Source organism: Nothoprocta perdicaria, unplaced genomic scaffold, assembly GCF_003342845.1.
Source record: "Nothoprocta perdicaria isolate Ctin4 unplaced genomic scaffold, notPer1 scaffold_18, whole genome shotgun sequence".
Taxonomy (NCBI): Eukaryota; Metazoa; Chordata; class Aves; order Tinamiformes; family Tinamidae; genus Nothoprocta; species Nothoprocta perdicaria.
In genome coordinates, this window is record NW_020454982.1 from 3,178,448 (window position 1) to 3,322,626 (window position 144,179).

At 40.2% G+C, this 144,179-nt stretch overlaps 5 protein-coding genes across 5 annotated transcripts in view; all 5 read left to right on the forward strand.

Annotated features, from left to right (window-relative positions):
* The first annotated feature begins 53,918 nt into the window (after positions 1 to 53,918).
* Positions 53,919 to 61,594, forward strand: LOC112945050 (hypoxanthine-guanine phosphoribosyltransferase-like). Its single transcript, XM_026036571.1, has 9 exons — positions 53,919 to 54,153; positions 56,228 to 56,334; positions 56,826 to 57,009; positions 57,913 to 57,972; positions 58,486 to 58,503; positions 58,706 to 58,788; positions 59,318 to 59,364; positions 60,191 to 60,267; positions 61,186 to 61,594. The coding sequence occupies exons 1-9, from the start codon at positions 54,136 to 54,138 to the stop codon at positions 61,231 to 61,233; spliced, it is 642 nt and encodes a 213-aa protein (XP_025892356.1). The 5' UTR covers positions 53,919 to 54,135; the 3' UTR covers positions 61,234 to 61,594.
* A 1,192-nt stretch (positions 61,595 to 62,786) lies between these two features.
* NUDT7 (nudix hydrolase 7) lies at positions 62,787 to 65,571 on the forward strand. The gene is made up of 4 exons (XM_026036492.1): positions 62,787 to 62,818; positions 62,908 to 63,061; positions 63,359 to 63,517; positions 64,373 to 65,571. The coding sequence occupies exons 1-4, from the start codon at positions 62,787 to 62,789 to the stop codon at positions 64,754 to 64,756; spliced, it is 729 nt and encodes a 242-aa protein (XP_025892277.1). The 3' UTR covers positions 64,757 to 65,571.
* A 9,857-nt stretch (positions 65,572 to 75,428) lies between these two features.
* VAT1L (vesicle amine transport 1 like) lies at positions 75,429 to 113,857 on the forward strand. The gene is made up of 9 exons (XM_026036567.1): positions 75,429 to 75,673; positions 80,459 to 80,588; positions 82,881 to 83,096; positions 91,222 to 91,364; positions 92,288 to 92,391; positions 93,590 to 93,645; positions 94,340 to 94,534; positions 111,849 to 111,932; positions 113,526 to 113,857. The coding sequence occupies exons 1-9, from the start codon at positions 75,444 to 75,446 to the stop codon at positions 113,622 to 113,624; spliced, it is 1,257 nt and encodes a 418-aa protein (XP_025892352.1). The 5' UTR covers positions 75,429 to 75,443; the 3' UTR covers positions 113,625 to 113,857.
* A 12,009-nt stretch (positions 113,858 to 125,866) lies between these two features.
* On the forward strand, positions 125,867 to 131,612 carry CLEC3A (C-type lectin domain family 3 member A). The gene is made up of 3 exons (XM_026036569.1): positions 125,867 to 125,981; positions 127,905 to 127,985; positions 131,152 to 131,612. Exons 1-3 carry the CDS (start codon positions 125,867 to 125,869, stop codon positions 131,541 to 131,543), a joined length of 588 nt encoding a protein of 195 aa, XP_025892354.1. The 3' UTR covers positions 131,544 to 131,612.
* A 10,217-nt stretch (positions 131,613 to 141,829) lies between these two features.
* WWOX (WW domain containing oxidoreductase) overlaps positions 141,830 to 144,179 on the forward strand; it is a 409,787-nt gene continuing 407,437 nt past the window's right edge. Inside the window, exons 1-2 of the mRNA XM_026036572.1 lie at positions 141,830 to 141,955; positions 142,983 to 143,047. Coding sequence (XP_025892357.1) covers positions 141,849 to 141,955; positions 142,983 to 143,047 — 172 coding nt within the window. The 5' untranslated portion in view covers positions 141,830 to 141,848. The remainder of the gene's footprint in view (positions 141,956 to 142,982; positions 143,048 to 144,179) is intronic.

Genomic DNA, 144,179 nt, shown 5'->3' on the forward strand with positions numbered 1-144,179 from the left:
TTTTTTCTCAGAGGAAGAACACATCTAAAAAGGGAATTAACCTCAAAGCCTGGGTTAGCCTGCCATAACCATTGCTTTAGTCTGGTATGAAACAGTACTTGGAATGGTATGTTAAGGGTGAAAAATGAGTGAAATAAGCTATTCCAGTGTATTGTTGTTCTCTTAGATCCAGAATGCCTTACCAAAATGATAAATATAAAATAATAAACTAAACTGTTTGTACTTTGGAATTAATTTTTACCCAGTTTCAGTTTTTAGTGGAACACAGTCAATTCCTCCACATGTTGACTTGCAAACCCCACGTTGCAATATCTGAGTGCTGGTGTGTGATATATTCTCCTTTAGCCTGTTTAATCAACTCACCTGAAAAGGTTTTGCTTATTTTTTTTACTTTCTGTTGTTTTTCTACACTTTTCTATACTTTTGAGTCTGGACAATTACAAATTAGGATCTCTGTGTCATAGCACTCAGTGTTATCATAAATCAGCCACTGATGGAAAATGTTGACAAGAGTGATTTATAAGTTTTCACCTCTGAGCCCCATTCAGATGTGCTCTGATTGTTTTGCAATTATTCCTTGGAGGAAATATGTAAGAACACTCCTAAGTGGGGGCACTGGTGGGTTCCTGTCCGGGAACAATGAAAATTATAATTGCAGTACAGGAGCTCTTCCTATTTTGCAATGAAACTCTAACGAGGGCTGGTATCCAAATGAGTTCTTGAAACAGACATCTTTTAATGAAACATTTCCTACTAAACTTTGATAGGAAAATACAACACCAGAATGATTAAGCCTTTACAGGACAATCCTCAAAGCAAAAAACAAAACAACCCTCCCAAACCTCAGTATTAAATGAAGATGAGCCATTATATAACACATCAGGGTTACATCAGTGTTTCCACTACATGGCCATTTTCCAACGGATTTAAATCCCACACAGAAAAAGAGTCAAAATTTGGCACAGTGTTCTCAAGTAGGATGTGCATCTGTCCAAATAAATGTCGGTTCTTTAGGATTTAATTAATAATTATTTAACATTCTAATAAGAGATACAGGTGTAATTACCTGTACCTGTAGGTACACCCGTAATTACACCATTGTGACTCTGTGCAGGACCCAGAAGGGCACAAGGAGCCCTCAGGTGGTCTCCAAACCCTCTCCAACATTTTGATTTCTGTTTTCCTAGCCTTAAGGGTTCCCATTTTCATTTTGCTTTCCACAGTTTGAAGGACAAGGAAGCTCCCTTTAAGAAAATAAAGCACTAGGAGTCTATTGCAATTCAAAGCTCCAGGAGCTGGAGTAACAGAAAAATTCCCAATGTCATAAACATTGACAGCTCTGACTGAGTGAAAATTGTCCAGCATTTTAATTTTCTCTGGTAACTGCCATACATACACGCACATATATATATTTATAAATTTATATATATGTGCATGCAGAATCACACACACTTATGTATGTATAAATAAAAATAAAATCTAATTTTCTGCAGAGTGGGAAGGGTGGACAAGCCTAGCACTGCTGGTGAGGAGTTGAGCCTGCTGTTTGAAGAATGGTCATTCAAAAAGCTTTGCTGAAACCATTTATAGGTTTTGGTATGCACTATTGTACTGAACTATAAATTTTCCTTTCCCTTCCTTTTATTTATTCATTTTTCTGAAGCTGCAGCTTGTATCAGGGTAAAGTCACACGGGTCTGTAAAAGTCCTAACTTCTGGCATGGCTGTGTGTGTTAATCAGTGCAGCCAGGGAAGATAAACACACCAATATGCAGCAGGGCCACGAGGATAATTTCTCTTGAATTTGAGAGTCTGCTAGAAATGCAATGAAGACATATGACTCCCACTGCTCCCTGCACATCCATTGGGCAAATCCAGAATTCTAGCACTCTCTCTGCTAATGGATGCTTGCTATTTTTTATTCATATAAATCTTACCTTTGATTTACACTTTCAAAACACAAAAGAATGGAATCTATTGCATGAATTACAGTCCAATTTTTCATTTCACACTTAAAGAAGTTATAAATTGCCGTATGACACAGCTTTAAAAGAGGACTTTCCATAGAACTAAATTTCAACCCCCTTAAAAGTTGTTAGCTGTATTCACTGAGGAAGCCGGCGACGCCAGGAGGGTTCCCCCTCGCAGGACGAGCGCAGGTACCTGGCTGGTGCACGGCCCTTTGCTGTGGTTACCAACACGACATTTTCTGTGGAATCTTGACCGTTTCCCACGGCTCTTCCAAACAAATCCTTACCATCGGCCAGCTCCGTGCCTGTTGCTGGAGATTGCTAGGCTTTCCATTGGCCAGGATCGAGCATGTCACTCACCGTAACTGCCACCCCTGTGGAAGACCAGGGTCATGAGAAACCTACGCAGAGAGGAATAGCTGAATTCACGTTTTACAATAGTGTTCAATAGCTGGCTCTGCCTGTGGCCTTAAAACAGCAGCCAAGTGCAGCTCCAGGAAACCCCTTTAAAAAGCCTCCCCCATTGCAGACAGGTGGCAGCTGCAATGCAAAGGCCCCTTTTTCGGCTGAGAAATAGACCACATGGGAGTATATATTAAAAATTTGTAAATGTCCTTTTTTTCTGCTTTTGTAGCTTTTCAAGGAACAGCTGCTTCAGCTGAGCCGCTGTGTTCAAAACTCTCAACATCCTCCTAATAACAGATGCACTATTGAGCACTATGAGAGAGTCTCTCCAGGGGAAGGGGCCTGCTCTTGAGGTGCCAAAACCCACAGATATTAGTAAAAAGACAGATGATTTGTGAATTTCCACAACTGTTTGACTCTGTCTCTCACTGTGTTAATAAAGAGTCCATTACAGGAGAGCTGCAGTTTCCCACTCACTCGAGTGAATCACTTATTTTTACCCAACAGGGAGGCAGTTGCTGAGACGGGGGTTCTAATCCGATCTCAGGACACCCTCCGTCTGTGCAAGCAGCCACAGACTCCACGCAGCCCAGAGGTTTTCAGTGAAGCCCACAGGTTTCAAGTTGGAAATGCTTGCAAGGAAAGCAAATATGCTCATAAGGACTAACATGGTTTGTTGCCAGCCAGGGCTTCCAGCTTGAATTATGAACTAGGAGGGTCAAAGGGAGGAGTGAGAGTTCAAGAGCTGCATTGCAAGAGCGCACTGAAATCCCTGCCTGCAGAAACCACAGGCTTTGCCGGGTGGTTGCAAGGAAAACCTGGCAGGCCTTAATACCCTTCTAGCTCCTCTCCCTAAGAAACGGCAACAACGCAGAGTGAACAAGAAAAGAGTTTAGCGTGGGAAGCAGAGGGTCGCCCGCTACCACTGCTCACGGGCCAGCACTATGGAGCACAAAGCTGCCAAATGGTTCCCCAGCCACGGCTTCCCAGGAGGACTGGGGTTGTGTTTATGGAATGCTGCTCCCACGTGGAGGGAGCAGCACAGAGGACAGTATAAAGGTATTTTGAAGTCTAACAAATACCTCAAAGAGGAATGTGTGAAGGTATTATAAAAGTTGAGTACTGCTGTCTCATCAATAATGATTATTATAAAGTAGAGGAGCAAGACTTTGCAAAGAGTCTCCAGGATGAAGACACGTAGTCGACACCAAATGCAACAGACTGGGTTAAAACAAGAGGGTGGGTGAAAGATCATTGCAGGAATACTCTGAGAAGAGTGAACTAAGGAATTGGTAACTATTAACTGTGTGTATTTTGAAAAATGAAACCTACACAGGTAGCAAAGCTCCTGCTAAGAAACAGCAATATCAATGTTCTCTTGCAGAGCAATCAATGAAAAGGCACAAGATTTAATTAGAAAGTGATACTGCTCTTCAGCTATGTAGCAAAAAGCAGTGCTTTATATAGATTTAATGTAGCTTGTCAGACTGTTGCAATTGAACATACCCAGTATTTCTTTAGTGAATTGACTCTGTCAATTCCCTACTCTAAGCAGAAAACAGCAGTCAAAATAATAAAAGGTACTATAAAAGAAAATGGTCTGGTATCAGGAAAGGGGTTTGGCAGGGATGCATCATGCCATTCACTAAAGCTGTTCAACCTCTATAGCAAAATCGTAATGTACATTGATCTTGGTCATTAGATTATAGAGCATGAATCTGAGGAAACAGATGGTGCAGTCTTGGGCACAGCACTGCAATGACGATGATGATGATGATGATGATGATATCCTTCCTTACTGCTTACTCAGAGGAACTGGTTAGGGTCCTGGTCACCAAGTGCCTAAGTGTGTGTTGTTTCTGGACTACACAGCCATGTAATCTCTCTTGTTTTTCCTTTTTGGGAACTAGTAAAGTCCAACAACAATAGACACTGCTAGTGCAGTATCTGGGAAGTAATTTCAATACCCCATTTTGTCAGCAAATAAAGGGCTGTGCCAAAATATCTGTAAAAGATCAGTAATGGCCCATGAAAGCTAGGAAACTGTGAAGTGCAAGTGGGATAATCGCAGAGTTGTTCTGGTCTTTCCACAGCTTACTTTATTCCCTGAATTAAGAAAGAAAGAGTGGAAGCTGCATGACAGTGGAAACTATATTCATCAGGATTATGATTCATGAGGAGACAGGAATTAGGTATTAGATTAGATATTAGATAAATAATGTCAGGCAAGAATACGAAGATTGCTAAGAGGAAAGCAATATTCATGTTAAAGCTTTGCTGGAAGGCTAATTGATATACAATATAAAGCAGCAATCCCGAACCATGATCACCACAACTACAACCATAAACAGTCTTCAGGTGACCAGCAGGTCATCTATCTTCCACCCCCACCAGTTATGATGCAGCATCATAGTTACTTCAACAAGTGATGTGCTAGGTATGGATGAGTGCTTGACCAGGTGACACCAAGGGACACAGGTCACTCACTGGGGTGTCAGATAAGAAATTCTGGGAGGTTCAAATACTTATTGCAGCAGTCCTATCCCTTCTCAGCAGTATGTTTGGAATGTAATAGCAGCCCCCATTTATTAGACAACTATTTTAAGCATTTTTGCCACCAGTTCTCTCTGAATGCATCATCCTATTCATTTAATAAGATTAAATTATTTACCCTCTCACTAAAAATTCTGTAATCAATTTATCTAACTTGTCAAAATATATACCTGCTTGCTTGGCCAATATGCTATCAAAACTACACATTTTTGCAATTTCCACACATTTCTACTATAAAATGGACAGTAGTTTATCTGGTGATTTTGATTAAGTTTAATCCAGATAAGTTGAATTTAAATTCTAGCTAAACAGGAAGTTCACTTAAAACCATCTCAGAATGGTAGATGTGCCCAGATATTATTCTTGGCTACCTTGTGGACTTGCAGTGATAATTCTGGAACATAAAGCAGTATTAATCCTTTGAGCATAATGAGTGTGGATTACAAGTCTTTAAAAACTGCACTGATCAAATAAGATCTCTAAAGTTGTTGTATGACTAATAAAAATGTTCTACTTTTTCCTATGGCCAGTCCGATCCCTACGTACTAGTATGGCAGAGAGATGAAGATCTACATTCAGATCTGGCTATTCACATACAGTCAGATACAACAAAGGAGCTGTGTTACAGTAAAGCAGTTACAATGACGCTTCTTATTACATTTTTTAGAAAAAAAAAGAATTTATTGCTGCATAACTTGGAATTATAAAACAAAAGTCTTCTTTTAGGATACTTATGTAGTTGGACTATATTGTTAATATAAGAAAAAGTTATGTTAAGATCAAAATGATAACAAGCTTTACACTTGATATTTTGCATGCAGTGATGAAAAGTTTTGATTTTTAGACAGACACTCTCTTCTCCTCAAGTGATTTTTCTAACTCCATTGGAAGGTCATACCAGCATGGAACAAGTTGGCCTGAGTCAGCACAGATAGTAGCTGTATCATTCTTCACACTTTAAAGCCTAACTCATATATTTTTTCAATTACAGAAAAAGAGTTCACAACTGCTTTTTCAACATATTGCATTTCAGCTTTTTAAAATAATCCTTCAGATATATACCCCTTTGAAAACAAGAGGAGATTCTAGTTCAAAATGACAAACCCATCGTTTCAGTTAATAAAAAACACTTGTTAAAGCAAAGATGAGCCCTGGTGGAAATGTAAGTTTAAAATTATTTGGACTAAACGTATGTGTAATAAAAAACCTCCCAACAGAGAGGATACATCTTTACAACATATTCCTGTCATTTCTTGTTTTCTAGAGTGCAGGAACACTTGTCCCGCTGTCCGTGGCGCAGCCCTGCTCACACACTGCTGCATGCAATCACGCTGCAGGCCAGTGCAGCAGCACTCAGAGCCGGGGGAACAACACACTTCCAGCCTCCAACCTACAATGGTTTCACTGCCATTTGGCTAATTAGAAATATTTGTATTTCTAAGAGGCCTAATTCAACTGTGGTTGCAAAAAGCCACAATTACTAATAAGAATAACTGGGTTAATTTCTGAAGGGATTTCTAACAACTTTTGTTCAAATTCAGTGCTATTGTAATAACACACAGTGATTTACTTTAATGTTTATGCTGGCATGCTATCTGCTAACATGCTTTTCCAGGATTTGACTCATGATAGTCATAAAAATTGTTTATTCAATTCACTTAAGTTTGTTAGGATGTTTGAATTTAGGTGCCGGCTCCTCCACAGCACCTTCAGTATGAATGTTCGCTATTTGCTCTCTGTCTCCTTCTGCTTTTTCCTTTCTTATCTTCATTAAATCAAATTAAGGCAGCAGCACAACATTACACAAGGCCATTGATGGTTCTTGCCCCCAAGAGTAAGACTACTGTCTTCTTGGATGATTAGTGGCTGCGGCTCACTTTTCAGATATAAGAACCTATTTATTTCTGCTCTAAAAGTGGTAGAAAGGAGAAATTGCCCCAACACAGGAGGAGAGTCCTTCCGAGCTGCTAAGACAGAGATAGCAGCAGGGATCCCACTTGAGCAGCTGGGAAATATCCATTTGGGTGTGCGGGTTGGCCTTGTGGGACTGTTTGTGGAAGCTGTCTATGTGCAGCTTATAAACTCCGTGCTGACAATTAGAAGCTGTTGCTGTAAAAATTCTTAAAAACTGGGCAGCCATGGGAGCCTCCACACAGATCTTAGGTGGGCTGCTTTCACTTCTGGAAATGTCTGTCCCTGTGCACTGTCCATTAAGGCAGCCTATGTACATGCTACAGAGTTAACTCATACATGAGGGGATTGTGTCAAGTTAGGTGGGACAAATCAGGACCTACATGTGTCCTCTTTGCTTGCCAAAGTCCCTACTAGAGACTCACTGGACCAGAGACAATAGCAAGTGCCTAACCTGTACTTGTACATATATATTTGTACTTGTATATATATACTTGTATATATTAAGTAGGTGAGGTAAAGAAATGCTGGGATATGATAGAAAATAGCACTTTATGAAGATCTCCAGAGTAGATAATCCAATATAGACTTTTTTTAACTTGAATATTGCACTGGGAAAAAAACTATCTCTTGGAAGTACACAGTATATATATGGCATATGCTGTAGAGAAGAGGTGATGTAATGTATTTCTCATTCATGAAAGGATTATATGAAGTAGAATCATGCTAGAAAGAAGGGCTTTGCTGTGCGGTTTCCAACAGAATACACCCCTCAAAAGAGAATTCATGACATTCAGGCACTAACTGAATTTTGGAGGGCCTGAATAACTCTCAGAAAAATGTATTTTGAGTTTGAGTCTTTTGAATCCTTTTTGTTAAAATCTCTGTTGTTTCATTACATTTCCATACTGATTTGGTTCCACATGGGTTAGATGCATCACTTTGTTCCTAGAAAGGGAATGGATGACGACCCAGGTAAGTCTGTCTCTGCTCTGGTCACTCCAGACCACTGCGATCTGAGCCAGCTGATTTACTCAAATCCACCTGGCTTTGCAGTTACCTTTGCATGGGTCTTTCTTTCACCTACCCTTCAAACCCCAGTTTTCAGCTTTTCACTCTGCCTCTGGCCCCACTCCTCCAGTAAGATCTGTCTTGGATAGTCACTATTTCTTTTGCATTAGAAAGTGCTGAACAAAATGATCCTAAAGGTGCCTGACAAAATGATCCTTTGGGGGTCATGTTCTTATGGACATCTTACTTACAAAATACTAGCTGATTAAAAGCTCTGTGTATCAGAAAAAGACAGCATGGATGTGTAGTTGTATGAAATTTCCTAAGCTACTTACAAATGGTGTAGGAATCTGTACTCACCTGTCAGAGTAACATTAGGCTTAAGATGATGAATGTAGACATAGAAGGAAAATCTATCTGTGCCTATTCGGCTTTATTATCTAAAGTTGATCTTTTTACTGTGTCTTTATAACATACAATTTGTTGATGAACTGCACTTCTTGCTGTAAGAACTGTCCTGGCTTCAGTCCCACAGTCATAAACCACCAACAATTCCCTTAATAAAATGCCTTTTTTTTTTCTCACAGTGCCCCTTAATTCCCAAGTTATACTCTAGATAGGAAGAAAATTAGCCTCATCTTTACTCAGGTCATCGTAAATAAAAATACAGTAATCAATTCTTTTGTGAGTCTCAATCCACTGGTTTCAAAGAAAAGGACTGTTTTACATTTAAATATTTCAGATTTATAGACATACTGAAAACACATTTCAGAGATTTATTGCTTTTTTTTTTTTTTTTTTTTTTTTTGCTGGACTTATAAAGATGGGCTGTATTGCCGACACCACAAAGTTGTAAACACTCTGGATAAAAAATAAAGAGTAACCCCCACCAAGAACGACTTTCAAGCCACAAGACCAATGAAATGGCTTTGGGTGTTGCAATGTTAAAAGCATTCTTGTTTGTAGACTGCTAAACTTGGTTTAACAAGGACTTGAAATGGACTTCTTAAAGTTTATTGTATAATATGCATACAGTTATGTAGCGCTGTGCTCACATTCTTTGTGAAGATTATGTGGCAATGTTTTAAAAATGGTAATGTGGACAAATAATTACATTTTACACCACTGACTCTTATTGCTTTTACTTTTCATTAATATTTTTATCTCCCATTATTCTTTCTTCATTTCCTCCTTCACCCTCTCTTTTCCACCCTAAAGAACATCCTGGTGATTCTTTCCCCTCTTTTATGCCAACTTTGAATCTGTGCCTGAGCAAGAGACGGGGAACGCGCTCTAACTGCGAGCACAATCGGGTGTCTGTGCCACGGCCTGTGGCTATTAGCACAGACAAAGGCTCTGCACCATTTCAGAATGGGTCTGTACTTCATCCTGAAAAACATGAATGGGAATGTCCTTCCCCACAGGTTATGAAGTATGACTTTCCGCTTTATTAATATGGGAAAGATTAGCAAACATGCAAAGGCCTGAGGCAATGCGTGTAAAGATGAAAAGAGATAGAAAAAGAAAGGAAACAAAGAGAGAAAGAAAGCAGAAATCAATCTTTTTAGGGGAAGAAAGTTGATCAGTGAACAAACCTTTATTGTCAGGGGGATAACTCTAGGAGAAATAGGTTCCAAAGCAGCAATGAATGTCCCACTATCACTTATATCAATGGAGACGCCTCACAAAAGCTCAGCTTAAAGAATGTTTGACCAGTTACTTCAGCACAGGTAAATACTAGAATTAGTTTCCTTTAGCCCCAGCTACAAAGCTTTTTTTTCTCATTGATGTAGTACTGAGGCATCTAGAACTACAAATCAAACACTTCTTTTCAAGAGCAGCTCTTAATTCCTCCACTAAATCTTGCCATCTCTTTGACTTCCTTAGGAACCACTGTTGCCCAGAACTTTAATTTTCTCCTTAGTCCACTACAGCCTGAGACATAGTGTGCTGCACGCAGCTGATCCTCTGCTCCTTCCATGCACACATTGTGTCTTTTTAAAGGTTTATCTTGTATACTATTCCTGAATGTAACCTGAAAGAGTTGAGTCCTCATTATGAGCAACTTATGTTTTGTTGCACATGCCAAGAGACATGCCAAGAGAATCATGTCCAAAGACTGTGCTTAGCTTTATAAAGATCCAGCTGCTGGGAGAAGAGCCTTTATTTCTGCTCCTTTAGTTTGACCAGGAGAGAAAAGTAAATGTCATCACCTGGCCCAGCTTCCTTTAAAGAGAAGGCTGATAGTTTGGGTGCCGTGCTTGATAGCGCTGCCTACCATTAGGATTGATACAGTTCAGCCTTTTTCTCCTTGCAATGAACAGCTTCTCCTGCAAAGCACAATGTCGTGTTCTGTGTGCAGGAGGGAGCCTATTCTCATAATTCAACAATCCCATTTGAAGATTTATGCAAGCAAATGGCATCTGCTACGTGTCAAGCAAAAATATGAGCCATCCAGCACTTTAATTTAAAGATGATGCCTTCTGCAGTGTAATACTAAGTAATGTCATGTGTCTGACATACCCATTAGAGCATGTGAGACACACCCTGCAACATGTTTCAAATTAATTCATCCTTATGGAAAAAAAAAACTTCCTTTGCTTGGGAGACTTTTTATTATTATTAAGGAATTTCATGGGCTAGCCTATTCTTCAACCAAGGAGCCTTCTCCTTTGCCTGTTCTTGGCAATCTGACTGTATCTTGTCTTCGCCTGTAGCATGCCAAAATCTCAGATGACTGGAAGAGATGGAGAAAAACCTCATGGTTTCTGCCCCTTTTCTTGTTCCACAGCACCAAATCACTCTGTTGCAGCCTTCCTAATATAGACATGGGTAATGAGGATGATGATCGAGTGCAGGACTATAGAGGATGGGGTTAAAGCATAGCTAGTATTATCACTTACTTCATCCTATCTAGCTAAGTGAGTCTTTAGCAGTCTTTTAAGATGAGGGTTCTTTTCAGTTTTTATAATTACTGGTTTAACAGAGATTCCCTCTTGCTTTTTCTAGGTTACTTGAGAATACAGAAGTGTCTCCAGGAATGTGAGCTGAAGCCATCGATCAGCTTGATTTTCAGGGAAGGCAAAAGAGCATAAGGAAACGCTGGGGAGGAAGTGGTAGCTATCGAGTGTTCAATGCAGTCTACTTCTGAAGAGTTCTTAGCAGGTGACTCTTCAGCTGTTTGCTTACCTCTTCAAAGTGCTGCACAACACAGGTACCTTTGTTCCTGTAATCTGCAGGACAAAACTGTTTGAAAACTTCAAAAAGAACACAGATTTAGGACAACAGTGAAAAAGCTCTCAATGCCAGTGCACTTTGGGCAGAGACACATCAATGCAGAGCTACTTTCACAAAGATTCTTCATCTGCCTTTTTCTACAATGCATGCCTGTAAAATATTGAATTATTCATGCAATTGACTCCAGTATAGGGCACTACCAGGTTGAACATTACTCTCTTACTTTGATCTTTACATATGGTTCTTTGTAATCACGAATGCAAATGCACCAGCAGGAGTACAGACGCAGTAAGATCCTCTGGATTAGTTTGTGACCCCTTGGATTTGACTACAGGACAGCAGCTCTCCCGTGGTCGTTAGGTGCACGGAACACAAGCAGATCACGGGAAGGGTGGCACCACCGGCGCCAGCAGTGCCCGGGAAACACACGGATGAGGCGCCCAGGGACTGGGGTAGCAGGCAGGGTGCTCAGGGGGTTGAGCTTGGACTCCATCATCTTGAAGGTCTTTTCCAACCACAGTGATTCTGTGATTTTGTGATCTATAACAAATTAGACTTAAATTAGAGTCCTGGTCTGAGGAATGACTATATGAACAGGCCCAAGTAGAAAATAAAGTTTCCTTCTCTCAAACTTTGTTTTGAAAACTTCTGCGTGCCTGTGGAGTGCAGTTCCTTCCAGCTTTGAGGAAATAACTTCATAGGAAAATGAGGAACTTGGTTTATATCTCAAAGTTTTATTATACTGGAATGGATTTAAAACACTCTTGTGTTTTGAGAACTAAACCATCACTATTGTTCTGCCATTACTGCCTAATTGCTGATAACAAACGGAGCCAGTCACTGGGGACTGAAGCTTTTACGGGCACACACCAAGCAGTGCTATTCGAATACCCTTCCATATTAGTAGCACAAATAATTACACATTGCTGAGCTATAATAAAATCAATAGTAACAGACCATGAGAAACAGAAATATGATTCTGCAACTGATTAACCAGAGAGAGAATTGCTTTGAGAATTCAGTTTTAACAAAATGGATCCATATCTTGGTATGGTATGTCTCATAAATTTCCGTGTTAAGAGATGGCTTGAAGTTCAGATTACTTCCCTCATTCTTCCCCTTCTGTGTTCAGAGAGGAGTGGGAATGGCAGGACGAACTCTCCGGGGCCCTGAGTCCCGGGAGATAAAGATTCCCTTACTGCAGATCCTACGAGAGTGAAGTGTAAAGCTGCCATCTTATGACTCCCTCCCCAAGGAAAAAGTTAGGAGGGATGATTCAGGATTTGGGCCTCAACAGGCAGCATAGAGATTAAAAGCGTTAAGGAGTGCTGGTGCAAACTGGGGAAGTTTTGCTGAGGCTCTACTTGTAGCAAGAATCTCTCTAGCCCTCAGAGAACACCACAGTTGAGGGATTTCAAAAATGACTTAAAGCCATTAAACCCCTTCATCCTGGGCTGCACAGCCTCTGCCTCACCTCTCACAGCAGCAGCCAAGTAGAACAATCTCCTTCATTTCTTTGTTAAAAAAAAAAAAAAAAAAAAAAAGATAGTCTACCTAAGCATTTTTCCAATGAGTTGGGATATTTTTTATTCTGTGTAATAATATTATAAACCATAGTCTTTTTTTCTATATAATTTTTTAATTATGATTTCTATGGTAAAGTCATGGTTTGGGACTGCCTGTGCCAGCGCTTTCTCAGTGCCCAGGGCGCAGAGCAAACTGTGATTCTGCAGCCGCTGCTGACTGCTCCGCTCCAACACAGTTCTCCTCGACAGCTCAGGTGGCAGCCCACACCAAAATCATTCTGCTTACTCAGTACAGACTGCAGATTTACTTGTGTTGCCTTGCCTTGTTGTGCATAAACTAGCCAACTGTACGGGCAGTCCCAGTGTTTCGCACTGACAAGCCTAATCCTTACACATGCACTTTAACTTGCCCATCAAGTCAATCCCCATGAAACCCTGAGTTATATTTTCCCATCAATATCAGTGACATGATCAAATCTTTTCTGGTACTTATCTTTGCAATCAGGTTGTCATTCCTGAAATGTCTCTCATACTTTCCCACAACAAAGACAATCAACAAAGAAGCTTGAAAAAATCACTATTTGATGAGTACAGATCTGCCTGTATCTTTTAAAGTTAGCTTAGCCACTAAAGCTGTAATTAATTCTTATAGATGATTATGTTTTTTCTTCTGATCCCAGCTTAATGCCAGATCTGTGAAATGGGACCAGCCACATGGAAAATTCTTCAGCTATCAAACTAAAAACACTCTAAATCCATGTTTTAAGAGATGAACTTCAAAAATGTGTAATGACTGCTACATGAACAACAATTTAAGCACATTTCATTTCAACTGAAGTAGCTTTAATTTACATTGGAAGTAACCTAATTACACAGGAGTTTTTAGTAATGCATTGTTCTCTGACCTTTTATCTTTGGGCTGAGAAACATTCGGAATCAGGCTGTTAACTGCTAAATCACACTGCTGAGCGGTAAGTGAGCGAAAGAGTGAAAGAAATACAAGTGAAAACCAAGAGAAAAAAAATAATCTAAGACTCTCTCACATATAAAACTACTCACCAGAGTATTTCAGTTTTGGATATAATATTTCACTACAACTACTTTTGAAAATTCCAATTAAATGTTTAACTATTAGGCAGCTTAGTTCCTACTGACTGAACTCTGGTGCCTTTTCTTTAATTAGGTGAGGGATAAAAAAAAAAAAAAACGCAGCTTTTGTTTTATATTTTGTATTAAAAGAGATAGAAAATACTTAGATTGAAATACAGGTATACCAGGAATCTGAAGTATTTATTAAGAAAACAGTAGCTGAGAGATAGTATCCTATAAACAGTCCTAATGCAGTGATAAGGGTGTTACAATGAAATCCTCAGCATCCATATAATTGCGGCTTATTTCCTGATTTATGTGGTTTTAGGCATCTTTGATGTCATTTCAAGTCCATTGAATAAAAATGCACAGATTCTATTAAGAAATACTGTTTTACATATAAGTTTATATTCCCCCCTGACCCTTCCTCCTAACGAAAAGTAATATTAGAGTTTGTCTTTTGAGGAGAATTACATGCAAGTAGTCTCATAGAGACTGATAAAATCAAACCTCATTAGTATTTCCTGTCTTTGAGCATAAATAATGACTAAGTTTCGGAGACTGACAGACCTTTGCATGAATGGCAACAATAGCAATTGTCATCTGTGAATTGTGCAAGAGCTATTCTGAAAATTGTCCAAGGAGTAGGGAAAAAGTTTATACTTTTGCAGAGTGGACATTAAGACTGAGAGAAGGCTCTGTTAGGCCCTTGTCTCCAATTTTCTGCCCTGATTAATTACAAAGACTGCTAATTGTGTATTGAGGTTAGCTAAAAGCATGTGGTATTTGGTATCTGTCTAGTCATGTCAAAATTAAAAACTTTCTGCACAAGTGTTAGGTCAAGGAAAGTACCAAGCTGTTCTACCCTCATTTGGTTTTGCTTATAGATCTTCTAAAATATAAGTATTTGTATTTATATCATATGGAATGTGAAGCAACTGGTTAAGAATGCAAAACTTAGAAAAAAGAATATAAAAATAGCAGAGGAAGCAGTGATTTCTAAATGTCATTAATCCATGGAGATTCAGTGGCACAGTTTGTAAACAAAGGAAGGATCAGATTGTTAGCAAGTTGTCCATACACTGTACATCTAATTCCTGTTTACTGTTATTATACACCCAAGCACAAGTGAGAAGCTAAATTCTCTCTCTCTCACACATAACCCCTTCTGCTGTCAACCCTCCACGCTAAAGATTCTGCCATTTAGCATTGATCCCTCCAGCTTCTCTCTATTGCTTGACTTATTTCTGTCCCAAATAGCCATAACGATTCCTTTTAGCTCTCCTTTTGCTGTTCCCCATGCAAATTAATCTTGCTTTCAGCAGAATCAAGACATCTTTTCAGCCTTCACGTGCAGTTGTTTGATGAAAACGAAAGGTGCCCTGAAGCTTACTTGGCTCCAGGCGGAACGACAAATTCTGGAAAATTCACATGCAAAAGAATTAAAGTGGTCAGGTGGTGTCTATCTAATGCTGGTATTTGCCTTAAGTGTTACAAGCTCTATGGCTGTATTTGGAAATTATCAATGAGAAAAATAAGAGTAGACTCAAATCCAAATACAGATCCTAGGATCCATCCTAGAAGTCACAGAACCAATGAAATGTGTGCTCAGTGTCTTAGCAGCACTTCATATCACCTTCTAATAGCAGAAACAGGGCTGCAGTCCAGGTGCAGAAAGGTACTAGCAGTTCATGCTGACACCAAAATACTTGCTGTCTGAGAGCTAATCAAGAAAAATCTCAGAAGTGAGATCAGAAAAATACTAGACTCATAAAAGGATGGTGATCTGCGACTGAGAACTTCTTACAAGGATGAGGCTGTGAAAGAGAAAAGTATAATGTGTATTCTGCCCTGAGAAGTAGTTCCTAATGCTGTGGCAAGGAGACTGAGAGCATTGAAATTTTCTCTCCCTTTTCCATTTCAAGTCATTGCTAGCAATTAGGGGGAGCTACATTTCGTGGTCTTTAGTCCTATGGAAGCATTATCTAAAAGTGAAATAAATTGCACTTTACTGCTTTATCTGAAATCTCTTCATCTAAGTTTGTGTCCTAAATATTAGCATAGTCACTTTGTTGCTTTTAGATAAACATCAACGTTACATTAAGCACATTTTTTCACAAAATAGCCCAGTGAAGACAAAAGGCTTGATTGTTTTAAAGTAAGCCAGGTTAATTGAATAAGAGGATTTGGATTATATTTCATGTCTCACCAAGGTGCAGATAATGGAATTCTGTTCCTCCAATTCCAAATGTAAGATTAAGAACAAGGATTACCATTTACCACAGCAGAATGGATCATGCTATCATGGGATACAAAAAAAATGCATACTTAACAAAAAATTTGGAGTTTCTCAACTTCTAAAGGAAACATGTAATGCTGACAAAAGCTTTGCAGATTTCTAGCTCTAAGTAACTTCTCCTGATGACTTCTTTTGGCCACTTATTGTAGGCTTCATGGTAGGAGCATGACTTGACTACGAAGGATTACTGAATCATAAAGGGATTGGATTTCCAAATAACGTCTATTCACTTATTAATTTTTTTAAGCACAACCTTTCCTCCTGGATTCATCATGGAACAAATTAAATAAACAGGTTAGCTTACTGTTCTCATGCTGTTTTTTCAAACATTCACACTGAAGAAAACAGTCTAGTGGGACAGGTCCAAAATATAACGAGTCCCATAAATGCCAGAGCAAGACTCTCAGGTGCACAAGAACTCGGCCTTGTACAGTGGAAGATAAGAAAGCAGAAGTGCAGTAAGTCACTGCTACTGCTCCTTAGGACAGATTGCTCCTCAAGGGGCTCCCAGAACTGCTTAGAAGAAACCATGAGATGCTGTAAATGGCGCTGTTAGGGATGCCAGGGCCACAGCTGCCACTGATGGCCGGTGGTAGAGCCTTCCCTTCTCTAGTTCTTCATGTAGCGGCCTAAGAAGGCGTTGGCAAGGCAAAGCGGTCAGAAGGTTGCTGGAGACGGGAGGTGCTGGAACACAGCCAGGCCTCTGGCCCTGCCTCCTCCAGCGCATCCTGCATGCCTGACAAGCTGCTACGTGAAGAGGGGAAACGTTGCTGCTGGTGGGGAGCCGCCAGTGACACCGCGGAAAGTCTAATCCCTCTCCACAAGCTGTTTTCCACTTGTGCGCTGCACTCCTACACAGGGCACTAAGCAAAATCGTAACAGCAAAGTCTTCATTGGTTTCAGCAGGAAAACTGAGAGTTTATATATGTTATTTCCTTCTTTACCTGGATGATCCTTCAGCAATCCCTAGCACTGAACTGCTGCTTTGCCATATCACAAAAGCTGTGCCCTTGAAGCACAGCACTACTGGAAAACACGTTACACCGTTTAACACATGCAGAAGCAAGCTTACAATATTCAACAGTTGCTCATAGCAATTACGCTGTGATCATAACTTAATGGATGTCTATGCTTAAATGCTATCTTATACCTAAAAATATGACAATAAAGAAATTGCAGCCTTTATTGCTGCTGGCAGTTCTCTATCTGTTCAAATGGTATACAGTTCAACAAGATGTGTAAATAATTATGTTTTGCATGATTACACTCTTCTTTCCAATACAGTATGTGCTTAAAAGTGTGTTTAATTGTTTAAGTGGAAGGGAGAACGTTTCCTAAGTGCTTAGGAGCTTTACTGGTAAGACAAGCATCAGTGACTGACATTCAGGAAGGCCGCAGGACCAGCCAGAGGTGCACAGTGATTAACGGGAGATACAAAAGAGGCTCAACTCATGTTAAAATATTCGCTGTTTGGTCCTGTGGATACTGTTAAAAACATGGCATAGACTATTGCCTGTATGTATGTGCTCAAAAATTGATAGTGGGACTTTTAAAACCAGCTCCCTGCAGACAGATCAACAGACAGACATACAAATACAGGCAGGCCTATTACATTAGCCCGCTCTGACCAAAGTGCTGCTCTAGTCCTCCGAAATTCCATTTGTCAATAGTTCAGTTTTATGACCTCTCTTCCTTCTTGTTATTTAAAAATCTTGAATGGCTAAGAGCTTATGATCATGACAAGAGGGTAACTTTTTTTAATGTTAAAAGAAAACTGAACAAGGAAAAATTCTTCATTAATAAATACATGTGGTGAAAGATACAAACTCTATTGTTTTCACTGAGGTTCACTTAATAAGTTCAACCTCTACCCTAGACATATACCTTACATCTGTTTAATTTAATCTGAAAAGACAGACAGTGTTAATTACTTTCTGATGGTTGTTCTGTTCTGCGGCTTTGGCAAGTGAGAAAAGACAAATTCCCATGGTTTTAAACCAAGGGAAATGGCTTCTAAGGAATAAAAATCACTTAAGCTGGATAGCAATATAATATTAAAAGCTGAAAATCTTAGGGGTTTGTATCTGTAATATGCATATTAAGATGTAAAAATGTACTCAGATGCTAAATTGTGTCTATATTTTTGACTGTATATTTGCACTGTGTGCTGGGAGGATACAGCAAAAAACTTCTCTACAGTTCTGAGAGGAGTATACTTTGATTTTGATTGTCATAATTTTGTCAGCATTTACAATAAATCTACAGAAAGTCATGTTTGACCAAAGACTGAGTTATGAGCTAATACTGCAGAGATTTCTTTTTAGTGTATCTTTAATTAGCAATAATGGAGCATTCATCCCAGACTTGCTTCAAAGAGTCTAGCTCATCAGGGAACAGAAACAAACTATCTGCCATATGTGCCAAGCCAAAGCAATCTGAGCTCTTAGCTGTTCACAAAGACTCATTTGTCAAATGACTGAAAAAGAATTGACCCATAATCATTCTTGTATCTGATATGGACTTCTGGTCTCTTCAAAGAAAGGTAAGATCAATTGTGCCACATCTTACAGAGTAGGAAACTGAGGCACAAAAAGTTCCTCATATCTCTTATCAGGTAAAAAACACAAGTGAGTCATGGCAACTTTTAAGTAAGAATGATAAATATGATGGGTATATCATAGAACAACATCTATTCTTGATGCTAAGATTCTGAAATATTTCTGCATGTTTTACACAAATTAGCAGGGAGTGCGTCTTTTAGATTTATTACTACTATAGCTGCTTTAACTACTTTGAATTTCTTTTTTTTACTTTAAAGAACATAAATGTAGGCCTGCTATATCAGGAAATGCCACATTGTGAGACACAGAAGTTTGTTCTGTCATAAAATTACCATATCTATGCTATGAACACCATGGATAAGAATTGATTTTTCATCTGGTTCAAAAGGAGTGTTTTTATTGTCTTAAAGCTTAGAGAATCATTCCAATGAAACAATGAAAAAAAACAAATAGAACTTCTGTGGGGAACAATGAAGCCTCTTATAACAGTTTCTTTAGTGCTTTATCTGCTAACCTCATGATAATTGGATAAATTCCTTCTGAAATCTTACTGCATGATATGGTAAGTATGGCAAAATTCTCCTGTAAATTTAACCTTTTTCCCTCATTAGCTACTGAATATGACATACTAACTGACTTCGTGCTTTAATGGAACATTTAATTATGCATTTAGTTTTGATTAAGAATCACACTCTTCCTTATTTTTCTTCTTTTTTTTCCACTTTCAGGTAAATGTGTAAATGCCAGAACTAAATACAGCTAAACTCACCTAACTTTTCTCACATATCTGTTCCTAGTGAACTCAGTGGGATGGCTACAGTGAAGGGAAGATGTTTTTTATGGTGTATTACATCATGTAAAGACGTGGAAGAAACTTCACATCTTGAGACAGCAGCAAAAACTGTATAGAACTAGACAAACGGCACGTTGCTTTCATTGCCCAAACACTTTCCATGTGTCAATAAAATTTTATCTGAGTTCTCCAACTGTCTTCATTCTTGTAAAGCTACAAGGATCCACCATTTGTCCCTCAGTTTTAGCTAGTGATTCTGTGTAAATTAGGAGTTATTCTAGTTAAACCAATGGAAGTCAAACTGGGACTGCAGTACAGAAAAAGTTTTAGATCAACAGTATCAAGTATATAGGCAGTAGCAGACTGTTTCTTTACAAATAAATACAATATATAATACACAAAGTTGTGTGATTTCTCTGTGGTAGCCAGATCATCATCAGGGCTCTTCCTGACACAACAGTATTTGTTAATGGTACCTACAAAAGTCACCAGGCATCCCCAGAGAGCACTGCAGCTTCACAGAGCCCTGTAGAAGAAACAGCGCCTGCAGACCACGGCCAATTTCTGAACTCAACAGCTTCAGTTTCTGCAGAAACAAAGGACTGGAACAGACTTCCTAGGTCTTGCAGTCATGTCCTCCACTATTATAAGCAACACATTATATATAATGTTTATCAGCAACTCTTCAGCATACAGTAAGGGAGACAATTGTATGGAAAGCAGTTGATGCTGGCTCTGGGATGAACACCTCAAAGTGAACTTTTGTCACACAGGCACAACACAGTCATGTTAGGACTGTCTTTAACCTACACCCCACGGGATTGCCGCTGCCTCTCGTGTCCCATGCTGGGTGGAAAACCTGGAGTTTGTCCTTAGTGGGAGCTCTCTAAGCTGCTCTCTCCTGGTTTTGTGAGAACAGAACTGAACTGAGGCAATACAAGGATGTGGGAGTCAGAAGCACAGAGAAGATTAAAGCAAAGATCATTGAATGATTTTACCGTCAGCTCAAGGAATGAGAAACTGTCTGGAGTCTGAGCATATGAAATTGTTATAGTAACAGGTTTGTAATTGTCTGCCTTAAGATCACAAGTAATCACCAGCAAAGGACTTTGCAGAAGGCAATCAACCTTTCAACGTCTTATTTTTTGAAAGCTTTAGGTAAATGTGGTGAAGGCCAAAACTTCTGCTTGTCTAGAAATGCGATGTTAGCCCTTCTGATAGAATAATCCCTATACTTTCCTTAAAAAGAACACAATCTGCTTCTTGCACAATTTTCATTCCTACGGCCGCCTTACAGAGTGCTTGTGGACTGCCCATAAAGCTGCCACCAGACAGCCCCCTACCTTGGCATTCCTCAGCTCGTGGGTTCCCCTATGATATGGAAATTGCTTAATATTTATGTTGAAAGTCTTACTACATGTATAATAGGCAGACTGACCGAGCAAAGATGTGTGCATTGAAAGCTTGTGTTAAGGTTTACTCCTAATTTTCTTAAAGAATAATAGTATTGAACAAGCTCACAAGGTCAACACTTGTAGAACTAAAAAGAGCTGTGTTAGTAAGAGCTACTGAGCACTTATCAGTCAGCATCTAGTTTGAGAACATCACTTAATATCATTTTTCTTTTCTTCTTCTTCTTTCTTTTTCTGTATTTACAAAGCATTCAGAGTCTCTTCAGTTTAAATATCCAGGGAGGTATTTTTTTCAGAGTTATATTTAAACTTGAGTTAGTGATATTAAAAAGACATTAAAAAAAAAAAAAAATTGCACACCGAAGAATGATCACAGAACTTTTCCTGTCTGCAAAGTCAACCCAAATAACTCCTAATATTAAAATGAGGAGTGTTTAGTTACTTCTGTGACAAATACAATAAGAAAAATGATTTAATTGTGTGAGTAGAATCTGTGCTTATTTTGGCATATTCTGCAGTTACAGTCAACCAAATAGAACCAACCCATTTTCAGCAACCACTGGCTTTAAACAATCTATGCTGACTCAGAGCTATTCAGAAGCCAAATATAGCTTGTACAGTATACGATATTTATAGATTTTTTTCTCTCCGACAAGATTAGAAATACAAAGTGAATGTTCAAGAATGTAAGCTTCTACATTAAAATATATTAAAAACATGTTTAGTAGAAATATTTTAATGAAATAAACAAGTTGATTTTTCCATACATCTGGGAATTTATGATAAAAAAATCAACTTTGATAAGATCTGTTTCTTAAAAAGGAGATTGAGAATGTGGTTTTCTAGGCTTACTTGAATTTGCAAAAGAAAAAGAAAGTAATGCATTTCATTAAATGCCAAGATAAAAATCAACTCATATTCTCATGTGCTTTAAAACATACAGTCAAAAACTGAACTAGCCCCAAGTTAACTAGAAATTAATCTTTAGTCCAAGAGAAGAATTAACTACACATTAAGTTTGTACAGTGCAGTGCCCACAAATAATCTGTGACTTGTGCAAGCAGAAACAGGATATGTTGAAATTGCTTAGCAGAGGAAGATATGCATTTGAATCCACTTTTCTTTCCCTCACTCTTGCTTAAGAGGCAAAATAGCTCCTTTTAAAGAAGCAGAAATGAAAGTATTCTGAAAAATCTGTATGAAACCAGGTTCTTTAAAAGTAAATTTTCTAGGGAAAAAAAAAAGTTTAGAGATGCTGCTTGGATATTCACTCTCATGAAATTTCACTGACTTTGATTTTATTTTACTTTAATATAGTAATCTAGCATTGCATTTTTCTCCTACGCACTGAGACTATGTGCCATCCAAAATATATCCTTATTTTTGGGAGACTTCCTTTTAAATTAACTTAGTCTTTAAAAATAATGTTTTTAAAAGAATATATGTTTATGATGTACATTTGAAAGCAATTATAAACTAAAACAAAACCAATACAGCAGTTGATGAAAGTAGAAACAGATTTTAAGTAAGTGCCCCATGGCAATTAATGACAACAGGCCTCCAAAACTGGAAGCTGAAAGGAAAGCTTTGTGTGAATCCAGCATGTATTAATATTCCTGCTGAAGACAAGCAGCTGAAGCAGAATACATAGGAAGAGAGAAGGGATGATTGGTCATATCTGGTCTTTAAGATACTCACATCTGGGGGAAAAATAAAAGTGAGCATTCAAAAAATTGTCTATCATTAAAATTAAGTCTTATATATTTGATGTTTATCTTCTAAAGGCTGATTCACACAGGAATTCTATAGGAATATTCACGCAGGAAAATGAGCACACTGGTTTGGTCTCTTTTCTGGAGGTAAAAAGAGAATGGGGGGAAATATTATAACATGCATTATACTTACATGGTCACACTTGCCTCTGCATTACTATCACTGAAGGGTGTTCCAGCCTATTTCCAAAGCCCTGTGAAGTCACGGGCAGGCCCGGGGCTTCAGAAGAGCTTGGGTCACTTATTTTCTGTGGGGTCAGTTACTTGGGTTAGTTCCTACTACCATTTTATCAAGACCGTGGCACAGATTCTTGACCTTCAACCAACATAAATACGCTGTAACTAAGCAATGCCAGAACACCCTAAAGGGGCATCTCTGTGGTATTTCACAGACACACATTTGCTTTGCCCATGCTCAAAGCTTGTTGCCTGAAAGACACAAGTTTGCAAATGACTGTGTAGACCTACCTCCAGAAGCAGCAACTCACATGGAGCACAGAAACCTCCTTAGTTGACTTCATGGCCAAATCTACTGCAGTGACATATTCTTCTTTTAAAATAGAATATAAACATTATAGGGAAAAGATTGTATGTTGTAGCACTTAACCATTAAAAGCCTCTTTGAAGCTTAGGCCCAGAAAGATATTTTGACAGCTACAGAAAAGTTCAATGTTAAAATATTAGTCTTAAAATCTTTACATTAGAATGAACTGTTTTACATCTATTGACATTGAAAGTGACCCTTTCGAAATCAAATACAGTCTAACAAAGATATTGTCTGGGAAAGACGCTCATCTTTCTTATTTGCCTCACGTATGTTTGTGACAGCCGGAGTTTCCTCTAAACAGATAAGTTAGTATGTCCTAAATGTTGTTTGGCTAATTAGTTGGGAATGTCACATGTGTTCCTTATTGCAACACCACAGGGCTGGACTTCAGAAATTGTACTTTGGTGCAGCCAGTTGCTGACAAGATGTTACTGCATTTCCATTTTGCTACTGATGTCAAAGATCAGAGATTTAGGCAAACAAGTGTGTTCAATAATGGAAAATGAAAGCTTTTTATTTGATTTGTAATTTTGCTTAGCCTCTACAAAGTTAGTAACAGTGACCCTCAGCAGAAACTAGTTTACTAGGTAGTAAGTTCAGTAACTTAGAAACATTACATATTTGTGTAGAACATGGCAGTGTTCAGGAAAATTAGGTTTGAAATCCATTTGCTAAGAAGTGGAGAAAAAAATCACTGAGCTTAAATAACAAATACCAACAAGAATCTAAAATATTCTAAAACATGCCTTAAGCAATATTTCCTCCTCAGTGATAACACAATCTTTCTGCACATGCCTCTCTGTTCTCCCATCCACTTTATGATTGAGAAGTCTGACAATCAAAAATATTCAGTCTGAGAGTTGTGTGTTTACAGAATTTTCATTGGAAGGCAGGTGTCCCCTGAGCTTCTGAAAACTAGGAAAGAGCTCCCAGGCCTTGCTCACAGGATTTCCTACATGACATGTAACTGATCATTTGAAGTAAAAGCCATTTCTTTCCCTGCCTTCTTCTGCCTGCTTTCAAGAGAAATATTTATTTATTAGTCAGTGTGGTTGCGAAAATATCTCAGTTTAGGTCGCTCATCATGAGCTAGTCAAATAGCTTCTTGTGATTTAATTCCCTATAGGAATAAGAGCATTTCCTTGTCTCATAGGGCTGTTTTGAACATAAAAAAACACTAAGAACAGAAAAGTGATAGCTGTCCACGGCAATGGAAGCTAAATATACCCTACATTATATAAATGTAATATTCCATGTTTGCTGAATTTAGCCTGCAGATTAACTAGGGCTATGAAAATGTCTTAGAATCATAGAATCATAGCGGTTGGAAAAGACCATCTTGGTCCGTTTTGCAAAGTGCAATGCAAATCTGTTGTGCAACATTCATGTTTGTTATTAATAATAAGAGATACTTTTAGATTCAGGAGTGAAATCTGATTTTCCTGGCAGAGAGTTGTAATTTCAAGGATATTACATGCTTCTCCTGAATTTCCAGAGTTAGTACACTAGTAAAGAGGATATTCCTTTGGGGAGGAGAAAGTCAGAAGCCTTTTGGTTCTCAGTCAGTTTGCACAAGAATGTTAGCAAAATGCCACAAATGCATGAGTTTGCAAAAAGTGGAATATAATTTGGACAGCCAGGTTTCTGCAGGTCTTTTGGTTCCACAATCCAGACAGTTAATTTACACCATCCATTCTGTAGTGTAAAATGGATAAGGATATGTTCTAATGGTCCTAAACTCAGCATTTTGGGGGCATTCCTCACCACCAAGATAGGTCCTGATGACCAGTCCTTGGCTGGTCTAAACAGATTTAGTTCAACTTTGATAAACTGAATTTGGATTTTACTTTGCCTCAAAAACTTCACCAAATGTTCAGCATTCCTACTTTTTGGGTAGCCAACTTCTGCTTATGAATGTCTTGTTATCAGTGTATGTTTGGGGGGCTGAATTTCTTTTCTTGTAATACTGACACTGTAATATGTATTAGATCTCATATACACTTGTGTTTAACTCCATATAAGCCTCGTAAGACTGACTGATCCACTAAAGATCCTTCTCTTTTCTTTCTCCTGTCTTCAAAGACCTTAAATTGACACTTTCTTCCTCAAAGGAAGGATTGAGAAAAACTTTGATATTTTTATATAAAAATATTATCTTTTTAATTGTATACAATCTAATCTCCCCCATAATGTGCATTCTTGATATTCTTAGACTTATAAAGCCAGCCTGAAAAATGCTAAGTTTGTCATTTTTTGGAAAGAGCAAGCTGACAGAATAAATAAGTACTCTACATCACTTCTCCATCTGGTCCTAGCATTCTGTGAGGGGTACAACAAAAAAATAAAAATACCTAGAAATTGGCTTCCACAATCTGTTGTCTGCACAACAAATTAGCCAGTTTTTGAGACTTCTGTTTGAACATGCCCTATACACATGTGAAGAATAACAGACTAAACCAAAGGAAAATTAGAAACATAACTGAAGATGCACCAAACCATCCTTTGCTGCCAGCATGCACAATTGCAAAGCAACAGAGAACTCTTTACGAGTGTGCATCTCTTTACTAAAGAGAAAGTACAGATATTTTTAATTTCACAGTCCTATGAATCATGCTTTCTTTTCCAGCAGCTTCAGACATGTCTTTCTTCACTGCAATTTGATTGATAGACCAGAGAATTTCCTGATTTTTTCATATCAGTAGAATGTTGGCCTGTTCATTAATCTTACATTTCTCATTCCTGCTCCTGACAAATCAAGCATGTTGAGGCATCATTGGGAAGAACTTTAACTGACATACCCTAATTCTCAAAACTGAATATTGGATCAGGGTGGCAAATTGCCCACAATTAGTTCATTAAAGTGAAATAAAAACCTCTCCTAGCACTTACTTCATAAAAGTCAAGGAGATCACAAGCTATTTGGATTTTCCATCATCAAATAGGCGGACTTTGTCTAGAATATTACACAATGTAAGTTATTTTCTCTCAGCTGGCATGATATGAATTTCTGGAGTTCTCTCCCTATTATAGGGACTCCCAACCAAACCAAGCACTCAGGCCAGATCATGTAAAATAGACTGATGCTGCTGATGACTTGTGAGCAAATGAAAGAAAGACCAGATATTGATACCACCAAATAATGCTCTCTCCTCTGTCCCTTGAGAGGTCTAAAGAGGGATTGAGAATGAGCAAAAAATACTTGGGAATAACAGTGGTCTGTATCTGTATCCTGTAATTATTCTTCATTATCAGGGACGACCTCACCTCCCGTGCCTGGTTTACGAACACACAAAGCCTGCAGCATTTGCATGCACTGCTCTGCAATTTAATTGGAGTCTGGTAACTCAGTACATCAATATCCTTAACAATTTTTTTTCTGAGCTCTATTCTACATTGCTAGGTTAAGAGAAAAAAAGATTTTTCAATTCATACAAAGAATTAAAAAATGACTCCCTTCCCTTTCTCTCCTGCAGAATCGTCAACGTTGCTCCAGCAGAACTATGGCATAGACTCTCCAGCTCCCCAGCTCTCACTTTTGCAATTCTACCATAATCTTTGAATATTAGCAGTTCAAGATATTAATTCCTAAGGTGTACTGTGGGGAATACAGCTTTTCACATTTCTTATTATCAGTGTTATTGATCTTGCAGTTAATACTAAAACTGACAATGATCCTTAATCCACTAAAAACAGCGTTTGCCACCTTATTTCCCTATTGAAATGTATATGTAAAATACATAGGTACAAAGTAACAGCATGGGATCCATCATTCAATTATCCTGCTCCTATCAATTCAGGCAGATAATTTGAGGTTTTCAGTTACTGTGGGAATGTTCAATGTAATTAATGAGTTTTGGACAACATGACATCATTGAAGTGGCTCAGATTTGATTGAAGTTAATATGTCACGTAGCACTTACTGCTAAGCAACCAAACTTTTGGTATGCTGAACATCTGAGATGCAAGGTCAAGGCCTAAAGTACATATGCACACAATTACTACTAGTAATTACTACCAGTCTCTAGCTAAAGTGCACTCGCTTGAGTCATAATTTCAGTAGCTATATTAGAAAACTTGAATCTTCAAAACTTTCACACACACAGGTGTACTGTCCATTATTTATGGCTGCACTTGTTCTAAACTTAGGTACCAACTGCTAATTAACTGTACTGATGTTTGCTGCTCATGTACAATGTGTTATGTCCTGCAAGTAATAAAGACAAAGCAAGATGAACTGTTTTAATTTTGATTCCTGTTACATAATAGTTATAGTTGCTCAAGTTAGAGCCATTGATCAAGATGGGATTTCCAGGAGCAAAGTCAGACCCAGAGCTGGGTTTGATGTCAAGCTTCTGGAATGACAGTATGAGAAGAGTGGCTTAGGCCCACGTGGTAAAGAATAACTTAACAGCCTCCATAATGCAACCAGAATTCTGACCGCATGATCATTGTATGGGGATCACACAGTTGTTCTGAGAAGAGATTCAGAACAACCATAGAGAACAAATGAAGAATTAACCAACCAAGCTCTGGAACCACTGCATGTGATAGATTCTTATTAAGACATTTGTTCACTTTCTAATTTTTAGTCTGTCTATTCTCAGACAGACTTCCTTAGACAGAGCTGCGTTATGGAAGATCAGTGAAATGTTACTTTTCACCAAATAATTTTTTCCATTTACAGTGTGTTGCTTTAGGAATTCATCCCTTCTTTTCCAGGAGTAATTTGGAAAGGGTCCCGCTCTGACCAAATCTGACCTTTGACTGATTGCTTCAAAACCTACACACCCCAAATGAGAGTATCTGTCCAGGACAAGACACGTAATAATGATCTCACCTGACAGAATGAGAAAGATACAGCTGAAGTAGAGGCCCAGATTGTGGAAAAGAAGAAAACTGATCACTTTTTTACTTGCAGTGCTTATTTTCTTTGCCAAATAAATTCAAGCAAGAAGGTTAATATAACGGATGGTGGCCTGAGTTCTGAAAATTGGGGAGCAGAGAATGTAATTCATCTGTACTGCAATCAGTTAAGAAGAGACATATCAAGTTATTCTGGTGGAAAGCAGCACTTGTCAGTATCATTTTAGTGCTCATACAAGAAACTAAGAGTACCGCTTTGTGTGATTTACCTTTCAGGCAGTTTCATGCACTTCTTTTTCATCAATAGTACCATAATCTGCTATGTATTTTTAGCATTTACTATTATTAAATTATACTTCAACTATCCTAAAATATCAGCAAAAGTCAACTCAGTTCATATGTAGCTAATTGGCTTAGCTAAAGCTAATGTAAACAGATTTATCTTTTTAATCTTGTCTCCAAATACTGAAGACAAATATTCTGGACAGATATCTGATCTCATTGACTCTAGGCTGTTCACAGTGTTCTTACCTAAAATGGGAACAAATGCTAATGTCCTCACCAAATTGAACATATATACATTTTGCTTATGAAGATGTACATTTTAATAGGAATGTACTCTTATTTTTTTATATTGACATGTAATCAGCCATGAATGATAGCTGAATCACTTTGAGTCAGTAAGGAAACAAAAATGCATGCAATGCAGGATCAGCTCAGAGCACAAACTCATGCTCCACTTAGCTCAAGAGCTCTCACTGAACTGCCAGGACTGAAGAATCTCTCATCATAAGAAATGTTTATCCTGACATTCAAAACCCACCGGACACAGTGTTTGGCAACCTGCCTTGGCTGACCCGGAGGGCACTAGAGGTCCCTTCCAACCTGTTCTGGACTCTGTCTGTGATCTTAAACATATCACCTGAGCAGGGTCTGCCTTTAATTGCTGAATCACAGATAAAATTCTTATGCCCAACAAGGAATGCCAAAACAATTCTATGGATATCTACTTCATTGGAATTTATTAAAAAAAAACAGACCATGATTTTTTAGGATAACACAATTTGAAGTTGAAAAGAAGAAACTGAAGGCATTTGTATTTGCTTCTGAAATCAGCATATTTACATTTAATTTTTGAATATCTTTTAAAACAAGTTTTTAAAAATCTCAGCTTGGTATATTTTGTACTTAAGCTATATGAAAATCTAGCATTCCAGGCCCTATCCAAACCCCATTAACGTTAGTTGAGGGCTGATAGCAATTTAAGTAGGACTTGGATGAAGTCCTGTGTTCCAAGAATCAATATTAGGCATTTGATTGTGCTTATTTCCCTTTTTCTCACTTTATAGATGATTTTCAGATGTAAATGTTTGTTCTTAAACTATTTTAGGCAACATTATAACTCAGATAAAATTTGGAATGCTTCTAAACTTAGCAAAAGCTGAAAGCAATACTGTAGAGCAGAATTTGACTAGTTGGTTTCTTAGACTTCTAGGACTTCTCACAAGATCTACTGGAGTATCTCTCTGAATAGATGTGTTAGGAACAAATTCTAGGCACTAAGAATAAACACATTACTGTATTAGTCTATACTATATAGTCACTATAGTGACTATATTGGTCTAGCTACTTTTGGACATACTTGATATCCTGTAGCAATAAAGGTCTATATAAACAAAATATCTCTCTCTTACTGCTTCTAATGCTTAAAATGTATGATACTGAAATGATATGCAGTGAGTAACTACAAATCACACTGAACAGATCACACTAGCTTTTTGTTGACATGACTTTTTCAATATATTAAACTCGGCTCCAACTTTCAGGCCTCTCTCTTCCTGCAGCCCCTCCTTTCGAACTATTCCCACCATTCTCAGTGGAATTTCCTGAAATAGGATTGGACCCAAACAAGCATCAGGTCACGCTCCAAGCAGTGGGCAAAAAAAATCACGCACTGGCTTGAAAGAGGAATCATCCTCTTTCTCAGGGCACTTTAATTCTTAGCTGAAAGAAAGAGTTGCAAGCTCTGAGAAGTCATTACAAGCATAGCATAGTAGGTACTTGAGTCAAGAAAGAATAATTAATTCTGAATGTTTTTTGTAACACTCCCACATTTCAGCATTTGCTCTTTTAATGGATTGCGAATGGCGTTCAGTCAGCCAGCCTTCTGTGAATAGGATGAATCTGAGTTATTGTTCATCCTCCTTTCGGCAGCAGCTTTAAACTGGCTACAAAAAATGTATAGCTGGACTTTGTAGGTCACATTGCAACTGCACTTTACTTACACTGAGCAGAGCATAGTGAGCATGAAGCTCGGCCGCTGCATACTCTGCAGTCCTCAGAATGGAAAAGTAGACTAATGACTTACATAGAGTCAAGTTTGGGATTCAGGACTCCCGGGAAGTCTTCCAAGCTCACTCTGCATAGGCCAGATGGTTCCATGAAGAAGCTGTCTTGCCTCCATACAGCTAAACAATCAATTTTGCTACAGTTCTTGCAAATGCTGTCTGGTACCCTGGGAGATTTATACAAAGTGCTGTACTGCTAACAAGTCTTGTCATAGCAGCTGGCAGGCAGTTTTTTTCTACTTTTTATAATGTTATAATTTTGATTTTGCTTTCTTAGTCCATTCCACATTGAATAAAATATTGAAAATCATGATAGGCCTGCAGTTATAGGACTCATTTTTGCAAATCCCAATTTACTAATCATCTGATTTCTTTCAGACATTTCCGTTGGACACACTGGAAAAAACAGAAGTGTGTCATTTTAGCAATTGTGATCAAATGGATGAGGTCAGGAAACATTCAAGGGCTTGCCTCAAAGTGTGCTCTGCACCCACACAGATGACTGAGGCTATAAACCAGCTTTAATCACTGCACTATGAGCTACATACATTACTGCACCCTGTGCACGGAAGTAATTAGACATTATGTTTAGAGTGAACTGAACTTATAGGGTAATAGAGATATTTGTTGCCCCTTTCTTCATGATGATTGCAAGGTTACTGTTTAGTTCTACGTGACTTGTTTCGCAAGAAAGTCGATTTAGAAAACTGACATTAATCTGTACTTCAATAGCTGATAAGTACTATCTCCCTGATAGCTTTTAGAAGGCAAAAATTCTTCATTTCTAGATAAAACATTCAAAGATTAGATTTGAACGGCCAAACTCTACTCTTGTCAGAGGCTTTATTAAATGTGAAGTCCAAAGCCCATCCCATTCAATCATCCTTTCAGTTTTTCCCTGTAATGTGCGTGTGTGTGTAAACGCACATTCAAGGATGTTTTAGTTTCTATATTCACCCTAGTGTTAGATTGGGAAGTTGACTCCTCACTGTCCACCTTTCTCATTTCCCTTTTCATCTACTTGGATCATTGTTTTGTTTGCTAAAATACTCAGTGTCAGCTATAGGCAAAACTGTTTAAGCAGAAATGTGAGCACTTTGAACTTCTCTCACAGTCAGCTGCTTAACTACTGATAGGAATATGGGTTGAAGTTAATTATATGAAGTTAAATACATCAGCAGCTGAGTTTGCTTGGGATAATGGGGACATCTGCTGGCCAGCACGACAAACGTTCTCTGGGTTCCCCAGGAAATGTAGTCCCCACGCTGCCCTTGTTAGCAACCTTTTCTTGAAAACAAGGGTACCATAGCAAGCAGATATCAAGATCCCTTCCATACCAAAAATACCTTCACGCTCAAGGAAAAAAAGAAGCATCTGAAAATGAGGAATGGCCATATCTTCCATTGCTTCCCAGAGAACCCGGAACTTGCCTCGCAATCACAGCAGTAGCGCTGCACATCCCGAGAACTATTTCACACCCTGAAGTCACAGAGTCACACAATGGTAGAGTTTGGAAGGGGCCTCTCGAGACCATCTTGTCCAGGTCCAGCAATAAAAAGGAATAAATGAAAGCTGAGGAGCAGACCTGAGGGACGAAGAGCCTCACGCAGCCGCCCAGCCCTGGCGCCCAGAAAACAGGCCCTGTTCTCACATCTGCTGCTGCAAACAGAAGGTGCTTGGACAGAATCATAAACAAAACTTCTCTTTGGTTTACTGTAATTTGGGGACTCAAAGCGATGCCTCTCCATCTGCCCTAGTTGGAAAGCTAGGAGCTCAGGAGACTCCTAAAAGCTCAGGAGATTCCTAAAATTGAAGTCACCAGAAATCCAGCCACAAATTGGATATACCACTGTGAACATATATAGGTTTGGAATCACTGGCGAAACTGAGCAGCAGCTGAGCCCAGCTGTGGCTCTGCCTTGCTCTCCATGTTGAGCAGAATGAGAGGGAATAAAATGTCTGTCACTTGCGAATGAAAGTGTATATCCACTTCCTCTCTCTTCTCACCTAAGTTAAAAATAACACTCTGGCCCTGATCATTTTTGGGATGCTAGGCAAATAATTAATTAAATTTATAATAAAACCCCTCAAAATGTACTTGAGCAAGAGTATATTCAAAAAGCAACTTAATACAGGTGGCAATGTTGGTGTTGGCACAAGGTACATGACGAGGCTGTGCAGGGAGAAATTTGAAATTTATCAAACTGAGGCCTCAGCTTCAAAACACAGGAAGGCACCTAGGCAGGAGCAAGGCAGCCCAGGGCAGCAGCAACAACCAGGCTTCCATCACAGCCTGTGAAAGGGATAAAATACGAGGTTCAGAAATAGCCCGTTTCCATTCCATACCACATATGAGAAGCTCAACAGCTTATTCTTAAAAAGCAGCCATGAAAACTCTTCATTTTCTTAAAGGGGTTGCTGCTGGGAGCCAGCAGTGGCGAATCTGATACAGAATTTACTCAAGTTACCAGCAGAAAAAACAGCCAAGAGAGAAATAAGTGGCATAATCCACGTACACCGCTGGCCTTCTGGATGCAACGGCACATAACATTTTGACTTGCTGTGTTATATCATAATTCTCCTCTTGACTTCAGCTGTCACCACGTCAGACTGCTCTGATTCCCTTTCAGCATTCCTGACAAAAGGCCTCAAGAGATTAATTCTTCTCCGTCATCAGTTCTCTACTTTAAAGCCTTCCATGCCTTGAGGGAAGGAGAGCAAACACTGGAGGGTCAGTAGGGGGTTAAACATTCTTTGACCATATGAATCAAATGCACCAGCCTGCTAGTTGCCATGGGCTAGTACTAGGGAAAATTGATTAGCAAATGAAAGAGACAAAACAGCTAATTCTGTACAGTCATCTGTGAAAGTTCAACACTTTTAGCTACATGCTTTTTCATAAAACACTTCTATGAGTCCTTCCGCTCCTAACTGCTTTGATATGCTTCCCATCAGTGCTTTGATTTTTGGCTGATTTCCATTTAAATGAAAAATCTATCCATACATAGTAGGTGTCTATTAGTATTGCCCATGCTCTGACCTGTTGGATAATTTCCTTTTGATTTTCCCAGTGTAAATGTCTTAGGAGTTTACTCCTAATATTAATACTTGCGGTACTGCAGTACATGGTATCAGGAGAAGTGGGATCCAAGAGTTTTTACTGTTAAAATGTTAAGATTTATCAAAACACAAAAAGATAATCCAGCAACTTAAGTCCTATCTTGAATTTCTCTGAGGTCTGACTTGGTGTGTGAAGCTTTTCACACAGCTTGACTGGGGAATGTAAATAAGCTGCAGCAGCTCAGAACAAAAAAACTCATGGGAATATCCTCTCCCGGGACTGCACTAAGAGCATTTCACTTTCCAGATGACTGAAAATGGTAACAGTCTGTATTTGGGTTGAACTCTTGTCTAAACTGAATGGATTTTTGCAAGATTTAAGTCATCTCTAACAGGTATCATTCGGGAGCCCAGCTCTGCGCAGCTTTCCGCTTGATTCCCATTGAGCTTAGGTAGAGATAAGATCTTTCCTGTGATCTGAAAAGAGTATTTGACTTTTCATACTTTGTCTGAACACATATATACTCCGAGAGATTTGTGCTGGACAACTAACTTCCACTCAAAAATCTGCTGGAAAATTTGAAATATTGTAGATAAATTCAGTTCAAAGTAAAACAAAATAGTGAAAGTGAGAAAAAAATGGGCAACAAACTGAAAATTCAATGAAGACAGCCTGCATACACTGCACTTCTTTTACACTGCATCTACCAGAACAGTTCTTCACAACAAACAAAATTACTCTTCTCAGGCTTTTTAATATATTCTGCTGAAAATGTTGCAAAATATTTCTTTTTCTCTTTGATCTTTTATATGGCCACCTGACATCATCTAAGTGATCTCAAGAGCGAAAGTCACTCTTGTGAGAGCCAGCATCACTGTGCTTCCCAGTTCACTTCAGGCCAGATGTTGAAGGAACTTTAAGTACTTGAAATTGCTGTTATTAGATTCTCAGAGGTGCCCTGAGTCCTAAATTCCACGGAATACTAGATACCATGTGTGGCTTTACAAATCCTAGTAGCTCTGTAACAGCAAGGTTCACCGCTTTTAAAACATACACACGCTCTTGTGGAAATGCAGCATGTATGCAAAACCATTGCAGCCAAGTGGAAAAGCAAGCTCTATGGGTAACCATGGCACATTGACTGCTAGTTGTTTGATTTGGTTTGTTTTGTATCATTTACAGATTGTAACTAGAACTGTGGCACCTGTCCTCAAGGTGGCAAGGTCTAATGTGCTGTTCTTATCTTGAATTCCTTGGTTACTTGAATAGTTTCTTGCAAATAATGTGATGGAATATCATTTATTAACAGTGCTTTTATGACAGCAGCAGAATAATGTTTTACCTCAATTAGAAATTTACCAAAATGGGCCCAAACAACTTTTTTTTTTTCCTGTCTCTTGAAAACAATTAAAATTCTAGGCTATTTTGGCTAGGCTAAATCTTGAACTGAAATGAAGCCTGTTTTTCTTGAGCTGTTCTGCCTTAGGATATCCATGTAAGTCAGAAGCCCTCTGTATTTCCAGGTATTCCAAACCGTTCAGGCTGTCTATCTGATTATGTCTGCATTTATATGGATCCCTGTACAGGAGAAAAATATGATGGTTCATTCCTTGGTTTGCAATTAATGACGACCTAACTGTTGTCAAATATCTCTCGTCTCTCGCTGTGCAGAAAGGTTTGCAAGTGGATATTTTAGTGTATTTTTAGATTCTGTTTGAATAGCTGACAAAGACAAAATAATTGACAACAGATGCATGGATTGAGAGATGCTGAACTGGAAGAATCAACATAAGTCTGGAAAACCTCTTAAGGAGAGTCAGAGGAGGATGGGCAAAATAGATAAAAGAGTTTGATTTCTGGAAGTGAGTTTCACATGAGCATTTGACTTTCATGTGACTGGACTTAGGCTACTTTTATGTGCATCTAACACCATGTGGAGTGCTGAAACTAGGATGCTCAGTGCTGGTTGGATAATCCTGACTGGTTACAAGCTAAAACTCAAGGCCTTGAAGCAACAATTTAGGAAAACCAGAGAATTTACACGTGGACACAAAATATTTTGGGGGGAATTTAAGAGTAGGGCAAGCTGTATGATGTAGACACAATCTGTATCAAGTGACTTCTCTCGTTATAAACTGTACATGTAGAAAACATTCAAGATAGAAAGACTTCATTTTTATGAGATGTTAAGATAGGATGACTGTGGTTATTTCTAGTCTAGGGAAATTCCTTTTATGCTGTAAACATTCATTGAGGAATATTCATATAGTGATCTTGTGTTTTAATATATTTTCTGGCAGATCATAAATGAAATACATACTGCCTAAACAAGTATAGGTTTCTAACAGCAGAAGAGCCTATACAGATTGCCTACAGCTGTCCTAACCACATGAAACATTGAACAACCTCCAGTAAACTTATTTTGCTGTTAGTTCATTCATTAAATATCAGATGTTAGGCAATAGATAAATAATGAGAAATTTGACTGCATAACATTGCCTGTTGGTACAATTTTCACCCTTGACAGCAGTACAAGCCTTCTTATTGTATCTACAAGAGAGACTATCTAAAAGTTGTTCTCTTCTCTCTGCTGCTGAATGTTAGGAACATTGCTAAAGCAAATACCTGTATGTGGATTGATTTTCCAGCCTTCATTTAAGTCAAATGATAAGATCTATCAATGCCCACCAAAAATTTTAAAAATCTGAATACATGCTAGAATCACATGCCTTATGTAGAAGAGGTTTAGGACAACCAAGCTTTACATTTTGCCCACGGCAGAAAAAATATTAAGGTGATTATACTCCAAATGTTATCAGAATAAGGTATCTGGAAATTAAAATTTGTTCTTAGTCTGTCAGTACTTATAAGTGTGTAAAATTACATTCCAGAATGCTGATGAATAGTGAATATAAAAAGGCTTGACTCCTGTGATAGCATCTTCTAACCTCCAAAACTATTTTTTCAACTTCTGAAATACTATTTTCATACTACTACAGTTAAAGAACTTGTTAAGTCTTGGTAACTTGATTGGTTGTGAACATCTATACACACTCTACGTCTCATTTTCAAATATGTCATGCAGACAGTTTTCAATGGTGGCTGGGCTCCTGGGGAGGCAAGTGAAAACCAACTGTGTTTCTCCAAACACATGTAAGCAGATTGCATGCCTAATTCAAACTGAGTTTACACATACTCAAGAAAAGTCACCGTCTGTGCTGAAAGCATCTGTAGTTCTCCGTATTTGAACACAGGTTTTTAAATCAATTGAAAATGTAACCCCATTTAGCTATACAAAGGCTACAGTAAAGGCAAAAAAGGGGATCAATGACAAATTAGCAGCATGTTTTAGCATTAAGTTGTTTTAATCCTGTACTCACACTAAATTCATGACTGATGCACTTAAAAGGGTAGACAAGTGTGAGAAACAAGAGGGATGTGGCTTAAATTTCCTTTCAAATATACTACTATCTCTATTATTTGGCAAAATAAAAAATCATGCACCTTATCCTAAACTCTTTGCTCAGGTAAGCAGTCTGCATTACACACAGAGTCCTGCTGACTTTGCAGCTCTACTAATGAAGGATTCCTCCCATGGAAAGGGCTTGTAAGTGCAAGTTGCTCCTTAAAAATAACAATGGATCTATTTTGCAGTAGCTTTTCCTTTTCTAAAAATCCCAGATATGTCCGCAGGAAGACAAAACTTTAAGCTAGTATGTGTCAGGGGGATTTTCCCCAATGATCACATAAAATAATGTACAAACTCATCATTCTGCTTGTCATTCTCTATTAGTAAAATATGTTATTTCTTTATTCACTTAACTGGTTTAATATTGCCAAACAGGCCTACAGCTATTGCATCTTTGTTTATATTGGTGAGATTTCTAAGCTCAAAGTGGGTTTTAATTTACATTCTGTCTCAATCTCCTCGCCCACCTATGGTGCACTGATGGAGGCCTTTTGTGCTGTATTTCCATTTTCAGACATGCTTTATGCTTGGAAGTGAAAAGCCTAAAAATGATTTTATTTTCCAAGTTTGGGACAAAACTCTGACACATGGAATAGTAACAAACTGCACGAATACTCTCATTGTCATCAATTTGCTTGTAAAATAAAAGAAATTTTCTCTGTTGTGCTCTCCTTCATATGACTGTTTGTCCTTTTTTTCCTCATCATCTTACAGAAAAGCAATGTCCACAATGCAGCACTTTTTGTAATTTGTCTTTTCCAAAACTTATGTGCTTACTGCCAAACGAAAGACAAGCACTTGGAGAACATCTTTCAGATGCTAAAAAAAGCAGGGCAGGGAGAAAAACCAGGAATAAAATGTGGTAGAAGCAGCAAAATACCACCAGTTCTGTTTTAATCTTATTCATTCAAAAATATTTCCCCCTCAAAATTACCATCAACTGTAATGGAGACAAAAATCAATGTAGACAGGAAATGGCAAAGTCCTGACCCGTTGCCCATTGAGAAAAACAGGAATTTCGCCTGACAAGACTGAAGAAATGAAGCAAGGAGAAACAGCAGATCAAAATGTGTAATCCCTAGACCTCAGATCTGAAATTCTGAGGACTCATTCCAGCCAATAGAAACTCCTAATTTAGAATATTTATCCAAAAGCACGGTTTCCTTCTATGTTGGTCTTCCTAAAGACAAGGCAGAAGGTCCAGGGCTTTCCACATGCCCCACCATGTGCTTCCCTCCAGCCCTGCCAAGCAGATGGCCTAAGGCCCTGGGGCTCTGCAGTTCCCCCTGCGCTTGAGCCCTCCCTCACCCCACACACAGACTGCTGGAGTATCTACAGGAAGACAGAGCCAGGATGGCAGGCACAGACGGGATGACTGCAGAAGGCAATTAAGGAAGAAGAATGGAAATGAGTGGCAGACGAATGTTATTAAGCTTTTTTTAAATCTTATAAAAATATCCTATTAATTCTGAATGAGGTCAAACAGTTTGAGATGGAATACACGTGATTGAGTTTCCTTTGTTTTCTGAGTGCAATAATTGCTAAAAGAGCTGAAATATTTTTTCATAAAATGATTAAGAGTTTTAAGAGGTGACATTCGAAAGAAGGATATAAATTATAAAGCAAACATCTAAACGTTTTCATAATGCTGAAATCGTTACTGTAAAAAATGTATTTGATATAATAGGAAGCATATGTTTCGTTAGGCTGAATCCACAGAAAGGTTCTCTATGGAACCACTGTACAATCATTCACATTGAATAAAGGCCATTCACCTCACAAAACATGTCTATCCACGTTTTAGGGTCTTTTTCACACAACAAATTCTGCTGCTCTAAGAAAAAGGAACTCCACGTCAGAAATAGTTTTCAGCTAAAAATGGCAAAATGCTATTGTTTGAGTGAGATACAACTGTAAATCAATGCAGCTTTAGAGCTAGACATTTTGCATAGACAAAGCTCACTTAAGCCTCTGAAATCCTTTCCAGTATTTGAAGTCCAGAAATGCCCAAAGGCTCCAATTGGAAAGCTTTCCAACTCACTGGACTTTGAGTAAGTATCTGTTGAAGTCAAATAACATGAGATTGAACCCAGAGTAATAAATCGAAGAGAAGTGGAGTTTCTTTTGCTTTTTTTTTCCCAAGAGCTCTTACACCCATCTCTCCTAATAGTTTGCATGACTTAGAGCCACACATTGCTTGCCCCAGCCATGAAAATCTCTTATTGACATCACTGAATCAAGACAAGACCTAGGCTTTAAAAATAATTTAATGACTATGATGATGAAATGGATTTTAATGAGTTCATGTATAGATTCTGCAAGCTACAACAAAGCATTTCAAGAGCTGAAGTGACTTTAGCAGGGATACTGCAATGGATGCACAGACACTGGTGCTGCGTCTCCAGTGAAGCACTGCTGATCCACCACAAGCTGCACAGAAATTACCCAGTTTGGGGTCCCTAAAAAGACTGATGCTGGCTTTCAAAATGGCTGGGGACCAGATTCAATGCTGATAAAAATGTTATTTCTGACACGACTAAATCACATGAAACCATCAGTTTTACGAAGCAATAGAATCACATTTATCATTAATTGACTACAAGTAAGTTCTCAAACACAAAAATGCATTAAGTAGAATGGAAAATACACTGCTTTAAGAGAATATCATGCCTTGAGAGAACTAATGTATTCCATAATAACAAAAGAGTTGGAAGCAGCCTGAAAAGCAGAAGACAGCCCATTTAATCTTCTCCTCAGTACTCACACAATGATCACAGAACAAGATGACATGGCTCAATGCCAGGCAGCTCAGACACAAAACTATTTGAACCACCAGAGCTCTGCAGTGCTTATAAAGCTAAAAATGCATGGATCAATTCCACTTTTACTGAAGTCAACGGAAAGATTTTGCAGACATCAGTGGTGTTGGGCAGTGTATGGGTTATTTATAGATACACGTTAAAAAAAATAGGGATACGGGATGAACACTGAAGTCCTGAGTTTCTAGTAAGATAAATATGTACTGAATATGCCTAAGTGTGGCTTTTTACTCCTTAATACCTCCTCTTCATCCTTGCCCAGTGTCTAGTCCATCTACAGCTCAAGTCCCCACTGATCTACCCACCCACTGAGGCACTTCCCTTCCTACACTTGCATCACCTGCGGCCAGTGACATTTTCTTACCCTAATTCCCAAAAGTTTCCACAGCTCTTTCTTCTTCCTGCTCCCCTGATGTGGTGAAACAAGTTCAGGAATGCAGGCGATGTTCTCCTCAGCTGTCCTTCCACGCGTGCAATTCTCAGCAAGATACCGGGCTCATGTATTTTTATGTGATATTATCTCATGGAGCATCAGAGAAAGAAGTAATGTAAGAAAGCCTGTGGGTGCCCTGGTATGCAGCAACATCTTCCAGGAGACAAAATGCTTATTAATGTCTGAGGCCATGGCCCACATCTTCTGACAAGATGAGAGCTGTTCTGCAAATCATCTAGTATCTGTGTTTTGGCACCTTTCCTAACAGTCCAAATGTGTCTAGTTCCACTCTTCTCCAACTATTTTGCTTTCTCCTGAGCTGAATAAGAAATATCCTACTGGTTTTCTCTTTTTAACAGCATTCAGCAATACATTTAATATATTAATCCTCTTATGGACAATAATTTAACCTATTTTTTCTCCTTCCTATACTTAATGATGCACACATGACTGAGAAAGAAGCCAAGACTGGTGTTTCCCACTGAATAACTTTGAACAGGATTTACTCTTTAAGGCAACCTTCATAAGATGGTTCCTTTAAAGTTTCCAAGGATATCAAAGCTCTGGTTATAGCTGCATGAGTAAGGACTTCATAATGTACCTGATCCACCTTTATTAAACATAATGCTTCAATACATCCAAGTAATTACTTCTGCAGCTGCTGTGTATATTAAATAATAACTGGTTTATCAACTTTCAGTAAACAAGAATTTGCTCTGCCACCTGGATTACAAGTCTCAAAGCTTTCCTCTCATTATCATTACCACTAATCTAGGACAGGCCATAGAAGCTAGAAGAATTAGAAGAATTAGAGCTACTTCTTCTGGAAGAAGAAGCTCTACCAGCTAACCCAAGATTCCCTGTTAATGGCTTTGCAAAGAGAGTCAGACACATCTTTTTGCTTCTCTGAGAAACCTCTGATTATGGCAGTAAACAAGCAAAAAAAAAGGGCTTGTGAAGACTTTAAGATAAGTATATACATTGTCTTCTACAGAAGATGGAATTTCACCCTTAAGACCATCATATTGGCAGTAGGTATTAAATAATGAGTGGAGGCCATATCAGAAGACTTATCTTGCAGATTTCTGAGCAGTTGGAACTGCACTAGCATGCAGACCCACAGAACTCTTCAGGGATTGTGTGACAGGCTCCACAACTCCTTTTCCTACTCCAAAATTATGATGGGTTCTACGTTTGTTCAAGAGAAGCTCCTGGAAATCCCAGTAGCTGACATGCATGTGCTACAGGAACCAGTAACTGGCATTCCTTCACATACATATCTTGCTTATAAGGCTTTCACCATTGACTGTTTATGGGGACATCTGCAAAAGCATGAGAGCCTCCACTGCATCTCCCACAGCGAGCAGCACCCAGAGCACCCACAGCCAAAAGTACAACCTGCCTCAGTTTGGATATAACTTAGATAAAACCTAACTTAGATAAAATTCAAGTTATTAGCATAATTGAGAAGCAAACTACAGTGATTCTAGTCTTCTGAAAATCAATGCAGAGAGGACCTGAAATGGACATCTGCCAATGGGGCACAACAGTCCCCACTGTAAGCAAAAACAGAGCAACTCTACAATTACAGGAGTAAAATGTGATAGGCATGCACAATTTAGTATTATTCTGGCATCTCTGACCTACCATTTTACTACTCAGTATTTTATAAGCTGCCTCTGAGCCAAACCAAAAACCACACTGATTATTTTACATTAGAGAGTCTGATTCATTAAAAAGCAGTAATTTGGGTAATCTGGCATTTTGTTAGGGATATTTTTATACTGAAAATGAACACTCCTATGGTGGGAAACAGCTTGTGAGTTAGTGAGTTAGGTGAGGGTGTTAAGTGCTACTGAAATAGGGTCAGAGTTGAGGGAAGCTGCCACATCACACACCCGGGCAAGGGCGTCCTTTGTATTTGTAATACGAGACACCCCACAGCCAGACACTAAGAGCATTTTTTTCCATGAACAACTGTCTGCTGAGAAAATAAGAGGAAAAAATGATCTGATAGATGGAATTAAAAGGAATTAAAACTGAAGGGAACAAGGTAGAATGTGTGTCTTATGTGCTGAGTTTCTAGAAGGCAGAAAGTAGAACTTCCAGGCTAAGAGGAAAGTGCTACGACAGCTTGTTATCCATCACGACCCAGGTCACAAACTGCTTCCAGACAAGCTGGGCTGCACATATGAATGCAGCTTCAGCCCACAGGTAACAGGTATGAAACAGTTGTACTGATGATGTTGCAACAGGAATTTACTATTGCTATCTACCACTCACTACAGAGAACTGCTGAGCAAAGTACATAAAATTAATTTATAACAAAAAAAACAGACTTGAGATGACAGCTGTTTTACTCCAGCCTTCACAGGTCATGAGATCAAAACAGCTCCTTTAATATTGGAACCTTTCTTTCTCAGGAAATGATTCTCCATAAAACACTTATCCTTGAACAAATCTTACTCAGCAGCATTATTCTAGAAAACAAACACCAGCAACCACAAAATTAAAATAAAAATTGCAGGGGAAAATGATACCATGCCCCAATTACATAGTACAAGGTTGTGCACTGTTTTTATACAGTATTCGGTATTTAATGATATAAATTATGGTTGGGAAATATGTCTGCAGAACCCAACAAAATGAAACAATAGTTTAGGTTTGGATTGAGCATTTGACATGGTAAAGTTAATCTTCATCTCTGTGAGGTCTATTCTAATGCAGTATTTTTTATTAAAACTTAATTTATACAAATTCACTTTGTATTATTTACATTTAATTCTTTGCCTTTAATTCTTGTCACTTGCCAAAGACAGATGGCATTTGCTGAATACTAAAACTAATAATAATGACTATAATACTAAAACAGACTATATCTTACAGGTCTTCTGCTCAGTTTAAATATTCCTTCAGATCTGCAGTGAGTGTAACTGTTTTCATGCAAATTGCCCCTCTTCTCTTCCCCACCCAATATTCTCTGAAGTAACGCTACTTAAAGTTCCTTGCAGCATATTCCTTACTTGAGAAATTTGCAGGACATTTTTTTTTTTGCCCATATTTTCAAAATAACACAATATTGCAGCAACTCATGAAATACATGAGGGCAAAGCATGTCTGATCCAGAAAGTGCCACGACAGGCGGTTCACGAAGGGCAATGAATGTAAAGAATAACACGGGCACCTTCCTTTGGAGGTGGGAGCACCTGCAAACCTGAAGGAGCTTTGCTCCACATCCTGTATTATGCCAATTTCATCCAGCTTTGCAAAATGATAAAGTCAAGCCATAAGATGCTTAAGATTTCTCTACAATAGGTATCTTTAAGCAACAAACAACCATTTAGAAACTAAAGAAAAAAAAAAGTGAAACTTCAAATAAACTTGCTTTTGGGTCCAAATTTCCATTAATTTCTGTTAATTGGCAATTGAAGAAAAAGTCAATGCATTCACTAAGACACTGGAATAGGATGCACAGATGGTCTTATCTGATCAGTAGAAAGGATTACAGTTCACTTCCGAACTGATATTTCAAAATTCCTCCTTTTGGAAGTAAAAAGATTGAAAAGTTAGGAAGGTTATAAGAAATCAGATATTATTTTAGGCACATTTAGTTCAGGGCAGCACTTCCAAAAACCAAAATATCTTGCTGCCTCTGAGAAAGGCTTTAAGCAAATTTTAACTAAATGAAAGGTAACCTCCTCCCCTGTAAATTGAGGGGCAAAAGATGATTTACTGCAAAGGAAATGTTTGTGAAAATATTACTTTTTTCTCTTTTTTTAGCAGTTAAACCTTTCTCTTTGATTTCTATAATGTAGCTCATAGTACAGTAGATGGAAAATAATTCATATTATTTAAGTTATAAACCACCAGTTCGGGTGGATTTAATTACCAGTTCGAGGAGATGGCGCACCAAGCGAACTTACATGCCAGGTATTTGTGACTTCTTCATCTTGTGGAACCTTATCATTTGATTTATGGGCTGTTTGAGTTTATAACTTCTCAGACAATGCTCAAGTTTGCATAGGATTTGCCTTTGTACTTTCCTTGCTATTTATAAGATCAGAGTTATGAGCAGGATTCGGGCAGGATACCTGCACTCTAGCACGGCTGGGCAGGAGGTTCTAACAAGATGCACACTTTTCATTAGTAACTTGCAAGTGTTTTACTGCTTTCCAGCAAACATCACCAAGAACAGATAGTGAAAAAACAGATATTAAGTGAAGACTTTGCCCAACAAAGCCACAGCTGTGGAACAAAGTAAAACTCAAAGCAAAAAACCATACTGAACACCACTGAACACCAAGCAGACTAAAAAATGCTACCCTGAGTCCTGCGGCTTCTGGGTAAAACCAAGCTGTTAAAAAGCCTTACAAAGCACAAACCAGTTCCTCAAATATTCCAATAACTAGCAGGAGGAGAGTCTTTAAAAGAATCACTGTATGAATTATTTCAGTCAAAGTCTAGAAAGTCTGTGGGCTGAGCGTGAACCAGCACAGAGGGACTGAACTCACTGCATTTTGCAGACCTGCCCCAGCTGAGCTCTGGCCCATTTGTTTGCTCAGACATCCTGATGTTTTCCATCCCCATCTTTTTTTCTCTCCCTCCTCTTTCAAGCCAAAGCAGACCGGTCTCGCCTCTCCTGACTGAGTCCTGTGACTCGGTCACAGGACCAAGTCAGGATCAGTCCTGATTTCAGCCCTGTGACTTCCTGCTGAACCTGCTTGGCGCCAACTCGCTGCTCCAGGGCTGCCTGCACTGGCATCTGCCTCCTCTTCCATGGTATTTTTACATTAATCCCACTTCATGTTTTCTCTCTAAGTGGTAGAATAAGGATTCAGCATAAGCTTGTATCCTCTGGCCTAGTTTTAACCACTTTATGAGGGGTACAACCCAATTTTGTTGCTGTCTGCTAGTGCTAACACTGAGTATCCACAATGCCGTAGTCAGCTTGGAAGCTCCCTCTGGGAGTTGACATCTAAAAAGAAGGTGGAAATCTCAGCTCCACCGAAATCAAGTATTCTTGCCATTGATTTCAGCAGAACAAGATTTTTATGCATATTAGAACAGTTTTTATTATCTTAACACAGACATATTGGCTTTATGAAGTAAAATCATTCAGTTAAAATGAAGTTGAATGCCTGTTGTTAAACTGCAGATGTTTTTATGTCATTGTTCTTCTTTCAAAAAAAAAAAGATTCAAACATTTTACAAGGACAGTACAATGATCACTGGGAATACACGCCAGCTAAAAGTCAAGATTGCAGTCAATTTTATTAGAAGAATGATCAAATGGTATTGCTTTACATGAATTACAGCAATGAGTCTGCTTGTGGGAGACACTTCAAACTAGACATCTTATACTGGGACTTGTCATAGAGCCAGCAAAAGCATTATCATCTCTCCAAACACCCTTCATTTCCAACTTTATTTTTAGGATCAGTTGTTTTCCCCATGCTAATTAACTAACAGTTATACCACTGAAAAGATAAATGCTGCTGCTGCTGCTTCTTCTTCAAGCATTCAAAACCAGGAAAACTCCGAGATCCTGTTGGGACCAAGGACTAAGAGAAACGCTTGACTGAGAAGCAAGCTCACAATCTTCCCTAGCCTAACAAATACTTTCTTCTCATATTTGCTGCTTTACATGTTGCTGGATTAATGTTTCATCCTAGCTCTAACATCCACATGCATGGCCAGACATGTAACAAATGTCCTATTTTCATCTCAGAAAAAAAAAATGAACAGCGATGTTGCCAAAACTGGATAACAAGTAGAGCTGACTTTATTTCTGCATGTTTCAAGGCATAAAGCCTATTGATACACAATAGATCTTCTCATAATTCTTTTTTTCCTGGAGTATTTTAGTACATGGTATACCCTCTGCAGATATATCATATGCAGAAACAGTCTTATTCAGCGAATATGACATAAAAGTTGCTGCTAAGTTAGCTTAACTTATTTGCAAATTTGAACACCTGGCAAACAATTTTTCTTTAATTTTTTTAGAAAAAAAAACATGCAGCACAGTTACATTATTTATAGATTGCTTATTTTTTCTTCAGACACCTCCAGGTTTTTAAAATATATATGCATCACACAATCTAATTAAACTCATTTAGAGCTGAAAGAAGACCTGTCTTCAATTTGGCCATGGTTTCATAAATCTGCAAGGACAATTTCTTCAGTCCCCAGTTATAAATGTATGTGATACCCAGATGGCCTCGCTCTGCGTTACAGACCCCAAGTCTGATGGCTGCGGAGCCTGCAAAGGCGGCACACCAAACTCCATGCAGCACAAAGGGATCCAGAGGCTACCTCCTGGCTTCCTTCCACTGCCCTTGACCACTGCACATCTAAAATTTCATAGGAGACTTCAAGCAAGTCAGTACAGGATCCAAAAAAGATAGTTTTCAAGTGTATTAATAGGCTATTCCTCATGCTAGAAAAAAATATCTGGAAAAAAGATGTAGGGAGCTCAAGAGGCAAGCACATGGGATAACAATCTCCAGAAAGTAACTGAGAGGAAATAATGGGATTTATGGCTTCGTTTTCTTGGATGAATTTGAAATCTCATCTGGCCCCATGTGTTAATTTGGCTCAGCATCATAAGGATGTTTATATACCATGGAAAGTGTATGCAGAAAAGCTGTGACAAACTGCAAGAGTGTTGCTCGGGACACAAACATTGTCTCACTACTTCAAATCCACTTCTGGAGGATTATTAGGGAAACAACCCGTTTCCCTCAGTGTCTTACTCAAGAGCTAAAATTCTTAAGATGAAAGACTGAAAAACACATTAAAAACTGAGAATGAAAAAGCCTATAAAATGAGAGGAAAAAAATGTTCACAACAATCATGAGGCATCAAACCCCAGCCTTGCATCCCCAGATACTGAACCGCTCACACAAATGCAATGAGTAGCTACCCAGTGTCTCCAACTGTGCACAAAATCACAGCAGAATATTGAGCAACTGGCAAACACTGAAGTCTCTAATTGCCAAACAAAAAGGATTTGAAAGACAGAAACAAATGGAGTTGTATGGCTGCATTGGCAATACAGGGAGGCTTCTAAGGAGCTGAGGGTGGTGTGCGAAATCAAAGGTAGAGAAATAGCACCCAATGTGAAAAAATCTCAGAAAAGGCACTAGGAAGGAAGACGCCACATACCATCAACTGGCTTCTGAAAGGCCCTTCATAATCTTGACAGAAGGAGCGTACAAAATACAAGGGTCAGCCATGAACTATCTGCAAAGCGAAGGAGATCGTTTCAACACCATGTTTTTATGTTGCCAGCATCATGTGAGGGCAACTGGAAAACAAGAGGATGGCATGTGAAAGTTAGAGCAGTCTAGCAAAAAGCGGCTATTTTCACCGCTCTAAGCAGATGATAAATTAGCATGTTAAAGTAGCAGTGGAGGAGGAAACTATGGAATTTCTTGAACTGACAATGTGAAACTCGAAGATTTGTATTTCTCAGTCTCTACCTATGACATGCAGACAACCCTCCCTTTGGCCTCTCTGCAATGCAGCTGTCAGAGGTTCTCTTAGAAGTAAAACAAGATTAAAGGCTGCAAAGTTCCACTTTAATTTTTTTTTTTTTTTTTTTTTTTTTTTGCAGGGAGGGAAAGAGAGACTTTGAGTTTACCCTCTGCCCAAATCTTTCTAACTTCATTAGTTCTATGACTGAAGCCACATTGAAGCCTTAATACACGCCTAAAGTTAAGAATGGCTTTAGCTACTGCCTCAAATATGGATAGTCCTAACTATGTGCTTTCCTAAATTGAATCCCTACTGATTAAAATGAGGTTTTGATGAGCCAATCACAGTGAAATGTTTTAAAACTGAAGTTATTTTAGAAGATAATTAAAAGAGTAATTGCTAAAATGAAAACTTAGCAGACCTGGAAATGATCAAAACCATCACAGCTGTCTTCCATGAGTTTAGCTTTCTGCTAGAAAGGCCAAGATGCTAGAGACTTTCCAGCTTTACCATCCAGTGGAGCATTTTTAGATTTGTGGCTAGACTGAGTGATCTTCAGCCAGCATCCAAGCCCACAGTCTTACATTCTGGTTTCTCTTGATACCTCTGCATCATTTCGTTCTTTTATTTACACTAATTTCATTCTTCCTGTCTTTCATAGACAGGAGCAGTTCTTTAAACATCTTTAAAAATCCTGGTCTGGATTTCAGTAAGGTGGTTCCCGCAAAATTCTAGATTTGCTCCTCTATGAAAATGCAGTTTTACATAAAGTAGTATTTTCACATGCGACTTTGCACAACAGGAAATTTTTACTTGCTATGTTTTATACATATTACAGAAGCAGGACTTGACTTCACATTGGGTAAGAATGATGACTAGAAAAGCAGAGTTGAAGACAATGTTTTGTTCCATTGATGCTGACTGATTTGTTTGCCCTTTCAACAACCTTTCACTGGTGTTTAAAAGGGTGCAAAAAAACAATTTCAGAAATATCAGTGCTGACAACTTGCCCTTTCTCAGAATTATTGCTTTTATAGAAACTGCATAAAGAGGCTTCATGAGAAATATAAATTATTTCATTAAGACTGAAGGATTTACTTGAAAGTAATCCAAAACTAAACATAAGTGGCCTCTGGCATAACATATGTCCAAATTTTGTAGCTGTGAGGCACAACGAGGAAGCCTTGCTTATTTTTTGAGCTGGCAAAATAAACATATTAAACATATACAAGACAAAAACAGCCAGGCAGGATCTAGGTCATGTACGACCAAAGAAAAACCAAATACTTGCATTAGAGTATATGTACAGAGGAGAAATGTGATGATTCTGAACTACTGGGTCCTTTGAGGCTTTCGCTTGCAGAGGACTCTCATTACAGTGACTGAAGACAGTAATTCCACAAGCTGCATTTCATGCCATTCACTGCAGTGCAAGTCAGAGATTAAATAAAGGTTGTAGTATAGTAAATTACTTAGTGTGATTAGCAATAAGGCATAATCCATGATTCCAATTAAATAAGGCTCATGATCTTTAGTAGGGATGCAAGGGAATCATAATGAAAATGCATCTTGTTCATTTTTCTGCCACAGCAGAAAGTTTCAGAGTGTGAGAAAAATATGTAAACAATGAAACAACAACAATACAACAGAAGATGCTGAAAGGAAGGAGCTAATGAAGTTAGAAGTGAAATAAGGACAAGTATTCAAGAAGGAAGGCACTGACCAGGACAAAAGGCACCATGTGGAACAAGTAGATGAGAACCCTGCCTTTTGGCCAGGAAGATGATCTGGCGAATGAGAAGAAACTAGGGCTAGTCTGCTGAGAAGAACAGGCAGGCAGGGCAGCTGATCAGAGGGAAACTGAGAGCCTGTTCACAAGCCATGAGTTGTGATATGCAAGAACCTAGTGGAAATGGGCTGAGTGAGTGAGGCGACAAGGGCAAGGAAAGCTCAGCCTATTCTTACAGTAAGAGGGAGCTTGTAAAGAGAGCGAAGATCTAAAATCTTAGTGCTCGAAATGGAAAGCAAACAACAGCCTTTCAGCAGGATGAACAAGGCAAGAGCTTTATGAGGACTGACTGAGCCCCACGGTAACCACAGTCGCAGCAGTGCGAACGGCTTCCAAAGAGAGACCCTCTGGGCCCATGCAACAGGCAGGACCCAAGGCATTCAAAGGAGACGTGAGGGAAAATCAGAACACACCAGAAGGGCAGAGGCAGCTTCTGTCTTCCGCACAGCCTCAGGACACCATGTCCTCGCAGCAGGACCAGCTCTCCATTTCCCTTCTAGATTCGGTGCATTTCAACAGAAACAGCATTTCAACAGAAACAGGGGCAACACTGAAATAGGTGGTTTTATAAAATTGAGAATTAGGGATCAGCTCTTTCTATTTACCTGAACATGGTAATTGCATGGTGTTTTAAAACATTATTTTTAAACTTCACTTTACCAAAATCCATGGTGTTATGGGATGACAGCACATCACATTTTTTAGTAGTTGAATATACCATTGAAGAGCAAAACACAGTTACCATCTAAGAGGATGATTAAAAAAAAACTACAGAAAGAAACCCAGAATACTTCATAATACTGCCTCTCTGTGGTAAATATTTTTTTAATCATGTTTCAAGGTCTCACGAAAATAGATTATAGAGATAAATAATTTTAAACCAGATACATGCAGTTCTGCTAACTTACTCCTCTGCAATTCACACCAAATTCTTTCAATGCAGTAAGAACTAATTCAGAAAAATAAATATCCCACGAGAAATATGGATTTAATTGCTAATGCTGTTACATTGCTAAAATAAAGCAGCTGTGATCACATACCCAGATAAAGCCATTGTTCAACTACTTTTGTTAAACATCTTTGCAGTGATGAGTCCAGCTCCCTAAGAGCTTCCCGGACCACCCATTGCTCCCTAGGTGAAGCAGGGCAGCCAGCTGGGCCTTTCTGAGGGCTGAGGGAGAGGATGAACAGAAGGAAGAGGTAGAAACTTGACCAGATGCAGTGGCTAAGAAGGCAGATAGGGAACAACTTATGTTTGCTCACTGACATATTAAACCAGAACAACCACATTTTAACTTTCAAATAAATAGAACGGCATTTTTTTTTTCCTAAGTAATTTATTTGGCTATTAGCTAATGACAGCAACATGTTTCTTAAAGGGCATTATCCCAGAAATAGCGATGTCCTCCTCAGCACAAGGGAGAGAACCTCAGAAACCAGAGGCCAGCTGATTACAGGGCATAAAAGGGGGAGGTGGAACAGGCACAGGGGAAGGTCAGAGGTACAACAGGAGTAATCAGGAAAATAAATTGGCCAGGGTCACACAGCAAATAAACCATGTGTCATGTGAGCTGTGAATAAAACCCAGAAGTCCTGATTCCTCGTCTCCACGCTCTGTTACTCTAAGCTCCTCTCTCAAAACCACTTTCTAACACAGACAGTCCAGTAAACAGTAAACTGAAACATTTCTTATCTTACAAAATAAAGTGGTAAAAAGTATATAAAGGTTTCCTCTCCAAAGCCACTCTCAGCACTAAGTTTCTCTGTAAAAACTTTGTTCAAAAATACTGCACACTTCTTGCAGGTCAGGAATCATATTATATGTGACTTTGTATAAGTAGCCTCTTGTCTATACAGGAGTCGGTGTCAGGGTATTTCCCAGAATCATTCAACTTTAAATGATTCTCCTTGTCCTGCAGGGTCTCCTTCAAGTTCTGCTGTCACTAGGTGCTTGCTGGATGTTGTGGGTGGCTAGAGGAGCTGGAAACGCAGCAGACCTCGTTGGGAACAACACTTAAAAATATCCGATACTGGTAAAGACTTCGATCACTTTCTGTTCCAAGAAAATAAAATATGTATCTTCAGCTCAAATAGAAAATAGCTAAGAAAGGTACTAAAGTTCAAACTCATAAAATTTTTCCGTTTGCTGTACAATTTACAGGAGTACACTACAAAAAAGTATGATAAAGCCTTACCATTGTGAAATAGTTTCTAATTTTTAATTGAAATATGCACTATTTACCATGGGATGTGCAATTTTTCCCCAAAAAGTTTCTCTGTAAGTAAAAAGTTTCGCTTTTTAGCAAAGCGAGTAAGAAGCTGGTCTAACCATGACTTAATGTCAAACCAAACTCATACAGAATGGCTCCAGATTACTGATTTTAAGCCATTTTTGCAGCACATAAATCAAGTTTCCTAATAGCATATCAATCATGAGTACTCAGGTTTAAATTAAGACTTTATCAATCACTTGGCACATGGAGTCCATGGGGGTCAGACCTTCAGTGGTGCAAATGAGAGCAGCTCTCCTGCAATCCCCTATTACACAAGTGACCCAATTTTTTAAGGTTCCTGTTTTGAACTTCCTGGCTGCACTTGCATTTCAGTGAGATCTGTGCGCTTAAGTGAACAGGGAACTTCTTGGTCTAGAAAGTTTGTTCCACAGAAAGGATGTTTTGCTTACAAGTGTTGTCTTCTATGGTAGAGGCTTCCCTCTAGCGGACAATTTCTCTGTTTTATTTGTAAAGTTTTAGCCAGTCACCTGGCTACTTTCTCTCTATTCTTGCTAATAAGTAGAATAAACTGCTTCTTTGCCATTCTCCTGTGAAATCCCAGTATCTTTCAATACCAGATCTGAGCTTCACAGCTTCATGCACGAGTGAATGCTTCTTGTACCAGTTTAAAGTTTAGGGTTAAATGTAGAAAAATACATAAAGTATATAGAGTATATATAGAAATGTGAAACCTACAAACATCTTTTTTTTTTTTTTTCCTGTAAATAAATAACTTTAAAAAATGATTTAGATCCTAGAACAAGTCATAAAACCCTGCAGCTGTGGTAAGTGATGAATGAGTGACACGGAGAGCAGCACACAGTCCGTAACTCAGATCCCTTCCAGTAGGGAACACAAGCTGCACTCTGCTTCCAGCAGAGTCAGCCCTGGCACCGCGTGCTTCTGAACACCCTGTTCTCTCAGACCTTCACCCTGTTTCATTCGTACCTGCCATTAAACAACATCCTGCTTTCACTGACACAGAAAGGGCTCAAGCAAGGGCAGCCAAACTACGCAGCGTGCACTCAGCCTAGCCAGACTCTCTGAAGCAACTTTATTTAGTGGCAGCTGAACTACACTGTGCTGAAAAGCCCAGGAGAGGGCCAAGTGAGCAAAAGGGAGCACACACAAACAAGTCTGGGCATCACCATTTTTTGCTCTTTTCTCCACAAAGGCTTGAAAAGCAAATGTCTACCTGCAGGAGCTCCTTAAGGACGCTGATTTTCACCTGCATTTTACCACTGAAGAACCAGGCAGGGAGCAACACATTGCTCAAGCAACAGCCATCTCTGTTGGCTTGTTTGTTCCTGTTCACGCTTCTTTTCCAGACGTGCTTCTGTCAAGGAATTCCCTGGATATTTGATCCCATATTGCTACCTGCTCAAAAGCATGCCTTACACTAGGATTTATTTGGCAAGGCTTCTTTCCACAAGAGAGCGAACTCGCATACGTAAGTATGGGAATAGGAGAGAAAATGCTGAGGAGGAAGTCCTTGCTAAGGGCATAAGAGAGGGCCCAAACATTCTGAAGACAGCAATAGCTCTCAAACAGCACTACTATTTAACATATCAATGAAGGCTGTGGATATGCTCATTAATCCACTTTGAAATGTATTTCCAGGATTATTATGTATTGACAACAATGGCCTGAAGGGGGAGAGATTACAAAGAAACTGAGGAAAAAAATTCTTTTCTTAATGTGTAAATTAAAAAAAAAAAAACCTATACTGGCAAAAACATTCCGTAGCATGTTGTATGCAACCCGTCTTTCACTCATTTTGTTAGTAGGATTAATTTTTAGAAATCTAAGGCTTCAATGTTAATCCTGGATAATACTGCAGTTTGGAACACTAAAATAATCAGATTACAGTGACTGTCAGTGTCATTTGACTCTAAATGATATATATTACTGGAACTGTCAATTTCAGTTTATATGAGAAGATGACCTGGAGGAATGTCAGCTGGTATTTACCATGTCTCAAACAATTGCAGACTTCTGCTGCCTGTAAAGAACACGACTTCTGTTCATTCAAACACTGATTTCTGCAAGTGAGCATAAGAATTTTGAAAAGCTGTGGGCTTTACTGCAGCAACACATGTGCAAAATTTGTGTAAGAAACTGATATACAAAACTAACTTCTATTTGTATACCACTGAATTGCCATGTGTACAAGCAAATATCTAATTTCTATTTTTGATAAAGAAACTACTGCCTTGACTAGTCCTTCCTCCTAATTTGATTCATGTTTCTGCACCTCCTGCACTTCTATAATCGTTATTCTGATTGGCTGCAGCAAGGGTAATGCTTACTTTATTTCTAGTTAATCTGATTAAATAATAACCTGGGATTGTGATGTCAATGTATTAGCATACGGAAGTAACACTTCCTGCAGGAAGAAAGGCAAATTTGAACTATTAGAAGCAGGTCACGATCTGACTGCAAGATGGAAATAGAGCAGGAGAGACTGCAGGAATAACAGCCCCTCATTGCCAGATAACACGGTTCGAAGTAAGAATATGGCTTGTGGACTGAAGGTAAGAAAATACAATTACACTGTGTTTGGTTGGCTATGTTGTTGAAGGGAGCTTTGTGGGGAGGGAAGATGCCTTCAGAGAAAAGAGCAGAACTAAATAACTGAATAATGAAAAGCCTTGTTTCTTATCATTTACTCAGGAGAAAAACTGGCTTTCAAAGGAAAGAAGTCTTGGAAGACTTATTTCACAGATGATCAGACTTCCACATTTTTTCATTCTATTTCAAAGAAAAAATACTTATTCATGTGTCTCTTTATTCTACATAACTGCTGTGGTTTTAAAGGCAGGGAAATCTCCAACAAGACAGTTAAACTAAAAAGCCAACTTCAGTAAATGAATGAGAGATGAGCACAAATTTAAATAAAACAAAAAAAAATCTCAAGTAGTAAGCTCATGTTTTAAAAACTTAATGACTCTGTGACTCTGTTTGGTAGTGAATTATTTTATTATAATAGGATGCTACTGTATTATTTAGTGTGCACAGTGATGCAAACACTTCTACGAGCCCATAAGGTATAGCAGGATGTTGCTATGGTGACGTGGTGCTCAAATCACTGCAATTCTTAGGGTTCTGTTTATCAGCCTCTCCCTAAATCTTTCAATTCTTTATACATAGCAACAAACAAGATACTAAGGTAGCAATGAAAATTTTGTTTATGCCAAATATTCTGAATGAGCATAGTTAAGCAAACAAAAAGGTGCTGAACTGTATTGTTAGAGCAGCCGTAATCAATAGTAGTTAGGTAGAATGCAACAGAGATGGAAGCTCACAAGAAAAAGGCCTCTGCCTGCACCAGTTGTCGTGAACAGGAAGAAGCGAAGCCCCCTCTGTATCCCGTGTGCACTTCGGCTCTGCTGCGGGAAAAAAAGAAAGTGACAGTAGGAAATAGGCAGCACTTGCTTAACTGCTCTTTACCATGGAAACTGATCATGCTGAAAGGCTTTTCCTGCATGAAGAATGATTCTTAAATTTTTGAGTGAAATTAACACTGTCTTTTAACTTTTAACTATGTATCTAAAGTCTCACAGTCACTGTTTCTTGTCACTTGAATCCTGTAACCTGTATGTTTTCTGTTACCACTAGCAATCTCACATAGGCCATTTCAAGTTAGTCTAGTAGGGCACATACTTATTTTGTATAAAACAGGGCATTTATTTTGTATAAAACCGGGCAAATACTTATTTTGAAAGTTTTTCAAGTAATATCCTACTCTAGTTCCTCAAGGTCCATTTTTCCCTTCTTCCTAAGCAGTCACCTCTTCTATGCCACAAAAAAAGCAAAATTAAAATTACTTTATCTAAAGAGTTTGCAGGCGTTAATTATTTTTTTGCTCACAACACTTCGTGCTATAACTGCCTACCTCAGAGCTCCATGCTATCCATTACCAAGCCACAAAACACTTGGTGCTGTGGCTTGCTTTAGAAGTCAAAAGAGGCTTCTCAGTTGGTAGGAGAGCATTGCGCTGGCTAAGTGTGACGGGAATAGGATCTCAGCCAGAATGCAGAACACAAACCATTAAAACATTGTCTCCTGCTGCAGTGATCTATTTTGGTGCTAAGCAGACTATAGGATATTAGAAACATACACCACTCCGAGCGTGCTTGAAGTTAACTTTATTCACGTTGCTTCTCACAGTGTTCCTCCACCAAAGAAACCTGCCATGCACACCACACTGAACAGATTCCTCCTAACTCATAAGTTCTCTTATATTTTGAATTGCGCTGAACTGAGTTTGGTAGAACTGTTTTGGAGCTAACATATTTTGCACTAGAGAAGGTGTAGCCCAGCTTTGAAGTTTCTCTTCTTGCAGTTAGTCCCATATTTCTTTAAAAATACCACTGCAATATCAGATGTGAAGAGATCTTAATAAAGAATTTCAGCTGTTTCCTAATCAATTTCTAATACCTATCTGTCAACACTCTCATTTGCAATTTCTTCCTCTGGATTACACTTTCCTAGTCTGTTTTTGTTCTACCATTTCACAATGGAACAAAGAGTGAAGCCTCCATTACCTTCTGGAAACGTGGGAGAATCCCAAGACACATCTTTTAAACACTTCCCTTTCACTTTCAGATTAAAGATGAAGAAAGCGGCTACAATAAAAACCTATTTTGCATCCCTAAGCATTACGAAGAAGATGTGGAAAGAGTCTTCATTCCTCATGGACTCATCCTGGACAGGTAAGGGGGCGCTAAACAACGAGCAGTGCCAGTCATACCAATGGCCCCAGCTGCCCTCCAGTAGCCCACACTGACTGACACGCTGACCAAGCCTCACAGAAGCAACCATCCTTATGGAAGCCTAGAGAAACAGGCAAACTCAGCAACTACAAAACTTAAGCTTAGTCTTGGAGACAAGGACTAAGGCAGGACTTTCCCTGCAGCTCTGGTGAGGTTTCCAAGACATCTCAAACAGTTTAAAGCCTTCCTTTCCTGCATTATTTAGATATATCACTTAACCTAGGCATCTGCCACGTGGGTAAGCACCATCCTGTGATACTAGCGGCCAACAGGTAGCCTGCTTTGCTGTGCTTCATGTCTCTGGCTAAAATATTCAACAGCAAAATTAGATTTTTAACTTGGGCATTGTTATACGGACAAACAAATATGGCATGCAAAATATTTTACAAGATTTGTGATTTGGGTTTTTTTGTTTGTTTGTTTTATTCCAGGACAGAACGATTGGCAAGAGATATCATGCACGACATGGGGAGTCACCATGTCGTTGCTCTCTGTGTCCTTAAGGGAGGCTATAAATTCTTTGCTGATTTACTGGACCATATAAAAGTACTAAATCAAAATGGTGATAAATCTGTGCCTATTACTGTGGATTTTGTTAGAATAAAAAGCTACTGTGTAAGTAATTTTCTTTTCTTGGAAACTGACCCTCCCCAAAGACTAGCATTCTGAATCCTGTTATTTTACATGAAAAACACATGAAATCAAGTTTAGCATACATCCTGTTCAAAGCAGCTGAATTATCATGTACTGAAAGGCAACCAATTTGCTGCCCTGCCCAAAGGACTAGATGAGTATTTCTATTGACCAGCATGAATATACAGCTGAACACTTAAAGCAACAAAGTAAGGGCAGGTTCAGGTCCCCAAAGTCCCGCTCTCCAGCCCAAAGCTTCCACAGGGTCTACTCTAGAGGTCCTCACCACGGCCCTCCTGGGCAGGAGGGTATATGGAGAAGAGCTCCAAATTAGAGATTTGCTTAAGCTCTCCATCTGCATTGCATTAATTCTTTTTCTTACAGATAACAATGGTGAGATTTGTTTATTTAATCCATGTGTTGGAAAAAAAAGTATTTTTTACCCAAGCCAACTCTAGCTGGCCCAAGCCAACCACTGCAGAGCAAATCTGTGATTTACTGATAACTTATTTTCTGTTTTACCTTCTACACTCTTTGAGTGCTCAAGCTCTGTGCATTGTTCCAAACGTATCTCATGCTAAATCTAACAGTTTGCAGTGTCCTATAAAAGTATCACGGAATTCTCAAACAATCAATGCTAAAAAAAAAAAAAAAAAGCTGAAAGTAACCATATTGATTCTAGAAATATGAATGCACTTTTGCTCAGAAGCTCAAACTTCAATCTCTTGCTATCTGCTATTAAAAGCTCTTCTACTGAAAGACCTCTGTATAAAGGTGCAAGTGTCCTCTGCTGTGTGCACAGCACCAGCACAACATTCCTGATAAACACAAGGTAACACTTCGGAGCAGATCTGACCATATGACTTCTCTCCCATTTCCTTCTAGAGAGACTCACCCACAAAAAAAATCAGTATAATTGGAGAACTGTCCACGTTAAATGGGAAGGTATGAATTAGCATGTTTATCTTTTAAGGGAAAATAGTGTTTCTTACACATAATCCAGGAAGTTCATCTGTATTAAGATTTTGATTTTATATATTCACAGACACTTAAATGCCTTGAAATGGAGAATTATTCCCACTGATCTCAGTGAAAACATAAAGGAATCAGTATTGAATGCTTATAAAATCTTAGCGATATGTTTTTTATCCCCTAAGTATCAAAAATGAACCAAGTTAAACTGACTTATGCACCATTTTTTAATTATTGCTATATTCTACTACATAGAACCTCATATAGGCGATTTTCTCACAATATTTTATGCTTCTATAAATACTTTCAGAAAGACTCTTCAGAAAGCACTTAGATAATGTAAGTAGTTAAGTGACGAACTCCTTTTAAAAAGAATTGCAACTTATTTGTAATTAAATTCTCTACAGCACTCTTTTTTTCCTAGCTGTCTAATTCAGTGAACATTGTCATTAATTTTTTTTCCTCTTCCTGATTAATCTTTTCCAGAATGTGTTAGTAGTAGAGGTGAGTAAAGATTTCAATTCTTTTCCACTTAGCAAGTTAATGCTTTAATATTACATAAAACAACAATTGATCATACGTCAGTTAAAGTATGTATGTCATGCTATTGCAATACTAAAGCCTCTGATTGCTTTATACACTGTAGGTTATCTTGACAGTCTTTTATTCTTTCAGATTTCTAAAATATTTTTTTAATTTCCTTGAGGACATTATTGAGACTGGCAGAACAATGAAGGCGCTACTTGCAAAACTAAGGGACTACAAGCCAAAGACTGTAAAAGTAGTAAGGTATGATGACATGTCCCCTGATGAATGTATCATAGTGAAATGATACCAAAATCATTCAAGGGAATAGTAAGAGTATACTTATATTATATACTTATATGTATTACTTATATACTTATATGTGTACGTACATATATATATGTTAAATATCTGGGAAGGAGAACGTAAAAGCAGGAAACAATGCTCCTCTCTCCCTATTCTCCCAAAATCTTTACATGCCACTTGAACTTCTCTGCCTACCTGAGCTCCATTAGCTTAGTGATATTCTACTATATGGAAAACTAATGATTTGGGATACAAAACTGAAGAGAATTAAGTCAAAGACAATAGAGTCACGTGGAGCCCAGGTCAGACCCTTAACTTTTTCCCCCAAACATAAAGGTCAAGTTCTTTCTGGTATGTTAAAACAATGAGAAAGTATTGTATTGAGACACATGATTCTAGAAGCTTAAGGGGAGAGGTGGGAGAAATGAAATCTACGACTTGAAGCAAGTTTATTTTAAAAACCATGATTCTCACCTCTGTCTTACAGCCTGCTCGTTAAAAGGACACATCAAAGCTCAGGTTACAGACCTGACTGTAAGTACTGCATTTCTTTAGTTGACCAAAATAAGATCTCAGAATTTCATTTCATGCAATAAACCTGGACAGTAAGATATGCGTGTCAGGAAGGCCAAAAGAAATGGGGAGAAATATGGAGAAAATAAATAAAAGCCTGTAAATTGACCACCAGGTAGCACATACTGAAACCACACAACCACCTTCTACTTTGTTTGCGTGTAGGTAAAGTTGTTTGTATCCAGACAGCTGAACTAGAATCACACTTACCTTCTGATTGCTTGGCTTTGACCATGGTTTAAATATAACCTGTTTACAAAGCGTATATCCCACTTTGATTAAGATTTACTCCAAAGAGGGAAGTAGGCCTGCAGTTCAACTAACTGAATCCACTTTGGATTCAGAACTAACCCACTCTCAAAATCAAGTGCAATTGTGATATTTACATGGAGTTGTGGCCTAGCTTTTCGATGTCAGCTTTTGGAGGGCCAGCAGGTCACACTTCCCATGTGGGTGCACTGCTCCATGAGCAAAACCTCCCTCTTTGCTGCCCTCTTGCAAAGCTACCTCATAAGTAAACTTAATTAATGTACTTCTATGAAACAAAAGAATTCTATTAAAAAAAAACACACAAGGATTTTATTTACATTGCTAACTGCTGGGGATGGTGTGGATTTTAATCTGTGCCATCAGTTTACATCTCTGACTTGTAGGAGTGCTAGGTGTGCTAAATCTTTGAAAGTGGAGGAAGTATCTGCTAAGCACTGCTCTTGCGTAGCTGAGGACAACCCATGCACCTAAAAGATATTTATACCACTTAAGTAAAAAAAAATGGTTTTTGTTGCAGATGTGGGTTTTGAAATTCCAGATAAATTTGTGGTTGGATATGCTCTTGACTATAATGAATACTTCAGGGATCTAAATGTAAGTACATACCTGTGTGTGCCCTGTTTCCATATGTACATACATGACTATTGCAATTAAGCAGCAAGAATACTGGCTTACAGCAGGCAGCTTCCAGATAACAGAACTTTAAACCAGACTAACATTTTTTCTAAAGGAGTTAAAATGTTATTGATGTGCTAGTAATTTAATGTAGCAACTTGCACTTGCCCTACCTTGATGAATCCACTCCAAAGGCAGCGTCGCTCCGCTCGGCTGCGCAGCGCTCCAGGCCCTGCAGGCTGCCTGGCAGGTATCAGCCTGCAAAGAAACCGACTCATAACTCGGCTCTTTGTACTGTAACATTTGTCCATTTCAGTGCTATCCTATGTTGCTCTTCCCTGGCAGAATTTTTAAAACACCTCTACACTGGACTGTGTGTGAAGGTTTTTCTCTACTCTGTAGAACATGCCCATCAGGTCCTGTTTCCCTTTGTTCCCTTATGGCCACTTTAGGCTGAAGTGAATCCTAGACTTGCTCAGAAAGATTCTAAGTAATGGAGAGAGCTCGTTTTGTTTTGGCTTGGTTTTTCACTCCAATTCTAAAAAGCATTCTCTTAAATTTGGCTAAGTGAAAAAACTCTCACTTGAAGATATTTTTAACACGACAAACCCATTTGTAAAAGCCATAAACTTGACCTGAGCTGTTGTAAAGCAATATAAAGAAGGACATGATAAATGAACAAACCTGACCTCTTCTTGACTATACAACTTCTCTATCCATTTTAGATGAGGTTGGAGGAAATATTAGCAGTTCAACTTCACTAGAAGTAGTAAAACTGACAAAGCAGTGGTGTTTTGGTGTGTGTTCCTTCCAGTTCCAATAGGAATATTGCTGAAAATATTTCATTCCCTTTGAAGCTAAAGATTGGCTAAAATTATGGGTTTTGTTTGTTTTTAGCACATCTGCATTCTGAAAGAGAAAGCCAAAGAGAAATATAAAATCTGATCGCATCATTTTTCTGGAGCAGAAGTCCAGTGTCATGTAGAGCTGTGTGGACAAACGATGAGGAGTTATTTCCTACTAAACATATTCATTTCACTGCAGAACTGCAAGGTTCTTTTAAAGACAGTTCTTTGTATATTTTTTCCTATAATAATGAAAATATTGTTTTATAGAATAGTATAAAAAATGCTAATGATTGTTCTTCAAGCTACCAGAACAGAACGTTGAGTATAAAATGTGTATTATATTGTATATAAATCCCACTGGAAACCCCAGGGACAGAGCCACAAGACTTACACATATACAGCTAGCTTTGTCTTTTAGCTACTATATAAAATAACACAATTTATGTATTGTATATATAAACTGCAATCCTATTTATATGTACAGATGTGCGTGTAAATATATAGATAGGCAAATATGTACTTTATATAGTAAGTAGGGTGCACAAGTATTTTAAGCACTCAAGGTTAATTGCATCAACCCCACTGAGTGCTTATCATGAGCAGAGCTGATCCTGATAGTCTAGTTTACTTAACAAAATGGAAAAGAAAAGGAAACATCAGGGCAAATAAAGACAGATTAGTATTTGTACTCCATGTAACTTCATTTTTGGGGGGCTAAAGGTTCATACTGATCATACCTTTGCGAAAGACGTTACTGGAAGCACTGGTGCTCCTGCTCCTTCATCATGAGCTGTTGGGACTGCCTCATAACCCGCACATCGGCCTGGGGCCACCAGGGCAGGAATACCCTGCAGCTGCCTGCGTGATGCTCATCCCAACTGGGAGCCCGTTCATCCCAACTGGGAGCCCGTTCATCCCAACTGGGAGCCAGCACCACTTGTCCAGAAGCCACAGCAAGCCCAAGAGAGATCGGCTGCAAGCCCCCTAGGGTTGCAAACCAGGATTTTTGCAGAACTTAAACATGGAGCTGTTTTTCAGCCTTCTGTCACCTTTGAGCAGGAAAGGCAACTTAGACAAGGAGCCTGTTTAATAGATAAACTCCTCATCTTTGCTCACTAGGACCAGCAAGGATCCCACTGGCCTGATGCCAGTCAGGAGGGTGCAGGAGGCGTCCAGCCGGCGCTCAGAGTGACAGGCTGCTAATGAAGCAATTAAACCTGATTATCGAGGCGGGGCTGCCCCACGGCGTTATCCTTGCGGCCCAGCGTGCCCGGGGCCCGCCGGGGCTGCCGGGATGGGCTAGGGTTACCGGGGCGGACAGGAGCTCCCGCGGGGCCGGCAGCTAGCATCACGCCGGCACTAAGGGGCTAGAACGGGCTGCGGGGCAATCCCCTGGCGCCTCTTACCTAAAAGGAGGCGGGCGCCTACCCCTGTCCGACGGTACCGGGGTGAAGCCCGAGGCGACGCGCGCTGCAGCGCGAGGCGCTACACGGACCACGCTACATGGACCACGCCCCAACGGCCGCCTCCGAGGAGCCCCAACGGCCGCCTGGCGGCGGCTCCGCCACGCGCGGGAGGGGGGCGGTGCTCGGCCGGCTCGCGCGCTGATTGGTGGGCCCGGCCGCCGCTCAGGAGGGCAGAGAGTCCGACATGGCGGCGGAGCGGGGCGGCCGGGCGGGCAGGTAGCGCCGCCGTCGTTCTGAGCGCGGTGGGTCTCGCTGCGCCCGCCCGCGCCGCCGCTCACGGCGCTTTCCCCTTCTCTCTTCCCTAGGGAGAGCCTGAAGGCGGCGGCCCGCGCCCGGCTGCGCGCGCACGACGTGGCCGGGCGGTTCTCGGCGCTGCCGCTGCCCAGGGCGGCCGTGCTGCTGCCGCTGCTGGAGCGCGGCGGGCGGCTCTGCCTGCTGCTCACCGTGCGCTCGCTGCAGGTACCCGCCGCGGCCCGCGCACCGCTTGTTTGCCTTAAAAAAAATACAAAACCGGAGCCCTTGCACCGTCTGCGAGCACCGCCAGGGGGATCTGAGCGCCCTCCCGCGTGCCTCTTGGCGAGCGGCTCCTTCCTGATCCCAGAGCTCCCTGGTTGGGCTTTCCCGGCTGCTTTCCCTGGGAAGGTCCACGAAAGGTGAAAGGCGCGGCGGTTCTGCGGTGCCAGCCAGTGTCCGTGTGGATCCGGGGAGGGACCGTGGGCATGATCCACTAAACAGTGATGCTCCTTTGACTTCCAGCTGAGAAGATTCCCGGGAGAAGTGTGTTTTCCGGGAGGTAAAAGTGAGGCAGCAGATAAGGATGAGATTGAGACTGCGCTTAGAGAAGCCAAGGAAGAAATAGGGCTCCCGCCAGAGGAGGTTGAAGTCGTCTGTAGGCTCGTCCCTGGGATTGATAAAGTAAGCAATACACCAAACCAGTCAGCAAAGCACTAGAAAACGAGCTTAAAATCATACTGTTCTCATCTGTAATTATATTTGCTGTGTATAAGGTTGATCTTTCTCCAGCCCATTGCTGTGAGTAACCCCTGCGTGTTAATGTGCACAGACTGTTACCAGGGCAGGGAGTGAAGAGCTTGGCCCTGGTGAGGTGTGAGTGCCCGGCCCGAAGGAGGCAGAGCCAGCAGGAGACCTCACTGCTCTTATCAACTGTCCCCATTGCTGCTGTCAGCTGTCCCCATGTGATTGGGGACAAGACAAAGCCGGTCCCTGCAAACCAGTGGCTGCAGGGGAGGTTCTGGTTAAGGGCAAGGAAAACAACTCCTCACCGGGAGGTTAGATAAACCCAAGACAGTTCCAAAGCAGCATGCTTATTACAGCTGTGTATATAGAAATACACACTTATATGTAAAGTGTGCGTGCCCATGTATGTACGGGAGGGGTGTATACATATATATATGTACACACATAAGTGATTTGAAAGACTTAAAAACAGAGCTCTTCAAATTCAGACCTGTGAGAGCTTTTTTTTTCCTCTAGCAGATGGATAAACCTTTTTAGCAGCTCTGTGATCATGCAGCATGAGCAGAATATTAGTAAAAGCAAGGCTTAATTAATACAAAAAGAGAATTTTAGAAAGTTATAAAGTATTTAAAAGTAAATGTAAATATAATGCCATTTTAGAGATTAAAAATGCATTATAAATATGAATATTTCATAGGTTGCTCATACTCATCTGAAGTACTTTTAAAATAAAGAACTTCATTTACTTTGTACAAAATTAGTGGGTTTGTTTGTTTGTTTACTTTCTTTTAGATGAATAATTTGGTAACACCAGTTGTAGGATTTATAGAGGACACGTTCCAGGCCACTCCTAATCCAGATGAAGTGAGTGATGTGTTTGTGGTGCCACTGGAATACTTCATTGAGCCCTTAAATTACACGTCCTTGCCTTATAAAATGTCATCTGGTCACCAAGGTCGGATGCATTGCTTCACGTACGATGACAATGAGCATAAAGCACCATTCAAGATATGGGGACTTACTGCACACTTCGCTGTATTTCTTGCTCTTGTAATTTTTGGAAGGAGACCTACCTTTGAAGTTGATTATGATCTTGACAACTTGCTGCCATCTGCTGTGCAGAACTTCATGAATTTATATGCATCAGTACAGGAAGCGAAGAAAAGTCATCTATGAGATACTGAACTGCCAGTTAATGAAACTTAATGAAATTGGTGAAAAGGAGTTGGCTTTATTCTCTCTATTCCTGTTACTTGATTTAACTTCACATTTATGTTTTTCTGAGTTGGAAACTTTAATTAGATTTTTAAAAGTTCTGAGAAGTTAATCAGGCTCTAATTGGGTTCATGTAATTATTGGGCCTATATTAGGATTGCCAAAAGCACAGTGGTTTTGATGAACTTGCAATTAATATAATGACTTGGAAGATATAGGTTCAATTTGTACATTTATCTTGGATGATCTAATATTGTTTCTTTAATATACCTTCCTTTTGCAAAGTGAGATATTTTTCATAACCTTTTCAGTTTGAATGGGAATATAAACATTTTGGAGGATCTGTCTGCACTTACTCTGACATATCACATGTGGCATAATACAGTCGTGATTAAGCACTGTTACAAGGTACACAATAAAGATATAGGTGATGGGTGCTTTCACAGTTCTTGCTGTTGTTGTTATTTGTTGTTTTTAATTTTGGTGGGAGGCTTGGAGGGAAGAGGGAATGATGGATTCTAATCCTATTGTTGAACTCACCCTTTCCCATAGAGAATTTTGCAAGCGTGCAGTGAGTGAATGGTACCTTGTCTTCAGAGAGAAGACTTCTGCCTCTCCTTCCTCTTGCTGGCATCACTCATTCAGCTTCTAGGAGGAGTCATTTTAAGAAGAGACAAGCAGAGTTCACAGTTCCTAGACTGAGGAGCTCAGTGAACCTTTGCCAGTCCTCTGGCAACGTCAGATACCTGGTGCTCTTTGTGAACCTTTTCCACTCACTGCTGGGTTGGCAGTTTATTCACAGTGGTCCTCGTACTGGGGCCAATGATTTGGTTTTTAGGAAACACAATTGAGTTAGACTGGATTGCAGAGTAGCTTCAAAGAGAACAAGAGAACATCCTTAAACAGGTAGGTGAAAGTGGTTGGTGATTTCAGTGGTCTCACACGGGCCGTGGTTGATAACGGTGAGAGTGGTTTCTCCAGAATAAACGTTGCCTTTGTTCTGACTCAGTAGCTGTATTAACTGCTTTGAAACTGTCTAAACATTTAAAAGATAATCCTAACTTAAACTCTTTGTTGTATTATTCATATCCGCCATGGTTTATCCTAATGCTAATGTATACAGGGAAGATAACTAATTAAAATAAGAACATTGTTAATTAAAACAGAGCAAACCAATTAGATCTTCAATTAGTAAACAAAATGGATACTAGATGACATAATTACTAATTTCTCTTCTTTTTCTGGTCCAAGCAGGCTTTTTTCTTCCCTATATATTTACCAAATCAAGCACAAGTCTGTACAGGTGTTTTATACATATAATTCCCCCTCTGAATTTTCCCCCAACAAAACAAAGACTATTGTTCAGCTGAAATATGTTACCAAATAAAAACTGTTAAATATATTAAAATGTGTTATATAATCTTTTATTAAGTAATTGGATAATTCATGCAACATGACACTGATGAATACAAAGACTTGATCGGAGTTAACAAAAAATAAACTGTATGAAGTTTAATGCAAGTTGTTAGTCATTCTTTTAGTCAATAGGCAGTGATTTGATATCTAACATTTCTACATCTTTGCTCAAATAGGCTTTTGGCATTTTAAGTTTTTGCAAATATTTAACACTTGATATTTGAGATACAAGTATTTAACAATTACAAATGTATCAAATTAATGAAGTTGCTCCCAAAGGGAGTTTTATACACACACACACACACACACACACACACACACACACACACCAGTTTACAGCATTTCTGTATTGGACAAAACATTCAGTATCACATTTCACAAAGTTTAATTAAACTAAGCGCATTGAAATCCTTGTTACTTTTTCACAGAGGTCGTGCAGGGTTAAAAATCGTAGATAAAAATTGGAATGTTCAAGAAAGGACATTATTTATAGTCAGCCTGTGCATACATCATATATAAATATACATATAAGCAATAGAAAATGTGGAGAAGTTTCTTTTTCTAACTCTTTTAAATGCTTACAAGTCAAGATAAGGTAGCTACAAAGATTTTTTTCAGTAGGTTGCCATAGCAATGCAGTTTTCATAGCAGTACGTGTTAAACCATCGCCAGTTAATTTGTTGTTTTTTTTTTTAATTATACTAGAAGGGGACATTAGATACTCTCTCCTTCCCTCTAACCTTATCCTCTCCCAGAATATAATCTAAGAAATTAGGTAGAGGGAAAAAGGAATCATACTTATTTCTGTTTTCTTACAGAAGCTACAGATCTCTAGCCATTACATTCATTTAGAGATGGCAGAGATTCAACATGAATTTATTTTATGCCATTAGAATTGGCATCCAAGGAGTAAAAGGAGTGCTTTATGTTGTTAATTAAATTTACAATACTATAATGCTGCCTGCTGCTTAGTGTTTTAGATCTGGAGTAGGTTTTGGTTGTTTGTTTGTTTGTTTGTTTTTAACTGCACTAGGAAAGAAAACATCCAAGTAATAATGAAACATTAATGAAGAGTAATCATCCTGCTTGTCAGAATCTGCTGCAGGGGAATGGCTGCTCCCTGGCTGGCAACAGGCTCATTATTATGGACACACTTCTCATTCCGAGTTCTGCAAACCTTTAGACTGCGCTGACCATTAGAAGAGAGACTGAGCGAGAAAAATAACATATTTCATGTATTATTGCCATAGTAAGTGTCTTCTGTGGCATATCTACCCCTATGTGGAGATGCAAGGACATTTTTAGATTTATAAAGATAGTGAAAAACAGAAGAATCTTGTACTTCAGCTCTAGAATAAAGCAGGCTGAGCTGTTTTAGCACATCTGCTGCAGAATTATCACTTTTCTGTATTTTTTCCTTTGAATTGTGACTTTCAGTGAAGTCCTAGAACAGCTGAGGAATAAGAAAACTGCACATGAATAAAAGGGTGACATATTCCTGGAGATGTCTTCCACTGTATTTTGCAGACATTTATATGAACTCATTTTTGTTTCCAAAGAGTTAAGAAAAAGTAGTTATTCTACCATTATACACACTGTATCATTTTAATGGGAAGCATTTATTACACAAAACGCACTTAATATATTTGGATTTATGTAGTGAAGCGGACTTTGGGTTTTAGTTTAGCTATAGGCCCAAATTTAATTTAGCTCTTCAGCCCAAAGATGGGACTGCTATCTAACATTGTGATATCTTCTGAGAAATAAGACCCTAGTAAGAAAGCTCTTCACTTTTGACATCCTTCAAGCCACATCTGAAGATTTACATCTGAAGGGGTTATTCAAGATTTTCCAAACTGAACAGTTTCAGGTCAGATTTGTTTGGTTTATTCCATTCTATGCAGAACAGTTTAAACTGAGGTAAGCTTTTTGCAGTGTTTAATCTGATGGAACAGTAGAAATATATTCTATGTGTTGCATAAACTAAAGTCTCCTAGCAGAGATGCTTGCCATGTTCACTTGAGCTGCATCTCTTCAGTGTTTGCAAACTCAATATCACACCTGACATGGAAGTGTCAGGCATGAGAAGGCCATGAAAGGTGTGTTCCCTCTCCTGCTTCCTTTCATGCAGGACTGGGAGCTCTCTCCTCTTCTGCCTCACCCACAAGAACAGGCATTTCATCTTGTAACCCCTAAATTATGAAACAATATAGAATTGTCCTGAACCTGGAAGAGAAGGCAATGAAGAATCTCAAGAGATTGATGGTGCCTAAATGAGCTTCTGAATATATAAAGTAGGTGACTCACTGTTAAATACACTCTAACCTGCAGAAAAGATGGAATGGTTTAAATTCGAGTTAAAGAATAAAGTGCTATCATTTTTCACATTAAATGAATATAGATTCATTTAAAGCAGGCTAGGATTCATTGTGATATTGCTTTCCCCTGAACACATGGAAAACTCGAATATCCCTGTCCTGGCAAATATCCACAGCTTGAGTGGCATTCCTTGGCACGGCTGGCAGGGGAGTGAGTCCCCTTTGCTGCACCCCACTGCTTCCGAGCTAACGCAAAGGAGCATCCCCACACCCACATTGGGTTTGCATGCATCTAGCTCCCAGTTCAAGAGGAACGTGTGGTTTCAATGGTTATGGGGATGCTCCTTTGTTTTGGCCCAGAAGCAAAGGGCTACAAGTGATGTTCAGTTCAGAAAATCCTTGCCTTTGGGAGCCTGCTGTGCTGAAGCTCTCCCCTCACATCTGCAGTCACAGGATTAGATGGTGGTGAAGGCAGCAGAGGAGCCGCAGTCCTTGCTGCTGGGTGCCCATCAGGACTCTGCTTCCTCCCTCCATCAGCTGCGAGAGGTGGGAAAACTCTTAACACCTTTGTCCTCAGCTTGGCAAATAAGAATAAAGCAGGAATATTCTATGGAGAAGGTCTGGGGCACCACATGGGAAAATAAAAGTTGCTAGGTGAAGAAAAATTTGGAAACTGTCCACAAAGTTCTTGGAGTAAGGACTTATATTTTAATGTGATTGATACCAGGGACATTTTAAGTCGAAGCAGCAACCTGTTGCATTTCACAGGATGGCCACATAAATAGCTGGGCCAAATCAACTGAGGACAAGACACTTTGCAGCACAGTGTGGGCATGAGAAGCAAGCAGGTGAGGGGAGGCAAGCAGGAATATCCTGAATTCATGAACTGCAGCTTGATTTATGAAGGCTAAGTTAGTTTCTGACAGCTAATCTTCCATTACTCTTTATGAACTAATATGTGCCCTTTTCCTGCCCAGCTGTAAGGTAAAATATGTTCAACTAAGTGAAAAAGATATTTACCTCACAAGAAGTGTGGCCTGTGGATGTGCAAAACCCCTTACAGCAGCTCAGATGATAGGAAGTAGCTCAGCAAGGCACCGGGTATCACAGGCATCAATGAATAAGCAGAGGACTGGAAGTTAGAGCTTGGGGTGGTTGAAGCTCTGCCACTGCCTAGATGCATGTGCACGTTGCACGGGTTGTTACGCAGAGCTCAGAAAGAGCCTGGGTCACAACATGCTGCAAGATCTACTGCTCGAGGACTTCCTTCTTGGGGGGGACTGTTCAAAGGAGAGCGTGAAGATGAAGGGAAGTTGCTGTGAGGATATATCATCAAGCATTAATTCCATTTTAGCTATGTCAAGAAGAAAACGTGTTAAGGATGTGGTGTTATTAGGCTGTTCTAGCCCTCTCAGACTGGCTTACCCCTCATAAAAGAATCTCCCTTTCTCCTGGCAGAGAAATCCAGCGCCTGGCCAAGACACTCAAGCAGAAAAATAGGACCCTGGCAGGAAGCTCTTCCTGGTGGGGGCAAGTCTTTCTGTCACGCAGCAATACTGTATGATGGGTCAAACACATTATAGTTTCTCATGTCAAGAGATCTTTAATCGGGAAGCTATGGCATAGATAGGTCAAGCTCCTCTTAATTATGGAAATAATCTCTTTCCTTTTCATCTCTGTTGTTTGGCTCTGATGTTGCTCATTGGCTGTTTGCCTGTGATTGCCGTGACTCTTCATCAGAATCTTTCCTAAAATCTTAGAAGTCCCTCTCCAAACTTGACAGGCTTCTCTCGTTTTTGTTTGTTTGTTTGTTTTTTAATATCTGAAGAGGTTTTTGGGCACAAAATTTACTGTTGCCTGGACATTCAGGGAGACTGCTGACAAGTGTGTTCTGCTCCGTTGTTTCAGTTGTTTCTATGCAACTTTTGAAGCTTTCTGCATAGGTCCATAGGCCATGACTCACATTTCTTTGATGCACTGTGAAGCTGTATGTATATGTATGTATGTATGTATGTATGTATATCTATATATGTATGTACATATACATATGTATGCATAGGTATACACATATACTTCATATATATGCATGTATACATATATACGTGTATACATATATATATATTGTGTGTGTATATATTGTATATATATATATACACACTTAATATAGAAAACAATGGCCCAAGAAGGTAAAACAACCTGGTGACTTGTAGAAGGTAATATTAGCTGTAATATTAGCAGTAATCAGTTTGGAAATAAAATATTCACAGACAGATGCTCCTGATGATATTATGCACTGTTATAGTTACCTAACTGCACATCCTTCTCAAACTTATTTTCCTCGTTGATTGATTCTTCTGTGCAGTTAAGCTGTGTTGTAAAGTTCAGGCACATTATTTTTTTACAAGCTTCTTCTAACAAGTTACTGTGGTTCCATAATTACTGAGACCAAATTGACTCAAAATGCCAAGCGGGATTATTCTTTCTCAATGCCTAGAGTCACACTGAATGAATAAGTACATAAAGTATCTCCAGACAGCTAAGGCCACAGTAATTTCAGTTGGAGATTTAAGTTATGTCCATGATTTTCATTTTTCCTTTAGACCAATTATCTTAAAGAACAAGGTATGAAAAATGTTACAAATCCTTCTGGAATTAAGGAGAGTATTATAATATCCTAACGAGGTCTAAGTGTCTTTAGCACTTATAAAAGTGAACTGTAAATGTGCGTTGCCACTCTTTATTTCTATGGGGTAACATGATTCACCTCAGCTTTTTAACAGGGAAACGAGTAATAATTAGTTGAAATGATGGAGTTAGGCCAGTCTGCTCACACTTTCAGTGATGCTCTTCCAAAATGACATTTTAAGTCATGACATTACTAACTTATCCTTCTCTGGTAAATTTGCTCGTTGTGATTTACTGTCTCTCTGGTTGTTTCCCAGTGTGACAACCTTTTTCTTTTCATTTCTCAGACCTGAATCCTAAAAGGAAACCATGCAGTTGCAACTCAACTAGCAAAAATGATGTAATAGTATTTTCTTCAGTGTACAAAACACTTGATGTTTTCAGAAAGCAACAGAAGCATTAAAATGTACAGATGTCGGAAAGACATTGACCAGTATTTTCTTTCTATACAGCGTATTCACTTCACCCAATAAAATGGACCGTATTGATCTAAAAATGAATATATAATACCAGTTTCATTAAAATGGGTTTTTTTGGTCTGTCCATGTCTGTTACAACTATCAACATCATAACTCAAAGATTTCAGAATCATTGAAAAGTTGTCTTAAATACCATCTCTTCAACAAGAATAATGTGATCTGTTCATTTAGCTTATATTGGACCCATTACTCAATTATCTGAGCACAATTTATGTATAAGACCAATGATAAAATAATGAAAAAATGCAATGTGAGCAGTGATCAGAATAAGTCATTTTGGCCTTGCCAAATCCTATGTGAATAGTTTCATTTCTTTTCCTCTTTAATTTAAAACACAACAAATTTTCATTACTCCTGATGATTCTGGGGAGCTTCAAACTGCTTCTTTATGCTGAAGGAAAATGTACAGTTCCTTGCAGTGACTATAAACAGAATGGCTTCACTGCTCCTATGATTCATACGTAGCTCTACCAATAAGAAAAAGCCCCCAGCAAAAAGAGAATGAAACAATTACCTCAATGTGAATTAATCTTGGGAAACAGAGGCCTCCTTTGGTTTAGAAAACAAAACAAAACACAACAACAAAACACAGTAGAACAAAATAAATCTAACATGTTTCTTTGCTTGGAAAAATTCTTCTCTATTAATACATTCTACGGAAGGGATATGGGAGGGAAAAGTCAATAAAATCATCTTCTCATTGATAATGGATTAATTATGGATGATAAGTTGTAACAACACCCAAACTAAGCATTTTGAACAGGCACTCAAAACGTAATACATCACAGGCACCTTCTGTTAGCAATAAGGACATTATACGGCACACAAAGCTATAGGGAGAAGACTTAGAACAAGACAGTAAAGCCAAGGAAGTCCCGAGGATTTGTTTTCTATCCCTGCACTACAGGGCATTTCTTAACATCAGACTGCAAAGCAAATAATATTTTGGAACACAACAGTTTATGCATTAAAGTGGACAGAATATATCTCAACTTGATTTTAGCATTATTGGGAACCTTCATCACTTAGCTTAAATATTTTTAAAATCCTGTGCTTTGAGAGAAAATGTGTTTTGATTTATGCCTCTGGAAAAAAAAAAAAAAATGAGGTAAAAAATACAGCATTATCCATTCAAAGCAGGGATTTGGTTTTGCCATTCTTACTTCTTTTGGGCAAAGTAGTTAGCCATCATTCAAGGCCCTAGATCCTGCTCCTGTAAAGGTAAACTCAGCAGACTAAATCTTGGTTGTACATCTTAGTGTAAGCTTCTGTACCTTATCATCTAATATTCTTAAAGAAGTGATTATAAATCAAATCAAAATAATGCAGTCAGGATTATGCCAAAATATCTTTTACCTCAGGTACCGCTGTTGATGGTAACACTGGTTCAGGCTGTCAGAAGCAGAATATTCTGTGAAATGAATGAAATGGCCATCCTTCAGTCATTTTGACTTGCAGACAATATATAACCATATATTCATGTATGATAAATTACCTTTGGTTCAGGATCAAGAACAGAGATAGATTTAAATGATTATTAATATCAGTCAGTCGGGAAACTCCCAAGTCATCAATATAAACTACAGCAGCAGGCAAATAACTGCAAATAAAGGCAGTTTTAAGATCCAGATTTGCTTCCTTTAGATGTTTCAGACCACTGGAGTGATGCAAGTGAGCTGCCCCACAGACTCTTCATTATTCTAGATGTCATTTAGTTGACATATTCTATCTGCTTTTCTTTCCTCAGTCATTCTGCGCTTTACCATTCATTCGAGTCAGAACAGTAATAAGATGCCAACAGAGTAAATCACTCAGAATCAAACGCCTGTTATTCTTTATCCAGCTGCTGCTTGCCTGGCCGTGCATTCAAATGGCCACATCTACAGTGGCAGAATTTCATATTCCCTTCCACAGCACTGAATTAGCTAACGCAGGAAGGAATATTCACAGTTGTACTAAGGGTAGCAAAAACACCTCCTGACCTTTAAAATGGTGACATGCCTTCCAAGCTGCTATCAGATGCAGTGTTGCCACAATTTTAATACATCACACAGAAGATTCTCGATAGTCTTAATGAGCTGTTTTCGAATCTTTGTCTGAATCGCATCTTTAGGACAACATTTGATAGATTTAAGGCATCACACTTCACTTTTGATGAAATCTGCTTGAAATTGTTGAGGTAATGAAGCTACCAAGGCTTCCCTGTGGCTAGTACTTGTTCTTATTTGCTTCTACTGTGTATTTGTTTACTGCTACCCTAAGCCAACAGGCTTAGATATCAACTTTTCTTTAAGCAACATTTTGTCTGTGAAATTTTTAAAGATTAGGCAGAAAACTCTAAGGTGCTACATACTGAAAATAAGCATGAAGAACCTGAAAAAAAAAAATCTGTCCAGCTCTCCAGTATCTCTTGTTTTTATTAATGTGAAGGAAATATTTTAGCCCATTGCTGGTGACAGTTATGATGAGGCCATCTCCAGTCCTTGCTGCATCTAAATGCAACAGGTTAAATACAAAATCCAATGTGGATCACGCACATGGTGAAATTAAGAAATATGAATGAATTCTGAACTGTGTGATCCTACTCCCTATCGCAAGACCAAAAAACTCCCGGATTTCACATAGAAGTTGCAGTAGTGCAGGGGAGGGCAGAAGGGCCGTGCCCGCCGCCGCATGGAGCGCGGCTGCACGCACGGCAGCGCTGCAAACACACGCACGGCTTTGGATGTGCAAGCAGCCCGCTTGCCCGGGCCTGGGGACCAGCTACACAATGATGCAGCTGTCTAACACAACCTAAAGGACAGCACGTAGCCAGCTACAAACCCACATGCAGCCACGTTCATCTGCTCCTCGTGCGGGAGGTTCCCAGTCTTGTTGACATAGGACTGAGTGATTTGAAACCGGAGCCTCGTGAGGGCCTGGAAAGGAGCAGGTCCCCCGTGCGAGTGAGTTCCTGCAAAGCTGGAGGCGGCAGCGGTTCCTGCTGCGGTTCCTGCAGCGGTTCTTGCAGCGGTTCCTGCAGCGGTTCCTGCAGTGGTTCCTGTAGTCCATCACTTCCTGCAGGAAGACGCTCCGCACCAGCTCCACCACCTGCAGCCTGGCAGAGTGAGCCCAGCACCAACTGGACAACCTCATAAAGGCTTAAATACTCGTTACAGCAGAGCACCAAGCTTGGGAGGCTTGGTGGCTCATGCGTGTGTCAGTCATGAGGCTGGTGTCCATCTGTGGGTCCCTCTGATGGGAATCACATGAACTGAGGAGGAACACAGAGCTGGGACAGGGAACTGGTCAAGAGCAGCTTTCAGGGCCCAGGGCTTTGGTGGCGGGGGCTCAGTCCAAGGGCATTAACACAGAATGGATTGGCCTGGCAGCCGCCGGGTCCTTACGGATGTGCCAAGCCACGCTCCATCCCTTGGGCTGCCCTGTGCCGCATCCGTGCGCACAGCCGGCCTGGCCTTCGTGTTTTCCCGCACGCTGCGGCCTTGCTCACCCGCTGCCTCTCCGGGACAGCCTCTCCGGAACTCCGCGCGCAGCGCTTTGGGGTGAAACGTGAGCATTTGGGGCCCTCCCGCTCTTGCAGGGTGCGGGAGCCCCCGCGCGGGGCGGGCGGCCGCGGGGCGGCGGGGGGCGGCGGATGTGGCTGCGCCGCTAGTCGGAGCAGTGCGGCGCCGCGCGGCCGCGGCCATTGCGGGCAGCAGCGGCGGAGCGGAGCGGCGCGGAGCGGAGCGGGCGGGAGCCGCGGCCGCCGCCATGGCCAAGGAGGGCGCGCAGCGCGCCGAGGAGACGGAGCAGATGATCGAGAAGGAGGGAGGCCGCGAGGCCGCCGAGGGCAGCGCGGGCGGCAGCCTGCGCGCCGCCGACGCCAAGGAGATGAGAGCCGTGGTGCTGTCCGCCTTCGGGGGGCTCAACAAGCTGCGCGTCTCCAAGAGGGTCATGCCGGAGCCCCGCGAGGGCGAGCTCAAAGTCCGCGTGAAAGCCTGGTCCAGTATCGCTCCTGCGCGCCGGGCGGGCTGCGGCGCGGCGCGGCGCGGTGCGGACAGGCGAGGCGCGCGCCGGCCGCCGCCTTCCCGCGCAGCCGCTGCTCCGGTGCCGTGCGGTGCGGTGCGATCCGCTCCGCTCCGGTGCTGTGCGATGCGGTGCGATCCGCTCCGGTGCCGTGCGGTGCGGTGCGATCCGCTCCGGGGCGGCGCGATCCGCTCCAATGCGATGCGGTGCAAACCGCTCCGGTGCGGTGCAGTGCGACCCTCTCCGCTCCGTCGCGGTGCGACCCGGAGCGCGGTTGTGGCGGCTCCCGTCGCCCCTGGCTCCGCTCCCGCGGCTCGAGGATCCTGCACCGGCACTAGCGCCCTTCGAGCGGGCGGGAGCGGCGGCCGCGCCGCGCTCCGGGCAGCAGACACGGAGCGGGGAAGGAAGAACCAGCACTGGTTTTCCTTGGGACTAGCTGGGGGAGATGGGGGGGAAGAGCCCACCGATTGTGCTGCTATTTTCTCTTTTTCTGCAAAAAAAAAAAAAAAAAAAAAAAAAAAAAAAATCGATGCAAGCTCCAATGCATTGCTGAGCACCTGCTCCTTTCCCTCCTGATATTAACTGTTATTTTTCTCCTGGGAATCACTTGTCTCTGTCACTGTCATTTTCCCTCAGAGCTGCTGTGGCAGCAGCATAGTTGGAGTTGAGGGTAACTCTGCCAGGCACAGGAACTAAAAGCAGTGATAGGAGCCTGGCAGTCTGGGGTACTGAGCTGAGCCCTCTTGAAGGACTAAGTTCTTTTTTCAGACTATTGAGGCCAGCTTTTTCTTTCTAGGTAGACAGTTCTCACTGCACATGTTCCTTTAGGAAAATAGGATTATTTTATTAAGCAATGGGAGACAATATTATGCTCCTTTTACACAACTGGATACATGACAAAGACCAAACTAATCACAAAGAGTTGTCTTCTGTTAGGTAAAATCTTGATGCTTCCAGCAAGTAAATGCCAAGGTGTAAGCTAAGTTGTTTATTTAGAAATGATTGACACAGAAAGTGATGCCTCCATAGGGCAGAACATTTGTTTTTAGCAATGTAGCCCATGGATGTACTCAGATCTTGGAGAGTTTGGGTAGGTTTGCACAGCTGAGAGTCTCCCCCATCTTGGGCAGTGGCTTTTCCTCCTTGTGCTTATGGGGATCATAAGATCCATGGCCAAGTGTTTATCCCACTGCTGAGATATCAGCCATGGAAGCAGTGACACCTGTCTGTCTGAGCAAGGAAGGAAGATGCAGGGCTGGGATCTTTACCTTCTTTTTTTTGTTTGTTTTTCTCTAACAGTCACAATGAGAAATGTAAGAAATTCCAGGCTAGCTATTACTGACAGCTACTAAGCTGCTAATATTTCTTATATTCAAGTAGCTCATCTTGCTATCAGACAGGGCAATAATTCTGCTTGAGAGGCAGTGCTGTTGTCATTTGAGGGGTATTTTTGAGCTATTGAGTTAACAGAAGTTAACACTGACAATTTCACGTGTTCAGAGCTCATGGGGACAAGTTCCTTTACATGTCTGAGGTATTTACAGCATTCAGAGCCTCTGTGAATTCCTGTTTCTCCAAAGCAAGTGTGTGTATCACAAATGACTTATCTGCTAAAAAAACCCTGGCTGTAAAACAGAAATATTCAGCCCGTCATAACAGTGACGGTTGCTCCCCAGGGCTGTGCTACAATTTGTGAGCCGCAGGCTGTGTGTGCCTGCTGGTTTGGGTATCAGCAGACCCTCCTCACTGCCTCGTCGTTACTATGAGACCAAGCGCAGTACGTGGGGTTTTGTAGCTGCCTCTCAGGCTGCAGGATCTGTGGGCTGCACAGTCTGCTTGTTGCTCTGAACTGGAAGTGGCCACAGGGATGACGTGTGATCAGGCCGACGAAGTTCACTTTGAAAAAAAGGTGAAACCAAATCGCTGATCTCCATGTTTTAAGCTGGAAAATATAGAAGATTGATCAGGTGGCAGTGGACTTGATGTCTAGTTTGAGAGACTGGGTGAGAAAAAGGTCTTTCTGCTCTGTGGTCCCACACTGATGCACGCAGGGCAGAGCATCTCGAAGGTGAGGAAGAGGAGCTGGTGCTAAGGAGTATTTCTAGTTATCCCAGTTTCGCAGCTGACTGTCATTAAAGGGGCAACTTGGGGAGAAAAGGGAGAAAACACATTTTTATTTTAATAATAAATAGTGTGTAATTGCATGATATGTCACATGCGTTGGGAGTAAAAAGCAGAAGTTCATGTGTGGTCTTTAATCACTGAGATATGCAAAACAATTTAATTACATGCATGCATTTTATAGTTTGATACCGTTAATGGAAGAGATGGAGGATATTAGCACCGAGACAGATGAATAATTCTTTTGAAGGTCTGGAATACCAATGATCCAATTGAAAATGTCTCGGTTGTGATGAGTCATGTGTTGGTCTCATTCAGTGACTAAGAAATGGAGCAGCCATCGATGTCCGAGCTGAGTCACAGCTCCTGCATATTTCCTGAAATCATTTCTGTTTGATGATGGCAAAGAACTTCAATCTGCTCTATTTGTTTGTATTGTTATCTGCAGCCTGCAAAATACTGGTATGATACTGTTTGTGAGATCAGGCAACAAGCTAGAACAAACCAAAATGGATATACCATCTAGGATGGGTGAATAAGGAATGGTCTCCTGTAATTACTTCTTTATTTTTCTTTGCTCTGTAATTATTTCTTTCTGGTGCTGCTGAACATTGGTTTCATTCCCTATGACGCAAAAGTGGCCCCTCTGACTCCTTGGCATTTGTGAGATAACAGCATTTAAAAAAAAAAATAGCAAATCAAAGACATCTTATATGCACAGCAGAAGCAGGACACTGTATCAAACTGATTCTTAGAGTTTTGGAATGTTGAGTGTCTAGGAGCTGGTCACTAAACTCCTTTTTTTCTTTGGTGCCTCTAGGCTATTAAAAAAAAAAGGAAAAAGAAAAAAAAGAATCCAACTCTGCTTTCAGGTCCTTTGTTATTGATAAACTTTGTTCAAATCTGGCCTTTAGAATACATTTTATTTCTCTGCTTATTTGAAAGAGCAGAGAAATGAAACTTCTTGCAGGCTCAGATATCTGCATCTTTCTGATAAACTGTAAGTAGCCAAAATGGTACAACAGGGGGAATGTGAAAGTGTGTAAATCTATAGGAAGTAAAGAAGTGAAAAGAAAGGAAACTAACTGGAAAGTGACTAGAAATAACTACAAATCCAATACCTAATGTCTCAGCTAGCAGGTAAAATGATTTAAAAACAAATGGTACTTAAGTAGCATGAACCTGTGGAGCAAGATTTCTCTTATTATCCCATCTATCTTGGAATTACATTTTGCAAGTTCGTGGTAACGGGGGTGAACTGTTCTCCTGGCACTGCTGCCTCTGACTGAGGAACAGCAGAAAGCAGCCCAGCTGCTCTGCTCAGGGAGAACGTGGAAGTCGGCTGCCTTTGTGAACCGCTCCATGGGGAAAGGTTTATTCCGAAGGTCATCACTGAAGTTACCCTGCACAAACAGTGGTTGACACTATGTATATAACGTTACCAAGTGATGGCTGCCTTGTAGCCAAATTGTAGCCACGTTGGTACTTTGTTATTCTGAGTTTCTTTTTGCTCTATCAACATTACAGTGGCAACATAGAAGCCCTAGCTCCTGGATAGAAAGTAGCCTTTCAAAACGCGATTTCAAAGCTCCCCGAGTCTTTGTGCCAGACTTTTCATGTGGTAAATGTAATGAGCTTTGTGTACAAGCATGTGATGATTTTTATGGGGCGCCTGGGGGAGGGTCTTTATTTTTCCTTTCCTTCTCCAGAGTTTGTTAAATTAGCTCTTCAGAGTCACCTTTTTAATAAGCTGTAATCCTGCTTTTACACAGCAAGAAGTTGTGAGTTCGAGCCTCTTTTAAAACCTACACCATAATTACAAATATTTGCAAGTTAGATGGGATTTCCTTTTATTTCCCAGTGACCTACATCTCCCCATGAATGATGCCCTGTCTTCATGCCTACGTTTTGAATCTATCCCCTCTTTTTGTTTGTTGGGTCTGCTCAATCTGCGCCTTGATTAGTGTCCGACTAAAACTCCCCCTCATTAATATTTGTGCACATGAGCAATCCCATGTGTCCAGGCAGCTGCCGGTGCCACCGGCACGAGCAGGACGGTCTGAGCGCGAATCTCCACGGCTGGGGGAGCCAACAGGCAGCAGTCTCGGCCAGCAGTAGCTACGGGGCTCTGTTCAGGACAATGAACGAGAGCTGCCGCATATTTTAGCTGGTTACAAGTATGATGCGTATGGCATTTGTGCTAGAAATCGGCATGTTGGGGAGGTGCCAAGGCATGGCGTGGGCGTGTGGTGGGGCTTTTTGTGTCTCTAGAAAAGGAGAGCCTTTTATTTTAATCAAGTTGGTAGCATATTAAAGGCAAAGCGAAGATGTGACAAGATTTTTGCACAGCTGAGACTAAGAGGGAAATCATTAGATATTTTATCTGAGTGATAACTGTGAAAGGACTCCAAAGAGCTAAAAAAGCTTTTATAAAAACTACTAAAAATTGTCCAAGAGGAAGAATGTAAAAACAGCCTGTTTGATACTTAATAAATTCTTTTCAAAATAGGGGTTAATGCCCGAGATGAGTTTCATGCTGTCCTGAAGCTTTCTGACCTTCTGATCATTCTGGTCAAGTTTTCCTTCTTTACTTTGATCTATGGTTATAGCTCTGATTTTATTTTTCCTCTATTTTACAGTGGTTTGAACTTCCTTGATCTGATGGTGCGCCAGGGGAATATTGACAACCCTCCTAAGACACCACTTGTTCCTGGCTTTGAATGCTCCGGGATTATAGAAACCATTGGAGATAATGTGAAAGGATTTGAGGTAATATCTTTGTTTTCTAGACATGAGGAAATAATCACTTGTTCACTAAATATTTTGCCCCCAGTCCCTTCAACCAGTGACAGCTGCTTCCAGCACCATGTTGAGGTCCAAAAGGGCATTTATTCCTTACTGATTCCCATATATAAGAATGAGATCTCAAATGAGTTTCTAAAGGCACTGCTATTACTTCCAAATCCTGCAAAGTCAGTGCTGTGTGCATGTCCTGATGACTAGGCAGGAACTGCAAACCATAATTGATGTTCTTTAAGAAATTAAAAGAAACTGAGTTAGGCTGTTAAATTTCTTTGTTTGGTATCGTTTCATGTTCGATATCATTGTTCTGTTCCTCAAAACACACATGCTGCTCAGCTTAGCTCCATTTTTTCATCTTGAGTTAGGAAGACCCAATCGACATCAAATATTGTCTCCTACATTTGTGCATAATGGAACCTGATTCTGGATGTATGACTTTTCCTGAGTAATCAGGAAAAGAATGTGTTTCACTTACTAGTGAATAGTGATAAATAAAAAATAGCTAAAAGATGCAATAAAGCTCTTGTAACTGGTTGACATTTTGTACCCTTCAGTACCTCTATTACTTCCAGTGTTCTGTCCCACCTCCTATTCCATTATGATGTTAAACATCTCTGTTCCATGAAATCTTGTACTTTATTTCCTATCTATATTGTAAGGCAATTACCCAAAATATCTTTATTTAAAGGTAACGTTTTTGCTCTTCTAGGAGAGCTTCAGAGTTTTCCTGTTGAGTAAAGGTAATGGCCCATTTAGTTCTCAGTAGGGCCTCAATAATAAGCTCTCAATACAACATTTATCCCCTTCCCCCTTCTGCTCTATGTCCTCCTCACAACAAATCATAATTCCACATTTTTGAGGTAAATGTGGAATGGTAACTGCATGGTAGCTTTACTATTCAAAAAATTTCTAGTGTTTCAATTTTTCAGCTCTCTATAGTTACATTCCATACAGAAGAGTATCCTGTGACAGTAGTATAGAAAGTCTCTACCCTAGATTAGCATTCTTAGTTTCAAGTTAATACTATTTTTAAAGGGAGTCATCAGGTTGTAGCATATTGGGTTTGAATGACATTGCACCTGGCTGAATATGCTGGGAGATCCATAAAATCTTCCATCACATAGTAGTGTTTGTGGAGATTCAGCACTCGAAAGTAACTGCTACACAATGTGAAACCATCGGCAGGGAAATGTTTTCTGAGGAAGAGAACACTGTTTATTTCTGGAATCCAGAAATGCTCCTACGCAGAACAGGGGGATGCCATATGGCTGTCTTGTGGATGGGCGTTTGTCAGCAGCAGCGCAGGCCGGGATGCCGGAGATCGCACCCTGCGTCTTCTGGCTCCCTCCTCTTTGTAAACTCCATGTCGGTCATGGGGATTCCAGGCACTTGGAAAACGTGTCTGTTCTGAGACTCCTTCTTGAACCTGAGATACCGTCAGCCCTTTAGTGTCTTCATCTGCTGCGACTGTGTTATGCTATGGAGAGTCACTGCTCTGAGTGGCAGCCCATCTTGACAGAGATATGTAGGATGTAACTCAACTGAAGGACAGCCTTTGTTTTGCAACAGCAATTTTTTAAAAAAACAAAACAAACAAAAAAACAACTATTCATTTTCCCATTAAAACCACTGACTGATTTTCTGTTGGCTTCAGGTGAAATGAGTCTAATATCTCTAGCTGTGGTGCTGTGGTAATGGTTCTCAGGAACCTAAGACTTATCTGTCACAAAGACTAAGCTCTGTGTAACATTTTCAGTAAAATGTAATTTTTATTAATACTAAGAAAGAATCACTAGGAGACACTTCTCCTGTCTGCTTTCTTTCTAGTAATCATTTTTGTTTTCAAGGGTGCAGGGACATACTAACATCCTCACATTAATTTTAGAAGAAGCTACATTTTAGACCATTCTGTCACAGAAAGGGACTGCAGAGTGGTTGCTAGTGATGCATTGTTAACTTGAATCAGTTTTTCAAAAGGAGGAGGAATTTCTGTGAAACTGGAATGACAGTTTTGTTTCAACATCTTCCTTCTAAAAGATGTAAGCTCTTCAGAACTGTCACCAGCACCTTAGCATTTAGCAAACTCACAGTATCCCCAAGCCAAAGTGATGACAAGTACTTGAGAGGCCAAAATGTTCCTGTGTTGTAAACATTTGCCCGAAGCTGCACAGTAAATGCTCTTTACTCTTTTATTGTGGAGTGTAGCTGAAATAGCCCAGGAATAACCCATGCTATCATCATTTTCTTCCTTGCCTCTAGATTGGAGACAGAGTCATGGCTTTTGTAAACTACAATGCATGGGCTGAAGTTGTATGCACCCCAGCAGAGTTTGTCTACAAGATCCCAGATGACATGAGCTTTTCTGAAGCTGCTGCTTTTCCTATGAACTTTGTAACTGCCTACATGATGCTCTTTGAAGTTGCCAACCTAAGGGAAGGCATGTCTGTCCTGGTTCACTCTGCGGGCGGCGGGGTGGTAAGTTGGACCTCCTCCTTTGCTTTATTTTTCTCTTCGTTCTTGTCATGTACATTCCAGAAACAGCCTGTATCTTGATTCATCATATAAGCCAAATCCTTCAGGTTGATCTGATATCAAACTGCCCTGTGTAGGACATGGCCCTAAGCATTGTAGTCTAAATGTATGCCCTTGGTGGTTCTTCAATATCAAATAGGGCTGAAATGAGAAAAATAAATAAACTGGCTCGCTGTGTAAGCTATTTGTAGCGAAGCATAATCCTACTTGCAGTAAACTGGCTTCCTGTAACACTCCCACAAATGCAATGTGTGCGTGATGTACAAGGTAGTCATTTTTTTTCCTTTGATTGTGGAGGTATTAAAAGCAATGTAAGATGTTACCATGCAAACCTGAGGAAAATATGCAAAGGCAGAATTTGAGGCAGCAGCGGCTGCTGTGTGTCACAGCCTGGCTCATCAGGAGGGATGTGCAAAGCAACAACTGGATGGCTTTGGTAGAACAACGAGCAGAGCAAGCAGGAAATGAGGAGGTGACCAGTTGCTTGAATCAACTTTCAGACAGTAACATTCTCATGGAAAAGATTTAAGCTTCTGCAAAACATTAAGATAATGACAGAGGAGTTTACTTATTAAACTATGCAGGTTTTTCTTCCACAAGGTTTGTGACCCAAGAACAGTAGCAGATGTTAGTGTTTCAAATACCTCTGTTTTTCTGTCCATGTGCCTTATTTATGCTAATTTGACATTCTCTTGACTACTGAAGTCTGACAGGCAGCCCCAAGCACCTTATCCCTATTTCTACGCCTTTAGACCTTCTTTCAGGGCGTCAGGCTGTAATCAAAGGAATAAATTCATCAGTTCCCCACACAAAATATTTTCAGCTAACGATAATCCTACTTGCAGAAAATGTTCCTCTTGGAATACTTCTGTAAATGAATGGAATTTGTAATCTTATTATGCTTCAACACAGTACAACCTAGAGCATTATGGCTGACTTTATTGTTCTTAAATATTAAATCTTTTCATGGGGAATTTAGGAGAGTTAAAACAGCCAGGGTTACATGTTCAGGGAGTCTAAGGCCCAGCTTTACTTGGAAGCCATTTGCTAATTGATACAATGCAAACCCAGGGCCGAGCATACAGAATCAGACAAATCCCTCCTAAAATCCCAATTCATATGCAATATATCTGGTGAAAATGGACTCCTTGTCTGTTGTGTGGCATGGATCCTTTCCTCATTTCTTGTTCTCTCTCTTCCTTTCCTACTTTTGCTCACCCCTGTTAGTTCTTCCTTCTCTTCCCTTACACATCATTAATCCGGTGTCTCCTCTCACACAATCTCCTTCACTAGTGACCAGCATCTCTGCTGGCCTGTTCCCATCAAGAGCTGTTCTTTCTGTGAGCAGCCTGCTGCTGCTCCTCTGCTGTGACTGTTTGGGCACGTCCTTTGACAGAAACTGAGGGAAGGACAGGTCCTGGTTGACTGCCAGAACAAGGAGAGATCAGATCTTCTACCTGATGAGTATTTAAATAAACCAGTTTCTAGTGTTAAGACTGGAGTCTGGTGAAGAAGAGCTGAGCTAGGCAGTTCCTGATACAGGGCCGGTGTGAGCCCAGAGGGATGACACGTCCGAAGGACAAGGGGTGCCCAGGCAGGAGGCCAATTGCTGTGTCACAGCAGAGAAGCCTGAATCCCTTGCACTATAACTCTAAGACATTGACTTAGACACAGTGATCTGAGACCCTACCACATCTGCTTGTTCCACCTCCGGGGTGCTCTGCACTATGGTTCCTGGCTGTTGGAACAGCAGCGCAGTGTAGTCAGGCCCACAACGTGCAAAATCTCTAGATGGAAATCAGAAACAAGTTATATTCTGCACTGTATTTCTCCAGAAGCCTGTTGTCTCTTTCATTCCTTTAGCAGCTTAAAAAGCTCCAGGGAGCTCTTGGATGAGGGAAAGCTACAGGTCTGTCAGCCTGGCCAGGTGACCTGTGGGGTAGCTGAGGGAAAGGCTATGGACAGGGTCTGCTTAGACTTCAGTAAGAGGAACTGGCCTCAAGTTGTGCCAAGGGAGATTCAGGTTAGATATTAGGAAAAATTCTGCACGGAAAGAGTGGAGTAACCATCCCTGGCAGTGTTGAAGAAATGTGTAGACGAGGTGCTTAGGGACATGATTTAGCAGGCATGGTGCTGATGGGTTTACAGTTGGTCTTGATGATGTTGAAGGTCTTTTTCAACCATAATAATTCTATGCTCAGTATCTTGCAGAACATTTGGTTGTCACTGCTGGAACTGTTATTGATCAAGACCACCAAGGACATGGCTTGTCATGCACTGTCAGGCCTCTGACACGCACTTACACTTCTGTGTGAGCGGAGTATTTTGTGGATGGCAGTTCTTGTAATAGCAAGGGATATAATTATATAAACAGAGTATAAACAACTAAAGCTAGGGAAAAGTTTAAATGTTTTTCTAAACTGACTGCTAAAATAGGAGAAAGTCATTTAACACTGAACTTGAAAACTTCCTATCGTTTGTTCAAAGAAAGGATTGCTGAGAAATATGAGAAGTTTGCAAGAGCATATGTCTTACTGCAGGCTATATCCCCAAACTGGAAATTGGTTTCTCCTACCTTTTAAAACATTGTAGTTAATATTTGAAATGACTATAAGTCATGGTTAGTACAGAGTAACTCCCTCCGTAAATATTTTTCATGTGTTTTTTAAAGAGAAGCTACCTGGCAGCTAATTGAAGAGAATGACTGCACAGTATCACGAGCCCCACCGGGACTGATCTGTTATGGGAATCAGTTTGTTCCTCAACACGAAGGCCACCTCAGTGCATCGAGCACGTGTCACAGCACAGGCTGCTATGGGGTTGCACTGATAGTTCGGAGAACAGCTTTATAAGCTGTACCTAGAACTAGTTTAGCATAAATATAGGGCTGCTACATTTAAAAACAAAGCAATTTTTTTGTGCTCTTTACATCTGTTTTTAGTAAGTCTTATGATATTTACCCAGGAAATAGATTCTTTAAGAGATCTGGCTTGAGGGAAAAAAGATGTTATGCCTCTCTGTTCATTTGCTTGCTGTTTAGATGTCCCCCCATTCTGAATATTTCTAGACAAACCTTTGCTCACCTTAACAAAACTGGGTAAAAGGTACAATTTCATCACTTAAGCACCACACAAGGCAGAAATATTATCTGACTCTCTAGCATTTTAGTCTTACAGAAGCAAAAATTAAGCTGCCTTTCATGCAGAAGCATTGCTTGCTGTCCTGAAGCTGTGATCTGACCTTCCCTTTCAGGTTCAGCATCAGGGGAAGCACATGCAGAGTAGGTAGATTACAGATGCCATCTCACATGTCTGAATCTGAAGGATAAATCGAACTTGGCAGCAGATTTTGGTCATACTGGCAGGATTGGTTACTGTTTGGCAGGAATCCTCATTTTTACTGTTTCTCCCTTACATAAATTGCAAATATTTAAGGCTAAGTGCTATCACCAAAGTGGTGATATTTCATGTGACAGAGAACTGGCACTCCTTTGTAAACCTATTTTTTTTTCTTGCTATCACAGGCAACATATAGAAAACCCTTTTGTTAGAATTATCATTTTTCCTTAAAAACAGTTTTGTGTTTATCCCTTCCAATTTTCTCTCTGCTCTGTCTTGGTTAGTTAGAAACCTTTCTAAATTTCCTAACTTTATTTGTGGCCACTTAATTTATCTTTGTTCTTCTGCTGGTGTTGCCCATTAATTTAAAGTAGCTGTTGCCTCTTCAGGGCAAATGCCTGCTCATCTCCTTGGCAATATGTGTATATGAATAAAGGAAACAAGCTCAGAATCACATCTCTCCTTTTCAGCCTTTATTTTTCAGGCTGCATCTGCTTTGTTCGTTCATACCACTGTCTTGTAAGGTAAGCTCACCATTTCCTTGGTCATCGTAAGATATTGGCCCAGACAGACATGTTGCCTCGGCTTGGAGCAGAGCAGCAGTAGCAGTATGAAAGCTGAAGTCTCTTAAAATAGGTCTATGGGCGTTCCTGATCCCTTTGAACACCCAAAAGGCAGTTTCCCTGACCAAAGCAGGCTGTCCTCCCTGCAGGCCTTTCCTGTTGCCTCTCTCAGCGCTGCACTCTCTAGAGGATGGGTTCTTTCTCTGGGTCCCCTGACGAGTCACATCACAGGTGGGAGCACGTAACCCTTCCTTGGCTGTTCCACACTTTCAGATACCTGCTCTGGGCCAGCATCTCAGCTGGGGTCTGGTGTCCTTGCTCCCCTTGCGGGTTGGGTAGAGATTCTGCCCTCAGTTTTGGATTCATCTCAGCAGTATGACTTTGTAAAAGAGAAGAAGAAAAAGCCTTGGCCTTCAGCCACTGTTGCTGAAAATAAGAAAATCTGAGGGTGAAAAGAGACAATTATCTTATGTTGTCTCTCTTCTTCCCCTTGTATTCTCCCCAAGCTCCTTGCAGTGCAATGAGCAATACAAACACTGCCTTGCAGTTGTTCAGGGGTCTCATTTCAGTGTGTCCATTTTGCAGTGTCCACCCCAGCACTTGCTTTCCAATTTCCTTTCCTCTAATAAGAAAAATGACACCTTGAGGAGACAGAAGTCAGCCACAGAGTACTCTAATACGCGAGAAAAGTCTTCCTCCATCCTGAGAAGTTATTACATGTCTTCTCTCACCACATTTAATGTGCACTTTGTACCTCCTTCAGACAGGAATACATGTTCAAGCAATTTGGAAATGTAGTGGATTCTCTTCGCATTCAATTCTAGAAAAGGTTCTTGTGTGAGCTTAAATCTGAATGATCCGTTAACATTCTTTATTTACATGTCAAGTGATGTTTTCTTAGTATTAATAATTAACTTAGTAAACATTCTTCTATTTGTACTTTCTATATTAAATTTTAAATGACAATAGCATTCAAAATTTTTGATTTTTAGAATTGTTTAAAAGAACAGATGAGTCTCATCTTTACTTTTAAATTTGCTTCTCTGTGATCATCTCAGTACTGGAAGCTCTTGACTCTTTAGGTTTAATGTTGAGCTTCAAAACAATGGAACATGTAGAAATTTTAATCACTTCACTGCAACTAAAATAATATAAGCATATCCATTCGTGACATATTCTGAAGTCCCCTTCTTTGTCTATTTGCTGCAAAGCTCTTGTTTTAGGACAGGAATGACTGCCAAAGGACAGGACAGTGGTGTCACCCCATGATCAAACGGTGCTTTGTGGCAAGGCTGTGCAGTGGTCAAGAGGAAGCATGAATATTGAGAATCCACCTCCTGCTCTGTGGCACCGGGAGGAGGATGTTCTCACTTCCAGCTGCAAAATCCTTTCTGCAAATTGTATTTCTACAGATTTTTCTACAGATTGTGGATCTGAACACCGAGGCCTCACATACTTGCACTTAAAACGCATAGCGCTCTAAACAAAGCTATTAATCCAAGGGCAGCTAAATGGGGATTAGAAAAGAGACTTGAGTGACCTGTCAAGCTACAATGCTCTTTTGCAGCTTAATCAAATTCCACAGAAGTTAACAAAATATTTGAGTTAATGGGTTGAGTTCAGTTCTCTCATTTCAGTGGTAAAATAACGAAGAGTCCAGTATCAACTTTTATTCGTCGACCTCTGATGTATAAATATTAAGAATACTTTCCACAAAAACAAGTACAAATCATTGTCAAATTAAGATCTTCAAAAAGCTTTGGGACAATGTTTCAAGGAATTGCCTCAAAATACTTCAATGTTCTTGTTCATCCAATTACAAAAATACTGGTCATATGAAACAGTTTTAAGCTTTAAGAATCCACAGAAAGCTCAGAAGTATTCTGATCTGGGGTTTTAGATAAGCCTATCTTTACAGAGGAGGTATTAACCAATTTGAGTCAGGAGCTTATGCACATCTTGATCTTTTGTGCATTTTTCCTGAGCATTTTGACAGTTAAATGTTAATCCTCCTTCACATAATTAAAAAAAAAAAAAAAAGGTGTTTTCTACTCTAATATTTGACCTTTTAAGCATTTATTGTTTTTGATTCAGGACATACTTATACCTCCCCTTTGAAGATGGATAGAAAATGCAGAAAAGCCATTAAAGGATAGATCAGCAGGGCAGCATTGCACTCCACTAGTATACAGTATGAAATATTTTCTAAATCATCAAGGGCTGTAGTTGTCATTTTTCGTGTCTTCCTGAAAAAAGCAGCTTGACTGTAAAAATAACTAGTATTAAGAAAGACAAGAGAAAAATTAGTTTGAGTTTTGTAATTTTGCATTGCAGTACTTTTGGAGCCTAAAACCTGGGGTGCAGATAGAGAAGGTGAGTAATGGAGAAATGAAGTATGGGGACAGTGAAACCTCTTCCACTGCTGGTTACTGACTCACCTCGTAGAAAACCAGCCTCCAACATTTATACAAATAATAGCGCTGTCCTCTCTCCAGAGGCTCAACTTAGGGGATTGTCATTAGCAATTAAACTCAGCATTATGTGGGAAGATGCCAAGACCCTCAGGGTAAGCAGAGTTATCTAATTATCCTACTGTAAATAAAACCCAAGCACTGATTACTGGTATTTACATACAAATAATTCAGCATTTCTGGTTGCAATGAAAAGAAATGTGTTTCTCCATGGATGATTTTACTAGTCATGCATACAGTTTTCAAATGATAATCTTTGGGCTGTAAATATAAATACAAAGTTGTTAAATTCAGTGATATTTTTAGAATCACAGTGCCAGTTCTTGCTTCTGGGCATATTCATGTAACCATGCTGGTTCCAGCAGAATCACACGACTGCAGAGAGAGGCGGAATCTGCCTATCAAAAATCTGCTTTCCCTTAGTTAGTGAACTTAAAAAGCAGAACAACTTTACAACTCTAGTTTGATCTGTTGATGCTTCCCTTTCTCGGCCTCCTGAAATTGTAGATTATGGGTATTGGAAAGCAGAAATCCTGCCAACTCTTGCCCAAACAGTGGCACGGCACCTGATTGCCCCCAGCAGTATTGTGTCTGGGTCCTGGATCTTCCAGCCCATGGGAGGTGCTTGCAGAGACCACAACCTTTTCCTTGCAAAAGGCCCACATGTCCCTGATGACCTGGTGAGCCTCAGGGAGCCCATGTGCCACTTCCCCATGTGGCATCAGGGAGAGATCTCTTTGAAAGGCTGGCATTGTTGATGGCCTCTTGCTTTGGCGGGGAAAAGAAAGAGGCATTTCAACCTGGCCTGGATTCTTGTGAAAACCATGGGCTGAAAATATGCATCTCATAAAAGCAGAATCTTTTACTTCTGGGGCTACAGCCAGAGAATTTTCTGGTTTGTAGAATGCAAAATTTTGGAAGATATAGCTATGAGAGTTTTCTAGTTTCTTTCCAATTGCTTTGTTTATCAGTTTCTAGAGGGAAGTATGGCTTTTTATAAATAAAGTCATAATAGTATTGGTAAATAGACCAAGACAAGGTTTCAGCTTAGGGCACTGTGGAACATACTGGGCAAAGGCAAATCAAATACTAAAAAATATTTTCAAGAATGTTGTTAGATATTGAAAATGACATAAGAAGCATTTGAAGCCGCACTATGTCCTTAACTTTTTACTTCTGCATCGAAGGGATGATGTTAATTGCCAAAACAATGACAATGAATTGTCACTTCAGGTAGAAAACTTGCATCAACATTTTCTAGGTTGATAATAACCACTTTCTGTGCTCTTTTGCCATATGAAAGATACTGTTTGTTTAGTGTTGTTCCAAAATGCACATAGAATGCGAAGTAGAAAAACAGAAATATTCCTCATGTACTCCTTCAGTAATCATTTTAGGCATTCCTGGTATATTAACAAAATTTCTCTTAAATTTCAGTACCTTTGTTAAAAGAAAATTCATACATTTTTCTGATATATTCAACTCAGTTTATCCTTCCACTTATTTTTTTCCAGGTTATCCTTTCACTTTAAGTGTATTTTTTTCCTGTTACTAAATTGCTAGTATGAAATTCTTTGAGGAGTTGCTTGCACATGATCAGCCTTTCATTGTTTTGCTGTGTTATGAATGAATTGCCAGCTGCAAAGTTCTTCAGCCAATGCCACGTCAGTGAATTAATATAATAATATGTTTGCAGGGTCAAGCTGTTGCTCAGCTCTGCTCAACTATTCCCAATGTTATAGTTTTTGGAACAGCTTCGTCTTTCAAACATGAAGCTATCAAAGATTCAGTAACTCATCTCTTTGACAGAAATGCAGACTATGTTCAAGAAGTAAAAAGGTAATCCTTTATTTTCCTTAGTAAGAGTTACATGATGCCTAGCAAAAGACTAAGAAAAACCCTCTGGAGGTTTTCTATGGGAAGAGACAATTGAATGTCTGGATCGACACCTTTTGAAAGAGGTGGTGAGATGGATGACAGAGCTGCCTGACCCAGTTCTGCTTTACTGGATATTAGCAGTATCTTATATTGTTTAAAAGGATTGGCTGCCACCAAGAAAGGTTGCCCATCTGCCTGTCCATGGCACACAGGTTTGGGCAGAACCCCTTTAAGGGGAAGCCCTTCCTTTGTGGAGAGGTGCTGAGCAAGAAGGGGAGGTTGAGGAAAGGTAGTGGTGGGAACTTGCCTTGGTGCAGGTGCTGCAACACTCCAAGCAAGAGCTTTCAACAGGGAGCCAAGCCAAAAGGCAAACAGCAGAGAGATACAAATGGAAATGCTCACAGGGAGTGAGGGACCCAGTCAACTGTGGAAGCCACTGGAGGCTGCTGAACTGCAAGTCCTTACGCGTTTATCACAGGCCTGAGTATAAACAGGAGAATAAACTCTACACAAGGCAACAGTACCCAAGAGCCAGCTTGTTCAATCTGATGACTTCTCTTTGTGCTTAAATTAACTTTTTGCTGGGGCACAGTTGATGCGAAGCTTGAAGCAAATGATAGGTGTGCTAATGATACTTTAAAAAGTCTTCTGTCATAAGTGAACTGGACTAAGAAGAGGTATTTCCTTATGAACTCAGTAAAAGAACAGCAAGAGATGTTTTATCATAATACATATATAACAATTTACTGCAAGTTCTCACAAAGGGAGAAGTGTTTTCAGTTGAAAGGCTTGGGTTGCTGAAATGTAACTATCAGCCTGTATCACGCTGTTTTAATGATGCCTCAGATCCTACTGAAAAGCGACATTTCTTGCTTACATTTTAGAATCTCACCAGATGGAGTAGATATTGTTTTGGATTGTTTGTGTGGAGAAAACACTGGGAAAGGCCTCAGCCTCCTCAAACCGCTTGGGACTTACATTTTATATGGTGAGTTGAAAAAAATGCAGGTATATTTTTCAAATCTATAGCTTTGCTAAGCACAAAAGGTCTTGTAAATTCATCAGTGCTACCCCCTCCAGAACTTGAGGCTTTTCCTTGTGGCTGATTTTCTCAGTTTGGCCCTTTCCAGTTGAGAAGTTTAGTAAGGCTGAGCACAGACTGAATTACTGAGATCAGTTAGCATCATTTGCTAGAATGATGCACACATACACATACACACACACATATACACATATACATAATATGTTTGGTTCTCTAATTTCTGGACCACAGGAATCAAAATAGTTCATTCTGGAGACTGCAATAAAGCAGAATTCTGTTCTTGTGGGAAGGAAATTTGGAGACTGCTCTAAATAAGTCTCTAGTGTTCATTTGACAAGACTACCTAAACTGACAGCTACCCACACAGAGCAGACGTCTCCCTCCTGCAGCGCTGCCTGCCCTGCTGTTTGCTGATGCTGAAACCACAGCTGGACAAGTTCTACAGAGAGGCAGCTGAAGGCATTGATCAGCTTTTGAAATGAAGCCTGTATCATGGCAGTGGAAGGTGGAATATCTTCACAGACAAGCATGCCCACTTCCTTGCACTTTTATCTAGCTATCGAAGGAGCAATAACGTTGTTGTTGAATAAGTCATCATTCATGTCCGCTTGGACTGTAGAAGCCAACTGTCTGCCTGCCTGTAGGGAAGGCCAAGCCAAGCGAATGGTCGCTACTGCTGGTGGCAGATTGAAGTGCATTGTGTGTGTATGTTCACCCACGTGGGAGTCAGAGCCCTGGTGAGATACAGCCACTGGCTGATGAGAGAGGAAGGGCGTCAGTGTAGTGATAGCTCCTAAACGAGGGAGTGTCGCAGGCAGATGGCATCTCACTGCAGAGAAGCAGACAGCTGTAGAAGAGACTTGGTGTCAAAGTGCCATGTGGCACTTGAACTGTTCTTGTTTTCTGGGAAGATTTAAGAAATTATGTTTCTGTGATCTCAGAACATCTATTAAGTTGAGGGCACTGTCACCTTGGGCTCTTTGTGGTTTATTTCCACAGTAAAAGGACATCTATTGATCTATTTTAAACCTGTGGAGAAAACTTTTTTTCTAAAGTATGAATCACAGAAACCATTTTACATATAGTAAATGGTCTGCTTGTCAGCATGTAATAAGTTGTCTGTAAATGTACTTGTCTTTTACAGGTTCATCTAACATGGTTACTGGGGAAACAAAAAGCTTCTTCAGTTTTGCGAAATCAGTAAGTGTCACACTGTTGTTATTCTACTCCTCACTCCTCTAACTTCATTTTTTTAAAAAATATGTTCCCTTTCATCATTCTCTTTCATCTCCATTAAGTTGTTATGTTTCATGTTGCTAAAATGAAGAATTTTGTGAATGCAATGTGATCTGACATGTTTTCTTTTGATATAACAGCTAGACAGGATCTGGATCTGTATATAGCACATATTTAAATTGTTAGCTAAGACATATATCACCTGTATAGCTATGCTATAAATCAGAGTGCATTGTTTACTCATTGATGGTAGAATGACATATCCAGGGATGAGGATAACTATGCCCTGTAGGTTCCTTGTTTCTAATTCTCTGTCCTAAAAGCAGAGCTGTTCATTGTTTTCTTAATAGCCTGAGGTCATGCAACAAAATCGGTAGTTTGTTTCCACAGCATTCAGCAACTGCATGCTTTCTTTTTTTAAACATTTTTATCAAACAAAATGTTTGTAAACAAGAGAGCCAGCTCTACGAATTTATCATGGAAATCAGGCCATCCTTCCTGCTTCCCAGACTGTGTCAGAAGAGACAGATGAGTCCTGGGACTCGCGTCTTTCTCTTTGATTAGTTATCGTGTTTGCACAGACTGTTCTCTTGTGCTCTTTGCTGTACGTGTCCTGAGGAGTGTTGTTCTAACCCTGCTGTCCTTTCTTCCTATTCAGTGGTGGCAGGTTGAGAAGGTAAATCCTATCAAGCTGTATGAGGAGAACAAGGTCATTGCTGGATTTTCTCTCTTGAATCTACTTTTCAAACAGAATCGAAGTGGCTTGATCAAGAGTGTAATGGACAAACTCATAAATCTATACAATAATAAGAAGATCAAGCCTGTGGTTGATTCCTTATGGGCCTTGGAAGAGGTAGGAAGAAAATTTCTTTCTGCATTTCAAAATTTATAAAAATGCATACATTTCTAGATGTAAAGATATATGTGATGTGTTAAATTTATGCATGTGCTTGTTTTTCAATTTGTATAAAAACTGCCTCTAAAACACTTGCCATTCAGAAAGTGTATGATTCAGAACTATTCATAGGTGTTCTAGTAACAATACTTGGAGTTTCAAATACTCTGTCCTACTTTGTTGAAAACACTAGTAAGTGCAGTTTCTGACTCTCAAAACTGTGTAAGTGCATGGAACGTGGCTGGACTCCACGCGTGGTTCCTGGAGCAGGTGCATTCAGGTGTTCCCTGCGGTTGTGCCTGCCCTTGCCAGATGATGTGACCAGATGTGTGCTGTCTGCCAGTGCCAGGGGAGCGGCATTCAGCTCTACCACTAATTTTGACCAAATGGAACTGAAATATCAACCTGCTTAAGGGAAATCAGATGTTGGAGAAAGAGCAATTGGCTCAGGCTGAGGTCAGGCACGACTAAATTGTTCTTCCTTGTCTGGAAGAAGTGCTCTAAAGAGCAGTATAAAATGGAAGCAAGATCTGGTTTTTGACTTATTTTATTTATCAAAAGACCTCCCAAAGTATTTAAAGAAGACTGACACAATGCTCCAGATAAGCGTTTTGTAGTTTGTGCATGTACACATGTGCTTTTCCTCTACTGATGAGCAAGAAAAGGGTAAGTTAAACAAGTAAAAGTAGCCTAACATGTCTTGATCAAGAAGAAGAAGAGCAAGAGAGAAAAAAAAAATGTGCATTACAGGCTATTTTAATAGCCAACATGATAGGAATTTGTTGGGAGATTTTTGTTTGGTAACATTTAATACAACATTTGGCAGTAGCATGCAGCATTTCTACTGTTACATTATGAAATGTGTAAATACATCTGTTAGACTGAAGTCTAGAAAATTACAGCTCATTTATCAAGCCTGCTCACTTTTTGTGATTTATCTGGCAAATTACAAAGGAAATTACTAGCTACTATCTTCAGGAATGTTGCAGTGCTGGAGGTGTTCGTAATCGATTGCAAAGTATTATTCTTCATTCTAGGCATTATCTTTTATTGGTGGGGTATATTTGTAGGTTTATAAATACCTCCAGATTCTCAGAATGAAGTTAATATGATACACAGAAAGATGTGTTCTGGTTGAGGACTAAATACAACCACATGAGGAAATGTGTGTATATATTTTTAATTCTATTTTGGGAGGTTTCTTGGTTTAAATCCATAGCTCCAGTCTCTCTCTGTCCTCCGAGGTTGACATTTGATTACTTTTCACTTCCTATTGAATAATCTGATTTTCTTGAAACATCCACTTTTATTTGACTCCTGTCCGTCTTGTCATTAATATGACCAATTGCTGTCTGAGGAATTTCCCGACCCGGGTGAGCTTTGAGAATAAGCATGTTTAACTAGACAGTGGCAAAAACGTGGGCTCCCAGCAGAGCATTTGAAAATGAATGATCTGAAGAGGGATGTCTAGATGACTGCTAAACAATATCAACATAGCAGCGTTCAAGAAGCGCTACATCAACTTAACTTCACACTATTTCTCTCGAACAGAAAGGGTTCCGAAAGCTGGGATAAGCCAATGAGCCTATTCTAATCAGGATGTGTTCTGATTTCTCTGTTATAGGGCCTCATTCAAAGGCTGTGGAAGTCAACAGAAGGGTTCCTAGTTTTCCTGGGGTATATTTGGGGTTTTAGGGGGACTTTACCTCTTCTACGCAGCTTGCTTAAATTAGTTCAAGAAATGGCTGAAGAGACAATTGGGCAGATTTTGTTCCAGATGGAAACTTAAAAGTGACTTAATGTTGTTCAGTGCAGCAGGTTATTGCTAATCCAAGGGGCTCAGGATCTAGATCTAGTGACTGCCGCTGTTTCATAGTCCTATCAATGTGTTATGTATCTTGCTGATTCAAAAGGGTTAATTTTTTTATGTCAAACTTACATCCATAAATCCTAGTTAAAAGCCTGCTCTCAAGTGGGCTATTAGATCCTTTCATATTATTGAAATGCAAGAAGGGTTTGGCTAAGAGAGATGGTAACAAAATCTGCAGATATTTTAAAATACTGGGGAATTATTCATCATGAGATGAGAGAAGTTATACATTAAATCAGCTGCCGTTGAGATGTCTCGCTGTTATGCAGCTTTTTGTTTATGCAGTGAAGTGTTTAAAAGACCAGATAATTTATAGATGGCACATGCTTAAATTATTGTAATGTAGTAAAGAGCTGACTGTCTGGTAGGACGCATTTTGTTACAGTTTAGCAGCGTTTAAAACAGAATTAATATTCAGTTGAGCTTTGTGGTTGTTTCTCTGTCAGTAATTATCTAATCCTTGCTTTGCAGTTAGTCATCTCCATTCTGATAGCAAGTGAAACAAATCTGTCACAAACTTGTGCACATCAAACAGCCAGCTAGGAATGTGGCAGCTTAAAACATGGGCTATATTGTTACATTCTCTGTAACCCCCTTCCCCTCACATTAGACTACCTTGTTTAAAAAAAATGCACAAAAAACAAAAAAACTCTTTAAACATGTCAGCTAGTTATCCCATCTGGGCTATTCAGAGCCATATGGGTGACCAGCAAGGCTAGGGGAAGATGCATTGAGTCCAGGTCTGCCTTGGTGTTATTTCCATTGATATGTCACACCAAAGGCTGAGCCCCAGTAGGAATGGTGAAAATGCTGAAGCCCATGGAGCAGAGGTATGATTTTGCTCTTGCTTTGTTAGGAGGTAATCTGGTAACCCCGGAATGTCAGGCCGGTCCTTACAGTGGGCGCTGCGGGCAACCCTGTCCCCTGCTGTGTGGTGACAATGCAGTGGTGCCTTTAACACCTGCAACCAGCGACACAAGAGCATAGGAACAGAGCCAGGAACACACCCTGCCCTTAGCTGGGACTGAAATCAGTGGAACGAAGGCACGAACCCCATCTGCGGATCAAGCCCTGCAGTTCCAAAATGCCCCTCAGAGTGCTCCAGTTACCGTGGCTCGTGTCAGGGCATTGTGTGTTTTTGAGTGGTAAGAGCCTAGCACCATTACCTAGCTTGGAAGAATCACTAAAACATCTGTTCTCTGCCCCACCTCCTGCCCCTTTTTGCGGTTTATTTTGTTGCAGATCTAGCTGTAAATGCAATTTTTATATAATTGAGTTTTCCTTGTCTCTAAGCCAGTTATTTCTCTATAGTCAATTGCTAAGGAAAAAAACAAGCTGTGTTTAAGAAGTAAACCTGAAAGGAGTGTGATGCAATGATCACATACTAGGATCATTACAGAATACCTGCTGATATAATGACTTTCTTTAAAAGAATCAGTTTCTCCTGTGCTCCTGTTTTCATGCACTTCCATTTTCTACATTACTTTTCAATGCTGGCATACAAAGGTAAACAGTAGAAGCACTGTATGTTCAAAATGAAAGCTGCAATCTTGTGATGAGAAGGAGGGCACAAGAACATTTTCCATACACATCATGTGCTGCATTTTGGGGCGGGCAGAGCCATCACAAGGTGTGTGTTGTAGCACTGCTCTGGTTGAACACATCGTGTGACATAAATGACCTTTTCATCTCTTCATCACTGTTACTTCTCTGTGTACAACCAGCTCCAGCATAACAAGTTTTACACAGGCTTCATGCAGATATCAAAGCTTACAAAATTCCAAGAAGCTCTGTCTGCTGATGGAGAAGGTTTCAAAATAGCAATGTGGGAAAAGTGGACTGAGAAATAAAACTGGATTATTTCTAGGTAGCTTCCTCTTGTGTTTGATCTAGTTATACGCAGGTAAAGGAAAAGTATGACCCCTCATCTCCCGCTCGGGTTTCCAGCAGCTAAGCCCCTGCACTGGCACTCAGCTCCTTGGAAGCCTCTGTGATCCCGTGTGCACCGGCAGCTCTGATCTCACAGCCCCACACATACCACCTAATTTCTGCATAGCAGCAGGGGAGCAAGGTCTTAATGCATTGAAATGAAGTAGCAAACATGGAAACATATTTTGGTATCATGTGTGATGGATGTTGAGACTGTGTTCAAATTTGTGACCTGTTACAAAAGTTAGAAGCTGGCTGGAGAAAGACAAACTCTGAATTTACATAAACAGCCTGCAGCTATGGTTCATTCCTATTTTACTTAGTAAGCACTTTACTAAGAATTAATTAGTTATGGTGATATGCAGGCAGAAAATACTTTTCTAGAAGGCAGGAAACACTAGAAGTTGACAAGACAGTGGTGTGTCATGATACGTGTTTTAGAGTCATGACAGGTTGTCACTTCTCTTTGTCCTTGTGTGCCACAGAGAGAAGGGCTTTCTGTAACCGCAGGCTAAAGGAAAACAACAGATAGATTCAGGTCCTGATGTGAGGGAGAAAAAAACATAGGGAGGAAAATAATAGAGAAAGCACTGATGGATTCCAATGAAGAAAATGTGCACTATTAGATATAAACTATTTTGTTTTCACTTGCTGAGAAACCCTTTGGTGTCAGTTCAAAATTTCAAAGACTTATTTTTACCAGGCTGTAAAGATATTCACAAAACTGAGTCAGAATAACTGAAGTCCAACTGGGGATGCTGAGAGTGTTGAGAAATGCCATCTTTCATTGCCTGATACAATATAGGATATAAATAATTCAATTTTCTGCCTTTGAAACCTTTCCATAATAACTTCGGGACTTTTCTTTTGGCCTCTAATTTGAAAAAGATCAGGCTCGTTGTTTTTCACTAGTTTAAGCCTAGGAGTCTAATACTTCACTAACCAAAAAATGCCTAGAATTCTATTCAGGGAATTTCTGGGAACAAAAAAAGGAAAGAGAGAAAAGAAACTCTCTCCATATTTAAATGTGCTAGATCTGTGCTATTTGTGTTATCTGAAAGATGCTACTGCAGCACCATTGGTCCCTATGGCAATTGTCCAAGACTGAAAATGAGCAGAAAGGTTAATAGAGCAGAAGGGAATGAGATGATTCCTGAAAGTGCAAAATCACTGTGGTGGAAAAACTTCAGTAGAGAGCAGGACTGCAGTCTTTTTTTTTTTCTGTATATTCTAGCTCACATTTCTCTTTTTTGGATTCTGTATGTTCAGCCTATACAGGGATATATCATGTAAGCATCCTTCTAACACAGATAATGTTCATTTTTTTTCAGCAGAGATACAGATCTCTAGTAAAGAAAATGCATTAGGCCTTTTTCCTTTTAGGAATAACTTTATAATATGAACACAGCTGTTCTATAATGTGGCTATCAGGGCACTTGTGTATCCATGCAACAGTAGCCAAAGCAAAAGTAAATTATTAGTTTCCTCAGCAAAGCCAACTTTGTCTCTCATCAGCTAATCATATTGATGCCTGGTTTCGGCAGACAGGTGGAAGATGATGGAAGTCTCAGGAGCAGCAGTGCAAATTTCATCTCCTGATTTGGGGATTTTCATACTAATAAAGTTATTAGATCATCCTCATTACAAGAAAAGACACAATCAAGTTTTGTACTTGCTTTATATAACTTTGCTGAAACCACAAAAAAATTAGTTAATACTATCTACATCAACTAGAAAATTTTGATCAATAATCTTCTACCACATAATGTACTGTGGATAATGATTGTAATGAGGAAGGAGAGCTGAATGCTACATTTCAGGAGTTGGGGCATTCCACTGTTTGAGTCCTACCTGATATACTTTAAGATTCAAAGTGACTGGATCATCATAAGCTGGGCCTAGCCTTCCTAAAGCCTGAAACACCAGTGACACAACCAGAATAAGAAAACCATGGTATTTCTGGAAATGAGATGAACCTTTCCAAATGCAGTAGGAGTGTTAATGAGGAGCATATACATAGAGCAAAACTCTGTCAACGACCCATAATGTCCCTAGTCATGCCTGACATAAAATGCCCTATAGGTCGGCACAGTGCTCCACCTAGGCTAGGGCATATTCTCCAGCACTGGCAGAAGGATATGCAGGTTAGGAAAAATAAGCAAACCTGGCATCTTGTGCAGTCCTCCTTCTCGGCGCTCTGCATCTGATGCCACAGGTTCTCTTCTGGAGCTCCCTGTGACTGCTTCCTCTCCATCTGTTCCCAGTAGGTTCAGTGAATGACTGCAGGGACAGTTGCTGTAAGGAAAACAATATTTTCTAAATCTTCTGAAAAAGGGAAGCTAGGTTGCTTACAGCATAACTAACAATTAGATTTCAAAATACCCTTATGTAATAATTCCATTGTAAAACAGAAATTCATTACATTCTGAAAGCCAGTGAGTGGAAATTAACGTGTTCCAGGTCTTGCTTTAAGACCAATTTAGGATTCACCAAAATACATAGGAAACTTTTCCAAGGACTGTGAGAGTTGGTCACGGGTGTGTATTCAGTAGCAGCAGCATGCACTATGTAGAAGTCTGTTCTGATGCCATCTGATTATTAGGCTGACCTGATTTGGCTTTTGGCTCTTTCTTTTCCCTACAATTAATGAAAGTTTCCCCATCTTGCAATTTCAAAACTTAAAAGTTTTATCATTTTCCAGCATTAAAGAATGCTCTGATTATCAATTTCTCCTTGTCTAAGAATAGTGTGGAACTTCATCTTTCCAGCATTTTTGATTGTATGTGATGCAAAGTGAAAAATAATCATTAATCAAGATGAACATTCTCACCTAATGAAAATGGCCCATATATTCCTTCCAATCCTATCCAACTTTAATAGGATAATTGACATTTTTATGTGGTACTGCATTTTAGTAATGATGACATTGCTCATTACAGATAATGATATAAATACTAAGATATTGATGTCAATACTAAGATTTCTGTATTATAGCCGGCTATGAGTAAATGAACGCAAAAATTTTTCATAGGGCAAACCAGTATATTATGGGCAAACCATCACTGAATTACAGAAAATTATATCAAAAGGAAGTTATGTAACTTAAGACTTTCAAATGAACAACTGATTTTCAGCAGTTCTGATTTTACTGAATATACGCTCATATTCAAAAGAGTTCAGATTTCAGAAGTGGTACTAAAGTGCATGCATTTGAAACTGTAAACCATATGTATAAATTAATAAAGGCATCACAGGCAGTTTGAAGTCTGTTCATATGCTTTTTATTTAACACAGTAAAAGTCAGGTACAACTACATTCTCTACCATCACGAAAAAACACCCATATTCACAAGAAGCTGAGTTTTATTTTATTGTATATAGTAGTTATGTCAGTTGGTACAGTACTTATGTACAGTCATGATCTTTAACATCAGTTTAGAATGAAACATTTTCTAGCTTTGCCAGAAAAATAAATAAATAAATAAAACAAATACAGCTGGAAAATATACTGCATAGCTGTCAAATAGTGAGCAAAATAATTTCAAATATCTTTTGTCTCGCCCACATCAATGGCTTCAGTCTTACTGTAAACCAATAGAGCTCATATTGAGGATAAACATGAGTCATATCCTTTAACATTATAACTGTATTATAATTCTTCTGTGGGGTTTTGTGCTTTTGTGTGTGTTTTTTGTTTGTTTCTTAAGGAAAATTTTAATGAAGGCAACAATGTTAACACCCAATGGTAGGCTCTGGCTTAGAGAGCTTCTTGAGTAATGGGAAAATATAACATAATAATTAGGCTCTCAGTCCTCATAGAGCTCCTTTTTGAAACCAAAATGTTTCTGCAAAGGAGAAATATTTTCTTATTTGAATCGTAAGAAACCTTTGAGATTTACTTTGATGAGACTTAAGCATGTACTTAATTGTTACACTGGGTAGACTTTGTAGATCAGAATCTGTGGCTGTGAAAGATGACAGAGATTTTTTCAGATACAATAGTAATGTGCTCTTGTAATTTGGGATTTGGATGTGAGCCCTCCCAGATGCTGGAAACATTAGTGTCAAGACTTTTTATGATTACATCTCTACTGCCTAGAAGACTGCACGTATTATATTTTGTAATCAGTAAGTTTAGTTCCCGTGGTTTGGAATAATTGACACAGCAATACTAGAATAGAGCATAATTTCATCTCAGTAGTAATATAATAAGACTTAAACTTCCTTCAGACAAGCAGACAGGGGGTGTACAGACATTTTTAAATTTTTATCTTTTTTTTTTTTAAGATCCCACATTGTGAAATAAATTGAAACAAGAAGAAGGGTCGGGTCTGAGAAGTAAGTAGGAAGTGTTTGGGAGTAAAAATACCAAACTCCCTTGAATTGTTTAGATAAGATGACAGAATTTAGCAGCAGTTGTAGTGATCACAAGTTTTCTGCCTAACTTCCAAAAAAACTGCTTTTTTGGGTAGGAGAGGAAACACATGTTTTCTTTGTGGCAGGAATTTGCATTTTGACATCCTTTTCCTTTCTCACAAGATCCTAGAAGTAGAAGAGGGTGAGATATGGAGAGTCAACAGCCCCTGTTGCTACAGGAGAAGGAGGAGAGGCCAGAACATAGAAGGCTGAGGGAAAAAAGGAAACTGCTGTGAGGCGAGCTGCAATTCTTTAAGCCCTTGGGTTAGGGTCATGGTGAGAAATACTGAAAGAATCCCTGGTGCTGGTAAGCTGTGCAGAACTGTGTAGTAAAGCCACTGTAGAAATTAGTCTTTTGTGAAGATAAAATTCTTGAACAACAGTTTTGGTAGAGGGGATAGCTAAACAGTGAAGGACAACTGAAGAGATGAGATGAGTAGCACATTTTGCCAAAGGGTCATACAAGCCATTAGGTTGGAGTACTGATTGAATAATAAGATGGAGAAATGACATATCTTTTGTAAAGCTTTCTGCAGCTCTGCAGCTACAGAAGTACATTCTTTCTAGTGAGAAGCATACCAAGAACTATCTCATTTTTATAAAATAAATTGTTTTGCTGCCAGTAAACAGAAATTTTAATAAACAGGCACTGATAAAAGCTTGGGAAAGAGCAAGAAAGCAGCTGCATGCGAGTTCTTGTTTTGTCTAACCCAAAACGCACTTGGAAGGGCTTGTAGTCTGAACATGCAGTTGTAAAATTACAAATAGCTTCCTTGTCAGTCACAGTTGCAAAACTGTAATAGCTGAAATTTTCTTTTGCCTACACACATGAGCACAATTGATGTATATAGGTTTGAGTCCTGGAGTGAGGCTCAGTGGCTAATACGAACAAAACAATTTAAATGTCCATCTGTGTTCTTACCTCAAACTTCAGTGGATCTGGGAGAGCTCAGTTGCACTATATTCCCTCATTTATTGCCCTTGGAGCCTAAGAACTTCACATAAAGTCAGAACAGGGTTTTATCTATGCTAAAATGCAGTTTCTAACATGGCAAGAATTTTTATTTAGAGAAAACATAAGAAACAGGACAGAAAGCAGGCATTTTACTCCTTAGGTGTTTTAGAGCTAGTTTCCTATGTTTTTTCGGAGCTGAAGACTGGAAATAACACCCTGCCCACTGAGGTATTAGTCTTACTTAAAAAGCCACTTGACTACTCATACCTAACTAATGCTGCAGCCCTCAGCATTATTCCTGAACATTGTGTGCCATCTTTAAGAAAGATGCACTGCAAGGCATGCAGTTCAAATGATTTCTTGAAAGCCATTTAGCATTAATTAATTTAGCATGTAGCATTAAACCCATTAATAAAATCCTTAAGCCTGGAATGAGAAATGCTCTCCCTGTGAAGGTTTACCACTGCCATGAATGGCAAAGTATTTCATTTACAATCTATATGCACACCAAAAGCTGGTAGAATTAGCACTGGTTCTTGATAAAGGCACATTGAAGATTCACCTCACAGACTGTAAGTTGTTTTTTCTGAAGTGAGAGTGTTTGTGCCCATTTGCCCAGGGGCAGAGTTAACACAGGCACTGACTCAGAACACCTTGCAGCTCGCCAGCTCTCAGGGGCAATTCAGAATATGGTGTCAGACAAAAGATTCTTCTGTCTTTAAATAGTGCCCTGCAAGTATGTAGACAGGCTGTCTGAAGAGCTGGGGTTCTGGAAGTGTTTCAGGCTCTTGCACAGCTGTGAAACAGTATCACTCCAGAAAGGCCCGTTCTGATCTTTCACTTGTGTGTGAAGAGGGTTCTCTGGCAGATTCCCGCAGAGGAGTAACAGGCCAGCACTGCTGCTGCAGGGCCGTGCAGGGCAAACAACAACATTCACCTTTTACCATCCAGGCATTATAATCAGAAAGACTGTAATACGCAAAACAATATCCTTATAATGGAGAATGCATGTTTTGGTGCTGCAGGCAGGGGAGAATTTAATGACTGTAACTATTAGAGCATGCTTATGTGAAAGAGCACAAATAAGACATTTTTGTGGGTGAGCACAGTGTTTTTCCAAATATTTCTGTTTGATGAGGCAAGATTTTTAAAACTGATGTCATGGAGCTTGAGAGTCATTAGTAAAATAAAGTGCCTTTTTTAAAAAATTATAGTGATGTATGTTATAAACTTCCATTTCTTATAATACACTGTGTTGGGACACAGGAATCCACTAAACTCAACTTCATATATGCATTCAGTTGAGGCAGGAGATGTGCTGCATTTTAACCAAATACAAAAAGTCTGTCTCTTTTGTCTGCAAAAACCCCTTTGCGGCCAAAAACGCCTCCCTTATGTAAGAGATGCTGTTGTAGACCAAAATAAACTTTTATCAGAGAGGAATGTGAACCACAGCACAGGGACCACTTTGTTTTTGAATACCCCAAAATTCTGAGCATCTAGGGCATCTCTGTGAGAATGATTACAGAATACATCACTGCTCAGATGGACGAAATGTACTATATGGTGACCAGTTTTGAGCTTCCCCATTAGTGGTTTTAATGTGTTTAAAATCTAGTGTAAATCAGGACTGTGCTGTCTTAATTTCTACCAGCCATTCCAAAAACAGTTACTGGGAGGCTTCAGGAATGCAGTGGCAACCAGACATGTGATGTAGGATCCCCCTATGGTGACTGGGTTCAAGGAGCTTTTAAACTTTAATATGATAGTTCTGTACTCCTTCCCCACAGCTCTGTGCTGATTTTCAGATTGACTAATCCCAGTGTAGAGCTTGTGTTGTGCTATCGTCTAGACAGACTGCGGTGGAAGATATGAGTTAAGGAATCTTTGAAAGTAATAAGGTAATTATTTACTGTATTAATTCATAAACGTAAAAAAAAGTTCTTTTTTCCCTTTTCTCCAAGCTTATGTTAGTAACAGCTGATAATGAGAACGGTTGTGCTGTGTCAGTTTGAAGCTTATTCTTGCTTATTCTTGCTCTGTGCAGGATTTTCCAAAGTAACGCATATAGCCGCACTGAGACGTTCTTTCTATAGCACTTCATTTGCAACCAAAATGCCAGGCTCAAGCTATCAAGCGCTGAATGCCCTCTGGGCTGTCCTAACTGGCGGGATTTCTCTATGTTGGCAGATCAAATTTCAAGGTCTTTAAAAAAAAAAAGTAGGAAAGTTTCCACCAAATTGATGGCCCAGGCCTACCATCTGGTAGTTCTAAATAGTTAAATTTGCCATTGGTTCTGTCTTTTTTATACTTTATTCCAATTGACTTGATAAGTAAAAGCTGCAAGATTTGTCTCAGTCATTGTATAATTACAAGGCTTTAAGTCTCTTTTCTTCGTATTTTACTCATGCAAACACAAATGTTCACTGACGTCAGCAGGAGCTTAAAGGAATAAGGAAAAACAGCACAGTTCTGCAGATGTAGCTCTCTATCTAAAAGATATATAACTTAATAGATATCTTCAGTAGCCAAGGGAGGACTCCAAGAGTCAGAATGTGCTGGTAGCATCAGTTTTTATTCCTTTGACATTTTTCTCATCTCGGGTCTGGTTTTAGTCTTGCTTCCATGGCAACATGCAGTGAGGCTAAAAGGTATTCCAGAGAAAAGGTCTCTCCTCACTGACAGGCAGCAGAAGGGAGTCAAGGCCAGAGCTGCTCTTTACAGCTGTGAATAACAGTGGAGGAACAGAAGGGATTTAAAAATTACTTTCTATGTGTGGGTATACCTGCAAAATTGTTGGTGCACAAAGTTCAGCATAACAGAGCATAAAACAGGCAAGTCAGATAAAACCATTTTGGGTTTCAGACAGATACTAGCAGGATGGTGTTAGCTTCATGGTAAGGAACTGGATGTCGTTGCCCAAGGTATCTTTCTGCTCCTGTGTCTAAAATTCTGTAAAATTCTGAGCTAAAAATCATTGCTAAGTACACTAACTTCTTAACACTTTAGCAGTAAATTTTGTTTGTATTCGTGTTTTCCCATATTTCTTTTTTGGTAGGTGTTTATGTAAATAGCAGTCCCTCTAGGACTGTGTCACAGCCCAGCTGTGTGCAAGGAGCCCAAGGGCACATGTAGCCTGAAGGGAAGACTTCTGCTCTTTACATCCTGTGCCCTTACACAGGCAACATCTGCGGGTAACTTCAGAGCTGCTAGACAAGAGGAAAAGCTATTGTTCTCAGTTTTCTGAATTTTCTCCTTTTCACATATACTCAAAACTAAACAGACATAATCCAAAAGACAGAAACTACATGTAATTTTTCCTTGTATGAAGTGCCACTTTCAATATTAAAAGTCATACATGCCATTGATGAGAAAGCAAAATGTTCTCCTGGTCTGAGAAGAGTATCCGCAATTATAATGCAACTCACAACTCATCTTAAACAGAACATAGCCTCGTTATAGACCACAGCAGCGAGTCTAATAATGAAAACCATGTTGCCTTATGGCACTAATGAAAGCTGGGGTATTAAAGCTTTGCTTACAAGGTATCTCAGCTAGAAGAGACTGTGCAGCAGGCATCTTTTTCTTCATTACTGCATACAAATGATGCCTAAATAAACGTTATTGATATTATTAGTGTTTGTAATTCAAATGGAGATAGCTCAGGGCTCGCTGAAACAGTAGTTGTTATTAAGAGCAGCAAGAGAGAACTAACCTTAGAATGAAAAATGGACGAGATTTTATTCAGACTATTTTTTCATAAATTAGCACAGGATCTGTATCATTATCCATGGCGCTCGGGTTGCCGGAGTAACCCTGCCCAGGCAGCGGGTCCGCAGGAGCACAGGGCCTGTCACCATGGAGACACCGGCCGAGGGCCTGCGGACACGGCCGGAGCAGCCGGGCAGGACGCGGGGCCCTGCCTCGTTCCATGAGGGGAAGCAGCTCACGGACACCTCTGTGTGGCTCTTCTTTGAGGGGAAGGCGCCTGCAGACACCTCTGTGCAGCCCTTCCTCAGGGCTAAGGCTCTTCCAGACGCCTCTCTGTCAGTCAGACCCCGCACCACGGGCTGCAGGAGCCAGACCTGAGCTCCGCGCTGCATTAGCTGCACAGTGGGGATCAGGGAGAGGGCACTAGGAGAAAATGCTCTTGTTTTCCCAGGGAGAATTCAGGATCTCTGCACGGAAAGTGCATTTTCCATTGAGATTGCAGGAGTGGTCAGCAAGCACTGTCCTCTGATAAAACAGTATTTAAAGGGTAATGCTCAGTTACAGAATGCAGGTCCAAGTGCAACCTACTAAACACAGTGTCTCTCTTTCAGCTGCTATCCCCTCCATATCAGTTTTTAATTTTAAACTGTATGATGACTCTTATAATTTTTAACTTTTTGCAATTCTTTGCTGTATAAAAATAAGTTAGAGGAGACACATTATTACAACCTGGTTTTAAAGAAAGTCTAATATGATGGTAGATAAACACATTAAATAGCATTCTGAAAATTTCCAATTTTTGGCTAATAGCCTTAGTTTGATTTGGACAAGATTTGAAGCTGGGTAAAATAATTCTGTTGTTCTTTATGGTATTAAGAAGTACAGTAAGAGACAACCTGGTGATCTTGGAGTGGACTCAATATAGCTGGCAAACTTCATACTTCCAAAGTCATGAAACCTATTTTAGAGCATTCTCTTACTGTTAACACAGAGGCATTTCTGCCCTTCTCCTCCTACCAAGATCTCCTGACAGTAATTGCTGCTCTTCTCAGTCTAGTACACAATACAGATGGACAAAAGTGGCTGTAATCCAAGAGTGGGTTTGAGATCCCAACCATAACATCCCCTCAGGAAAACACACTTGAATAAGCTCTCTCATAGCAGGCCCTCTTTGCTGCCTTTGTGATTTCTTTTTTTCCCGTGTTTGTATTAAGACTTCTTTGAAGAATTGTTTGGCTACTGGTAGCACAATACTTCTTTAAGTGTTCAGGTGTGTATTAATAGATTAAAATTTGCTAAAGCCAGTTATTGCTAGAAAAAAAATCCTATAATGCCTGCACAATGCAATGCTTGTTCTGTGCATTTTATATTCATTGTCTCTCTGCTTGGGTCCAGCATAGTGGTATAAGTAGCAGAAAGAGAGGTTGTGGAAGGCTAGGAAAACATGCAGCTCTTAGGGAGTTAGGATGGAAAAGAAGAATTTTGAATGTTTCTCATAGGGTATGGTCAGCTTGACTTGTACAGGTGGCTTTTGTCTTTTGAGGCCATAGTTTTTGTGTTACGGATGAATACATTATCACATAGGTATTAATTTCCAGATTTATTGACTTTGCTAAAGAGTATCTGGATGTGGGGATGTGATATAAAATGATGTTCCCTAAAGCAGCTGCAAATGGTTCCAATCTGGGTTAGAAAGTTGCCTGTGTTTTTTATTGTTTTTTATTAGATTGAACAGATACAGGAAGATAATTATGCTCAGGAGTGTATTTAAAAAAAAAACAGAATGTCAAACTAAAATATGTGTTGATGCAAAAGCGTGCTTGAGGGAAAAGGCAAACTTGGGATTGATTTTATTGCTCCTTCATTATTAATTGGTGTCCTCTGTTGCTGCCCAGGAGGGCCTATGCTGGATTCATCAGGTGTTGTTCAGCTGTGCAGCATTCCTGGGTTTATCTTAATTTCCAGCAGTGGGTTTGACGTCTATATGCATCACTTACTATCATTTAAACCTGTGTCTCAATCTTTTCTCCAGTGCAGGGTGATCCATCATTCTCACTGGTAACATATCAGCCCTAAGCACAAACTTAACATGTTAAGCTCTGTAACACACTCAGAGAAAGGCAGACCATACTCAGCACTTAAGTATTCAAATAAAGAAGTAAATGTTTTGTATGATCTGCACTGAATAACTTCAGTCAACCTTGCACAGTGAAGAAGACTTTTCTCTGCTGTGTAAGAAGGAATGTTTTACATATTCAAGCCCCTTGAGAAGTAAGTAGTTGCAGTCTTGGTTGAATGGACATGGACTGTTAGCAGGCATAAACTGAAAAAATCCACATTTATGCAATATCTCACAGTCTCTTAATTCAGACACAGAATAATGAATGGCATTGCATTAGTGCAGAATTTGACCAACCGGGTAAGCAAGTTGCAAATTATATTAAAACATACACATGTTGTATGAGCCCTTCAAACTTCTCTTCATACAGTATTAGCTCCATCTGGATCCCATAGCCACTTTATTGTTATAAATGTTATTGTTCTTTTTGGCCTCTGCCTGCTGTTTGCATTTGCAGGCTGCTTGCGAGCGTCCTGGAAGCAACACCTGAAACTTTCTCCAGAGTCTTAAACTTGATAGTGTACAGGTGAAAAATGCAGGAAAAGCACATTTTCTGAAAATTGCCTTGCTAAATGTATGGTACAGATTAAAATAAACATTGTATGCCTTACTTTCCAGATGATGCTTCTAGTAATACATTTCAATGGACAGGCACATCTGTCTGATGATTCCACCAATTCTGTCCCAGGCCATATTATAGACATCTAAATGCTTAATTTGGCTAATAGCTAAAAAATAATATAGTTATTGCTTCTTCAGAGTCTTTGTTGAATATTCTTAAACTAATATTGATTGTATTGCAAGACAAATTATTAGTATTATTGTAAGCATTTTTAGTATAATTAAGTATAATTTGTGCTGTAAACAAATGTCATAGAAGTTACTGTGATCTTGTAGACTGCATTAACAGGTCTTCCAGTCTCCAGTGAGATTCATAAGACTGTTTTCCAAGGTTAATTTACAATGATGTCTTAAGTTGGGAAGTAATTTAGAATTGCGGTGTTTTTTTCTTTTGTTCTAACAGATTTTAAGTCTGGTATTTACTAATTTAAGGAATCACTTGGCAGAATTAAGGCTGTAACACTGCATTCACTGCTGCCAGCTTTCAAAATAAGGCTGACAGATGGTAAAGACATTTTGCACCGAATATCCATTAAATTCAACTGGAAGCTGAGAGCCTTATTCTTTTAGTGTCTTTAGAAATCCAATACAAACACTTTCCTGTGTATTAAGCATTCAGTAATCACCTTAGGTGTCTGGACCTCAATTCAGGCTTAAAAATGTACCACGGGAGCCACATGTTCCCAAATCAGCATTTTGTCTCAAACCTCCATGACATTATTCTTAAAATATTCAATAAAACTATGTCACAGATGGTAGATCTTATTAACATAAACTCTCCAGTTCACTTTCTTGTCTCAACATACACTGTTACGCTGGCAAAAAAATAGTGTGATGAGGACATGAAACAGTCTTTCTGTGTACATTCTCAGTTCCTGAAGCTTCTCACTATTGAAGTGAGGAAACTCCACATCTTTCAATTTTCAGTGCTTACACAGCGGTCTGCAGATTGCCCATTGAACAGTCAGTGAAACACATGCAGCCTTTCTGTTCCTCGGCACTAACTCCCTTAAGTTCTGAAACCTCATACGTCAAAATAAGCTCCTCTGCAATGCACTGCCGAGATGCCTTTTTTTTGTTCCTTTCCCACATGTGCTAATTGCAGCCAGCTGTTAAATGTCTAGTTTTAGTGGTATCTGTAGGACACTATTTATAAAAAATAATCCAAAAACCCACTCATTTATGCAAGTACGAATCAAAGTACTGCATCAATCATTCTCAGGATACGGCTTCTCCCTATAGGAAAACACTTCATACTTTCAGTAAAAGGAGAGTTTTTTCACAAATACTCTGCAAAGAGGAAAAGAAATTAATATAATGCACATCTCACTTATATTAATTCCCTGAGCCTATAGTTCACTCTGCACCTTTGCTATCCATTACTTATGTATTATACTAGCATTATGTATGTACTACGTTCTTCAAAAATCATCATAAAGGCTCAGATCCCATTTTGGCAAATATTGTATAAAAATCGGGCTTTGCATAATCATTAGAAAATCCTCAACATTATTAATTTCCTTCCAAGAAGCAGCTGGAGTGACATTGCACACAGCATGCCATGAACATGTCGCTGTCACAGGGAGAAAGGAGCATCAGGCCTCTTTATCAGTGTGTGCCTGCACTTTAACAGTAGATTATCTTTCCTACAGGTGAAGGAGGCCATGCAGAGAATCCATGACCGAGGAAATATAGGAAAACTAATTCTGGATGTGGAGAAAGCACCCACGCCCCTGGTGAGTGCATAACATGGGATGTTGTCCCACAAGTTAACGCATGCTAATGACCCTTAGAGAAATGTCACTTAAAACATTTTTGCATGCTGTTCTCTCTTAAATCTATAGCACTTGAATAGGACCAATAATCATAATTTATACTTCTAGCCTAAGGCAAATTGTAGATTCTGTCCTAGCAGTTAATTTTCTGTGCAGAATGGCCACCTGCCTCTCCAAAAAATGTGTATCTGTGAGTCAGTTATTTCAGAACTGTTTTGAAAGGAAAAGAATTTGAAATCATGGCTACGCTTTTACTTTAAAATAGGCCTCAGGTCTCTTAGGAAATTCCTGCAAGGAGAAGGAAAAGCTTTGGGATCCCACACATGGAAGCTGGGCAGTATTTTATAGCTGAATTGCATCTCAAAACTGTAAAGTGGAATCCTTAACACAGAGTTAATACATTTACTTCATCCATTCTATTGATAGTGTACATTCACAATCACCATTAGTGAGAAGGTGAGAACAATTCCGCTATACTTTAATGAAAAAGAGTTCACTGAAAAATATGGGTAACTTCAGACCACTGATTTTTTCGTTAAAATCAGGTTATGTTTGAACTCTTTATGTTTATTTCCAGCAGAGGCTAGCAGTAATCAGACAATGAAAGCACATTTTCTCTGCATTTCTCTCCAAAATAATCCCTTGTTATATTGTTTTTGAGATAGCTGAAGGCTAATAAAAGAATCCTTTTGGGTCCTTAGAGAGGCAGTGCTGTGACAGAGGAAAATTCAGCCTTTTAAAACTATTCAGTTAAGCACTGTCACTTGTCTAGATAACCAGGCCCTTGTTGTGCCTCCAGAGACAAATCAAACTGACAAAGTGAAGTACAGGTGTTGTATAGTGGGTCTGGCTTCTTTACATAGTTTGTAATAAAGATTCCCACGTGAAAAGCCTGATGTGGTCCTAAAATGCTCTCACGAACGACTGATTTCTGCAGTTGTACCAGCTGCACAGGCACCCTCACTAACATATGGCAATGCAGTTTCTCCCCATTCCTACACTATCCAAGAGCAGCACTCTGGTTTTGCTCATCTAGCCACAGGTATCTTTGACCAACATTTATATAACCACTGCACTGTAAAGGTTTCCAATTCATTATTATTTTATATAAAACAGTTGCTGTCAGAGTTTGCATGACACCATGCCTCAAGTGGGGCCATATTCTATCCATTAGCATCCATTAAAGAATCATTTTATCTGTTTTCTAGACAAGAAGATCCAGAAGGATTCCATAAACCAGAGGGCTTGTACATACTGTGAACTCCCTGCACAGTTGTGTTTCCTATCTGAGAGACTGCTCCAATTGTGCAACTGCCCTTTCTATTATGTAATTCAGCTGTAATCCTTGAGAGAACAGCTTATGATTTTAGCTGAAAGTGGCATAAAGCCTTTTTTTTTTTTTTTTTTTTGTAGGGACAGAATGTGCATTTTCATGTTACAGCCATGTCTGCTTTCATTTTTAAAGTCACTTTATCAGAAAAAAACAAATTGAGATAAAAATAAGGAAAAACAACGTGACAAGCACTTTAATTTCCTTCATTTTTCTTCCTACAGATGGCCAACGACAGTACAGAGACAAGTGAGGCCGGGGAGGAAGAAGAAGACCATGAAGGGGACAACGAGAATAAAGAGCGCATGCCGTTCATCCAGTAAGAGCCAGAGGAGCAAGGAAAAGAGGAAGGATTGATCACATAGAAGGGAACAAGACTGCGAAATCTATTCTGTGCATCAGTGAACAAATGCTGTAGTACAGTGTGTGTTGTATTTGTCTGCAGTCAGCTGAGCTATGAGCTGTTGATCATTGTTGTTTTCAACTCAAGTGCCATTCTCATCCAGTGCAGTATTATGACATTCCTCTGTGATACCCAGTTTCCTTGTAGGAGTCCCATGGATTTTTCTGTTCCAGTTTAAAAGCCTTATTAACTTCCTGTGTAATTTTAGATGAGCATCTTTCTCATGCAAATTCCATTTGGGGTAGGGCTTTTTTTTTTTTTTTTTTTTTTTTTTTTTTTTTTTTTTTTTTTGCAATTTGACAATGATGATAATAATAAAAAGAATTCCCCATTCAGTGCCTGGCAGATTCTAATAACTGCAGGGAGGATTTTAAGTTTGGATTTTCAGTGTTAACATAGTTTTCCTTTTATGAACCACAGATAAAAGTTGCAAAGAAGATGAATTTATTTTCCTCATCTTTTAAACAACATTATCTTCATCTTCAAAAATACCTCATTTGTAGCTATAGAGTCTGAAATTGTGGAAGAAATTGTTAACTGAGGGACTTTGATTAGTACTGTATAATCACACTAGTCATCAGCACTTATAATTAAACACATTCAAAGTGCTAACTGTCTTGCTTCCCTGTTGATCTTCTGAGCAATCACCTCCTATGCTACAGGGAAAGAAAAGTCAGTGAATCACTTTTTTAGACCCAGAACTTTAATTGCCTTTAACCATTAGCATTGTTATTGACAATTCAACGATATCTTCTGCTAAGGACACATTAAAGTCAGCTGTGTCTGTAATCCAAAACAACTGTAAATTCAATGATTTTTAAATCTGATCAGCAAGAATCACTCTTCAGTATGTGGAAAGAATTTATTTTGTCGGTGGAGTGTAGAGCTCTGAAATCACTAACGGGTTGATAACTATCAAGCTAGAGCTGAACGACTACAGTGGTAAACCCTGTTAAAGATTACTTTTAGGCCTTAATCCCATCATAAGTTATGCATGGGAATAGTTTTATCTAGGTGAGCAGTTCTTTAAAAATCTCTGCTCCCTTATGTACAGTTTTACATACGTGATTATTTGCAGGATCAGGCATTCAAAGACCAGCTAGACTATCTACCTCCCACTAATGGAAACTGTATCTTAACATGACATGACATGAAAAAGAAATGTCCTTACTTTTCACCTACTCAAGAGCAGCTACTCAGGTCCTCAATGGTCTTGTTAAAAGAATTAGTTTAAAATGAGTGCAACAATCTAGAAGCACTAAAGGAACATCAGAGACCTTGTATAATGCCATATATCTTTGAATTAATATATTTTGTGCAAAAGAAAGTATTTCCCCAGGCATGCCCAGTTGTTCACTCACTATGAGTATTAGGTAGCAATAGAAGTTGCAAAACAATATATTAAAGCAGGGAGGGAGGGAAGGTTTCTCAGGCTTTTCTCAATGTGGAAAGGTGGATCCAGATGACTTTTATGTGTGGTTTTAGAGGATTCTCTCTTGTGTGTTTTTTCTTTTCCCCTATTTATTTAATCTTTGGTGCCTGAATATCAATGTCCATCTTTTTACACTGTGCTCATGAGGTTGCTGTTCTAATACTAGTTACCTGTGTAGAGTGTTCATTCTGAATGAATTTCCCTTGGGTTAAACAACTCAAAAATAATGAAAACTAGTAACTGCTGAGAAAAATGCTAAAAAAAATAAACCTTTTGTTGAAATATTTTTTAAAACAGAAGTTCAGTTTTCTCTAGATATTGATGCAGAACTTCATTATAGTTGATTTTCTTTTCATGCTGGACTTACTTCTAGGCCCAGCCGGGGACTCTGTCCACAGAAGACCACATATTCAGTGAGCTTTCCATGTATTGCGATTGCCAATTAGGCCTTTAAAAGAAAGGCCACTAAGTTTTCACCCCTCATAAGCTGAGAACAGTAGGAAATGTGCCCGATTTTGTTTTGCAGTTAGTGTAATGATGTTGTCCTGCAACAAACCTTAATATAACTAGGAATTTTGATTTGACGCCAAAGTGAGCAATATTGCTGGTAACCTTCGAGCTGGCAGTAAAGTGGCATTCTCAAGGCCTTAAGTTAGTAGAGCAAGCAGAATAATAAATCAGTTCTTCTGTTAAAAACCATAGTATGGGTGGCCCTAAATTTTCTTTCAGGACAAATACAGATGAGTAATCTTGGTCATTGACGCAGATACTATAGGGACAACAGTCCAGTGAAATCATTTTGGCTAGTTCTTTCTGGTTTTGTTAGCAAGGCAAAAATACTCTTCATGCTATTTCATAACAATTTTGGGGCCATTTTCTAATCAGCAGACCATCAATGCAGAGACTTGAGGTAATCGCAACGAGTATAGAGGAGTACTTCTGGATCTACCTTATTACAACAGCGCAGGTGAGACGTGCAATCACTGAGCTGTACTTAGCAGTATTACTATGGCATGCCTGAAGGTTACTCCTGAAACGAATGGAAAGTTTTCAAGTATCTGTAATTGAAGCCGGATTTATGTTAGCAGCGTTTGGCCCACAAGCCCTAAATATTTCAGAACACCATGAACGGTAGTATCAGCCCCTGTGGAGGTGGTAGAAGGCAGGCTGTACAAAACGATGGTGGTGGGATTATTACTACTGAACAGGTCTTAATGCAGTCGAATGAAGGTTTGCTTTTACCATTTACTAACCCTGTTGTTTAACCGACTCTTAGACAATTGGTTAGTTTCTTCAAGTGCAACAAATTATTTCTCAATTTGCCTTAAAGGAACTGTGAAAGTATTTCTTTAACTTAACTGATTAAGTGAACTGAAACACTGTTTAATTGTATTTGTTGCTTTAGAGCTTTTGTTATATTGTGCCTACAAAGCAAATTATGTTTACATAAAAATATAAATAAAATATTGAGCATAGCATTATCCTTGGCTCACATGTTTCGTTTTAGGATGATATTCACACTAGAAAATGGACTTGGAATTGGTTAAGGCAGTAACTTGAAGGCTTCATTTTCTATTTTTGCCATGGAGGGATATACAAAGAACTTTTATTATGGAGTACATTGGGGTTATTGAAATGGCTGAATAGGCTGTTTTACAGAACATTAACAATGTAGATATAAATGTTAAATGCTAATTCTGTTTTACGAGATACCATTTTAATGATCTAAGAACATTCAAAACAACATGTAAGCACGTCCAGTGAAGTGTTTAAAGAAGTTTATTTTGATATGCATAAACACCAGTTTCCGGAATTTTAGCACTGGGAAATGGCCTGACACGTAAGTTATTATCATAAAGCGCTTCTGTGTTTTGAAGAGCTGTATCTTCACATTCTGGTCACAAGTTTACATTCCCAGGTAGGGAAAGAGGGCTGAAAAACACTTGGTCTCAAATTTCTAGAGATAAGAATGTTTTGGAAAACAGAGTGGCTTTTTTTTTTTTGCACTGAAGTTCTCAGCTGCAAAGATACAGTTAAGAATGCAACACGCAGAGCTAAGCTGCTATTACTTGTTGTTTGAAGCTAGTAATGGGGGATAATAAGTCTCTCCATCTCTGTGGCTCATAAATGACAGCACAGTCACTGCTTTTAAAAAAAAAATGAAGCTTGAAAATGCCGAATGAGGCCCTAGGGAGGCGTCAGCTGGGGCAGCCCGTGCGGAGCAGCGCAGCGGGAGGGAGGCTCCGGGCTGCCGGGTCCAAGGCCTCCCGCTCTGGCTCTTTTCTCTTTGCAGGGCTGCAAACCTGACGCAGCTCGGTGTGAGCAGTCAGCTCGGCTCCCCTCCCGCACGGCAGCTCTGCACCACTACCCTATGGCACAGCTGCCGGGGAGGAGAATGGGCAGCTCCAAGGTTACTACCCACTCCAGAGGGCCAGGCTGGTAAAAAGCTCAAAAAAGAGCCATGCAGGGAACACCCCAAAATGCTGCTCCTTACAGTGAAAAGGTGACTGGCACTCATGCTACTGCTGCTGCTGTAACTACCCTTCAGCTGGGGCTGCACTAGCAGCAGCCCCATCTCCACACACCCTCCTGCCCAGGGCTCATGCCCTTTCTCTGCGGGGTTTCTGGTGTCCCTATAGTGCTGTGTCACCCTCCTCTGCTGTCTCCCAGGGAAAAACTGAATTTCCTGTTCCCTGAAGGATGCCAGGTCATGTGCACCTCATCCCTCGTGCAGGGAGGCACACACACTCCCAGGGCACGGAGCAAGGCTACACTGACCTTTCACATGTAAGGCCCTTTCTTTTCTCTTGTTCCCAGGAGTTTTGAATAAGATGAGAAGAAAAGTGCCCAGAATAAAAGCACTTCCAGCCTTCACAGTGATTTGTATTTCTCTTAAAACCTTAAATACCTGCTGTCATAGGAGATCACCTTTCATTTAGGAAGGAAAAAACCCTTCACAGCTGTCGGTAGAATCTTTGCATTTGACTGGAAGGAAAGCTAACATAACCTAAAAAACCAAGGGAAGGATCTTCAGGCTTGTGAGCTCTGCACCCCCATGGCACCGCAGTGCTCGGTGCCGGCCCCACAGAGCCAGGCACCCAGCCGGGCAGGAGGAGCTGTCTGGGCTCTGTGGCTGCCTGGGCTAGCGCTACTGCAGGGCTGCGATGTTCTCATGGAGCAGCTTTCTCTTCCTGCTTAGTGCCCATGCTACTGCGAGCTGGGAAAAGCAGCTGCGCTGGGAATAAACAGCAGCAGAGGAAACTGTTCTGCATTTGGGGACTGTGTGGGGAGGAAAGAGGTGGCTGCATCTCTGCTCAGAGAGCAGCAGCCACTACGCGCTCGCGCTGCCCGTGTCCTCAGTGCCCGCAGGCTGCCCTGTCCCCAGTGCAGCACCCGGCCTGCCTGCCAACCTGCTGGGAAGAGCCGCTGCAAACGGCTGCCTCCGGCCAGACACCGGCCGTGGCCCTGCCAAGCACCATTTTCCCGATAAGCTGCAGGCTGCAGTACCAACCGTTTTCTGCTCCTCCGCTGGGTGATCTTTAAAGATGTGTTTCTCCCCTGGAGAGAGGTAGGTGTCAGAGCCCTGCGCAGCAGGAAGCGGCGCAGCTTTTGAGCTGGGCTTTGAGCTTTTGAGCAGTGGGAGTGCAGATCGGCCACATGCACCGCTCCGTGCTGGGGCTTCAGCACTCTCCCTGAAGCAGCTCTCGGCTGCCCGGGGCAAGTGCTGCAGACTGCACAGCATTTGCAAAGGCCTGAGTGCAGCTGACCTAGTGTCTTCTGGTGACAGGGGCACTGGGTGGCCCAGGGGAGAGGTTTTCCAGAAGCCACTAGGAAACGACTTGCCTTTTGTTGCTAGCACACCAACCTACAAGACTGCTTATGACAAATGAAGTGTTTTTCTTTTATATGTCAATTTGCTTTGGCAGATTTTTTTCCTGATTTTTTTTCTTAGCAGCATCTGCATTTTGTATTTCATTTTCCAAATGTAAAAAAACAAAGCAACCTCCCTCAACAGCAGAACCAGCTCTTCTGTGACTCACCAAGCATCTTACTGGTTTTATGAGAGCATCTCATCACGAGTGTCTTTGAGTCCTAAGGCCATTTCTATTGCAGACAGGGTAAATGAAATTAGGTGACTCACCAATGCCATATTATTGCCATTTGGTTTCAGGGCTTAAGGTCCCCTGAGATGTAATTCTCCACTCACCAAAGGAATTTTGATAAGAGCAGCAGCTGAGCAGGTAATTCTGCACAGAGAATGCGGCTGGTGCTTGGCATGTGCAGCTGCGCCCGCTCTCACGTTCTAGGGGCATCCAGAGCTGCTCTACCAGCAGCCCCGTGCAAAGGCCAGCCGAGCTCCTGCAGCCAGCTCCACTGCACAAAAAGCTGGGACACATAAAGAAAGCCCCTGTCTGACAAGTCCAGCATTGAGAGGATTCATTTGCCAGCCTCTCTTTGAGCAGCAGTTTTATTTCCTGGCGGCACTAGGCCCCTTGCAAACAGACTGTCTTGACAGAGGCCATTCACTGCCTAAAAGCTGGGGAGCATCCACAGCAGACAGCCGCGCAGCTGCCAGGTCCTCAGACCAATGCAGACCCAGGCGCAGCACGTGGGGCTGTGCAGAGCTGTCCAGAGCAGCCCCGACCTGGTGCTGCCCGAGACTGGGGGCTCCTTCGTGCCTCCTTTGTGCTCGCTCACACAGGCCTGTGGGGACCTGGCTCCCCTTTTCCACCCCCAGGGAAACAGGCTCCAACGGTCATGCCGGTAACCACCAGAGGAGGAGAAAGGCCTTGGCCTCACTCAGCCAGAACTCCGTTGGCTCTAGGGAGGGTTTAGCTCAGATGAACTTCCCCTTCCCCATTTCTGTGGGCTGGAGCCCTCTAATAATGTGTAACTCTGTTGAGTAAGGTAGAGCCTAGGACTTGAGAAAGCCATTAAATAGCAACTCCCTCAAATATAGGATTGCCCAGTGCTGGTGGGAGGGGATGCAGCTCCTCCACCCTACAGCAGTGAAGCATCTAAAAATGCAGTCTGGCTGAGCCTGGTCCTCTGCTCAGATGCACAGGTCGGAAGCCCTAAAACATGATGGATTTGCCCTGAGAATTACGCAGAGAGAGGGGAATTTGGTCTTTTTTTTTTTCTCCTCAGTTTGATGGATAAGTAAAACAGAATCAGAGCTTCACAGTCATTCCTAGGGCACTTAAGACATCTGCTGGAAATTATGACAAACTGCAGTGAAAAAGCACACGACAGAATGATAAATGTAATAATGAAACATTCAGTGTGGTTTAGGCTTGCACAGGGTCTAAATTACTTGACCAGAATATATTCCATCTGAATGCATTATTTGAAAATATCTGAATAAACAGCCTGTTTGTTGCTACTCTTCTAGTAGCCACTGAGGAATCAAATCCCAGTTTTCAAACTCCGCAAATCTAAGAGCTGTCCTTGAACCTCTTCTTCCCTGATGTGTAAGGCCAAGAGACAGGCAAGCATGCACACACAGCATCACAAGCTAGGGGAGAAGGTGTGACACTTAAGTACAGTTACAGAAAGGGCAAGTGTTGGGCACTGAAGCAGGATGACATGAGCATCAGCCGCTCCGGACAAAAGGGGTCACACAAATCTCCCTCCCTCCCTTACAGCCCTGCTTAGGAATCGTGCTCTGCCTGCAGGTTGTCTCCAAGTCCCTTTCCAGAATACAGTCCTTTTGCCAGCGCACGAGGCCCTGCCACCTTGCACAGCCGCAGCAGCCACGACCCACAGCAGGGACAAGGCCCTGGTTCAGGAGTGTGACATGGGGACCAGGTTAGTAGAGTTCACAGAGACCCAAGCAGGGCCCAGAAATGTTTAAGCCCCATGGCTTTCACCCAATTCTACTACAAGATTCTCATCCTTCACAAAGTAGTGGCTTATGTCCATCTTCTCATGACCAGCAGCCTCTTTTACCTAATTATCACGTGGATTCCCTCATTAATGACTCCTGAAAGATGAAGGGTCCCGAACTATATTTCCCACTTCTGAAGGGTCCCTAAACAAACCCTCTCTAATTGCAACAAGTTTCCCACTTATTCCTCCAGCTTTTCATTTAAAAGCTCTGAGGTTGTCCTAATCACACAGCGCAGGAACTGGGACATCCTGCAAGCTCTGAAAGAGACCAACCTTGCTCATTATTACCTTGCAACGTAGAGAACTCGAGTTTGTGTTCCCAGCTGCTGAGCAGGGCACTTGTGTCCTCTGGGCAGTGCAGGCGCCAAAGGGACAGATGCCCACATGCTTGAGGAAGTCTGACTTTCCACTCGGTATGGGAAACGCACCCAAACATCCCTGCAAGCCAGGACGCTGCCCTCCTGACGGCTGGCCCTGCAGGCTGGCCCTGCCAAGCGGCCCACGCCGCTGGTGACCTGCTGTGAACCAGGGCTGCGGGAGCCCGCGGGGGCTCCGGGCTCCTCTGCCAGCCTTGGCCCGCTTTCTGGAATCTGCTCGGAGCCTGGCAGGCTGAGGTGGTCAAAATAAAAGATTTAAAGGCAGCATTAAATGCCTATGATATATCCTGGCAGGAAAGAAAAGCAGCACACTTTACAGGAGGAAAAGGAACACAACAGGTAATTTCAATTTACAAAAGAGGAAGAGAGAGACACATTCTCACACAGTCTGTTTGCAATAAAACTAGAATTCCCTCTTGCTCTAATAGAGAGGAGCACAATCACTTCTAAATAATGAATTTCATTTGAAAAGAGCAAATTAGCACAACAAGAAAACAGTTCTAAAACTAACTGGTTGCATAAACCCTAAGTATCATAGAGTATTCACAGAACCTCACATACCATGAGACTAGCCATTCCCTCTTCCTAACACACAACTTCATTTGTACACACTTCCCTAAAATAACTTTGGTTTTGGGATTTCAGCCATAATCCTGCCTCATACCTGTTGGAATGAGATCAAATCCTTAAGAAAGGGTTTGCAAGGCTTTTCAAAGCTAAGAAACCAAACATACAGTAATTTTCCAAGAACGATGTAATGAGTGATCATAGAATTTGCAAAATGTGTTACATTTAATTAAAACAAAAAGCAAATAGTGGACCCCACATTTATCACCTCAGATAATCATAAACTGATGTTTAGAAAGTGATGATGGGAAACCTTTTATTAAGCTACCTACTTCTGTTGGCTATATAGTTTTTTACAAGTCTGTGATTTGTACCACTTGAAATTCCTTAGTCGTACAGCTGATAGCCCCAACTGGATTTCAATTTCTCTTTACATTTGGAGTACAAAAGGGAAAGAGTAACCAAAACCCAAGTTCTTCTTTCAAGCCCTATGTTGAGCTGAATTTTCCACACCCGAAATGCAGCAAGCTTGCTATGGTTTCCATAAAGGATTCAGTAAAACCCATCAGTGGCACTTTCACCAAACATGTCCCAACACAATTAGCTCTAAAGCCTGGAGAGGACTGTAGACCTCAGAAAACCAGAGCTAACCTAATGGCAGTATCTGAGGAGTTTGCTTTTCTATAGCAAGGCATCAACTTTCATAAAGGGTATTTTTTTTACAAGTCATGTTCTATTTTTAGCTCTACTAACTCAGAAGATAAGTGAATGAGACATCCCCCACACAGGATCTTCCACACAGCATAAAATGACTTCTTCAGTCAGACCTATTTCAGGATCTCAGCCTGGCACCCAGTCCTGTCTCACACTGACTTCTCACACTCTGTGCCCAGTTGCGTGTTGTTTCCACAAACACAGTGACGGCTGAGAATGCAGAGGAAAAAACAGCTTTATAAAGAGTTTTTCTGAGACAGTTTACAGAGCATATAAAGGTGGAACTGTCTCTGAAGGGAATAGACTTTTTACCTTAAAGAGCCAAAAAGAACCTTTCAACAAAGGCTGCTTATGCTCTGAATAGCTCAGTTGTCTGAAAGCAAAAGCAATGAGATGAAGAGACCGAGCTGTAAACCAGCAACTATGGCTTTTGCAGGATGTTTCTTATCAAACTAAGCACCTCTAGAGTATTGAAGATTTTGTCAATATGGAGAGGTTCTACTGTATTGCTATAAAAAACAAAAGCGCTATCCCATTCTAATCCAGTTGCAGCTATAACAGCATGAAGTTATTAATATCTGTATAACATGTTCTGATATAGGAAGAGGAATAATGTGTCTCAAGAAAATTTACTTCTATACACATATAACTATTCAGTCTTTAGACTGTAACAGTGTTACTCCAGTAGTAAAAGAAAAATCACAACTCTAAATGACATTATAATGCTGATTTCAAACAACATATAAACCAGGTTATTTACTTCAGCAAGGCTCTAGGCCTTTCACTAGGGCACATTTCCTCCTATCTCACAGTAGCACAAAGAAATTACCTATTCACAGCAATATATCTTGACTTTTCTTTGCCATTCCTGCCCACATGATATATGTAAGAAATTAAGCTTTCTTCCTCAATGGCTTTGCAGTTACTGTAAGCAAAAGTGGTCTGTCTTTCTCAGGCACTCTGGGCAAATGCTAGACGAGCCATCCCCTCACAGTTTCTTACAGCAGCTGCAAGGACAACTTTGTGATTCAGGTTTCAAGAGCGAAATCCAGCTGCACCAGCTGCAGACTGCCAAAATTCTCCAAGACTACTTAATGAGGCACTGCTTTGGGTGGAGCTTTAAAAACAGGGCATCAGTCTGTTCTTAAAAGGACATTACATGACATACTCCAAAAAAATACAGCTTTCACTTGGTCTCTTGGCTGAGACCTTTCAGAACACCAAATCTGTTTTCTTTACCTCCATTTCTAGTGAATTGTGTGCTTGCCTAGGTAGAAGGCAAACCTTTTTCTGTCAAACTCACATCACAGAATGAAAAGAAAGCCTGTGTCAGAAAACTTATGTTAATAAGGGCAGGAACAAGTAAATTAGGGTGCTGAGTCCTTAAACAGGCCCACTAAAATGCTCATTCACCCTGGCTGCATGTCCTGCAGCTGGGACAGCTAAGCCCCAAGAGAAACAGCTCCAGCAGGACCATGGTTTACAGCCTGTCTTACCGAGGTAACCCCAAATCAGTACTAGTTTCATATGTAGGCTATAAATTGCAGTGGTTCAGCCTCTCAGGGGGGACCAAGTGGAAAACTTAACTGCAGGCATTTATTGATTCTGCTGACTCTCCTTAATTAACTTACATTGATGTCCCAATATCACTGGGATAAAATATAGACCGACCCTGAACCTCTGGTTAGTTCTAAATGTTCTAAATGATGGATCAAATCTTGAACTAGTTCCCCTGCGAAGATGCTTGTTTTCCTCTCAGACAGCTCACATTTCAGCTCTGGAGTGCTAGGTAGAAAGGCAGCTCTCTCCACAGGTAAATATGTACTGAAACCTGTTGGCTGCATTTAATGAGTGGTGAGTTGAAGATTTTGGTGGATAAGACTCACAACAACTCTCCCTATGACTCTCCCCAACTCTCCCATGTCCCATGTTCTCTAATAGTTTTGAGGACTCACGACTTAGCACTACTGATTCAGATGTTTCCATATATAATTTAATATATTTCAATATTTTGATGAGTAACCCCTGAAACCACATTTCATCACATAAAGATGCATATATTAACTAATGATCAATAGAGGTTTACTGGAACTAGGAGCAAGTAGTATCCAGCTGGTGGCTTGAAGATATCTGAAACAGATGCCACCGTTGTGCTTTTACATTCTGAGCAGTGAAGTGGTTTTGGAGTGTATGTGGGGGTTGGAAACAGCAAGTATGCATCCACGTAGTAAAACAGAATGTTCCTAAATCTCAGCTTTCATTCAATAAAGTAGTAAGTCCTTGCTCTTACAGTTCCAGTAAAAACCTGGCAATCTGTGATGCAAACGCAGAGAGCTCTCCAGAGTTCCGAGACATGGTCCTGTTTTGAGCGTCTTGTGCTTCCCTGAGAGCAGCATCGTTCCTCCGACCGTCGGGGTCAGGACTCTGTGGAGGAAGCAACCTTCAGTCTCTCTAACGAGACTCTGCTGATAGTATGTACCATACTTAGTCAAAAATACTACTACTAAATGAAAACTGCTATCTACTAAGAACTATTAACTCCTTACAGATTAATAAATGACTCAACACATGTATCTATAAGATACATATGCTCCACGCGCATGCACATGTGAGTGTGAATTTTTAGAAACTCAAAGCATGTATTTAATGGCCTGCTGCCATTGAACTCAGGGATGATATTCCTTTTGTTTCATTGTAAATAAAATCATTGCCATTGCTTACATTTAACTAGCTTGGAAGAGATCCATTCTGGAGGAAACCACCAGTGCAAAATCCTGTGGGTGCCCTGCTTCAATATTGCCATTGCACAGAACATTTTGAGCATCCGTCTGCTTGTCCAATCCTTTCAGCCTCAGAGATAAAACATTACCTTTGAAGAAATGGCTTTCATTAATGGCAGTCAGGGCTCTGCTCAGTGCTGGTATTTCCTCCACAAAAGCAACCTGTCTCAGCTGAACTCGGCAAGGAAATAAGAATTTCAGATGAGACGTGAGAACAAGGGGCTACCTTATGCTGAGCCAGTTAAGTATTAAACACATTTCGTAAGCAAGGAGTACAGCCAACCCTATCACTACACTTTTATAAAACTGACCTCAGTCAGTTCCTACCGAGGTGTGTCTGTGTGACTTGCTCTCATAGCCACTAAAGAGTAGTTCTTGAAGTTTCTTTTTCTTTGAAAGAGACATGGCACAAACGGGATTTAGGATTTTTCTCCTCATATGCATCCTACTGCTGGATCAGACTACCAGCCAGGCTTCAAAGTTGAAAGCCAGGAAGCACAGCAAACGTAGAGTGAAAGGTACTGGGCATTAACTGGGAGGAGGGAGAGACTCTTATGGACTTTATGGAGCTTACTGTGTATTTAAATAATATCGCATGAATCAGAAACTAATATGATACAAATGCTTATTAACATAGGAAAGTTATTTCTGTCCTTAAAATATTTTTATGAGGGTTGGCTAAGCCAAGAATAATGTGACAAAATGAGTTATATAAATAGAGCTTGCATATATCTGGCTCTGTAATGCTTCTTCAACTTTGTTGACATAATTTAGGACTCACAGGTATAGCTTAGAGAGGATTCTGGCCAATGATTCTAAGTTATTTAGTATATACTTACTAAGACCAGCAAAATGGAAATTCAAGTACACATGGTGGAAAAGAACAGAATAAAACATTAACTCTTCATGGATTATTGTTCAGATTATTGTATTATTTGCCAGTTTTAATAGAATATCTGCCTAATAGTTGTGTAATATAATTTTACCTGGGTGAGAAGCACGCTGAAATGTCAAGTCAAACTAATTAAAAAGAATTAGAAAAAGATAAAGAATAAATTCCCCAGGCAAAGCTCACAGAGAAAAAATATATATAAAAAAGTGAATGATGTTTGGAAGCATCTGTGCACTTAATTTAAAAGCTTATTTCTAACAAAAAGAGTAGGATGGAGTAGGATGCTGCCAAATATTTAAACTCCTTGTCAATGAAAAAATGCAGCTTTGATACAACCATTTTACAAGATGATTTTGCTACTCCAGAGCTATACAGTTGTATATATGTATTTCTTCTTTCGAATCTCTCTAGCTTGAATCTCTTTTAGCTTGGTATCCTAAGTACATCCTTATATATTTGTGGTATTCACATATTTGTCTGTCAATCTTTCACTAATGACACTCAAGTTATCCAAGATTTTCTGAAATTTAGGATGTGGGTAGAGAAATGAGAACTGCATTTGTGTCCCATTATGAAAAATGTTATACCATAAGCTCACCTATTTTGTTTCTTACTTTGATTTCCTATCTGCCCAGACTGACAGTTAAAGCTCCAGATTAACTATCCAAACCCTACTGCAACTGGATGATTAGATGATGCAACATGGATCTACAGGAACTTTGTTGCTGTTGTTATTGCTTCGTTAGTTCAATTATTTGTGAAAGATTTGTGCTTGTTACTGTGGCTCCTGGAAGGTCTGATTACTGTTGCAATCAACCTGCATTCTTGTGCAATGGAAACATGCCTGGTAGTTGTTTGATGGTAGTGGGTTACTACAATTATTAAGAAAAAGAAATTTAGGAGGACATGAAAGGACTTCATATGTGCAAATGAGGACATTTATTGGTCCTCCATTTTGTTGGTGCTATTTTTGTCAGAAAACAGCGACTCAGGTGGATCTGAGTGACTCAAGTGGAGGTCTTGGGCGAGCCTTGCAGGCCCCTCCATGCTGGAGGAGCGGGGCAGCCTCCTCCAGCACCTCCCTTCAGTGCGGAGCTCAGCAAGCTTCTCTGTCCCTCCGCGCCTCGAAACCACAGCATGTGTGTGTGGAACTTGTATGCTCCCCAAATCAACATTTCTTTGAATATTCAAAACTTCCATCCTGCATTTATCAGGTTTTCTGGAAAAACAGGGAGAAAGCATGTCTTTCACCTTTGTTGTTTAAATCTCATCTTCAGTTGGACCGTATCACAGTAGGTGTTTGAAAAATATGGTTTCTTGATGCTGCTAATTGCTATTTAGTAAGCCAGTATACAATTTACAGCAAAATTTGACTATTTACTTTTGAATCTGTGCATTGTTGGTGCCGAAATTAATACTTTCATTGAGGAAAATGCTTTATTTTGGAACGTATCTCAACAATGCAGAAAATTATGATATTTTGAAAAAGCTTTGACATAAAAAGTTTCATTCTGCTTACCTACTCATCACTGTGTGTACTTTATTTAAGAAAAGGATGACCTAAGGACCCAGATTGATAAGCTGTGGCGAGAGGTAAACGCTCTGAAAGAAATGCAGGCGCTTCAGACAGGTAAATCAGCTTACACCGAATCACCGCCTTCCCTCTCTCCCACTCCTCACTTTCCCCCATCTCTTTGATGGGGACTTGTGGCTCCGAGAGATACATATCCCTAAGAACATGGCATGCCAAGACTGTAATGAGGAGAAACGTGCTGAAGGAAGCATGCAAGTGAAATCATGTGGGATGCATTTGGATGATCTAGTGGTATACAAGTGATTGGTATACAACTTTTGATTCTTCTCTGGAGCAAGAACTACTTTTGACTTCTCAATGCACAGCCCTACGCTGTGATTCTCATGCATTTTAGGTTTAATTAGACAAAAGGTTACATGAGGAATGTTGGCTTTCTGAGTACAGAGAATTAACATGTAAGTCCCCAGCTTGGATATAAACATGGGCTAACCACGTAGACAAAACATTTATGAAGGAGGCTGAGAATACCTGGAAAAGACAGGCTAAAATAGGATGTATAATTTGATACACCTAAAAATAAATGTTGCCATAAAACTTTAAAGTAGCACTCACTGTGATTTAAGAAATACCATGAATAAATATGCAGAGTCCTTTAAGTATTTAAATACCCAGACTGGATTTTTGGAAGCAAAATAAAAAGATTAAATATACATGCACCTACCATGAAGCTCTGTTTTTACACAGCTGTCAACACAAAACATGGCAATTAAACACATACAAGAAGGCATTCCAAAGGAAATGACATCATTCACATTAAACAGAACATATTTTGCTTACGGATGGTAATATCTTGGTTATCCTGTTTTATGTGTTCAGTTACATAGAGCTTTTTGAGCTACAGAAAATATTTATCTTTTAAATTAAAAAGTCATACTTAAGAAATTTCTTATAAGAGGAAGCCTGTGCTAGACAAGAGGCTTTTGTTTAAAAGTAGTTCTTGTACCATTTCCAGGGGGAGCTTGAGAGTAATCATGCAGTGGCTTAGAAATGAAACCAAAGCCTGGGGAATTTCTATCCTCAAAACTTATTTTGAGCTATAGTCTAAATCCAGAACCTATACTGTTCAGCTGGATTGCAAATTTTGTAAAAGACAGCCAGCATCCTCTAGCTCTGACTACTTGCATTTATTAATGGCCTCATGAAACTTCAAGAAGTAACCATTTTTTTAAAGTCACTTTGAAACATATATATTATAATCTGATTTGTTTTGTCTGAATTCCCATGTCTTCTTTCTATATATGGTGAAATATTATTGTGAAATGTATGTATTCTGCCACTTAGCAATATGCACTTTTCCCTAAAACAAAACAAATCACAAATCTCATCAATACTGCAACAGCACTGAGGAAGATAAAGTCTTTCGGATCTACCCTACGAATATAAAATCTGTTAAAGGGCTTGAAATTCAGCAAATATGTTCATTACTTTTCTTTGGCTTTTGCCAACTTTAGCAACTGCAAAGTATGAAAAGGATAAGCCCCATAATAAAATGATAATCTTCACAATGTAGCTGAAGAACACAATGTATATACATGTATACATATATGGAAATACTACAGAACTGAAACATAACGAGTATGATCCACAGTGCATTTCCATATCCTGTTGATCAAATTACTATTTTTTTTATGAGAACAGATGACAGGAATTAGAAACTAGATTACAGAAACATCAGGACACAAGATGTCTATATTGTTTCACAACATACTTGTTATATAAGTAGAAGATGAACTTCAGCAATAAATGAAACAGGCTGGAAGCAGTAAGACCCAGGATTCTAAATATAGGTGTTAGAATAGAGTCTATTTCAGCCCTTTTCTACCTTCATGAATTCAGAAGGAACACTCCTTCAAGGAGTGATCTCTTCTTGCTTGTATTTTTCTAAAGATTTTTCTAGTATTAGAGGTGCTGGAAAGCAAAGCTGAAAGATTCATTCCTACCCGTGTACCCATACAGCCTGACAGAGGCGATTCCAACTGCACAGCAGACACCAATGTTACATTCTAGTCCATTTGTACTTTACACCAAAACTTCCCTGATATGTTCCAGCAGATAAAACTAAGCACAGGGAAAGGACTTGGAAAGGGACATGCTGGTGTACCTGTGGTTACCACATGTGGTTGTAAAACTAAAAGCAAACAGATTTATAAATGCAAATGTTTAGATTATTTGGTTCAGACTGTCACGCAAGATCAGTAATGAGTGTACTCTTGCTTTTTTAAAAGTGTTTACTTAAGTTACTTTACCTCATTTGAACATGGATTTGGAAGGGAAATATTTTGCTCAAAATTCTAGAAATGAAGAAATAAAGATGTAAATAGATGTAAATGCACACTCTTCTGCAGATGGCAATATATGTTTATCAATTGTCAAGACATAAAACTGCATTATGAATTTCTTAACACTATTTTTCTAGTGAGCAGGATACATTTAAAATAATATTTTCATGTGTCCTGTCCTTCACTTGTCTGCAAGGAGATAGCAAAAGCTAATGCATAACACTTTGGCACTTAAGTATCATAAATATGGAAAGACCTTTACATCTATCTCCTTACTATAAAGCCAAATAAGATTTCCTGATGACTAACATCTGCCAAAAGTACAAACATCCATTCTTCATCCACTCCATTGGTTGTAAGAGGCAGATGAAGTAAGGTACATGTGTGAAAGCAGAGGTATTTACAAAAAGAAGTCGTAAGATATACTGACAGCAGATCTGAGTTACTGAATGACAGAATAAAAATGGCAGAATAAGAAAATTCATCAGATACTTAAATTGCTGGAAGGAACCTGAGGCTTGAGATCATGCCTCAGGTTCACTAACCATAAACACAGGAAAGATTTTCCAAAGTACTTGGTGATGTTAAGCCCACAGCCACGTCTATCCTTTTTACGTGACTCTTCTGTGAAGCAGCCATAAGAACAAGGTGCTGGGCGCCCGGCCACCCTCCTACCCAAGGGTGCTTTGCAGAGTGTCCCAGAGGTGCTAACGCACCGGCTGTGCACAAGCTCCTGCACGAACAGCACGAGTGGCACCGCCTGTCTCCACCACCATATCCAGGACACCCGCTAGGGACAATATAAACAGAGCAATTCATTTGCCTGCTTAAACCTCAGCATATCTTTAGAAAATTACCTTTTTAGGAAATATTACTTAAAGGCAAAGCTTTTACTAAAAGTGCAAACTGTTATCTGTTCGCAGTGTGTCTTCGTGGGACCAAGGCCCATAAGAAGTGCTACCTTGTGTCTGAGGGCAGCAAACATTTTCATGAAGCCAACGAAGACTGCATAGCCAAGGGAGGGACACTGGCTATCCCAAGGAACAGCGATGAAACAAACGTTCTTCGAGACTATGGCAAGAAAAGCATGCCAGGAGTGTCTGAGTTTTGGTTGGGTGTCAATGACATGATAAATGAAGGGAAATTTGTTGACGTCAATGGCATGGTTCTACAGTACTTCAACTGGGATCGCTCCCAACCAAATGGGGGGAAGCGGGAGAACTGTGTCTTTTTTTCTCAGTCATCACAAGGCAAGTGGGTGGATGAAGTCTGCCGTACTGCCAAAAGATATATTTGTGAATTTCTGATCCCATAATTCCATATACAAACTATTATGACCATGTCCTGGGTCATAAACATGCAATTTTGTGTGTTGTCCTTTCCACTTAGACAGTGGTGAGTTAAAAATATCCATCTTCTGCATTGTACTCAGGCTTCCTTGAGACAGAAAGTTTCTTTATTAATTTATTTTCTATTCAGATGCTTAAAAGGTTATATTTAGTGTGTGCTCTCACCATGTACAGGAATATATATTATGTTTTGATCTATATTGCATCATAGTTCACCATATTCTCTCAGCCTGATGTTTGGGTTGCTGGAGTTTACCTTCTAGTTCTGTACTGTGTATCTCCTTGGTAGGATAGTGTTTGCTTGATCTCTGGGCTCTCGGGAATCTACTGGAAGTTTGCAGATTGCTGAACGATGGCAAGTGCCAACACAAGGCCTGGCGACCCTAGGACTCCTGGGGTTTCTAGGGTTTTAGTTCAGATCTTAAAATGACCTTCTGGGTTATGTGAGCTCCTGCAAAAAATGATCATCATCCTAGAGCTTAACAGGATGGATCTGTGACCAAAAATTTTACCTATGGTTTAAGAATGCAAAATAGGAATATCTGATGTAAAATTGTTAAAACACTGGAGTTAAAAAATGATACACCAAGGGAGGAACCAACAGCTTTAAAATATAAGTTAGTCTAAATGTGATCACTTCTAACTAGATTGTCTCAATATCAACTATACAATATTGAAAGCCGTCTGGAATGTTCCCACAGAAGAACCCACAGTGGGACTAAACCCTCCCTCTCCTGCACGGTACCCGCCGCGCGCAGCAAGAAGTGCAAAAGCCTCTCTGCCCAGCAGGGGCAGGAAGAGGCTGGGGAGCAGTGCCCTGCTGAGCCACAGCACGCGTGGACAGCGACGCAGGACCCCCTTTTGGGCACAGAATCATCACACATTCACCTCTTTGCAGCTGGCAGGCAGCACTCCCACGTGACGAGTTGAGGAGCAGGTCACACCATCATTTTTTTGCCCACCTGCAAATTTCCAATCCAATATGTGACATTGGAAAGTGAAGTAAAATGTGCTGTTATTTTTGTTGCTCTTAACTTTACAACACTGCTTTGCCTTCATGTTATAAATTGCATTTTCTTTCTTGTGTAATGGAATTCAGTTAACTAATTATATTTTAGCTCTTAATTTTTCTCTCTTTATTGTGCAGGGTATCTTTAAACTGTGCAATAAATTTGCAATTGCTGGTATTTAAGTGTAGTAGCATTTCTGACAGCTTGAGCATCCATGTGAGGACCATTCCTTCCTAGCGCTTCTTTTAAAGGCTACTAAGATTACTGTACTTCCATATTGTAAGGTAAAATTCAGACTCCAATTTGTCCAAGTGGTGTATGCAGTGCAACCATTCTATGTATTGTATTACGTGTTGCAATTCATACAATTTCCCAACACATTATGAATTTCTAAAATAGGTCTGATTCTGAATTCTCTTACCTATCTCCTGAGTTAACATAAAGGAGCAAAAAGAAGTCCCTAAACATATCCAACTTTCACTCAAAATCTACCAACTATTACTAAGATTGACACTCCTTTTGTCTACATTTTACCATAAGCAGACCCCTAAAGCTACAGTTCACCACAAATTCAAGAACCAAGTTCCGAGTATTTCTCATTTCTGCAATGGTTGCACAAAGATGCACACGAGTGATCCCTACTCCCAAGACCATGGATGCACACGGAACCAAAAGGAAATAAGAGCTGGGACACTTGCACATTATTCCAGAGATTTAAGAGGCGTCATAAAGGGTGGTACGTACTAAGTACAGCTTAGATATTCAGCTCTGCTGACAGCTGATACGTCATTTAGTCCCTTCCCATTTCCAAGAGAGTTAGCACAGCTCAGCCAGGAAGTGCCTGGGTGACAAGGAATTCTGTGACATGATTAGCATCTGACATGATTAGCAGCTTCTGGGTACATTACTGTAAGAGCAACAACAGAAAAAGCTCCAATACTCACACCTAGTGGTATAACAGAAGAATGCAGAATACAGTCAATTTTGTGTCATTTTATCATAATAAATATTGCTTTTAGTTCTTCTAACTGTTTGCTAAAGCAAAGGGTAAGACTTTCAGGTCTCACTCAGTCCACCTTCCTACCCACAGCAGAAAGACTTCATGCAAAAGTACTATTTTTTTTTGTTAAATTGATTATTAGAAAATTAATGATAGGGTCAGAATCAAATTCAGTGCTGCTATTATCAGTGTTCACCACTAACACTGTTCTCATAATAAATACAATCATATGTTGAAGTCCAGTCTTAACCAGCAGAACTTAGTCAATATAGTTACTCATATGATCACATAGCTGATTAGATAGGCTGCCCGGAGGACAGGTATATTCAGACCTAACCCAGCAGATCCTGCTACATTCACTATCATTTATTCTCATAAGCTCATGGAGAAGCAGCGTTCCCTTTGCAAGAACTGCAAGTTGCAACACTGCACGTGCAGTTCCGACGCTGCAGAGGCAGTTCTGACGCTGCAGAGGCAGTTCTGACGCTGCAGAGGCAGTTGTGACGGTGCAGAGGCAGTTCCGGCGCTGCAGACGCGTTTGCTACGTTGCACATGCAGTTGCGACGCTGCGGGCGCGGTTCTGACGCTGCAGAAACTGTTTCCAGGCTGCAGAGGCGGTTCGGGCGCCGCTGCCGCGCTCCGTGCGTGCGCGAGGCTCGGCGCGGCCCGGGGCAGCGGCAGGGCGGGCCCCGCGGGCCCCGCGCCCTGCGCGGCTCGCGGCCGGCGGGCGCTGTCCCCGTGGCGGTGCTGAAGGCGCCCGCGCGGCCCCGCCGAGGCGGCCGCTGCCGACCCCGCGCAGCAGCAGCACCGCTCCGCCACCGCCGCAGCCTCCCCCGCCACACACCCGAGCTTCCCCCTGCGGAAAAGCGCATATCGAATAAACTTTATTCTTTTGAATTACAAACATTGTTTGCAGATTTGGCCCAAGAAACATTTTCTGGGGTCAGCTGATGCTGTGCCAAGTGCTCAGCGGGTAAATGTTCTGTTTCATGTTTACTCCAGTGGCACACGTGGAGTCATTATGACTGTGTGCACTACACGATTAGCTCAGCCAATAACGAGTTATGGTCGCACTGCTCTATAAATCTAACATGCTGTTAAACTAATTACCATCTCACGTATCTCATGAAGCAAGCAGTCTGGGCTAGCTAAAGCCAAGTGCAAAATACTGAGATTAAAAGCATGCAACAAATTGTGGCTAGTATCTAATTAACCAGAGAATAATATGGTGAAATGCAAATGTGGACAGTCTATATGAATTTATTTTAGGAAGCCTGTCCAAACATGAAAAGTTCCTATTTCAGTGAATTTCACTGTTCCCCGCTGAAGACAGAGATATCTGTCCTTGTTCGAATAGGTATTGTATATTCACAATTTTAAGTGGCTAGAGAAATGCAAAGAGAATAAACTTTTGGTTTTCAATGCAAATGTATATATTTCACACATAAGACACAAAGATAAGTACCGCTAATGCAAAGATTCAGTGCAGTCTGTTGGCATAAATATGTAAGTGCAGTGAATGAGAAACAGCTTTCTCTGTTCCAAGCATGAATGTCAGAGGTTTGAAAATTATCTTCTGAGAAGTTTGCTCATGCCTACATTTATCCTGGATCTGGTATCATTGACATTATCAGTCCAGTTTTATTGAGTTAAAAATGTAAAAAGATTGTTTCTGATCTTTAACAGTGTCAGGTACCACAGAGTAAGGTTTTCAGTTAATAAATGATATGAGCTAAGCAAACAGATTTCTTTGCTTCTTTCATCCTATCTGATTAGGTGTCATATCTGAGTTTAAGCCACATCAGACCTAACTGACAAAACATATGCCAGAGCTCTGCAGTAAAAGAAGTTTAAGATAAAATACATCACCAGTAAGATTTTGAACTTTTGAGTACAAAAAAAAAAAATAAATAAATAAAAAGGAATTATAAAGGTATTTCAGCAATGCAAGTATCAAGTTACTTGTTCTTGAAATATATTTTTTGCTAGAGAACCTCTGAGCTGATAAATCGTTTTGATGGGTATGAATGTAAATTGTCCCACCAGCCTCAATGGCAGCATCTAGATCACGGGGTGGACAGCAGCTCAAGAGAAATGAAAGGTCCCCTGTCATTCACCCTCTAGGGAGCCACACTGCTGCTCCGGGATGGCTGTGATACCAATGAGATGCTTCGAGGAAGCTCAGGTCCATCCACTCTGCCCACCCCAGGGTCTGTTGCTGAAATAAAGCCTAGGAATTCTAGTAAGTAGCCTGGTTTATTCCAGGTCTATCACATAACATCACAAACTCCACACAAGCATAGCCTTGTGTGAAGAAAAAATGTATTACATATGAAATACCAGTGCAGTAAAAACAAAAATCAGAAGGAAAGGGTTGAATATACTCTTTTGGAAGGCAATTTCTTCTACCATAATTTGACATATTCTGGGTATATATTAAAGACAGACATTATCACGGTATCTTGTCCTTCATTTCATGTTTACTTCTCTCTGTTGAAGCTGTAAACTTAAGTGCTGTTTGCACTTCATTAGATTATAATGTGACCGACCTCATTAGAACAACACTGATTTACAATAGTTGGGGAATGAGGCCGCAGATTTGAAAGAATCATCACGATGATCTAATTTTATTTGTTTTTATTTGCTTTTTTTTTTGCTTTTATTTATTTATCTATCAAGTTAGTACATACATACAGCTTTCAAAATCGCTTACTGGTTACATGCTTTTACAATACTGTAAAATGTTGAATGACTAAAAAAATTTTAACACATCCTTGCAATTTTTACTTCACAGTATTATAACTGAGGTTTCCACATGTGCTTTCTAATACAACTCATCTATTTCAGGCAAAATAGAGGAATAAACATTGAGAAATGTATGCAGTATCATTATACATGTTACTTCCAACAAATTAATGTGGTCTTTGCTGATTATAACATAGTGTTTGCAGAGAATACTGCTTAATAAAAATCACTGTAACCATTTTGGATCATTACAAAAGTTAATTGAAAAGCAGTTGCTAAAAAGCCCTTTAAAATTCTACATTTCATTGAATCTGTTATGTAAACTTTGATACTAGTTCTATGACAAAATCTCAATGGAATGTATCCACTGATTTAAATGTGATTAAATTCTATCTGCTTCATCTCCTTGAATCTGTCCCATGACTATAAAATAGGAATATATATAGCTATTTCAATGTGATTTTACAAGGTGCTAAATTTTATTAATACCATTGAACTACTTCGAGATTTTTTGAAAGAATTGGCAAGCGTGTTTATGCTTGATAAGGAACCTTTCAAACTAGGTGTTACATTTCATTCACGCTTAGTTGTAACATATTCTTAATGAGTTTAACTGAGATAGGACTGCATTTTCATAGATGTTTTTGATGGTATACCCATGATGGAAAGAATAGTAACTATTTGATGCATTTTCCCTAGAAAATTCGCAATAGTTACATACAAAATATTCTTTCAAAATTAGTTTTCAGATGACTTTACAAGGAAGGACTTACCTTCAGACTGGATAAAAGTAACTATGGTAGTGGATGGATCCTGTGGAGAGCCCAGCTCAGGTCTCAGGATCAGCCCAGGTTTCGTAGAATTCTGTAACACATATAGAACAAATGCAGGTATTGAAATCAGAGACAGGTAACAAACAAAAGGAAAAAAAGGAAAGACAATGGCATCTTAAGGTTTATATAACTATGTGAACCTTCCTAAATCTTTGCTTGTCCAGCATGTTTTTTTTTTTGTCCCTGCAATATTTTTGCCCATATACAGCAATTACCTAGGATCCACTGGATCTCCCTGACATAACAGGGACATTAGGAGACTTAATGAAATCCTTACTCTCCAGAAGACAGTGTTTGCTGTCATTTTGATATCTTCAAATCCATATTTTTTCATTTTTTGAGACGTTCTACTAGATATTCTTAGAGTACTCAGATAGGTTTGCAGGGTATAAAAACTATACTGCGTGTGCGTGTGTGTTTATGTGTATGGAGGTACTCAGAAATGCCAATGACTGGACTCTTGTGCTACAATTGCATAAACACACTTTTAATGAGAATAAAGTAACTATTAATAACATGTTTCATAAGTAGCGTGTACCATACATCACTGTGTCCACATTCTTCTGTGAGATCAAGAAACAATAGACTTTAATTGGGTAAAAAGGGAAGTAGTCTGTTATCAAGTTCGCTCTTAGAAAAATCACACTTAATATTAGAAGGCAATAAATAATGTGAAAAATGGTCAGCAAAATGACCTTTAGATGAGAGGACTGAGATCAGCTTTCTATCACTGTCATATTTAACATTCCAGTTTTCAGAACATTAGTGAAGTATTTATAGCAGATGATGTCCATTTGAGTCATTTTTGGCCCAGAAATACAGAAATGTGTATTTGAAGATTTTTATTTTTCTGTTAACACATTTTGAGAGTTTCACTTTACCATCAAAACCAAAGTAAATGTGAAGAGTTTTGTGAGTTTGCCTGGAGGTATAAAATGCTGGATTCTGTTCAACTATGAAATAGAGGCTCCGGTACAGAACTTTCTCGTGCCAAGAAAAGCAACTGAAACATGAGTAATGAGGGTACATTGTTAACCATTACTCTTTAAAGATCTATTTTTCATTTTTAAAGGTTGCACAAGCACAGTCTATTTTTGGAAGTAACTTCTCCCTTGGTCCCTCTTCAAAACACAGACCACATTCTTATTCAGTAAGGAAAGGTGAGTACCTTAATTTAAACATCTAGTACAGTAAAAGACTTTGAAGGAACTCATGACCAGCTTTTCGACAGTACAATGTTCAGAATCAGGATCCAAGATTTAGCACTCAATACCTTAAGCCCTTTTGAAAAACCCTCTATGTGGTGCCAACATGAGAATTTGACCATTTTGATACTTTTTCTCCCGTACAGATGAATCATTTGGTGAAATGCCCTGTTTTCCATGTCATTAGGTAACATTTGAAATTAAAGCCAATGTATTCCATAATTTGCACTTCCATAAATGCCTTTGTTCTCATTAGATCATCTTAACACTAAGTTAGTAGACTAAGCAACTGTGACTGCCTGTGTGTTATTGAATTACAGAATGAGTGGGTATCAGGAATGTCAATGAAAGGGCTGCTAGCCTCTTAGTGAATCCAAATAGATTTTCAGGCAGAATGAAAACTGGCTGAAGGACCATAAACAGAAGATAATAGACTGCTGAGGAGAATTACCAAGTGAAATGCCTCAGGGGCATATATTAGGTCTCATGCTATTTAATTTATGTTATTTAGATGACAAAGCTGACTCTACAGGACACATTTTCAGTTCTACAAGATTGTAGACCATTTAACTTCAAACAAACAAACATGACTAATGACTTACATGGCTGTTCTACGAAAATAAGGTATTTGTCATTCGTCTGAGCTGCCGTGTTTCTCCCCAGCCTTTCTCACCTCCAGAGAGCCTTACAGAAAGAACCTGGGCTGTTGTGTCTAAACCTACTGCCTCGCTCCTGGCGGTCTACACATGCCCTGAAGTGTGATCAGCCTTTACTTTGTCGTAGGTGGCCTTACATAAAGGTTTGCATGACTTGTTGCAGAAGACCAAAGGCAATATGAATGAAAGGCAGCTGATATAGCTGGTTGCTTTCCCCTGCACTTACAGATATTTTAAAGGGCTCTGCAAGCATATGGATGTCTTGAACTGGTTGATAAAGGAGCTTTCAAACAAAGTTGTATAGGACACTTAAATTCAGTAACATGATTGTGTGTAACAGGCATTGAAGAAGCATTCTGACAATGCTACTATAAAAACAAACAAATAAAATAAATAAAAGAAAATAAATAAATGAAGCTATTACCATGGATCAGACATGATATGCTGCACTCATACGACTATTACAAATTCAGAGGGAGAAGAAAATAGAAACAGGATTTTTAAACAGATAAACAGTGTACTGTTATCCAAAGGCAACTGAGGAGGATGTACAAGGACTTAAGACTAAAAGAGACACATTTTCAGAATAACGTATGGTATGGTATGCAGCCCGTACCATACAGCAAAATACAGTACTTTAATGCTAAGGTTAGAAGGGCTGAGGTATGAACTGTGGAGGCAGGATTTTCCCTTGAAAAAGAACAGCTGTAGCCTATGCAAACATGTTCTGACAGCTGCTGAAAAATTATGACCTGGTAGCTGTTCAGAATTTTATCATACTCCTAAATTGTGATTTCTGACAAATGGACACATGCTCTATCAACGAGATGAATCAACACTTTGTGGTGCATCTGCCTGCTTTTACAGTATGTCATGATTATTTTTCTCTAGTCTAGATAACCAGTATCAAAATCTTTGCCAGAAAGGTAAGTACCCAAATCTTGGATGGGCAAGATTCAAGCATGATTCAAGCCATGGATGGCCATGATTCAAGCAAAGTAAATAAGCCTGTGACTGACACTGAGAAAATGTTAAGACTTTTGCTGCCTCTGGCTTGCCAGCAAATTACATGAGCAAAATTATGTCTATGTTGTCTATGCTTCCAAGGAAGAAAGCAGCCAAATAGATTTAATTTTGATGCTTTAAAATACAGCTAACAGAAAATGAGATTAAGATTCTAATTGACATTTATGCTATTGTGAAAATAACAATCATTTCTAAATGTCTTCTTGTTTTAATTTATGCACTTTCTGGCAAGCTGTGGCATTTATCTTGGTCTGAGAGCCTTGGAATCATCAGACGAATTAATTTAGAGGATTGCCACAGCAATGGACCAGGATGACATCCTGACATCTTTGACGCACTTTCTGCTAAAGTACGACATCCAAAGCAAGCGAGAGAAAATTTTAAGAAGAATGGAATATTTACTACCCTGTCTGAACGAACATGATGTATGAGATCACTATATTAAGTAACACACAGACCCATTCTTTTCCTGCAGTGCAAATAAACAAATGGGTAGCAATTCTACACATGCACACACTTGAGCTGGAGAAAATGGCAAAGACATCTTTCATCATTTGAAAGGGAATGTATCTTGTCACAATTTTTAACTAGAAAATGCGTCTGAATTTTAAGCTGCTTTGAAATAATTCAATAAATGAGTAGTCAAATTATCAAGAATTTGTGACATACTCCCACGGAAAGTGGCATCTGAGGAAGCACGTGTGTCTCTAACAGGGCGAGATAACTCAGGAGGTGCAATTTCTCTGAGGAACACGTGAAGTGATGGGAGCAGCAGGGCAGAAAAAAGCTCGGGTTGCTTTTTGTAGAGAGACACGCATGCTATTAGCGGGTAGCAAGCGAGCCATATAGGTCAGGGCCTCAAACAGCGCATAGAAACGTTACCCAGAGCAGCCAGGGAGCTTCCGTTCGTGCGGCTGCAGTGCCATCTGGCGCAGCCTCCCGCCAGCGCCGCCGCTGCCTGCTGGACCAGGGCAGCGGGAAGCGGCTGTTACAAATGCTGAGGAAATTCACGCACGACGCACTCCTGCCCCTGCTGCAACGCGGGCACCTCTGCTGTGGCTACCAAGGGGGAGGTTTCTCTAATGGGGCGATTCTGTAACGCGCTCTTAACTTGCACCGCTTCATCCCTGGAAACGGCCATGGGGCTGGTGTCACTGGGTGACCTGGGCGCAGGACGGGGCCTTGGGAGGTCCTGCCCTGCCATTCCCAAGGACGGGAGTCTCCCGGCCCCGTGCTCCATGAGGGTGCGGTGATACTTACGCCCCGCGGTGGGCTGCTCTGCTCGGGGGAGAGGCCCTGGCGCTCGGAGGAGAGGCCCTGGCACTCGGAGGAGAAGCGCAGGCACTCGCAGGAGAAGCCCTGGCGCTCGGAGAAGCCCTGGCGCTCGAGGCGCTCGAGGCCGGGACGCTGGGGGCGTGAGGGATGGGCACAGGCTGCCATGTTGAGGCCCTGGGGCTTGGCCAGAGCCCAAGGCCGTGCCCCTCAACATCCTGCCTGCATCGAGGAGCTTTAGAGGCGGTTCATTTTCCTGCAGTGGCCTGCGCCTTGTTCCTCTGGAAGGGGGAGCGCTGGAGCCCCCCGAGGCGACGCCCCCGGCCCGCGCACAGGCCTCGCCCCGCTCGCACGTCCCGAACCCCCGGCGCCGCCGCGCGGGGGCGCCGCGGGGAGCGCGGACTACACTTCCCAGCATGCCCGCGTCCTGCCGCTCCGCGCCATTGGCCGGCCACGCCGGAAGGGGCGGGGTGGCGCGCGCCTATATCCGTGAGGCAGCGGCGCTGCCGGGGGTGCCCGTCCCAATGGCGGCGCTGAAGTACGCGGGGCTGGAGGACACGGACAGCGAGGAGGAGCTGCCGCCCGGCTGGGAGGAGCGCACCACCAAGGACGGCTGGGTCTACTACGCCAAGTAAGCGGCGGCCGCCCGCGGCGGGGGCAGCCGCCCCTCCGCGCCCGCCCCGCGCGGGGCGGAGCTGCCGGCGGCGCCGCCGTCCCGCTGCGACCGGCCTCGGCGGAGCGCGAGGCGAGGCGGGCGGCTCCGCGCGTCCATCCCCGCCTCGGAGGGCCGGGGCGGCGCGGGCAGCAGGGGCTCGTCCCGCCCGTGCCCGTTCCCGCCGCGGCCCGAGCTACCCACGGGCCTTGGGCACCGTCCGCCGCGGCGCCCGCCGCGTCCCCGCCGCTTTCCAGCGAGTGTGTGCCCTTAACCCCGTGGAATGCGCGCTTGTGTATTTCCCTCCTCTTACGTAACCGGTTCCTGCGTCCGTGCTGCTCCTGGAGGCTGAGCTTCCGCTTGCTCCGAGCCCTGAGACCCGTTCCCGCCCTAGGAACTCCGGCCGCTTCCCGCCCGTAGCGGGGATTGGCGCCCCTCTCCCAAGCTTTGACCCGCGAACACGAGACAAACCAAAAATAATAAATACAAAATACACACGTATTTAAAGTAAAAAGCACTTTATGAGCACTGCTAGTTCTGTCTAGTCAGTTGCTGCTCTTGCATTAGATTTTATTATATGCCCTTTAGAAGCCCTTTCAATCACAGAGAACCCATAAAATGGTGAGGTGTCAGTTTGGCGGATTAGTTGTTTATGCACCAACAATTCCATGGGCCTCGTTGTTAGCTGTTGTGAATTAACTCAATTTAGAATAATAACAGGTTTGGTGTTAAGGGAGAGTCTTGCCAGTGTGGGTAAATACAGTTCAGGTTAAAAGGTGTTATGCTGTTGCCTGTATGTTAGCTTTGCATACTCTGAAAATACGTTTATATATATATATGTGTGTGTGTGTGTGTGTATATACACACCCACGTTTCCATTGGAGATGAGCCATATTCTGTACTGTATTAAAAAAAAAAAAAGTCTTTGATTGAAGTGCATCAGAAAGAGCATTGTTAGCTTGTTTCTAAATCTTTTTTTTTTTTTCTTCCCCCTCCCCCCCTCCAGTCATCTTGAAGAAAAAACACAGTGGGAGCACCCTAAATCTGGAAAGAGGAAACGTGTTGCAGGAGGTTTGTGTGAAGCTTCTGTAATACAGTTATAAGCCGCAGTCAGTTTTTGCAGGAACCAAATTTCATCTTGATCTCCTTAGTTGGCTCTCTGTGTATTGCTAAACCTGGCTTGCAAAGTGTGGCTGCTTTCAGTGGAGCTTTGTCTGTGCAATGATCACTTTAATGATGTGTGATTTCTTGTTGTGCTGCATAAAGCCAAAGTGCCAGTTTGGGATAAAGGGTTTCTTTTGCTATGGCTTGTAAAACATAGTTGCAGGGTGGAATTCGTAGACTGGGTTATGGTTTCTCAAAGCCCATCATGTTGTGCTTATAGTTGGATTATATTCTTTATAACTGCCTATTAAAGAGTAGTACAAAGAGGAGTCCTGTTAATTACCATCTTATTCCTCCTAGAAAAGAGCATGGTGTTACAGGACTCTTCCAGCGGCTTGTGACTTGTTAAGGATCTTGACTTAAATTAGATCTTTACAAAACTTTTCTGTGGTGTAATTGGGGGTCTTCCTTAAGAGCAGAAAAGTGAAGTTCAATGAATAATTTGCATTACCTAATATGAGCTAGAGAGTGATTTTTAGAGGAAAATGCCTCTTTGTTAATAGACTTTTAAACAGCATAAACAAGAAGATATTTGAGGAGAAAGTTTAACCAAATATGAAGAAAGACTTGGCCAGCAAGGGAAGTTGCTACTTCTGCAGGGCTTTGAATAAAAGGATAAATGGTGAAAAGTTCTAACATTTTAAATAAGATGATACTACATGGATATTAATAATACAGAGCGACTGTTATTTTCCATTTGGATCTTGAAAACAAAGTGGTTATTATAGCAGAGTATACCTGTTGAATTTTTTGATCACTGCCTTCATTTGTTTTAGTCTGGCAAAGAATTAAGTCCTTTTTTTCTTTTTTATTTTTTTAAAGTATTTATTTTTTTTCCTCTTGACTGTTCTTCCAACTTGATTTTATCATTTCAATGAGCTCTTCAAACTTTTGGTCTGTTTACATGCATACCCACACAAAACACCCCTTTTCCTGCATAGCTTAGTTTAGTCCTGTCGCTTTATTAGGGCAGATACTGAACTGCATGGAGTATAGAGGTTTGTGTGACGTACTAGGAAGCACGGTCACATTTTGCTGC

Coding starts and splice junctions, on each gene's coding strand:
- VAT1L (XM_026036567.1), top strand. CDS start 75,444: ATGGCCAAGGAGGGCGCGCAGCGCGCCGAGGAGACGGAGCAGATGATC. Junction 80,589..82,880: donor ATAATGTGAAAGGATTTGAG/GTAATATCTTTG, acceptor CCTTGCCTCTAG/ATTGGAGACAGAGTCATGGC. Junction 92,392..93,589: donor TGGGACTTACATTTTATATG/GTGAGTTGAAAA, acceptor TGTCTTTTACAG/GTTCATCTAACATGGTTACT.
- LOC112945050 (XM_026036571.1), top strand. Junction 59,365..60,190: donor CTCAGGTTACAGACCTGACT/GTAAGTACTGCA, acceptor TTTTTGTTGCAG/ATGTGGGTTTTGAAATTCCA. Junction 60,268..61,185: donor AATACTTCAGGGATCTAAAT/GTAAGTACATAC, acceptor GTTTGTTTTTAG/CACATCTGCATTCTGAAAGA.
- CLEC3A (XM_026036569.1), top strand. CDS start 125,867: ATGGCACAAACGGGATTTAGGATTTTTCTCCTCATATGCATCCTACTG. Junction 125,982..127,904: donor CAGCAAACGTAGAGTGAAAG/GTACTGGGCATT, acceptor ACTTTATTTAAG/AAAAGGATGACCTAAGGACC. Junction 127,986..131,151: donor AATGCAGGCGCTTCAGACAG/GTAAATCAGCTT, acceptor ATCTGTTCGCAG/TGTGTCTTCGTGGGACCAAG.
- NUDT7 (XM_026036492.1), top strand. CDS start 62,787: ATGGCGGCGGAGCGGGGCGGCCGGGCGGGCAG. Junction 63,062..63,358: donor TCACCGTGCGCTCGCTGCAG/GTACCCGCCGCG, acceptor TTTGACTTCCAG/CTGAGAAGATTCCCGGGAGA. Junction 63,518..64,372: donor TCGTCCCTGGGATTGATAAA/GTAAGCAATACA, acceptor ACTTTCTTTTAG/ATGAATAATTTGGTAACACC.